At 34.0% G+C, this 121,896-nt stretch overlaps 1 protein-coding gene and 1 pseudogene across 3 annotated transcripts; one reads left to right on the top strand and one right to left on the bottom strand.

The window, feature by feature from the left end:
• Nucleotides 1-627: 627 nt before the first annotated feature.
• CCDC68 (coiled-coil domain containing 68) lies at nt 628-75,006 on the bottom strand. 3 transcript variants are annotated; one of them, XM_031945936.1, is made up of 11 exons: nt 74,811-75,006; nt 49,916-50,058; nt 47,664-47,750; nt 44,421-44,564; nt 41,839-41,964; nt 39,706-39,834; nt 24,144-24,226; nt 17,366-17,471; nt 16,045-16,128; nt 6,469-6,545; nt 628-1,071 (listed from the first exon to the last, which is right to left on the bottom strand). In XM_031945936.1, exons 2-11 carry the CDS (start codon nt 50,036-50,038, stop codon nt 1,014-1,016), a joined length of 1,017 nt encoding a protein of 338 aa, XP_031801796.1. In that variant the 5' UTR covers nt 50,039-50,058; nt 74,811-75,006; the 3' UTR covers nt 628-1,013. The 3 variants fall into 3 exon arrangements, with proteins under 3 accessions (XP_031801796.1, XP_023351942.1, XP_003760030.1); XM_023496174.2 differs by having other exon boundaries at nt 74,841-75,006; XM_003759982.4 differs by having other exon boundaries at nt 74,862-75,005.
• Nucleotides 75,007-86,087: 11,081 nt separating this feature from the next.
• On the top strand, nt 86,088-86,718 carry LOC100928259 (annotated as a pseudogene).
• Nucleotides 86,719-121,896: the final 35,178 nt, after the last annotated feature.

Here is a 121,896-nt window from a genome sequence, read left to right as displayed (position 1 = left end):
CACCTTCATTTTACAAATAAAAAAAAAAAAGTACTATTTTGGTGGATCTATTTAAAAACACATAGAAATTATAGCTGGAAGACACTTAATTTCTTTATTTATAGTGTGAAAGTTAGTCTCTGAGGCCTGAATTTAGTTGACCCACTCAAGGTCCAATAGAGTAAGTGAATGAGCTGGGGTCTGAATCCAGATCTTCTGTCTCCTAATTCCCTATCTTATACTATCTCCTTTTATAATGACCTATGCAATTGGGGGGGAGGGGAACATTTCTTATTAGACACATCCTAGTTCTTAAAGATTTCTTTAAAATCTAAGAGTTAAATATATGCTACCACTTTTTTCACTTGATGTCATCTCTAACAAGAACAATTATTTACAAAATGAAGTTAACAATCTTTGACCCCTCAGGCATTCAAGTTGCAATCTTGATTCTAAGTAATGCAGTAGACTATGGTAACACAGAAATTTATTTAGTGGTCCTTTAGTAGCCCCCAGTGCTTTCTGTTCTGAGAATATTCCATTCTCAGGGTGTCATTTCTTGGTGGATTAAAGGCTTCTGGCCAGCCAAATTTCCTTTTACCATTATTGTAAGAGGTCATTTTCCACATCAAATGAAAACAAACTGCAGTAATTTGAAATTATAATATACGAGGTTCTATTTTACATCCAGTACACCAAGTTTGAAAAGAGAATCAAGTGTTTTTCCATGGGGAAGAAGCAAATTTCCCTATTAGTTCAGGATGGTAAAATCCCAGCACTGGGGAAGGAGTGCTGTTCCTCAAATGCATGTCTGACTGCTCCGAGCATTCTCTTCCCACCAAGCAAAGGAAATTTCTTTATAGAAGCTATCCCTGGGTAACCTTTGGAAGATCAGATACAGCAGCAAATTAACATTCTCATTTAGACTATGTTTTTTGAATATATTAAATAGTAAATAGTTCAGAAACAGAGGCCATCATAATAAGGAGTCTTTCAGAGTCTGGAGCTCCCATAATTCAATACATGTTCACAGTTTATTTCCGTAGTCTAATTAGCATCAGATAGGGAGAGGTGTCTTCAGCCATGAATTCACTGTAGAAAAAAAAAAACACATAAGATTAATGAAACCAGTGAGAGGTCCAAGATAAAACTTTTAAGTCGCAATCAGTCGCTACTGATTTTTGTGGCTTATTCTGCCTTCCTCCAGGTTGTTAACTGACCATCTCTGACCAACTCTACTGGACACTCTGGCCCATCCTGTCATTTAATTGTCCAGCTGGCCACCTTTTATTTAAAAAAAAAAAACAAGAGACCATGCTTTGAAACATTAATGCTGTGATTTTTCTCAACCATAATAAAATATTTTTAAAGTTTTAAAACATTAATTAAGACCATTAAACTTATGCTTCATAAAGACCTTAGAGATTACTTAGTCTAATCTTTTATGAGGAAACTGAGACTTGGACTGGGCAAGAGGTAAAATTATAGAATACAGGCACTGATTTCAAGAAAGATCTTGATTCTTGGGGCAACTAATTGGCACAGTGGATAGAGCACTGGCCCTAGTACATGATAAATCGCTTCAACCCTATTACTTCCCCCAAAAAAAGGAGGTTTCTTCAAGCCTCAGCTTCCACCTCAGTAAAATGGGGAAATCGAAGCATTGACCTCAGAGGAGTATTGTGAGGATCAAATGTGATAAATTGTACAATAAATTGCACGTGATAAATTATGTAAAGCAACTCATCAAGCTAATTATTATTATTAAGTGACATGCCCAAAGTTCTGCAACTAGTAAGGAACAGAACTAGGATTTTATTTGATACTCCCTCAAGCATTCTAACACTCAGTCACTCAACTTGCTAACTCCCTATGAGCTACTCCATGCCCCATTTAATCATCCCTCACTCTGTAAACTTCAATGGCTCCCTATGGCTTCTAAGCAGCACCTATAAAATGCTCTGCTTGGCATTTAAAGTCCTTCATAACCCAGTCACTTCCTACCTTTCCATTCTTGTTATACTTTACTCTGCAACAGGTATTCTTCATTCCAGCTCACTGACCTCCTGACTACCTCAGAAACAAGACACTCCAGGTCTCAGTTCCAGGCATTTTCTCTGGCTGTTCCTCATACCTGGTATACTATTTCACCTTAGTTCTGCCTGCTGCTTCAGGTCATCTTTTAATGGAAGCCTTCTCACACTCCTCTTAATTCTAGTGCCTTCCTTCTGCTAATTATTTCCTACATAATCTGGATATAACTTCTTGTGTGTATTTAAAGACATGTTCTGTCCCCCATTAGATTGTAAGCTCTTTGAGGAAAGAAACCATTTTTGCTTCTTTTTGTATCCCCAATACTTGGCACAGGGCCTGGTAAATAGAAAGCCCTTAATAAATATAGACTGATTGATTAATTAATTCAACATTCAGGGCTCTTAACACTATGCTAATAAAAAAAAAAAGACAGGTGTTCCTTGTGTTGTACTTGACCATTTCTGTGTGTGTGTGTGTGTGTTTTTAAATGTTTGTTCATCTTATGATCTGGATGCTTTTGCTTGAAGTACCATGGAAAGAATTATGGATGTGGGATCACAAGACACTGCTTCAAATCCTTTGAGTGTTTCTGCCACTTTATAGCTGTGCAATTTTGGGCAAACTTTTTAAATTTGGGGGGCCTCTTTCCTTATTTGTAAAAAAGAGGGTTTAGAGTGGATGATCTCTTAACTCCAAGTCCATGATCATAGGACATAAGTCATGTTGGTGAATGGCCTCTAATTGTGGGTGGGTCATAATGAAAGATGCAAGAGAAAGAAAAAAGGATTTTTTCCTACTACTTTCAGCCCCAAATGGGAGAAATAAGTTGAATTTTTTCTATGACCCAGTTGTTAAGAGTCCCTGAAAATTAGCACTATATAGCAGGAGGAAGAACACTCGTTTTGAAATCAAAATTCCTGAGTTTGAGTTGTCTGTGGCTTCAGCACTCACTATCTGTATGATGCTATAAGCAATAATAAAAGTTACGTTCCCACAGCAAATGAAAACCAGAAGTCTGGAATCAGAAGTAGTCCAGAGGAGGGAAGCAGGAGAGCTCCCAAAAACAGTTGAAATTAGGTAAAACTGGACAAAACTAGTTAAATAGTTAAAAAAAAAAAAAAAGCTAAAAGTAGGGCAATGGTCATAACTTAGCTAGAGTGCACATGCTTAATTGCTTCATAAATATTAATTCCTCCTTCCTAGGAAGAGCTAAGGTTCATTTTAATGATCATGCAGTGTATGTAGCAGGAGGGGGGAACATATTAAGAGGTGTATGTTGGAGAAGGATCAAGTAAGAATATTAACTTCATCACTCCAGTCACTGGGGAATGGGAGAGAAATTGTGCAACCACGATTAGGGATAAAACATTATTGTCTTGCTCCTAAAATCTGCATAAATTCACTTTGAGTTTTTACACCTACTTCCTATAGAAACATATTAAAAATTTGACTTCTTCACTCATCCTGAGGTTATTTAGTTATTGTGTCCTTATTGGGGGTTCAGAATTTTGTTTTCAATAATGATGAGAACGGTCACTTCTCTTTCTGCAGTTCAGTTGTACCATTTGCCTCATTGTGTCTTTGTGAGAAGGCTTCACAAAATGCTCAAAGCCATACGATCAGACCTATAGCCATTATCCACACTGTGGTGGTCAGGAGTCTACACAGTTTCTGAAACATTCATTTTACCCCATTCCTGGACACTTCAAGTGTAATCTTTTTGCTCATCTTGTCTTTTAGACATAAAAAGACAAATGGCTAAAAGATGATAATTTGTCATTTGTGGCCCCCAAGACTTTATGACCTGGCTAAGAATCTTTTTTCCCCGTTAGTCCCTAATTACATATCATTAGGAGAGAGATGTCCTGCGGTAAACAATTTAAAGTATAAGATGAATCTGTCTGGATTCCCAACCTGACACTAATCACAGTGGGCCTGATTCTTTACTCCAAGCTCTTTGCCCATAGAGATTTGAGAAAAATCAAAATCTGTCCTAAAGGGATTAGCTTGAGAAGCCTAAAAGCTGCTAAAACAGGAAATTTTTTAATTTCATCTTTAATGATATGTGTAATTATGGACTATAGTTTTTTTTTCTTTATGGAAGCAATTCTGTAGAATTATAAATATATTTTGTGGAATTCTCTAGAAATGAAATTGTAGGAAGTATTCTACCATTTACTTATGTTGAAACATACACATCATTGATTTTTCTTTATCATTTTTATCAAAGTATAACTCTGGACATAAGCATTCATTCTTTCTTCATCACAACAATTTTTGTGAGAACTATTATGAGCATAGTACTGTGTCAGGTGTTAGGAAGGATTAAAGGAAGCAGAGGGAAAAAAATAATTCTGCCCTCTGCTACAATTTAGTTTGGCAGTTAAAGCACAGATCACATGAAAAATTAAATAAAAACAAAAGGCAGTTTGTGATTAAATGCTGAGTCCAAGAGGAGTTCAGAGGAAGAAGTGATTGCTATGGGCTAGACTTGAGCAAAGCCTTGAAGAATGAGCGAGCTTAAAATATGCAGAAAGGCTGGAGGGAACAGGAGAAAGCACAAGGGAATATTGTCAACCATGGTGTGGAAGAGAAATGTGTCATATTCTGGAAAAAACAAGAGGCTCAGTCTAGTTAGAAAAGAATTTGTGTATGTTGAGACCAATATGGAGAAAAATTAAAGATAACTCTGGAAAAGTTATGTGGAAGCTGATTATGGATAGCCTTGAATGTCAAGTCATTAAAATTGGATTTCATTTCCAGTGATGGAGAATCATTATTTCAAACAAAGGAGTAATGTAATGAAGGTGTTACTTTACAAAAATTAATATGTCAACCATTATGTAGGATATGTTTAAATGTTCCTACATTAAAGCAAGTAAAGTATTAGGATCCTTGCACTGATTTAGGAATGAAGTAAGAAAGACTGGGGGAGACCATCATGGATTGTAAAGGAAGGAATGGATTCAAGAAAAATTATGAAACAATAGATAGGAAATAGTGATTAGATAAATACAGGGAAGAAGAAAACCTCAAAAGTAGTAAAATTTTAAACCTGGTTGACTATAAATGATGATACTAGTGAAAGAAAAAGGGCAATAGGAAAGCAGAGACATGGTGGCAGAATAGCACATCTGTAAGCACACATTTTTCAAGGGTATGCATCTTTTAAGGGAAATATTCCACTTTTGTTCATTTTTTTAAAAAAAGACATTTACAAAAAGCTTATCGAGCATTTACTGGAAAGTTTTGGCAGGCCAAATTTAAATAACATTTTTGAGTAGGTTCTAAGCAAGTAAGTATAATTGAGTTTAGCTAAATTTGAGAATGACGACAAATGTAAATGATTAAAAAATATTTATTCACTACAGCTGTCAAAAGCGGAGCTAGGAATTCTCTGATCACAGCTGGTAAAAGTCAATCAAAGTGTCAATATGCATCATGCTATTAACTTGATAGGCTCCTTACCAAAAAAAACAAAACAAAACAACAAATGTTGGTCCATTTTGCTACATTTCTGTTCATAAATATACAATCTATTTTTGCTTGCTTCTTTCTATAATACTAAAGTAGAAATAAACTTATGATTCATTTTACACATCAATATTCCATGATTTTATCACTGTAGGTAAAAGAGGAAGAGAAGAAGGGAGGGGAATAGATTTTTGTATAGTATTTACTATGTGTGAGGCACATTCTAAGCACTTTTTACAAATATTAACTCATTGGAGATACTATATCAGTAAAGTTTAGAAACCTTTTTATGCCATAAATCTTTGAAAATGGCTTTTAAAAATTCCAGTCCTGTGTGATATGACAAATCCAATGAGAAGCCCCTCTGAATTAAGCTAACTAATAGTAGGCAGTTCTTTATTTCCTTCATACTTAGAATGGGAACAGAGACTGGGGGATTTGGGTTTTCATTGGTATTGACATGTCCTGGTGAGGAACTTTTCTACAAGACATGTCAATGATTTTCCTAAAGCTTAGAGTGTTAGAGAATGGAGCTTGGAGTCTTTTTGATGTCCTGGAACAGTTCTGCCAGTCTGGTGAAGCCTATGGAACTCTGCTCAGAATAATATTTTTAAATGTATGAAATAAAATACATAGTATTAAAAAGAAATCCCTTACCTTGAAATACTTGTCAAAAATAAACAAGAAAAATTTGTTTTTAAAAGTTTGTGGATCCCAAGTTAAGAACTCCTAGAGCAAGGAGAAAAGCTGAATGATTTGGGTTAAGACTAAACTCAGTTCTCCTGGGCTCCAAGACTTCTTCTCCAATCAATATATCATGCTGTATTTAGTTCATACTTAAGTTATTTCAAAAAAAGATTTAATATTATCTATGTCCTTTCAAAAGAAATAGTAATAATTTCTCATTTCTAAAGTCATATACATAATTTTATTTCACATGAGACATGTGGTGGGGGACAAGGGGAGGGGGAAATATCTTACCTTGTGGAGACTCCTTTAGATACTTTGATCCTGGAATTGTCTGACCAAAATTCAATCTTGCTCTTTAGGTCTTTATTCTAAAATTGAAAAGAAAATTCCATCAGCATTGTATAGAAACCCTGATATAAAATAATACTTTGTGTGTATATATATATATATATATATATATATATATATATATATACACACAAAGTATTATTTTATATCTATATAAAGAGAGAGAGAGAGAGTGCCTATACCTCTTATTAGAAGTTCGTCAGCTGAACCTTTCATTAATTCTTCAGGTCACTGAACACAGTACATTAATGACACAGTGTTTTCAATGATATTTTGAAAAAAATGATAAGCACTGGGAAAATACCTAATCCAATGTAGGTTTAAGCAATATTTTGATTCAGGGTCTGAAATTCGATTGTTGAAAATAATCAATCTTAAGGAATATCTTTGCTTAAAGAATCCCAGAGAATTAACTAAAAATTAATTCTTTGATTTACCTTTTCTCCACAATATAATGATCTTAGAGAATTCCAAAGGACTCATGATGAAAAAATGCTATCTACCTCCAGAGAAAGAACTGATTGGAGTGTGAATGCAGATCAAAGCATCCTTTTTTTACTTTGCTTTTCTTGGGGAGTTTTTTTGTATGTGTTTTCTTTCACAACTTGACTTATAATATAGAAATATATTTTTCATGACTGCACTTGTATAACATACATCAAATTGCTATCTGAGGCAGAAAGGGAGAAAATTTAAAATTCAAAAAATTTTAAAAAGTGAATATTTAAGAAAATTTGCATATAGTTGGAAAAAATAATACATTTGGAAACATCCCCTCCCCAAAAGAAATATTTTTCATACAGAGTTTGAAGGCTTTTTATTAATGGCATCCCAGGTATTAAAATGTCTCTTTTCTACTTTCTTTGCTCCATATGTCCAAGAATTTGTTCCATGCTAGTTCATATGTAGTAGAGCCTCAGTCTCCTCATTTAGGATGAAAACTGAGTAAGAATGCCTGTGGATGATGTGACATATAATGCAATGATTACTCTAGTTGTCTTTAGTGGAAAGAAATCTTACTTCTGTTGCTTATGATATATGGAACTAGTGTAAGTCATTTAAACTTATTTGTCAAAGTCCTCTTACCTATAAAAGCAAGTGGACCAGATATTCTCTGAGCTCCTTTACAGCTCTAATACAATGATCCTTTGGACAATCAATAAGTACTAGTTGGCTGACCTTGTTTCTTTTCTAAATGTCAAACTTACACATCTCATAGACCCTTGGGTGTAATTTGTACTTTCAAGTATTTTTATTTTCACTTCTTGATGAAAATAGATCTGAAAAGAATGGAATTCTAAGTTGGAACTTGTATGGAGTATGAAAGCATTTTAGACTTGAAATGACCATTGATATTATTTGGTTCACAGGAGTGAAACAAGGTTGCCCACTATCACCATTACTATTTAATATTGTATCAGAAATGCTAGCTTTGGCAATAAGAGCTGAGAAAGATATTAAAGGAATAAGAATAGGCAATGAGGAAACTAAATTATCACTCTTTGCTGATGATATGATGGTATACTTAGAGAACCCCAGAGATTCTACTAAAAAGTTATTAGAAATAATCCACAACTTTAGCAAAGTTGCTGGTTATAAAATAAACCCACATAAGTCATCAGCATTCTTATATATCACTAACAAAATCCAACAGTCAGAGTTACAAAGAGAAATTCCATTTAAAGTAACTACTGATAGTATAAAATATTTAGGAATCTATCTGCCAAGGGAAAATCAGAAACTTTATGAGCAAAACTACAAAACACTTTCCACACAAATTAAGTCTGATCTAACCAACTGGAAAAATATTAAATGCTCTTGGATTGGGCAAGCAAATATAATAAAGATGACAATACTACCTAAACTAATCTATTTATTTAGTGCTATACCAATCAGACTTCCCAAAAACTATTTTGATGACCTAGAAAAAATAACAACAAAGTTCATATGGAAAAACAAAGATCAAGAATTTCAAGGGAATTAATGGAAAAAAAATCAAATGAAGGTGGCCTAGCTGTACCAGATCTAAAAATTATATTATAAGGCAGCGGTTACTAAAACCATCTGGTATTGGCTAAGAAATAGACTAGTTGATCAATGGAATAGGTTAGGTTCAAAGGACAAAACAGCCAATAACTTTAATTATCTAGTGTTTGACAAACCCAAAGACCCCAATTTTGGGGATAAGAATGCATTATTTGACAAAAATTGCTGGGAAAATTGGAAATTAATATGGCAGAAACTAGGCATTGACTCACACTTAACACCGTACACCAAGATAAGGTCAAAATGGGTTCATGATCTAGGCATAAAGAATGAGATCATAAATAAATTGGAAGAGCATAGGATAGTTTACCTCTCAGACATGTGGAAGAGGAAGGAAGACCAAAGAAAAACTAGAGATCACTATTGACTACAAAATAGAAAATTTTGATTATATCAAATTGTAAAGTTTTTGTACAAACAAAACTAATGCAGGCAAGATTAGAAGGGAAACAATAAACTGGGAAAACATTTTTACAGTCAAAGATTCTGATAAAGGACTCATTTCCAAAATATATAGAGAATTGACTCTAATTTATATGAAATCAAGCCATTCTGCAATTGATAAATGGTCAAAAAATATGAACAGACAATTTTCAGATGATGAAATTAAAACTATTACTACTCATATGAGTGTTCCAAATCACTATTGATCAGAGAAATGCAAATTAAGACAACTCTGAGATACCACTACACACCTGTCAGATTGGCCAGAATGACAAGGAAAGATAATGTGGAATGTTGGAGGGGATGTGGGAAAACAGGGACACTGATACATTGTTAGTGGAATTGTGAACACATCCAGCCATTCTGGAGAGCAATTTGGAACTATGCCCAAAAAGTTATCAAACTGTGCATACCCTTTGAACCAGCAGTGTTTCTAATGGGCTTATACCCTAAAGAGATACTAAAAAAGGGAAAGGGACCTGTATGTGCCAAAATGTTTGTGGCAGCCCTGTTTGTAGTGGCTAGAAATTGGAAAATGAATGGATGTCCATCAATTGGAGAATGGTTGAGTAAATTGTGGTATATAAATGTTATGGAATATTATTGTTCTGTAAGAAATGACCAGCAGGACGAATACAGAGAGGATTGGCAAGACTTACATAAACTGATGCTGAGCGAAATGAGCAGAACCAGGAGATAATTATATACCTCAACAACGATACTGTATGAGGATGTATTCTGATGAAGTGGATTTCTTCAACAAAGAGAAGATCGAACTTAGTTTTAATTGATCAGGGATGGACAGAAGCAGCTACACCCAAAGAAAGAACACTAGGAAATGAATGTAAACTGCTTGCATTTTTGTTCTTCTTCCCGGGTTATTTATACCTTCTAAATCCAATTCTCCCTGAGCAATAAGAGAACTGTTGGGTTCTGCACACATATATTGTATCCCAGATCTACTGTAACCTATTTAACATGTATAGGACTGCTTGCCATGTGGGGGAGAGAGTGGAGGGAGGGAGGGGAAAAATCGGAACAGAAGCGAGTGCAAGGGATAATGTTGTAAAAAAATTACTCTGGCATGGGTTCTGTCAATAAAAAGTTATTTAAAAAAATTTTAAAAAAGATATTATTTGATTCAAACCAACCACTTCATGGATAAAGAAACTGTGGCCAAAAAAGATAAATTAAATCACTCTATCTCAGAAAATAATTAAATGATGAAGAAAACGGGACTGCAAGAGAAAAAAAACAAACAAAAAAAAAATGTGAACCAGGAGAGGAGAAAGAACTAAGTTAGGAGATCAATCAATCATCATTCAATCAGCAAACATGAATGTCCCCATTACATGCATGGCTGTGTAAGCAACATAAAGAGAGGTCTTAATTATATGAGATTTGGCAGCAGAGATTACTATGGCCTCTGTATAAGGATGACACGCAAGTCTGTGAAGTGTTCCAGATTTTTAAAAACTGAATTTTATTAATGTTAGGAGCTGTCACTCAACAAATATTTATTAAGCACTTACTATCCCCATAAGGCACAAAGAAACACAAAAGGAACTCACGCTTAATGGAGAGAAAGGATGGCATGTAAACAACCCTGTATATAAAAATGAAGGAGATGGCAAGTAAACAATTATATACAAATGTAAATGGGAGGAAATTTCAGAGGGAGGGTGCTGACGGCTCACACTTCTACTTGGAGAAATAAGACATATCCTCATGAAAAATTAAAATCAAAATTGAATAATAGCTTTAAAGTTTACAAAGTTTTTATATATACATGTGTATAAATACATATGTACTACACAACCCACCCCCCCTTTTTTTTTTGAGGAAATTGGAGTTGTGGCTTATCCAGAGTCACACAGCTAGAAAATCTGTTCAAGACTAGATTTGGACTCAGGTTTTTCTGATTCTAGGATCCAGTGCTCTATCCATTGCACCCACTAAATTTCATTTGATCCTTAAAACAAGCTAAGAAGTATGTGCTATTATTGTTACCATTTTAAAATGGGGAAATGGGGTTAAGAGATTATATAAATTGCCCAGAATCACACAGCTAATAAATGACTGAGGTTTTTCCTAGCTCCAAGTCCAGAGTCCTAGCCTTTGTACTTGCTAACAATAATTAAATGAAAATAGAGAAAATGTTAACACAAAAGAGCAATAGGGTTAGCTGCCAAATGAGTGAGAAAAGAGGTGGGGAGGAATAGAGAGAGTTTTCATGATTTCAGAGATGAGAGACCAATGGGAAGTTCATGGAAAACCTCACAGAAAGACTTTAAAGGATCATTTATAATTTTGGCTGAACAGAAAGGACAAGTACCAGGGAAGACAATTGAACAAAGATAGAGAGATCTTCCCTCCACATACTGTAGAGTCTAATCACATTACAGGACACCCCCCCCCCATCTCCTATCTCTGCACTCTGCATTGACTGCATCCAAACTGGGGCACTCTCCCTCTTGACCTCCCCTTCTTGGATTCTTTGCTTTCCTCCAAAATTTAGCTCATGCTCTGCCTTCTTTTTGAAACTTTTCCTGAATCCTTTCAGCTGCTAGAGACTCCCTCTCAAAACTAACTTGGATTTATTTTATACATATTCTGTTTATAATACATAAATATACACATGTTCATAAACATATATATGCTATATATACATACAGGTATATATACATTCAGGTGTACATATAGGTGTATTGCAGTGCAATTGTGCATGTATAAAACATATAAGTAAAGATTGTCAAACATGTATGTAAAAGTGTATAATAGATATAACTGTATTATTACATACGTGTGTGTACAAAATGTAGTATGCATGCATGAGTGCATATGCAGATTATACACATGCATGCAAGTACTGCATCTGTGGCCCTCTCTATACATGTGTGTACACACATATGTATGTATTGTGCAGATATACATATACATTGCTACTGTCTTCCAGGTCACCTCTATGAACATTATGTTAGCTCAAGCTCATAATTCGTTGTCAGGGCAGAAAAGTGCTACAGGCATATGGATTGAGTCTATCATTTCATTGGTTTAGGAACTTCTAGGTAAGGAAACTCCCTTTACCAAAGCAGGGTGGACTGTCTGAAACTCAGAGACTTAGAGAGCTACCTCAATCACTAAGTGAGTTACTCAGGGTCACAATCCAGTATATGTCAGAGACCAGACTTGAGCCCAAATTTTCTTGGGTTGAAAATCATTTTTCTATCCATGATGCCATCTCTAAACTAGAGTAATGATCTGAGACAGAACTTGATTAGAAGTGACTAAAATTCACTTCCTGAATTATCACCCCCAGTTCTCCCTATAACTCATCTAAATAGATTTTATGGGGTAGAAAAGCATCTTCTTTGCCAAAATAACAGCCTTTAATTTGCTGTTCTTTAGTCTCCCCATATGCTTTACCATCTCTGTCCATGTGATAATGTTTTCCTTACACAGACTTTTAAGATGTTTCTACTAAATGAGACACTTATATAAGTTCTGCATTAATTGCTTTTTACCAAATAGAGATTTGTCTGAGCCAATGATGAAACACTTGCCAGTCAAGGCTCTGTTTCAGCACTAGTCTTCAGTTACTTTCTTTTCTAAAACATTTTTATATTTGCCCTCATTTCTGAAGCACAGCAACTCACATCATAAAAGGAATGATGGCAGTACAGTTACATAGAATGCTTTGCAAAATGGAAACACGTGAAGAGAGAAGAGAATATTTAAAATATACTTAAAGATGAACAGGTTACCAGTGAGAGATACCTGAACTCATATATTTACCAGAAGCTTCAAATAAAGATGAAAAAAATCTCAAAAATTCTGAGGAAATGAATTAAGATTCTCAACAAGAGGCAAGCCAAAATCTTTTTCTGATGACATTTCAAAGAGATGTTAAAAAACTGAGTGTGCAAGAGGATATATAAGATAAAACTGCATAGTGTTGAATCAGTAAATTTCACTCCGAACATGGAAAAAAAAAATGAAGGCATGATTTATAAGGAAGAGAAAGAGCCTCACAAAATTGAAAGATCTTTTTTCCCAGAATTTTTGAATACTTGGAAGCAGAAATGGAAGAAAAAGGTAATATACAGTAACTGTTATGACCACATTAACAAAACCTAAATGCCATTGGAATCATTCACAGAACAAGAAGGCATTTGCCTGTCTTTATGTGGAGATTTTTTTCTACCCTAAAAATCATTTTAGACAAGAAAAAGGGTGTGCTTTCAATGTGTCTCAAATATTTTTATCTCCACCAGCAGAGTCTCTTCAGCCATGATAACCAATACTTTGGCCCTCTTGAGACCACTGCATTTTTTAGTGTGATTACAAGCTAAAGAGTGGTCCTCAAGTCCCTTTGAAACCTGGCACATCCGTACATTCTGTTCTCACAGTTGCTAAAAACTTCAGTAACTAGACAGAGAAGTCTTATATGTTCTTCTCTGTAATGTTCTCTTTTTCGGTTTTCTTGGGGTCTCTGGAGGCAGCCTTCATTTCAGTTCAGTAATCACCCCAAATCTCCGAATTAAATCCTGGCTGAGGCTTCTAGCTTATATGCTATACACTGAGTATAAACCAATCATTATATCACTAGGAAACCATTATTTGTTGTAGGATTAAATCAATCATACTGAACCATGCTAAATTAGATAACCATCGTCTCCTCAATTCCACTTAGTATCTTGTTTCAAGTTCTGGCCCATAATACTCCTCCACTTAACTAGATTGGATAACATGTGATTACAGACTTCTCGATATCAAAACAACAAATCAATAAATGTGGAAGATCTGAATATCCATGCCTTTGTTTTTTATAGTATTCAGAAATGTCCCAGAAAACATACATGTGGAACAAATGGAAGATAGGATACTCTATCTTCTACATTGAGTCAATCTTGCAAGTTAAAGTAAATGAAATATTTCCTTGGGGATGTTTTTTTTAATCTTCAAAAAAACCAGTCCTTTCTATTCACTAATATATTCATTAATTAAATGTATTACTTAATGAATACTTTATTTTAATACAATAGGGGGAAAGTTCCTATATTATTCTGTATGTATGTATGTATATATATATATATATATATACATACATTTGTTTTAAGAAATATATAAATAATCAGTGTATGCATGGCCCCAAATATATCAATTAGTCAGTCAACAATTGTTCAACAAACATTTATTGACAGTGTTAGCTACTGTGCAAATGAAGGAGAAAAGCCCAAAATAACCAAACAAAAATCTGAATGTCAGTTCCTGTCCTCAAGAAGGATACATTTGATTGATTGAGACATGTAAGACATGAGCTACATACAAGAAACATACAGAGTAAATTAATCAGAAGAGAGAAAACAACTGCATCTGGGTAAACTAGTTAAACCCTTCTATAGTAGTTCTTCCAAACCTTTTCATTCCTTCCTTAAACTTCCTATGACTCTTCTTCACCTTACCCTCTTAGCTGAAAAAAAAAATTTCCACTTCTCAAGAGGTTCCTCTTATCCCCTCCTCATCTCACATAGCCCAGATACCTCCCACCATTATCTCCTTCACCTTTCTCACACCATGAGATGGTCCTTCTCTGTACTGTGCAAAATCTTCTACATACACAAATGATCCTGTTCCATCCCATGTTCTCCAGCAGATTGCTCATTCCCACTCTCATTAATCTTCCCTCTCTCCTTTCTACAGCTTCCCTGCTGCTTACAAACACACCTGTTTCTCCCTCATCTTCAAAAATCCCTCATGTGATCCATCCATCCTCATTAGCTATTATCTCGTATCTCTCCTGTATGTGGCTAAACTTGAGAAGGCTATTTACATTAGGTGCCTCTACTTACCTCTCATGCTCTTCTTAATTCTCGATTCCACTGAATCTGCTTCCACTGAAACTGCTCTCTCACCATCACTACCACCCCACCCTCCCCCATTTTTAATCAGTTGCTAAGGCCTGCTAATTTTGCCCTCGTGACATTTCTTGTATAGATCCTTTTCTCTGATAACCAGTGGTATAAGTAGAATCTTGTCACTTCTTGCTGGACTGGTGCAATAGTTTGCCATAAATCTTTTCTAAATCCAATCTATCCTTTACTCAATTGTCAACATAATCTTCTAAAACACAGGTAGGACTAGGTCATCCTACTATTCAATAAACTCTGTTAGCTGCCTATCACCTTAGAATCAAATACAAAACCTATTAGATGAATACAAATCATTACAAAAACTATTATAAGTCATATTAGCTATAAAGGACATATGAAGGGAGACTATCTGCATTCAGAGAAAGAGCAGATAAATAGCAGTATGTATAGAACGTTTATGTATGTATGTATATATACACACACCCATACATATATAAAATATGTACATAAACACATATACATATTTGTGTCTAATGGTAGCCATCTCTAGAGCTACTTATAGAAGAAAAAAAGGAAAATAATTTACATGAAAACTTTATTATATACTTAAAATGAATAGCAAATTTTAAATGAAAGATTTGCAGTTTCATGCACAATCATCTTTTTTTAAATTATACTATGTTATGGAAATGCTTATTTTACCCCATAAATTAAAAATAAAATGAATAAAAATTAAAATAAAAAACCCTACCCTCTCAATGTTTCCAGTTTAATTATATCTTGCCCCTCTCCGTCCCAACATATCTTCAATCTAGTAATAGAGATAAAGGACAATAGTCTGTATACTAAGGAAAGAACACATGCCAGAATGAAACCAAGATGCTGTTTGTGCTCTTAACTGAGTTCTTCAGCCCTTGTTCAATAGTCAGGCGCTATCTCACCTCTGGTTTCTAACAGAATTGCTGTTCGCATAAATGCAAGCCATAAAACATCTCAGGAAGTTTGGGTCAAAGTTACTACAGAAATTAAAAGCATAATTTTCAGGATCTGAAAAATCTTGGCACCAAATAAAAAAGTGTATAATTTCTAATGCAATGAAAAGGCCCACAAATATGCATACACACGTGCCTAAGGGTGGCAAATATTTCCATCTTACCTGAGCTTCAAGGGTGTTCACCTTTTCTTTCAAAGTTTCAATCCTCTTATCTTGTTCTTGTACATCATTTTTTAATCCTTCCATCTAAGAATTAGAAAATACAAATGAGGATTTTTTTTCAAATCTTATCAAATAACAGGGAATATCTATATAACTTAGAGGTCATATGCATTTTACAATTAAATGATTTCTTAAAAGGGATGATCTTAGGGATTAAAAGACATAACAAGTGTTTTATTTCTATATATTATATTTATATCTATATATAAACAGATATATATGTGTGTGTAAATGCATGTCATTCTTAAATTTTATTTTGTTTTTATTTACGAGGATAATAGAAATAGCTTCTAGAAATTTGAACAAAGGCTTGTTTTTTAGAGTTTTGGAATCAGTGAGGTTGACTTCGCACATCATTTTTCAACTAAATTAAGTTCTCTTGAGAAATCATTTGGAATCTTAATGTTTCTCTGCAACTGAAGTTTTTTGTTCAACAAATGAAATTACTAGTAAGATTCTGTAAGACAAATGCTTGGTACACTGTGTCTATTAGGAGCTTCCTGCTCGCTCATAACTTCATGAGAAGGGCATGTTTTTATCTTGTCTGGGTTCAAGACAGTTTGCCCAGAGAAACTGGAATATAGGCTCCTTGAAGGAGCATTTGTTTTTGTAATATTACTGAGTCAATACATGGCACAAAGTAGATCCTTTTTGTTCATTTTGCCCCATCAATTATTTTAGAAATAAGCAAACAGCTTGAACAAACAATTAAGACTGCTCCTCTACTACTTCTCTTTAAGAAATGAATATTAAGGAGTTGTTTGTTTGTTTGTTTTAAATCTAAAGCAGGCTAATCACAATCAATGAACTGATCGGTCTTGAAGAGCTGCATGGGCCACATTCTTGGCCGGATGACTCAGTCCTATTAGCTGGTGCCATTTCTTCTTCTCCTCATGCCAGAATCACCCTGGTAAACGAATTCCTTCTCCTGCACCTACCTTCTAAGTCATCAAAAGCCTCAGAGGAAATGAAAAGCAGACCTTGCTCCAGCTGGGAATCTCGGATGTATGAGACATGCTGAAGAACAGACTTGATTCTTTTTTTAATACCAGCTAAGGGTCTAAAGAACAGTTAAACACTATTTCCAAAATGCTCCACGCTAAACACAAGCAAAAGGTCTAGGTTGCATTTATCAATGCAGGGGAAATGTCAGTGAGGGGAAAACTTTCATTATTTTTATAGCCCAGGCATGCCATTCGTATTTGTACTTCATCTGGTAAACATTCCATCTCCGGGAGAAAGGACACTTGATTAAACTGACCTCCTGGATCACACTGCGTAGGTTTTGATGCTGAGAATGAATCACAAACTGCAAATAGGAAATTTGCCTCTGGAGAGTGGAAATCTCTGTCTGAAGGTCCTTACAACTGGGGAGGAAAGGGGAAAATAAAATGATTTTTGCCAATAGTGACTTTTATAATTTGTTTGTACTGGCTGTTCCTAAATTATTGACATGTTGTCCCCTTGCTAACTGGTTTTCTGCAGGTGCATGATGTCAGGAACTTGCTTCATTTTGAGAAAAGTAGGTGCCTATCTACTAAGGACTGGCTGAACAAACTGTATTGTACTACTATATTCTTGAGATTTGGGGGACAAAAAAGAAGCAAAAAATTATTTCATTGTCCAAGAAGGGGGTTTCAGGTGTAATCCACAATATGGATTAATATTTGCTCTGACAATGTTTACAACCTTAAAGAAGTTCTATGGGAAAGTGAGAAATAAAGGACTAGCTCAGGGTCATACAGTCACTAGGTACCAAAGGAAAGATATGAACTCTGCTCTTCCTGACCTTGCCTCTCATATTGATGTAATGGAATACTATTGTGACACAGAGAAACATGAGATCTGCATGAACTGAGGCAGAATAAAGTAAGCCAAACTAGGAAAATAATATTCATGACTACAGTAATGTAAAGAAAAACACTATAAGGAAGCTTATGGAAATGTAATAAACAAGATTAGCCATGTAGAAGAGATGAGAAAATAGAACTCCTTCCTTTACCTGAATAACATGGAACGAACAGGCCCTCAAAATCATTCCTCATATTACAAAAGAGGAAATTGTGTGACTTGATCAGAAATTAAGTCACTTGATCAAGTGCATAAAAGTGGCAAAGGTTTAAAACCAAAACTCGTTCCATTGCACTATGCTGCTCTTCAGATGGGGGACTGTGAACAAGGAATATTGAGTGTTCTGCTAAAACCAATCACTGTGTCATTTTTATTTGTTACAAGGGACGGTTCATTGGATGGGGAGGGAGGAGGGAGGAATAGAATACCCGAAATAGACTGATGTTTAAAAAAGGCATAAAGAAAACTTTAAAATATTAATAAAGTATAAAATAATTAGAATGGGAAAAATTAGGAAGCTGAATGTTATAAAGAGAAAAAAAGAGAAACAAATGAAATGTAGTTACATTAAAATAGAATAAGCCAGGCTTATTGTGTTTTAATCAATGATCAAATTTTAATCAATGATCAGATAATTTAGTCATATAGAATAATTAAAGTTGTGAAAAAGGTAGAAGAAAGACATGATGATAAATGAGATATTTATAATTAAGTGAATAAAAATTCAGTTTCTACCTCACACCTATCACACACATATACACATCAGTCTGGAAAAGATAACAAAAAAAGGAAATGCCAACTGTTTGGAGAGGCTATGTGAAAACAGACACATTAACATATTATTGGTGAAGCTGTAAAATGATCCAGTCATTCTAGAAAACAATTTGAACCCACCACGAAAAAGTCACTAAACTATGCATACCATTGCAATCTATTGATACCCCTTCTAGGCCTATTCCCTAAAGAAATCAAAGAAAGAGGAAAAGGACTCATTTGTATTAAAAGTAAACTGACAGTAATTCTTTATTATGGTGTTAAAGTTCTGGGAACTTAGGGGTACCCAGCAGTTAAGAAATGGTTGAACAAATATGTATGTAAATGTAATAAAATACATTGTGCTATAAGAAATGATGAAAGGGATGGTTTCAGAGAAAAGTAGATAGACTTGTATGGAGTGATATAGGACAAAGAAAACAGAACTAGATTAATTTATGAAATGAAAGATTATAAAGAAAGAAAATATTGAAAGACTAATTTTTAAAAATCCTGATTAATGCAGTACCCAGCCATGACCAAAGATGAATCATGTTGCTCACTTTCTAACAGAGGCAATAGACTCAAAATGTATGTCCATACATAGATGCATATATTGTTTTGCTTGACTAGGTTAACTATACACATTTGGTTAAAAAAAGATTTTTTGTTTTTTTTATTCCCTCCTCCAAATAGAATGAAGAGATGAGAAAGTAAATTTTTGTACATTAAAATTTATTTATATTATATTTGATTATATACATGTATACATATGCACGAACATATTATTTATTAGAATTTCCACAAATGCGGAAACTTTATCAATATAGGTCGATACCTTCTCAGAAACATGTAGTCTTAAAGACTTACTTTGAATCCTAACAGTTAAGTGAGGTGCCCTGGGGACTTTAATCTAGATCTTGCTGGTTATAAGACCAGTTCTCTAACAACAATACTACACTATCCAGGTTTAGCATCAAGGATACAAAGAAAAAGCAAAAATTATAATTAGTTTACACTCTATTAGAGAAGAAAAATAGGCACATTAATAGGTATTGAAGATAGCAAAGCAAATAAAAGCTGCATGGACAGTGCTGTGACCAATATGACCTGTACATTTTCCAAATGAAAAAAACAAAACAACAGAAATTGTTTATGCACTAGAAGTCTGACTCAAATGCCCTTAAAAACTGCCTCAAGCCACTTCTGGAAGGAATCCAGAACTCTATATATTTATAAAATATAAAAAGTTAATGTTGGCAATAAATAGCCAAAAAAACAATATATGAAATGTTTTCCCTTCTGTCCCACAAAAACAGAGCAAATACTGGAAAACTGGAAGGTGGGGAGTGATTTAGAGAAAAACTACATATAAGAAAATTGCAAGATTCAAATTGCCATCTTTAGTAGGGACTGGAAGTTCTTTGGCAGATTTTACCATAGAAAAATAAAATAGAAGCCTTCCCTCAACTTTTACTAGTTTACTAGTAATTATTGATGAATCACCAACCTTGTCAATTTGTCAGTGATGACAATCATTCATTTATAAAAATTCTACATCATATAATAATTTTAAATTATCGCAAGATAATCATTTGGGGATTTTTAAGTTAGAGAAAGCCCTCTAACTTACTGGGTGAATACCTGGAGGTGACTTTCTGAGAAAATATATATAAAAGTCACATAAATATAAATGATTAAAACTTGCATCTTTTGATGGAACTCTGAAACTGATAATACCACAGATCCATCTGCATAAGTTATATAGGTTATATATAACTATAGGTATGTATAATTTATATATAGGTTATACAGGAAGGAAAATTTTTGCATAATCAAAATAGTAAAAGACCAAAAATAGGAAGGAGAGGGATGTACTAAGATAAAAGAAATGGAAAAATGAAAAGCTACATGAGGTGGGATCCAGTGACCCCCCAAGTTACATGTCACAGATTAATACACAAGGATATACACTATGGGACATATTTTGCTTCCCCCAGTACCTCCTTACATATTTCTCCCCAAACAGGGACCTGACCTTGATTTTAGCAGAAAATTCTTTTCCTGAATCTGCATATATTCTCTAGAGCAACAAACAGATATTTCTGCTGAATTATTGAAAAAACTCTTTACAACTAGCAAAATTTAGTTAGTCAATTTCTCCTGATGCACTAGTTGCTATCTAGCCCTAAAACTGGTCCTAGGATCATAGGATCCTATATTAGAACTGGTGTTTTCTTAAAAGATATTAGAAATATATATAAACATGAAATTAAGAAATGCCACACAGCATCTGACTACATCTACATTTAGAAATGGCAAAATGGGAGGGGGTGGTTCTGGGAAGATAACAGAGTAGGTCAGTAGATTTCAAGCTCTTTAGATTTCCCCCACAAACAGAACAAATTTGTACTTCAGGATGAACATAGACTGGTAAAAAAATCAAGAAGACTTGGAGTAGAATAGGAGTCCTCCTGGTATAACCACAGAAAACCTGAAGAAAGACCCCAGGCCAGAGATTATCCAGTATGAAGTATGAACAACTCCAGGATAGCTCTGCAGAAATGCCAAGTGGGGAGTCCTGGGGCTAGCTGGGTTTGGCTGGAATCTCAGCAGGAGCCACAGAAACTTCTATTTCGTGGACTCCATGGGGAAAAGTTAATGAAGTAGCAGAGACACAGAATCTTAAAGATAAAAATAAATAACTCTGAAAATTAGAATTGAGCAAGGGGAAACCAGAAAAGCTATAAGAGACCAAGAAATAACAAAACAGAATATAAAGAATGAAAAAAAATAGAACAGAATGTGAAATATCTTATAAGAAAAACAACAGATCTGGAAAACAGATCAAGAAGAGAAAATAGAAGAATAATTGGGCTACTTGAAAGCTGTGTCTGAAAAGAGAAATGCAAGAATATTGTCCTGGAGTGATAGAAAATGTAGAAAAAGTAGAAATAGAAAAAAAAATCCACCTATCACTACCTCAAAGAGATCCTCAGTGATCAAAAGAAAGATTGGGGCAGAATTATGGTAAAACTAATAATTATGTTATACAAATGAGGTACAGAGGAAGAACAGACACAGAGGTATTTGAGGTGGGGAGGAAGGCTCATAGGTAACACTACATATATACCATGAAGAGTACCTTTCAAAAATCTATAAAGAAATAAGGAGTGAGGGATGGGTGGAAAGAGAATCAAAGAGTGGGGGAAGAAGACAAGGGAGGGATCCATGGGTTAAGGGAAGCTAAATAAGAGCCAAGGCTTATTAAGGAACAGAATTAAAGCAAAGAGTTAGCAGGGATAGGAAAGATGTGTGTGTATGTATTTATCTATATATGTATATATAAATATAAATAAAGCTTATTTAACTACAGCCTGCTTAGGAGAGGAAAGGGGATGAAAGGGGAAAAAAGAATAAAGTAAAAAAGTGCCCAGCAGAGAACAAAAGAACAACCTACAAGGAAGAAAAGAAAAGATGAATATAATTTCTTCTACTATTACATATCCTTTCTTGAACTGGTAATTTATTGTTATATATTTTGAATCCTCCCTGATGTTCTGCTGGGCACATGACAATGTTCTGATTTGTCTTGTTTTCTTTTTCTGTTGTTCTTTTTTATTCTGTTTTTAATTTTAAAAAAGAAAAAATGAATAAAAAAGGGAAATAATAAAATGTATCTAAGCAATTAGAAAGTTATTTTACCCATATCATTTTGGAGAGCAGTGTTTCCAAATTTATTCATATATGCAGTTTTGAAATACAGTTATGACTATTATTGATACCTGCATTTTGTAGAAATAGCTGAAAACATGAAGCATTTGACCACCATAATGCATCCCATAAAACTTCCTTAAAGCTACTTAAAATTTAGTTTTAACTACTATGAACACTTCCATTGATTTTTAAAAAACCGAACAGTATAAGCTCTGTTCAAAAACTATCAAAATACTGGATCTATTGGTAAAGTTAAATTTAAGCATAATCCACTTCCATCCTAGCTCCAGCAGCCATCACTCAGGGAAGAAGCCTTATGGAGAAAGAAAGTCACCACCACACCAACTGCCACCAATGGGACATCAAGCCAGTCTACCTGAAACATCCAAGTGTCCTCAAAGATAAACAGAAGACAGCATCTTCCATCTGAGTCAAATCACCACAGTCCCTCAGATCCCAGAGGAATCAGCCAGGACCCTAAATCCCTAGAAATAGCAGCATTCTCTTCTATCATTCCCCCCAGGTATAAGTCCTACTTCCAATTAAGGTTTCATGGCTATTATCAAGGAAAACATCCACTGTGGAGAAAGGGGCTTGCCATCTTCACTAAACTCAATTACCAACTGATGTTCATCTTCCACCTACAGAGAATGAAAGCTAAAGAGAACTAAGAATTTTCAGACCACCATTCCTCATTTCAGCCTGGCTCTCAAAATTATTGTCCAGTGGAACAATCCTTCTGGAGATGCAATTTGATGGGTCTTTCTCTGTGGGTGCCGAAGTCTATGTCTTCTTAATTGTCAGCCCTATCGTGCCAAGCACCAAAGTTACTGAAGACCTCCAAAAAAATTCTTACCATGGTCCTTGGTATCACCAATTTTTAATAAAAATGCCATTGAAGGAGATCCTTCTAAATTGTTCTTCCTCTCTAATCTTTGTCATCTCCCTATCTACCAGTTCCTTTCACACTACCTTCAAGCATGTCCAAGTTTCCCTCATCTTAAAAATAATTAGACCCTTCCAGACCATCAAGCATCAGCCTGTTTCCTCTCATTCTTAACCAACTTGAAAAAAAAAGGCTCTCTCAATTCCTACCTCCATTTCCTCTCCTATCTCCTATTCAGTGCTTACAGTATAGTTTCCAACCTCAAAACTCAATAAAACTGTTCTCTCAAAAGAGTGATCTCTTACTGCCAAATTTGCATTTTTTCTTAGTTTCTTTCCTTTAGTATCTGTTTGCTGCATTTGCATTGTTGATGACCCCTCTTTTCCTGAACACTTTTTCTTCTCTCATCTATCAAGCTGGCAGCTTCTTCTCAATCCCTTTTGCTGGCTTATCATCCATATCAATCCCCCAAATGTGGGTGATCCCCAATGCTCTATCCTTAGCCTCTTCTCTCTATACTCTTTCTTGCTGACCTCATTAATTCTCCTAAATTCAATTAGCATCTCTAAGCAGATGAGTCTGGTTTAAATATCCAACTCTAAGTTCTCACCTGATTCTCAAGCCCACATCATCAATTATCTTTTGGATATTTTAAACTTGATGTATCAGAGTCATCTCAAATGAAATATATTCAAAACTTAATTCACTATCATTCACCCCAAACCTTCTGTTCTTCACTAAATGCTCATCCCTTGAAAATAATGCCTTATGCACATTTACCATGGAATATGATAGTTTTAAGCAAGTAATTTAAGAGAATTGATTTGCAAACCTCTTAGCATTTTTAGAGTTCACTCTGAGCTGCTCCAACTTGATTTGCAAAGATGCTTTTCTTTCTAGCAGTAATTTCTTTTCCTAAGGAAAGAAGAAGATGCATTTTGAGATATATCTTTTCATTGCTTACAAATTGAACTTCTCGTTTATGTCAACAATGACAGTAATAAAGATATATAGCTCTTGAAAATTACATCATGATAAGGATACTTATCACAGAAATTGGCAGGATAATAAATGGAAAACAGAACAGATTTGTCTATAATGATTTTTTTTTCATCATCAGTGACAGTGGAACCATCCCTTTTGGACTCTGCCCCCTTAGTCTTTGATGTGTTGCTGTAAGAGGAAGTTAAAATGGGACATAAGACAACAAAATTAAGAACAGCAGTCAGACCAAACCAGGAAATCCATGTTGGAGACAACATAATTTTGAAAACATTAGAAGATTTTACAACATTTCTTAGGGAACAGAAGATTCCAAAAGAATGAGGGTGGGCAATACATAGATTATGTTCAAAGGCTAACCAAGGAAACATTGTAAGTATTAAACTATTTGTCTACTTTTAAAAATCTTTATAAAATCTTTACAAGAACGATTTATACATACTGAGGGGTATCCTTTGTGAAAATATGATAAAGGAAAAGATAGGCTTCTAAGTGATTTTCCACATCTGGCCACAGTTTTATAGCCATATAACTAACTAAAACATTTAGATTATATGAGATCCTTCTACTTTAATATTTATTTATTTATTGTAAAAAAAGGATTCAATTTGGTAGAAGAAAACAAGGCCTTAAAAGCTTCTCTGTAAAAAAAGGAATCTAATTCATGCATTAAGATCTGTCTCACACACACACATATACAAATGTATGGAGAAGGAAAAGAGCTAGAATATGAAGAGAAATAACAAAGAACAAAAAAAAAGGGTGAACAGATACTTCTAGACCTTAAGATATATTATAAAGCATTAAATATAAAAAAAAGCATTTGGGATAGTGGATAAAAATAGAAAAGTAGATGAATGAAAACTGACAAGAATCAGAAATGTCTGAACCTAGGATTTTATAAAACTAAAAATATAATTTCCTAATCTCATAAAAATTGCTAGAAAAATTGAAATACAGTCTGTCAGGCTGGAACATAATCTGTCAGAAATTAGGCTTACACTAACAACTTAAATCATACTCTACAATAAATTCAAAATCGCTATCTAAATATTAAAGATCTCAGTATAAAAAAAAGCAAGGTCAATGATATACCTTTCACAGCCATTCATTCAGGATGAATTCATAACCAAAGAAGAGAGACAATTATAGAATATAAAATACTCACAAAATGAAAAGCTTTTACACAAATAAAATTAACACAGTTAGGACAAAGTATCTAAGGAAGCGGTCAACTGAAGAAAAGCCTTTATATCACATAACTCTGATAAAGATTCCTATTGAAGATAGATAGATAGGAAGGTAGATAGACGGATAAACACATATATAACCAATAGAAAATACATAATGGAAATATATATAATGTATATATACACATACACATCTATATATAATGGAAAGCCATTCTTCAATAGAAAATCATTTGAAAGAAAGTACAAATTAGTAATAGAAGAAATGCCAGTCAAAACAAACTTCAAGTTTCACCTCATTTTCAAATTGGCAAAGATGACAATAGAAAGAAATAGTCAATATTAAAGGATTTGTGGAAAGTCAGGTACATTAAGGAATTCTGGCTGTAAATTGGTTCAATCATTCTGGATTTCAAATATAATCTCCTTAAAGGCAGGCTTTATCCTTTTTGCTTGTATTTTTATTCTGAGTGCTTAGCATAGCACCTGACATACAGTAAACATTTAATAAATGCTTGTTGACTAATTGAACACCTGAATGACAGCAGACAGTTTCCTGAAAGATAAAAAAACATTTGAATCTTATGTAGGAGAAAATGTACACAGAATATCAGAAAGAAGAAAAAGTACTATAGCTTACATATTAAGCTGTTACATGATCTAAACAAACCAAATTACAGCCTTTTGTGAAAAACAAAAAGAAAAAGAAAAAACTCAACAGACCAAAAACCCAATACATCCTTGTTAAGTTTTGATGGTAATATTTGTTACTGAATATCAGGTTACAGAATCACTTCATCTTGGTGTCTGGTGAAAAGTAAATGTAGACAAAATAAAACACAGGGAGGTAATAGCATTGGTACAAGCAGAACCATGGGTAGCACAAGAAGAAAAGTAGTTTTTTAACTCACAGTGATCTAAGTGGTATCTTTTTGGGGACAAATGGTAAGATAAGGTGTTTAAAATGAATTTGTTATATAGTTTTTTCATCCTGGGCAGTTTGCTAAGTGTGAGGTGAAACTTTATTAATGATTTAGAACATTCTCTTATATAATTTTTAATAATTTGCAATTATTCTTTTGAGATCTGTCTATTCATAACCTTTGGTCATTTATCTACTAGGGAATGCCAATTAGATATCTAGCTAGCTAGCTAAAATCTACATGTGTGCACACAAATATATATAATTACATGACTGGCCTGTATATTCACATATAACCTATAATCTTCGTTTATGAACATTGAGCTGGGCCCAGAATTGCCCAAGAAGAAGAAAGTAGAGCTAGATTATATCTGGGAAGCTGTATAGTGCTTTTAATGATCCCAAGCTGTTCCTTAACCTCAAAACCAATCTTTTAAAACACTAATGTTCTCCCAATGTAGCCATATGGAACTTTTCCAAGTTTCTTTATAGTGCTAGACCTACCACTGTCTATATAAAATATTCTCATCAAGCATTATAGATTGAGAGCTTGAAGGGACTTCAGAGGCTAATAAACACACATAAACATGCACACAGACAGAGACAGAAAAAGCAGTCGAATGGAACAGAGAGCTGATCTGAAGGTCAAAAAAACCTGTGTTCAAATCTTGCCTCTTACATATCCTGACTATATAGACTCTGGATATACAACTCTCAGTGTTGTAAGCAACTCCCTAAGATGAAGAAGGTGCTCACCAGCATAAGTAGAGAGCAAGGTTCCTCAGGAAGAAGTTTTCTGAGCTAACAGAATCATAGAACTAATCCCAATCAAATGTATGTGTCTATGAACATGACCAAGTATCTAAAATACCTGTAATCCACAATTTTCATTCAAAAATATTTACAATTTGCCTGGAAAATTCAATACTGTATTTAAAGCATAATGGAAATAGATGTGTATACTTATGTGTATATGTACTCACACATATATTTAGTGTAATTGTGCATACATGTATGTATATATCAGATATATGATCATATTACATATACTAACACAGCATATACAATGTACACATAAAATAGCATATTATTTATATATACATTATTATATATTAATATATTATATATAAACATGCAATAGTGTGTATATATAATAATGTATGGATTTTAATATGTGCATGTCTAATATTTACATAATCTATATCTAATAAGGTCCTGAGATCAATTAGAAAGAATATTCATGCTAAAAAAAAGTTAATTTCTATCATGTATGTATATATAGTGTATAAAACATTGTGTACACATGCATGTATATGTATGCAAACATGTATATATTATTTATATTATACTATATGCATATTGTGGGTTAATATATACTATGTAATAGTATACTATACGATATAGTAATATGCATACATAATATATGACATATATATTGTGTGCATATATATTCCAGGTGTATATACTATATGTGCTAAATAATATACATATATAATATATATATACCACATACATATGTATGAGTTTTGTTTAGTTATTCAGTAATGTCTGATTCTTCATGTATTCATTTGGGGTTTTCTTGGTAGAAATACTAGAGTGGTTTGCCATTTCTTTCTCCAGTTCATTTTACAAATGAGGAAACTGAGACAAAAAGAGTTAAGTGAATTGCCCTGGGTCACACAGTTAGTATTTGAAGCTGGATTTGAACTCAGAAAGATGAGTTCATGACTCCAGGCCCGATGCTCCATCTACTGTGGCCTTAACTAATCATATATTCATATATGTGTTTATATGTATTATGTAATTTACAGATATACATTCACACTAAAATTTAAACCATATATAAATTTGATAAGTTGTTTAAATTATAACTATATATATTTAAATTACATATAGTATGTATGTATGTGTACACACATATTTTAATGTTATGGAAATTAATTTTTCTTTGGACATAAATTCTTCCCAATTAACTTCAGCATCCTACCAGGCCAGCTTTCAGTTACTAAGAACCTCTTCACCAAAATAAGAATTCCAAGGTCTAGCAGTGATCTTGACTATTCTTGGATTTGCCTCATTTTTTAATGTAAATAGCAAGCCCCATAATATAGTGTATTCTCCAATAAGTTCTCTCTTTTTTTTACACAAAGCTCCTCTTGAAAATCAAAGGTAACCCACAGCACCACCCTGTGGGCAGGCTAAGATAAGGGAGATTTCAGCTATTTTCCTAGTGGAACTAGGAAATCTCTTACCTTTATCTTCATCCACATTCTGTCTCTCCTCTAATATTTCTTAGGCATCAAAGAGATTGTAAAACAGCATAGGAAACAAAGAAGGGGTCTTGGGATCAGGAGCCTCTGACATTTGCTAGTCAACCTCTCAGTGCCCCAAGAAAATATGGTGCATCTCCTCTACTCAGGGCTGATAGAGCCACATTGATTAGTGATAAGGAAATGATTCTGGAGAGATGGGCTGAACACCTTCATAATGTTCTCAACAGATGATCATAACTCAGTGCTGAAGCTCTGATGTATATATTGTATATATGTATACTATATGCATGTTATGGGTTAATGTATTGACTATATACTATAGTGACATACAGTAATATATTATATAGTTATTACATAACTATATATAGTTAATTTACACTATATTGATATATAGTAATATATTCAACCTCAGGTTGAAATCAACCCCTTTCTAGACAAATTTCCAAGTAAAGAAGAGATTTTTGAATGCCATTAAGCAAAACACCTGGTGCTGATTCTATTCTATTTGAGATTTATAATGTAGGGGTTTTATTGTTCATACAAAAGGTAATTGAAATTTTCCAGGTTAAATGGCAAGAGAAAGTTATTTTTCAGATGTTCAAAAATGCCTCCACTGTCCATCTCTATAAATTAAAGGAAAAAGACTGTCATGTGACAATCACGGTGGAGGAGTCTCAGTTATTGCTGGCAAAATTCTTGCCAGATTCCTTCTTAATGGTCTGATCCTTCACCTGGAAGATGATCATCTACTTGAGAATCAATGTGGTTTCAGAATTGGCCAAGGAGTGGTCAATATGGTTTTTGCTGCCCAACAATTCCATAAGAAATTCCAGGAGTGGAACAGGTCTGTATACAATGCTTGTTGATCTGATCAAAATCTTTGATACTGTAGTCATGTTGGTTTATGGAAAATTATATTAAAATTTGGTTGCTCCAAGAAGTTCATCAGTGTTATACAACAATTTCATACTGGCATGCATGCCTAGGTTCTGGATAACAGATGATGTTCTTGTACTTTTCCAGGCACAAATGGAGTAACACAAAGCTATGTGCTTGCTCCATTGCTTTTTATCATGAAGTTTCCAGTTATGTTACAACATAACTGGAAACTTCATGATAAAAAGCCTTCAATGAAGATGAATATGGCATCAAGTTCAACTACCACACTGATGATAAATTCTTCAACTTGCAAAAGCTACAAGCTAAGACTAAAGTGGAGGGAGTGCTAGAGTGTGATTTTTGTTGCAGATGATTGTGCACTCAATGCACCCTCTGAAGCTAAGATGCAATAAAATATGGATTAATTCTCTGCTGCTTGTGCTAATTTTGGCCTAACAATACCAATGAAACATATGCCAGTCAGCACACACCATCCACACACAGAACTATTCATTACAGCAAATGGAGAAGTTTTGAATATTATGAATAAGTTCACTTACCTTTGGCATCCTTTCTAGGGATATACATATTGATAATGAGATTGATGCACATACTGCCAGAGGTAGCTCAGAGTTTGGGAGGCTCCAAAGGAAAGTGTGGAGAGAAGAGGTATTAGACTGACTACAAAATGAAAGTCTACAGAGCCATTGTGCTGACCTCATTGTTGTATGCCTGTGAAATCCAGACATATACTACCACCATGCCAGGAAATTGAATTTCTTCCATTTAAATTGTCTTAGGAAGATTCTAAAAATCACCTGGCAGAATAAAATACCAGACATTGAGGTTCTTTCTTGAGCTAGACAGTCAAATTACTGTGGAACTGCACAGTTCCAGTGGGTTGGCCACATTATTTGCATGCAAAATGTAACTTGCCTAAAAGGCTATTTTACAAAGAACTCACACAAGGAAAACACTCACAACATTGTCAGAAAAAGTCACTTTCAAGTTCTCTCTTAACTTAAGAATTGATTGCGTGACATGGGAGATACTGACATAGGACCACTCAGCATAAGGTGCCCTCATCAGAGAAGGTGCTATGCAAATGAGCAAAGCAGAATTGAAGTAGTTCAAAAGAAATACATCAAAAGTTGCACAAATTTAGAGAATTCACCTAAATATTCACAGGGATTATTTGTGTCTAACCTGTTGGGTGAACATCTGATCAGTCACAGTCAGACACAATGTAACTCGACTCTAATATCATGATGTCATTTGGGTCCTCTTCAAGAAGGAAGGACAACATCCAACCAAGCAACCACAATCCCCAGGAAATTCTCTAAGACAAAGATAATGTGTTGCCTTACATATACTTTCTGCCTATATTCTTCTGGAGCTCCCTACACTGAAGAAATCCTAACTCCAGTCCAAAAAAGGTAAAATGGAGTTGCCCATATAATTTAATTATTAAAATGGTAAAAAATAGAATCTTTTCATTATTTTTGATAAAGTCTTTTACACTCTATCAGAAAAGCACAGCAGAAAGTCAGGAGACCAGGGCTTTAGTTACCCAGTGACTTGGAAAAAATCATTTCTGCAACTTTGAGAAAAAGAATTTCTCTTCTCTGTACCCCAATTTCCTCATCTTTAAAATGAGGATGAGTTCTAGGCTTCTTTCTGGCTCTAAAATGTAAAAAAAGCCAAATATGTCAGCTTATCTATAGCTGACACCAGAAAACTAATGATAAAACATTAGAGAAATGCACTAATTGCAAAAAGAACATATGCCCATATTAAATCTCCTTTCTGGACTTTTTGCTTGCTTATCACTGTATTAGCAGAATTTATTCTCACTGCATTGTTGATTAAAGTAGGACAGATGGTGATGCTTTTAAGTAATATGTTCATTACCAAACGTCATACTACTAATGGCTATTTACCATAGCAGAAATTTATTCAAATAAATAGAAAATGAATCATCCTCCAGGGGGAGCCTATCCCCCAGCTATAGTATTGTGAAAAAGTAGTTTGTGCCTAGTGTGACTGGGCTCTGGGATTTCTACTCACCCAGACCCTAAAGCATATGGAGCTTCTTCTACCAGTCAGAGTATTCAATGAAAAATAAAACAGACACAGAATTTTAGATCTAGAAAATTAGGCCTGTGAAGCAAAAGCTCTGATAAGTCTCTTCAACATGGAAGGTTTCAAATATGGCCACAATGATGAATTGAATAGGTTGCTGTTCACGAATAGCTTTGCTAAATTCTATAAATCTATCACTCAGAAGGCTTTTTTATATGGATCATAGATCTAGAACTAGATGGGCTTCAGAGACCTCCAGTTAATCCCCTCACTTTCTAGATCAGGAAATAGGCTCAAGGAAGTCAGGGTCACATAAGTAATAACTGTCATAAGTAGGATCTGAACCAAGGTCCTCTTTCTCACAGTTGTAGAATAATGAATTCTTTGATCACAGCAACTTTCAAAGAACATCTATCAAGTTGGAAAGAGGCTCCGATCTCCCTCAAAATCGGGAGTACTCAACACAGATACCATTAAAGTTACTTGAAGAATCATTTCTAAATTTGCTAAAAGGCACATGAATAAAATATATATGATATATAGCATTATATACAATGTAATATGGAATAACAAGACACACAATAATTTAATATACAATGTACTTTACACAGATAGCATGTATTATATATAATAAAAGGACAATACATATCAAAAAATTTTACAGCAAATTTTTCTGATAAAAGTCTCATTTCTCAAATATGGAAGGAACTAAGTCAAATTTATAAAAAATAAGGGCCAGTCCCCAAAATATAAATGGTCAAAAATATGAACAGGCAGCTTTCAGAAAAAGAAATCAAAGCTTTCTACAGTTATATAAAAATACTTTAAGTCACTATTGGTTAGAGAAAGATAAATTAAAACAACTTTCCAGTACTACCTCAAACCCATCAGAAATGACAAATGCTTTAGGGGATGAGGGAAAATAAGTACTTTAATTAACTGCTGGCAAAGTAGTGAACTGGTTTAACCATTCTGAAGAGCAATTTGAAACTATGCCCAAAGGGTTATCAAACTGTGCATACTCCTTTGATCCAGTAATACCTTTACTAGCTCTGTATTCCAAAGAGATAAAAGAAAAAGACTTGCATGTACAAAAATATTTAAAGTAGCTCTTTTCTGTGGTGCAAAGAACTGGAAATTGAGAAAATGTCCATCAACTGGGGAATGGCTAAAAAAGTTCTGGTATATGATTATGAAGTACTATTGTGCTCTAAGAAATGACAAAAGGGATAGTTTCAAAAAAATGCATATCAAGATCTCTATGAACTGGTGTAGCTGAAATTAAAAGAAATTGGAGATCATTATACATAGTAACAGCAATGATGATCCACTGTGAAAGACATCTACTCTGATGATACAGTGGTTCAAGACCATTCCAATAGACTCATGATGAAAAACAAATTCTATCTATCTCTAGAGAAAGAACTACCCCGAATACAAATTGAATTACAATTTTCTCACTTTCTTTTCTTTTTTTCCCAGTATGGCTAATATGAAGATGAATTTTGTATGAGATATATTGTTTATTTTTACAATAAGTGAGGGAGGGATGGAAAGGAGGGAGAGAATCTAATTCAAAATTTAAAAAAGAAAACAATGCTAAAAATAATTTAAAAAATAAAACTACTTGAAGTAATGAGGACTCCAAGTGAGAAAAGTTTCTGGGTTATTTTTTAGGTGGAAATTAGTTAATTAAATCCTTCTATTAGTCAGTTCTAATCCCACACCAAAAAATGTCTTACATAAATTAATGCAAAACATTCTCCATACCATGTTAGTTTGAAGCTGGATTCAGCTAGATGTCTTGGAATAGAGTGCTGAACTTGAAATCAAGATGACATAAGTCCAAACCTGATTTTAGCACTTGCCAGCTGTGTGACTCTGAGTAAGTTATTTAAACCTCTATCTGACCCGGTTTCATCATCTGTAAAATGGGGATAATGAAAGCATCTATCTCCCAGAGCCGTTATAAGGACCAAGTGAAGCATTCTACAAACCTTAAGGTAAATATAAACCTAATTTAATAATAACAACTAAATACTTAATATGTAGCTAATTTAAATATTCATTCTAGTTATTACTATTTTCATATAATGTCAAGATTAAATATTTTAATATACAAATTGTTAAGCTAAATACTATAGTTGCCAACAAAGACAGAAAATACAAATAATGCATAATTATTATTGGTAAAGAAAGCTAGGAACTGAATAGGATAAACCTACTTGAAACCCCATAATTTCAGAGTTACATAGCAAGAACATAACTCTGGCTCATCTCAGAATATAGAGATGGCTGAAGATATTATTATTGTTGGGATCTGATGCAATCAGCACATCATCAATATAAAACAGGACTTCAGCATTTATAAAACCTATTTCTTTAATATGGTTCCAATATTAAATCTCATAGACAGCAAAGTGGCACAATGAATTGAGAGCCAGGTTTGGAGTCAAAAAAACTCATCTTCCTGAGTTCTAATCTGGCCACAGACACTTAATAAATGTGTAACTCTGGGCAAGTTTTGAATACCTAACCCTATTTGTATAAGTTTCCTCACCCATAAAATGAGCTGGAGAAGGAAATGGCAAACTAATCCACTATCTTTTCCAAGAAAACCTAAATGGAGTCATCAAGAATCACACAAGAAATAATTGAAAATACTCAATCTCTGATGACAGTGACAAACAACTTTAGTGATCATACTATCACCCAATTTGTTATTTGATATGACTTTTATGAACAGAATAATTGAATGGAGTTATTCCTAATATTTTATCTTACAAGGAATAACATATGATTTTGATGTATGGATGGAAAAAACCTTGTCATTAAAGTGTCTAAAGTGTTATTTTTGCTCATCTGAATCAAATGTTTCTTATAATCAACATAGTTTCTTTGCATAGCGGGTTCTATTTTCTACATCTTTCAGTGAATTATTATACAGAGATAACAAAGAAGTTGAAATTATTAAAATTAAATGATGTTTCAGTGGAGTTTAATAGGAAAAAATGAACCAAAGTAAGTTCTCTCAAATAAATCCTACAAACATCAAGAAAGATATCACCAGGTCAAATACAAGGCCAAGTTGTGCTTTTATTCTTAGCTACCTCGTATAGACTCATTTTCTACAATGCAAAATTTGCTTCACATATAAATACCGCTTTGTTCAAGAATCAATTCTAAAATGTTCATAAGAACTCTTCAATGTTCTCAGCATCTCCTCTGCAAAAACAAGACAACAGCATCTCACTTAAGAAATGAATGTGTCCCTAAAAATCTGTATTAGTCAAGCATGTGTAAATCTCAAAGGAAAGATTTAATAAGCAAGCTCACTATTCAAAATAATTCTCCAATAAAGCTTTTGTAAAGCAAAGAATTTTTTTTAGTAATATCAATAGTTTTCCCCCAGATTATCTGTTGTAGATCTTTAGATTTCCATCATAACATCATTGTGGCCTTAGTCAAAAGTTGTCTTCTAATAATATTCCTCTTCTTAAGACTTTCTTTTCTTTGTTTTTCTAATAATAAAAATAAATTTATACTTACTCATAATCTCTCATTCCCATTGTGACCAATTAAAATCTGAAGCCATTAACAATAACAACAACAAAAAAAAACCATTGGTCTAATTGTTATCAAGTCATGACTCCATTTAGGGTTTATTTAGAAAAGATAATAGAAAAGTTTTCCATTTCCTTTTCCAGCTCATTTTACAGATAAAGAAACTGAGGCAAATAGAGTTAAGTGACTTCCCCAGGAAAGTCACTAGTAAGTGTTTGAGGTCAGATTTAAATTTAGGGAAAGCCGTCTTCCTGACTCCACGCCCACACTTTATTCACTGTACCACCTTGCTATTTCTAGGTGAGAACCATGTTGAAGTCCACCAAGCAGTGACAATAGAAAATTCCAAAGATGAATAGTATACATAAAAACAGGAGGGAAGGCTAGAGTTCAGATGGTTCTTTTTGTTACTGTGTTAATGTCTCCATTTTCTGAACTCTACCCTTGAGTCTATCAACCAGATTAGGAAAGTTGTATTTAAACATCCCCTGTAGAAGTCTTGCTTACCCAACTTAATTGTGAATTTACTATGCATAGAGAGTATGCTTCCTTCATCTTGGGATCCCCCTCAGCACCTAGCATTGTGCTGGGTATAAGCCCCAACACTAAATAAATACTTAGTGATGGATATATTTTGATCAAAGAGAAACACAAGATCTGTTAGCTCCTATGTTAGGAAGGCATATCATATTTTTGAGATGATGATGATGATGAGGTGGAGGAGGAGGAGGAAGATTAGGATTTGCAAAGCACTTTACAAAAACAGTCTCATATTATTGTCACAACAACCTTGAGAGATGATTAACCCTCTTTTATACATGAGGAAAATTAGGCAGATAGAAATAAAGTGACTTGCCCAGGATCATATATCTGGGACTTGTCTAAGGATAGATAAGAATTCAGTTCTTCCTGATTTCAGTTCTACTATTTCACCTACTTGCTTTGATCAAGATAGGGAATAAAGAGGGGCAACTAGATGGCACAGTGGATAGAGCACTAGCCCTGAAGTCAAGAGGACCTAAGTTCAAAGTTAACCTCAGACACTTAACCCTTCCTAGCTGTATGACCCTGGACAAGTCACTTAACCCCAATTGCCTCAGGAAAAAAAAATAAGGCATAAAGAGGGTTAATTTTTTTTTTTTTTTTTTTTTTTTGGTATACTGGAGTGTTTTGAGTCTTTGGAAATTTTCTTCCATTGATGCTAATTAGCAAGGTGATAATGGGGATAAGGGTAAGTAGGTGGTACAATGTATAGAGCTCTGGGTCTACAGTCAAGAAGACATCTTCCTGAGGTCAAATCTAGCCTGAGACACTTAGTAGCTGTGTGATTCTGGGAAGTCACTTAACCCTGTTTACTTCAGTTTCCTCATCTGCAAAATGAGCTGGAAAAGGAAATGACAAACTACTTCAATATCTCTCCCAAGAAAATCCCAAATAGGGTCACAAAGACTTGGACATGCCTGAAAATGACCAAACAACAATAACAATGGGGCTAAACTTAAAGTTTTGATTCTCTTAATTAATTTGATGTTTCTCTAGACACATGTCTCAATTCACCCAACAATCTTACAAATCAATGGTCTTGGACCAATGGGAGGGTAGGCAACAATACATATTCATCACAACCGCTGAAACTATGCAAGCCCTGTTGACATTGGTGATATCAGTACCATTTAACTACTGACATTGAACATAGAGTTTTTATGAGTACAATTTCTCATTCTGTTACAGAATGTACTTGAAAAAGAGAAAACACAAGACATAAGGAACAGAGAGATAGATAAAAATTACATATCACGGTTAAGAAAATCAACCTATATTTTTAAGGATAAAAATGTTTGAGTCTTTATTAACCATTTAATTTGAGGACAGGATAGCCAATTGAAAGCAGAAAAGATAAATGTTAGAAAAGAAGGGCTGAAGAAACCCTGAGCTCTCCCTATTCAGCCTGCAATGGATTCTCTGGACCCTGGACTTTTAAAGCAACTTTCTGAATGCCCCAAAGAGAACAGAATGATGCTAAAAAGGAAACAGAAAAGCAAGGCAGCTTTTAAAATAAGACACTGATTTATTATATATATTTTTTTGAAAAACAAGTTATAAATTATAGAGACTCAGGATTTCACACAGTCCTCTTCCTTTGGATAGAAAAAGTTATCTTTGGCAGGAAGTAATATTAAATCGGAATTTTAAAAATTAAATGAATATCACAAATCACTAATAAAAAGGAAAATGCAATCAAAACAATTATTACAAAAACACATCCTGTAAATTGACTGTTTCCATCTTTTGTCATCTCTGCCAAAGTGGAAAAGTTATGAAAAGTTTAGAAACAGTATTGCATTGTTGGTGGAACTGTAAATTTCTACAACCATTCTGTAAAGCTATTTGGAATTATACAAATACAGTGACTAAGGTAATTATACCCTTTGACCCAGAGATTCCCTACTAATCATACAAAGGAAGGAAGGAAGGAAGGAAGGAAAGAAGGAAGGAAGGAAGGAAGGAAGGAAGGAAGGAAGGAAGGAAGGAAGGAAGGAAGGAAGGAACTACTAAATATTGGAAGGACTGTGGAAAATAGGCATATTAATATTTCATTCATAGAACTATAATCTGTTAAAAGCCATTCCAAATATTGACTTCAAACTATGACCCCAAAGTTACTTAACTGAGCATACACCCTTTGTCCCAATAATATTACTTCAAAGATTATATCTCAAGGAAATCAAAGAAAGAGTTAAAAAAAAAAGCCACATGTGAGAAAATATGAAATTCAGGAAATAACAATCAACTGTGAAATGAGTGAACTAATTATGGCACTATTTACCAAAAAAAAAAAAAAAATGCTAAAAGGGATGGTCTGAGAGAAACCTTAAAAGATTTAAATGAATTGATGCAGAATGAAGTGAGCAGAACCAGAAGGTGCAATAATAACATTATGAAGCCAAACAGCTCTGATGGACTTTAAGAACTCTGATGTTTAATGTCTAATCATGATTCAAGAGGACTGATGATGAAGCATGCAACTCAAGAGTAATGTTCTAAAGATGCAGAATGAGAATGTGGGAATCTGTGTTGTTTGTTTTTCATATTTGTAGAAATCTCTTGCTTTTCTTTTTTCCAATGGAGTTGAGAAAGTGAATACTTCTTACTTGAAAAAAAAATTTTTTTAGTTAAAGAACAAGCTTATCTCTAAAAGTCTTCTTTTGGAGAATATGTGTGTGTGTTTGTGTGTGTGTGTGTGTGTGTGTGTGTGTATAATATATATCTATATGTATTTAATACATATATCTATATATTATATATAGATATAAGAAGATACTTTATACCCACAACCAGCTCCTTTAAAGGAGTGGCAATCCATGGTCAGCCAAGAAATATTCATTAAATCTATATATGTCAGAAATTATTCTAAGTGCTAGCGATGCAAAAAAAGACAAAAAAAACAAGAGGTCAAAATGCAATGGGAAAATACAATATGCAAATAAGTTAGGTACAAAGTAATACTGGAAATAATCAAGAGATGAAAAGTACTAGAATATATAATGTTGATTTGTTTTGCTGATTTTTATTTATTCTTTTCATTAAAACCTCTTAGCTACAAGGGATAACTCTCAGAGTTGGAGATATAAGGAAATGTAAGTGATTTTAAAATAAAATATAATAATTTTTTCAAAATCAAGATATACACAATAGAGTCATGGTTTCACAGGTATTCCTCTTTTTCTGTCCAACTCAAAGAATTGCTCACAGTATATTTAGTTTACGAATTAAACTAATTTGACTCCTTATTTTCCTTTTCTTCTTTTTTGAAAATTTTTTTTATTTTTACATCACATAAGTTACCATCTCACTCTCCTATAAAAAGGAAGAAAAAAGAAAAAAAATCTCAGTAAAACTAACCAAAATAACAACAAAAATTTGTACAATAGCCACTGTCCCTGATGTCTGCAAAGAAGAATGGGAAGAGAAAGTAACTCTGGTATCTCAAAGGTTCTGTTTTTGAAATCATGATTCCCTAACCATAAACAAGGAGACTATAATACATAAACTTAGATCTTTTTTTTCTTCTATGTTTTTATAATTTCTGTGTACATAAATGTGAGTTTCTATTTTTAAAAATACTGCTTTGGACAATTTATTAGCTATTAACAATCATCTGATCTATACCTTGCTATTAGACTCAGATGACCCAGGAGCAGAAAGTGAGGCAGGTGACCTTGCACAGTCCTCCCTCACTTCAATCTAACTCACTTGCATGTCCCATCATCACCTCCCTGATATCATGGTCCTCTTTGAAAACAAAGGACAAACAACAACAATACATAAGGAGTTCTTTTCCCTATGATTCCTACAGCTGAAATTAATCTAACCAAATAAAAGTTATGAATTACTTCTTAATTATTTCAGTGTTCTGCTGAAGGTTTTGTTTAACTAACAATTGAGTTCACCTCAATCAGCTTCAAGCCTTGATGAACTTACCTCTTCCATTCTCTGTACAAGGTTTTCCAGCTCTGTGATGTGGCTATGCTTTCCTTCTAGTCTTTTTGTTACTTGCTTCAAACTTTGTACATGTTGTTTAAATTTCTTTTCTTTTTCAAGGTTGTTCACCTGTGGTTGGAAAACATCGTTGTAAGAGTATTCATTTCTGTACACAAACTATCAGATTTATTCATGCAATGTTTCAGCTAAATAAAAGAGAAGAATGGGATTGCAAAAACATGTAACAGTTTTCAAAATCAATGTTTCCTTTGACATTATTGAGAAATACAGTTTCTTTCAAGAATGGATAAAAGAGAGGACTGTATTCTGGGAAGATGATGGGGTAGGTCAAAAAAACTTTCAGCTCTTCAAATTTCCTCCACAAACAACAACAACAAAAACATAATATCATTTCAGAGCAGCAGAAATAAACAAAGGTAAAGTAATTGTCCTCCTAAGACAATTTGAGAAGACTCCAGGAAAGACCCAAACTTCAGTGGGGGAGATTTGGTTTGAATATAGTATAAGAAAGTCCAGGCTGACTTTGCAGAACCAACAAACAAGCCTTGGGGGCAGCTAGATTGAAAGCAGCCTCAATTTTAGGAATTTTCATCTCACAGACAGTGTTAGGGTCTGAAGGCTGAGCAGGAAAAGAATGAAGTATTTTCCACTGTTGTGGGATGTCAAACACATCTATGCTGACCAGATGGATCTTGATTCATGGCTGTGGGGAGGAGCTGACTCATACCTGGTGAATAAAGTAGCAAGGGGAAGGGACCTTGTTTAGCTATGGGCACTTGAAGGAGAACAAAGTCCCTAGTTTCAATTTCAGGAAAGAGAAAAAATAATTGTGAGACAATGTGGTTGGTGGTCCTATCTGTAACTTAGGTATAGAGAGGAGAGCCCAAAGTTGGGCTCCAAGACAGACCTCAGAAAACAGTACTAGGAAAGATCTTGGGGCATCATTCCCCTGCCTCAGGACTGCAACTTGATTACAATAATAGCTATTAATAAATAAATATTTTTAATGAGTAAGCAAAAGAGAAAAAAGCCAATCATAAATAGATGCTATGGGGATAGAGAAAATCTGGGTTCATCTTTGAATGAAGATAATGGAACTAAAAAAGCCACTTCTTTTTCCGTGAGAAACATTAAATGGTCCCCTACACAAAAAGAGTTCTTGGAAGAACTTAAAAATGATTTAAAAAATCAAATGGAAATATTTGCTTTATTCCATAAATATGTTTTAATGTAAAAAATAAAGGAAAAATAAATATCAAAAATAAGAAAATATTTTTAAAAGAATGATGGAGCTATAAGAGACCTTGGAGATCATGCCGGCCAAGTTATTAAATTTATAGATGAGGTAACCAAGATGGAATGATTTCCTTAAATCACTAGTTTATTAGAAAACTGAGATTAGCACCTAGGACTTCTAACTTTTAACTTTACTATACCATACCTATCCAGAAATAACTCCTCCACTCTCCTGTAATTTTACCTGAAATTTCTAGCTTTACTTTTATTTACCAATGTCCTTGCTTTCATCGGCTAATCCTTTTTCTAAGGCACCTGGTTAAGTGCCTGTTGTTAGATATCATGTTCTTAGAAGGCACAGTACAGGCACCCAATGAAGCATGACAATATCAGGAAATTGGACAAAGAGATACTTAATGCAAAATTTGCTGGTTTGATAATTGTATCCAAGTCATCTCTGATCATACTATTGCAAAAGTATCATATCATAGATCTAAAGTTGGAAGAGATCCCAAGGGACCAGAGGTTATCTGGTTCCATCCCCTAAGAATCACAGGCAGAATTTGAACCTTCTGACTTCACAGCCAGGGCCCTTTCCTCAGTACCACACTGCCTGTGGGCTCTGTAGTAGCTTAGGAGAGTGCATAGACCACAGGCTTATTTGGGCAGATGGCTAAGAATACAGATAGCAATATGCACACACAAATGTCCATTCTGCTGAAGACCTTCCTCACTCCCAGTCTTCCATAGGTTGCTTCTTCAGTTACTTAAAATTGGTAACTTTGGTCATTAACTTTTACACTCAATTTTCTAAGGAAGAAATTGGATTGGATGGATTAAGAAAACTGGCTTTTGATTAGAGAAAAGATTTTATACCTGTAGTAACTTTTTATCATCTTCATGCTTTTTTCTAAGTTCTTCAGACTGTTTCTGATAGCTCTCAAATAATTTCTGGGCAACATTTCTCAATGTTGCAGCGCCTGCTTCTCTTGAGGCTTCCAACTTGAAAGGAAAAAAAATTACCGTATGATATTTATATTTGTAAAGTATTGAACTAGAAACATTTGGGAGGCAACTTAAATGAAGAGGCAGCAGCCATGATATTTGGAATGTAAAAGAAAATCAAGAGAAATAAACATAGCACATACTGAAAAAAAAAACTAATTTCAAATGATTAACTTCTTACTTAATAAAACCAATAATGCAGCCAGACTGTTATTAGGCATAGGATAAACATAAAACTTCTAATACTTTTGTTTACAAAATAATTCCCCTTAAAGGAGGTCAGAGCACTCTATAAGTATACATGCTTTACATACATTTCCTAACCAAAATCCACATGGTCTTACCTCATCATTTTATGTCCAAAGGGGTAGATGGTCTTTATGTAGCAAATATTTGAGGCAATGAACCAAAATTTCAATAAATTTAGCAATCTGTCACTATGACTGTCACAAGCAGACCTCCAACACTGCTTACTACTTCGTACCACTAAAATCTTCTTACCAAAAAGCCTTCCTTCTACCAAAATCTCATATACCCATAGTTATGACAAGTGTAGGGAACATAATGAAAGAGATACAAGATAATGACCCTGTATAAGATTCAACTGATTAAATCATGGTCACAAGTTCAAAGAAGAGATTGGCCAGCTAACTGCTTTTCAAAGTCAGACTATATTCCTAACCTCCATTTTGCAAGGCAGTTAGAAAGCAAAAGAACATGGATTATGATGAAAATAATAGCTAATAGTGCTTGCTATATATATCAGACACTGTGCTAATGAAGCACTTTACAATTATTACCTAACTTTACCTATACAACAACCCAGGGAGATCAGTGCCATTATTATCTTCATTTTACTAATGAGGAAACTGAGGCAAATAAAACTTTTTTGTGATCCTTTCCCAGAATCATAAAGTTTTGAAATCATCAATCATGAATCTAATTACTTAAAAGAAGAGGAAACTTAAATCTATATTGGGTCAGCATAATCACAAACAGCATGTTACTTTAAATCAATTCAGAGTGTGCTCACAGGACAATAGATTTAGAGATGGAAGGGAACGGAAAGGTCATCTAACTCTATTTGTTTATCTTATTAGGGGACAAAAATAAGGCCCAGAGTGACTAAGTAATTTGCCCAAGTCATACAAGCCGTATCAGAAGGAGAATTTGAACCCAGTTCTTCTGACTGCAAAGCCAGTGATTTTTTTCAACTGTCCAAATGGGATGGGTACTTGGCGAATTGTACTTGGGATTTATACTCTGGGGCCCTCTGGGAATGAATGAAACCCCACCCTGAATTTGCAATGTTATCCATTTTCCTCTGTGGACCTGGTAACAATGCCAAAGATAAAAACAAAGTAAATACACCTAAACATAAGCAGAACAACTTTTATTTTTCTCTTGAACATTCACTCAATGGGACCTTGATCTTCCTAAATTCCCAGCTTATGACTGATGTGCCTGGAGCACACTCAAAATCTTAATGGTTCACACATTTCTTTGTGATTTCTATGTCTCTATGTAATAAAGGCAGACAGAGGGGTGGAAGGAGTCTCCCACCACTATATACATGCATATATATACACACACACACATATATGTTCCAAAATCCTATCCAAACTGACCATGGGAGAAAATGTGGAGGTCATTTAATATCAATACCTCAAGTAAGGAGGAAGAATAAAGATTTAGCCCAAGATATTCAACTAATTTTTTCTCAATAGTATTTTATTTTTTCAAATATATATATAGTTTTTAGCATTCATTTCTGTAAGATTTTGTGTTTCAAATTTTTTCTCCCTCCCCTACCTTTTCTCCTCTCCAAGATAACAAACAAAATGATATAGATTAAACATATTTCCATATTTATCATTTTGTGCAAGAAAAATAAAGCCAAAGGGAAAAAAATCACAAGAAAAAAAAGCAAACAAATAAAACAAAACAACAAAAAAGTTGAAAGCATGATGCTTCAATCCATATTCAGTCTCTACAGTTCTCTCTCTAGATGTGGAGGTAATTTACTATTGCAAATTTATTGGAATTTTCCTAGATATTCGCCAAATCACTGAGAACAGCTAAATCTATCATAGTACTCAACTAATTTTGGAACTAATTTTGGTGGAAAAATATACCTCATGATAAACCAAGGCTGCATTCGCCTGCCTAATATAAGACCTAGAGAGGATGATATGCCAATGAGAAAACCAAAGACATTTTGCATGTGATAAAAAATACAGGCAAGTCAGAAATGTGACTGAACTAAAATGCAGGCTAGTGACTGATTAGAAATTCTATGATGTTCTCTGGGTAATATTTGCTGCAGAATTGGAAAAAAAAGCATAATTAATGTACTTGACCCATCTGTATTTTTCAGAAGTACATTTTCAAAAATACTGAAGCAACACTTCTGGGAATTTAAACATTTTACTGACTTAACATAACCACCACACCTTGATTTTCAGTACTTCATTTTCTTTGTTCATTTCTAGGAGCTGTAGGTCTTTGCATTTCATTTTCTCCATAATCAGATCAAAACTGGGGCAAGAGGTATCCACCTGGGAAACAGGTCCATCCTCAGCATTGTGACTGTAGAGCTGGAATGAAGAAATACAAAAGATATTGATCTTATTTTTGTTTAAATTCAAAACCATTGAAAACATGAGCCATTCAACTGAGTTTCACAAAAGAAAAACATGATCTATCAGAACATATAAAATAGAACTTCGGATTCACAAATAAGGCTAAATCCAGTATGTAGGCACAGCAAGTTCTATATCATGTTTCTCATAACTGGATTTTCTATAGGCTTAGAAAAGACCTGAAAAAGGAAAATGATGAAGTTCTGTTCTAGAATTTCTGATAACATGATGTTAATAAACATAAAAATAAAGTCTCTACTGCATTGGGCATCAAGTCATTAAAGTATTTAATTATTAATGATTCATCTTTATTTAACCATGACTGTTGAATTTGTTGATTTTAGTTGACCTACATGATTTCATTGGTGTAGGGTATACTGGGTGAGTAATCCTACCTTTCAATGACTGTTTTAAGTTTTAAAGTTCCAAAGAATTGTCCTGGAGGATTCAGAGGTTCAGTGTGGGTCATAGATGGAATCTGAATCCAAGTCTTCTTGACTATGTGGCTGGCTCTCTACCCATGATAATAGACTACCTCATAAGTCATGTAGCAGGGTATATTTGCTTATATATACTTTGAATCAGCTTCTTCAATAAAGAAAAAGATATATTTCTAGAATTTATCACTTGAACTGTTGTCCTTTTAAAATTTGTGACCTGGTGATATCTCATTCCTGATGACTTGTTAAGGCCAAAAATATCACATCTCCAATAGAACTAAAAAAGATAGTTATGCTTTGTATCCTGCATGCCAGTCATCCTATTGGTTTCTTAATTCAACAACTTTATAGACTTAACAACATCTGTACAGAATTCTTACAAATAATAGAAGGTATGTATGTCTAAAGATAAAAACAAGGAAAATCTGATTTAGCTTCATTCTTAGATTTAAGGATCCGGGGAAGAAACTGTTATTAAAATAAATAAGAATAGTATACATGTTATTTTAATTCAGTTCATACTCCATTACCTGAATACCTGCATAATGCAGGTTTATTTAGAGACCAAATTCCTCCTTACTTGGAAAGTTCTCTCATTAATTAGCTGGGCTCAGCAAAGTCAAAAGTGTAGTCACATCTGTTAAGTGATATAGTCCCTCTAGTTCTGCCACAGATACTTTAAAAAAGAAATTCTGTCTTTTATTTCTTTATATCCCCCTTTCCAACTTTCCCACAATGCCTGTCTGCACAGAAAAAGTACTCGATAAATTTTGCAAGAAAAGACATTTTCATGCTTATCAGTATGGAAACCTTAGAAATGGCAGCAAAAAGGTCAGAACTCAATGGAATATTTAAGATAAAAGATCCAGAAGAGATAAAAGAAAATACTTTAAAACTGATTAAATTAATTTAAGGCACTGATAAAGGTTAAATTATTTACTTATGATATATGAAAATATTATTACTAAATGTATTTTGAAAGAAAGGTGGCTGAGTTCTATATGATGGCAGGATTCTAAAAAACAAAATTGGGAAGGAAAAAGTAAAAAGGAGCGATTATTGCATAAAAACTATGTGTGAAGAACAAAACAGAAGAAACAAGTGGGGATGGAGGGCCACTGGAACTTTACTCTTCTCTGGACTGAAAAGGAAACAAAAATGTATATCTGAAGAAGTTTAAATATCTTTTGAACTTCAAGAGAGATGAAAAATGGGGGATAGAATGGGAGAGAGAATTTTTGAAGGAATATATGGAATAATAATAGGAAAAGGAAGAAAATAAAGGTGGGATTTTATAGAAATTAGAAAAATAAGGAATAAGAACATAAGGAGAAACAAAAAAGTAACAGGAGTAGAGTAAAAAGAGAGGCTGAGAAAGAAAATAGTGAGTAAAAATAAGATGTCGGGAAATTAACAAATAATAATTAGAATGTCATTCCTCGGTTGATAAATGGTCAAAGAATATAAACAGGCAGCTTTCCAATGAAGAAATCAAAACAATTTATAATAATATAAAAATTCACTAACATTATTGATTATAGAAATGCAGATTTAAAACAACCTTCAAATATCATTTTACACCTACCATACTGACTAAATGTCTGAAGAGGAAAGTGACAAATATTGGAAAGGATATAGGAAAATTGGGACATTAATTAAATGTTGGTGGAATTTCAAAATGATTCAACGATTTTGTAAAGCAATCTGGAATTAACCCCAATTACCTATACCCTGCAATACCACTACTTGGTCTATATTCAAAGAAGATTAGAGAAAAAGCAAAAGAACTCATATATTCTAAAATGTTTATACCAGTTCTTTCTGTGATGGCAAAGAATTGGAAATTGTAGGGATGTCCAACAACTGGTGAATGGCTAAACACGTTGTAGTATATGATTATGATGGAATATTACTGTGCTATAAGAAATGATGAGATAAGTGATTTTAGAAAAGCGTGAAAAGATTTGCATGAAATAATGAAGACAAAATGAGCAGAACTAAGAGAACATTATGTATAGTAACATCAATATTGTTTTAAAATATGACTGTGAGAATGAGTTATTTTGTCTACTGTAAATACCAAAATTAACTATACAGAATATATGAAGAAAGATTCCTTTTGCATCCAAAGAAAGAACTGACAAATAGAAGTATATATAGAATAATTTTACATATTATATATACCTATCTGTATCTAATGGTACCTATCTCTAGGATGGGCGGGGGAGGAAAGAAAAATTTACATGATAATTTTATTGTATATTTTAAAGTAATAGCAAATTGCACATAGTAAATTTGCAATATCAGGTATAATCATCTTTTTAAATGTACAATGTTATAGAAATTTTTATTTTATTCCATAAATTCAAAATATTTTTGAAAAGAAAAAAAAGAAAAGGTAGAAATAATAAATTATGGAAAACTTGAAAAAAAAAATCTCCTTCACCCTGAGAATATTCCCTATCCTAAACACACAGGGTCTCCTTTTGGACTCCCCCTCTAAGAATTGGTTTCTCGTTAGCTAAGGAAATCACAAAATAAAATCATGGTGACTTTAGCAATTTCATATTTTTCTGAATACAGAAATGTATGAGGAAACTTATTAAGCCAATACCTTTCCATCTAGTTTGTGATTTGTGTTCTTATAACCTCCTTCATCCTTAAATATCTGATATCGGATTTTCTCTAGTGTGGTTCGAATCTGCAGAAAGAAAAAAAGAAATGATTTTGTTGTTCAAGTAGGTTTTTAGTAGTCTCTTTCTCTAACCAGATTTAGCACTAAAAACTATATTAAAAGATCATCTATCCAATGGTCTTCAAATTTTTTGATCTTAGGATTCTTTTACACTCAAAAATTATTGAGGAATATTTATCTGTATTTATCATCTTAAAAACAAAAATTCATAAATTTAAAATTTTATTTATTTAAAATAACAATGATAAATTCATTACACATTAATACAGCATTTTATTTTTTTAAAGTTGCATTATCCAAAACAAAAAAAAAAATAAATGAGAATAGTGTTACTATTTTAAATATTTTTGGCTTAATAGATTATAATTGAATTTTCATATATGCTTTTGCTTTCAATCTGCTGCAATGTTTTGGCTGAAGTACATGAAGAAAATTTGGTCTCATGCAAAAGAGAAGTTAGAAAAGGAAGAAGTATTTTCATAGGCAAATATTTTAGTATAATTATAAAAATAGTTTTAACCTGGAGATGCTTTGAAAGGGTTTTAGGGATTCCAGGTGTCTCTGACCCATACTTTGAGAACTACTGATCTAATCTGATCCTCTCATTTTTATAGATGGAAAAACTAAGGGGTTAAGAGAGTTTCCTAAAGCTCTCAAAGGTAATGAAGTAACACAGTGAGGACCCAAACCCAGGTTTTCTGACTTCAAATTCCCTACTCTTTCCATTACATTACATGACTTCTCTTTTGTGTTGTAAGGGAAAATGAGGTAATATTTATAAAAAGTGCTTAACTCAGTGTTTGGCACATAGTATGAAATGTTATATAAATGCTTATTTCTTTTCTTCTTCATTCTTATGCTCATAAATCAAGGTATACAATACAATCATGGCAACAAGAAATATGCAGTGATATTTAAAATTATTAAGTCCTATATAACTGTCTTTTTGCAACTCTAGATATTTATCAGTAATCTAAGCAAAAAAAAAAACCAAAATTCTTCATTTAAGTTAAATCAGATTAAAAAACTATTATAAAGATGTTATTAAGGGAGAATTCTATAGAATAACACATCAGAGAGATTGATTCCTTTAAGAGAGAAGGCAAATTTGTTGCTGATCCAAACAATTTGAAATAAACTTAAAGTGATGAATTCTGTCAGAATGTACTATTCTGATATTATATATTATTCAATTTCAAGCAAATCACAAACTAATTAATGCCTCAATTTCCCCATTTGTATTCTAAAGATAGTCAATCCTATGCAACAGTTTGTAATTATTTTTAAAGCATCATAAAGAAGACTTCCTCTTTTAATCAATCACTCAGCCAACAAACATTTGTTGAATACTTACTAAGAACCATAGAGAATATAAAAGTAGTATAAAACAAAATCCCTATCCAGCGTCCAAAATCTAGTTGAGAGAATGAGATTAAATAATGGGATAATTTGTCATTAATGTTTAGTCATTTTCCAGTCATTTTTCATGCTTGACCTCTTGTGATCCTATTTGGAATTTTCTTGTCAAAGATATTAGAGTCCTTTGCCATTTCCTTCTTCAGCTTATTTCACAGATGAGGAAATTGAAGCAAACAAGATTAAGTGATTTGCCTAGGGTTACAAAATTAATACTTTCTGAGAGCAGATTAAACTCAGAAAGATGAGTCTTTTTGATTCCAGACCTGGTATTCTAACCACTATGCTACCTTGCTGACAAATTTTACACTCTTACACTATATGTTGAATGATGAGAATCTCCACACTGTGAGTATGTATGACAGCATTCCTTTCTTTCTACAGAAATCATATAATACCAGAGAATTGAAAAATGAGAATATCTTGAAGGACCAAATGCTCCTTTATCAATTGATGCAGTATATCTGTATAAACTAGAGATCATAGAATGAAATTTTATTTCAAAATAAAAGTATATCTACTTGCAATTATTTATATTTAAAGTATATTTTTCACAGAGAAGAGAAATTATAATGAATTATATTAAAATTTTTAAAAATTATTTACAAATAATAAAAATATGTTAATTGATATGCCCGTTTTTTCTTATTATAGAAATAATGTGATTGTGAGAAAACAAATACTATTACATTTGGTGTTATGATAGGGAAGCTACAATAGTATCTAAGAATAAACATTTCACAAAAGGTGAATACCTTTTTCACATATTCCGTTTCCTCAATAATGTGGGCAGATGTCGAATCATATAATGCTAGATTGTCTTCCTCTGCCTGTGTCTCCTCCTGGAGTACATCCTTGGTCATTGTCAGGGTTGTCATTTTGTACCAGTGTTATTACTCTATATTTAGAGAAAATAAAATTGGTTTAGATAAAAAGGATTTCTTTCTTTGCATATAAAATATGCATCCAAATACAGCATAAAAATCTGGAAATCACTTGTGTTTATGCATGTCTAAAAATCTAGAAAACATTTCTCCAAAGTAATCCTTATTTAAAATTCAGTAATTTAAGAATATTAGAGAAGAAAAAAAATATAAACCTAACCTTTCTATTTAGTATGTGATTACTAAAAACCAAAAGAATAGGAAGTGAAATGTAGAAATGAACCATTAATGAACAGTTCAATTCAAATAAACAATGAACAAAGAAAATGCTCATATTTACTAGTCTGAAATTAAAAATAGATAGCCCTGGACATAGTCAAAGACCTGATTTTTTTTTTAATTTAGGAAGCCACCATTTTATTATAAATATCCTACATATTAAGGCATGCCTTCTCTTTGTTCTTGAGTATTCTAATGATACTATATGAGCATCTGCTTTTAGCAAAAGGAGAGCAGAAAAGAGAGGTCCAGTATCTTTCTGTGGAATATATTTTAGGCCAGAAAGAACTTCAAAATTTTAGAAATTCACAGTTAGTCAATAAGTCAGTCAACAAATACCTATTAAGGACTTATTATATGCCATGCCCTACATTAAATTCTAAAAATACAAAGAAGGAAAATAACATAGTCCTGACCTCATGGAGCAAATATTCTAAAGATAAAAACAATGCCCAAGTAATTATGCAAATTTATGTAAATAGAAGATAAGTTGATGGAAGAAGGCAAAAAAACAGTATAGTAATCAATGTCTCAGAACTATATGCTTATTCTGGAGAAGTCAAGGGATAAGAAAATGGAGGAAAGTTCTACCAACCAATCTATTTTTAATTTTATATTGACAGTTTCTCCACTTTTGCCTTTATTTCACTTCATCTTTGCTCTTTCTTTTCCCTTTTTCAGTATTTTATATTATAAATCTGTAGTTCTTAATACTTAGCTGTAAGATACTGTGTAAATTGGCAAAGATAAAAGATGCTATTTCTTTATAATTCAAAATTATTTTTCAGAATATGGTCATATATTCAAAAAAAATCCAAGACTGGAAATTTTGGGAATCATATAAATGCATTATATCACAAAGTCAAAATGCAAAATCCTTACTATTTAAAGTCTTTTGTCCATAAGTCAGAAACAGCAAAGAATTTCTCTCCTACTTAGATCATCAAAGAAGATAAACATCTTAAAGATAGGAGATAACTTCATTTGGTACCCAATTCCAACATCTCCTACCCAAGATCATCAAATGAAATAATTTGTTTGAAGATCTACAGACAGTTATAAAAGAATAACCATCACTACTGTTTTTGGCCTAGGCTATTTGCCGGTATCCATTGCTCCTTTAAAAAAAACACACACAAACAAAAATGAGGGACACATCTGCCAGTAGATACTAAAGAACTGTCATGTGGCATGATTACTCTTTGGGAAAATACAGTTTGGGTTTTCATTTCAGCCTGAAATCACCCACCTAAGTGTTCCATCTAAGTTAGCAGTAGCAGCACTTTACTACAAGTAAGAAAGTAGTTGTATTTTCTTAAATTAGTTAGGAATAGCAGAGTTGCCGTCTTGTCTACAAATGATTTCTCATTATTAGGGGCATTTGACTTCTGCTGTGGAATATTCAAAACAGTTTTAAGAACAAATTAGCTTAAAAAAGGAAATCTATAAAGAAAGAAAATCTCCAAATCCATGATAACATGGATGGTGACATTCATCTTTTACTGTCAAACTTATTCACAGAGCACCAACTCTTTTTAATTTTTGCAACAAAGAGAAAGAAGAGAAAGTCCTGATTTGTAGGCATACTTGCCACTCATTCCCAACCAAGTATCAGGGAGAGTATTCCAAAAGAAACATTCCTTTTTAGACCCCATTAAAACACATTTTCCTTAAAATTGACATTCTCAGGAAAAATCCAAGACATGTGGTCATCATAACCTAAGACCTTCATAACTGAGGAAGGATACGCCATACAAGATACACATACAATGCTATTTTAGAGTCTTAGATTTGGAAAGTGCTACAGAAATTAAAGATAAGCCCATTGCCATCTGATCTAACTAAATGATGATCCCTAAAAGAACAGAGCCTCTGATGAGAGCCAGCCTAGCAGAGTCGAGCCAGTGGTAAGTTTTGAATCAGAAATATATAGGTGAAACTCCTGCCTCAGATGATATTCCAGCTGTGTAACCATGACAAGTCATTTAGCTTGTCTGTGCCTCAGATTCTGCATCTGTAAAATGAGGATTCCCACAATTCTTAAGTTCATTGTGTTTCATATAGTTGTAAAAATTTCTAGCTATAGCATTAAGAAAAGAGAAATAAATTAAGATATAAAGATAATTGAATAGGAGATTAACTTTCCATTCACTGATATAATTGTTTTCTTTAAAAAAATCCTAGAGAATTAACAAAAATACAAACTGAAACAAATAATAGTTTAAGCAAAGTTGAAGATACAAAATTAATACACAAAAGTTAATAGCATTTCCACTTAATTATCTAATAAGAACAAAATCCAATAAAAATAGCAATATTAAAAAGGCAAATTTCATTCAAAATAACTACAAAATGCATAAAATATTTGGGAATCAATCAACTTAAGTACACAAAATACTTGTCTAAATTATATTATACAATGTTCTTTAAAGAACAATCTAAATAGCTGGAGAAATATTCAGTGCTCATAGTTGACCCATGAAAGTATAATAAAAAGGATATTACTCAAGTTGACTTACAGTTTTAATGCTATGCCAAACTAAATATCAAAGGGAAACTTTTATGTTTGGATTCAATAAAATAACAACAAATTTCATTTGGAGAAACAAATGATCTAGAAAATCAAGGGAAATCATGAAAAAGTTAGAAGGGAAGGGTTATAGCATTTCCAGATTTTAAACTGTCATAAAACAGCAGTCATCAAAACTATTTGGCATTGGTGAAAAAATAGAAAAAGATCAGTGGGACAGGTAGCTACACAGAGTCATAAATCAAAAACCCAATGTTTGATTATTGGAAAACACAAATTACTTTGGAAAGCATTCCCTATTAAATAAAACTAGGAAGAAAAATACAAAGCAGCCTGAAAGAAATTAAGGTCAGAGCAACATTTAACACCATATTCCACAACAAAGTTGAAATGGATATGTGTCCTTAATATTAAAGCTCATATAATCAAAAACTTGAAAGAGGAACAGTCTCTCTTTTGCAGCTACAGATAAAAGATGTTTTCTTAATTAAACAAAGCATAGAGGCAATCACAGAAAATTAATTTAATTAGTGGCATGAAACTGAAGAGCTTCATCACAAATAAAATTAAGGCATCTAGGATAAGATGGGAAGTGGTCAAATGAGAAACATTTCTTTGGATCAAAAGTCTCTAATTAAAGGTTTTATATCAAATAAATATAGAAAACTAAAAAATATGCACATATATGTGTGTACATGTAATATATAACTATATATGTATACTAAAGATAAAAAGTCATTCCCAATAGATAGCTGATCAAATGATATCAATAAAGAATTTTTAAAATAATTGGTACTAAAAAACATGAAAGAATGCTCCAAATTATTAACAATATAAATCAAAATCAAAATCTGAAATTTCTGGGAGCAAAGTTAAAATTTATAAATAAAACAAAAGATAAGAATAGCCAATTGTGAAAAGTAGACATATTAGTGAATTATTAGTAGATTTGTGAATCAGTGCAACCATTTTGAAATGGAATAAATTTACTAAAATGCCCATATCTTTTGATCCAGACATCCCACTAATAGTTTTTATTCCAAGGAGATCATTGATAAGAATAATCTTAAAAAACAACAACAAAAGAGTTCTCATATACAGCAAAACACCAAAAATATTTATAGCCCATGAATTAGCAATTAGCTAAACAAGTACATCAATGAAAAATAATATTACTGTGTTGTTAAAAAAAAAAAGGACAAAAATAATGAAATAAGAGAATCATGGAAAGATTTATAATATCTGATACAGAATGAAGTAAACAAAGTCAGAAAAACAAAATGCATAATGCTGATAACACAATATAAATGAAAAAAAAATCACAAAACAATCAAAAGTCAATGTTCCAAAATTTAAAAGAACAAGCATGATCCTAAAGAAAAGAAGACATCCTTTACCCTACTCTTTATATAGTTGGGAGGTTCATAGTTGTGTAACATACCATATATGCTAATTTTTATTTTATGTATTATTTTTCCTTATTTTTCCTTTTCTACTTCTTTAAAACATAATAATTTTTAATATAGAGAAAATGACTCTCTGTGAGGTGGAAGGACTAAGATTATTGGGAGAAATTCTAGAGATGTAAGAAACAAAATATATAAAAATAAATAAAATTTGATACTAAAAATAAATTACAGATAATTTAATAAAATTTGAGTATACCTGAAAAGTAACAGTGCAATTAACATAAATACAAGTGTTTAAATAGACGATTACATATTTAAGTAGACTTTTTATATTACCTTATATTGTAAAATTCTATTCACTGTGGGATTCTGGTGAAGTTTTCTTATGTAAATTTATCAATCTTAGCTAATAAAATGGTTGATTAATTTACCACTCTCAATATGTAAACGGTTTTCCACAAAGAATTTTCCACAAAGAAATAATTGTGGCCCAAGAGTCATAATCTAATTTTAGTTATATAATATGTTAAAGGATAGATTCAAACTATCTTTATCTCCAGTTTTCTGATGGTTTCAACATAAAATAAAAACTTACTATTTTAATTAATTGAGGCTCTTGGAGTCAAAGGCCAAACTTAGAAATCTTTTTGTCATGATCTATGGGAAAGAAATTCCTTTCTGCCCCAAGTACACTGGGGGATGGAGGGGTAGGGATGAGGTGAGGGAATGGGTTGTGATGTGTCTTAAGAAATGAATTTTATCTATGGCCTGTTTTTGTCACACAATAGGAGAGGGTAAAGAATGAATCAGCCTTAGAAATTAAAGGTCAATAATAAACAAGAAACCACTAAGGAATTTTTTAAACATTTTAAATATTTTAATTGATATACTGTTTTTCCATTGTCTCTCTCATTCATAACAGACCTTATAACAAAAGAGTCAGAATAAGAATGAACAAGTTCAGAAAAGCTAATACATTAAAAATATTTGACATTATCTGAAGTTTTCTATGCCCATAATTCTCCTCTTCCTCCCACTTCTTCGAAGAAGTACTTTTAATTTCACAGTATGAAATTTTCATTGTTTGGTGGTGGCTATTTTTTCCATCTAGTCTACTATAGCTATTAGTCACTGTATATATTATACATATATTCGTGTAAATGAACTTATTTTTGGCAGCCAAAATATGTCACTCTGGATGATAAAAATGCATAAGGAGGGCTTTCCCCTTCACAACAGAAATGGTCAGTTATATCTTTCTAAACACATCTGTCCTCACCCTTGGGGTTTGGCTTTGGACAAAATCTTCCCTTTGGCCACTTGTCCATCCTTTCTGTGTATAGTAAAAAAAAAAAAAAAAAAAAAAAAAAAAAAAAAAAAAAGCCCCAATTCAGTTAAAACTCTGCCTTTTGGATAGTTTACACATGTGTAAATTAGAAACTTATAATAATATTCTAACTAATAACATAACATAATATGTTCTAGTTAATGGTAACAATAATACTATTACATATTCCACTGGAAAGAGAGGTAGATTTGGCTTGGCACAAAACTACACTCCCCATCTAAGCAAAGTGGTTACCACTAGAAGGAAATTTGCTATTTGTTGCTGCTCAGATTCCTCCCTTGAAGAAAGATACAATTTCAATGTAACGGGCTCACCCCACTTTTAACCTTGAAATATTCTGCATTTTCCCAGGCTTAAAAAAAAAAGTCTTTAGTAAAAAGGTCCTAGGTGAGGGTTTAAGTCACATCATCTGCCAGTAAAAGAATCTGAATCTATCTAAATTTCTCACTATATTCTTTTTAACATTGGCCTCCTTGGAGTTTATGCCTAGCAGTTGAAACTCTGGGTCCAAGGGTATTTATTTATTCTTTTTGTTCTCATAATTCTAAATTGTCTTTCAAAATGGGTAGAGTTATTGACAATTTCATCCAGTGTACTAGTATGCCTTTATTTCTGAAATTTTTTCTAACACTCTATATTTCTACTTGGGTTATTATTTTTTAATTTCCTTTCTTACTAATACAAATTTGACAAATATCAATAAGAATGACTATTTCCTTACACAAAAAAGTAGAGAAAAAGAGAATGTACACGACAGTGATTCTCTATTATGTAGATAACTTTTCCAAAAAAAGTAAATTATACATTTCACAATATTTTCAACATTGCCCTTCATCCCTGTCTCCCCTGAATTCTTTTGTTTAACTGTCTCATTGATGCTCCTTTCATTCTTTTCTTTTTCTTTTTGATATCACTACTCCCCAACAAATCCCTTTCATAGCTTTCTCCTTCTGCATGCCCTGCCTCCCACAAATAAATGTTTTCCTTAGCGACAAATTACTATATTAAAAGCAACAGATCCAGACATTAGACATGTCTGAAGACATGGGTCTCATCCTATCTCTGTAGTCCATCATCTGATTTTTCTCTCAGAGGTGAAAATTACTGTTTATAAGCCATTTTCCTGGAGTTGTTTAATTTACTAATTATTTGATCTACTAATCCTAATTCTTCAGTCATCTATGGCTCTTTTCTTATTCCATGCTGTAGTCATTTATAAGTGGTTCTGCTCACTTCACTATCAGTTCAAGTGAATTCTCCCATACACATTCCTTTTGGCATTTTGTATGCTGAAACTATACTTATTATTCCATTGCCATCTATACTATAATTTGTTCAACCATTAACCAATTCATGAGTATCCCTCTGTCTTCCCAATCTTTGCTATAACAAAACACAATGCTCTATTTTTTTTTCTTCCCTCTTTCTTTGACCTCTTTAGGGATATATTCCTATAGTAGTTGTATCCCTGGCTCAAAGGATATATACAGTTTAGTGACTTTTGAGGTACAATTCCACATTACTTTCCAGAATAACCAATTCACAACTTCAACAACAGTATACTGGTGTGTATAACTGGTACACTATTGACAATAAAAGTATATACATTATAAATAATAATACTTAACATTTACTTTCTGAAACATGCACATGTACCATTTCATTTGACTCTCATACTAAGCCTGGGAAATAGGTACTATTACTATCCCCATTTAATAGATGAAGAATCTAAGACTGAAAGTGGTTATGTAATTTCTCAAGGGTCCATAACTCAGAAGTTTCTGCAAGATTTGAACCCAGATTTTCCTGACTCGAGCCCAACACTCTTAACCATCTACCCTAACCATTACTCCACCTAAATTTTCCTTGTTTTAAAAGAATTTTTTTTCTGACTAAAATCATGCAGTAAATAAAACACCTAGGTAGCCAGATATGTAAAAAGGATATTAATTGGCATAATTCAATTTAGCAAAGAAACCTATCTAGTTTTAGGAATTACATGCAAACAAGAGCTTGCTTCCTTGCACTTTTCATTTATATTAGTTTAGAAGAAATCAGGAAATCTCATTAATAAGACAAACAGGGAACCACATAGATTTTTAGTTCTTTCTTTTTTAGGCTTCAAGAAGGAAAGGGAATTGCTTCCTTTACAATGCTGATCAAAAGAAATTAGCACTCATTAACCTAAAATAAAAATCCCACCATGAAAGAGAGAACACATAAGCCTGCTCAGCTTTTCAGTTGAGAGTAAGAGTTTCCATTTGTTCCTGCTTGCATTGTGCTCATTTCAATAAGTCCTGGTACACTACAGAATCTCCTGGATGAGAAATATACATGCATACACAGAGTATTATTTTTGAATATTAAGAATCAGGAGAAAGCAGGTACTTAATTTAACAGATACTACTAAGTTTTCACTGAGAATTATCTCACATTCCAAAATGAAAGAAGCCTCTCTTAAGAGATTGTTTAAGGGAGAAGAAAGGACTACTGATAATCACATCTTTAACTGATTATCCAAAAAGAAAAGAGGAAGACTACAGTCAGCCATCCTTCAAAGTGATTACCTTAAACAACTAAAAGTTAAATGTTAATATTAAAAAGAAAAAAGTCACAACAAATATTTTTAATTTGCTGTTTTTAAAAAGGATAATCACAAAACAGAATGAAAGAATGAAAAAAAAAAACAGAAAAAAAACATCTTAAAAGAAAAACAACAGATCTAGAGAACAGATCAAGAAGAGAAAACATAAGAATAATTGGACCTAAAAGATGTGACCAAAAAAAGAACCTTGACACAATAATGCAAGAAACAATCCAAGAAAATTGCCGAGTGATAGAACATTTTGAAAAAATGTTATCTACTTCCAGGGAGAGAGCTGATAAACTTTGTGTAAAGATTGAAGCATACTTTTCTTAGCTTCCTTATTTTTCTTTTTTTGTATGAATTTTCTCTTGAAACAACTAATATGGAAATGTTTTATGTGTTTTATATCTATAATGAATATCAGTACTTGTCTTCTTGAGGGATGGGGAAGGCAGGAGAAAGAAAACAAATTTGAAACTCATTTTTTTTAATTAACACTGAAAATTTTTTTCATATAATTGGGAAATAGTTAATGAAATAAATAAAAAATATGTTAGAAAAAAAGTGATTTGTCACTTCTAGCACAAAACAAGACAAGTAAAAAACTGTATCCAGGCTCATATCTGTCTTCTAGACAAGGGGGTGCTGTGTTCTTACTTTCTTTCCTCTAGTTTAAATATAATCAAATCAGATCCTTTCTGGCAAGTACCCTTTATACCTTACTTCTCACCTGATATTAAGAGTAGGATATAAAAATCATACCACTAACATACCAATTCTAAGGCCAATTTAATGATTAATATGGATGCTGTCCCTTTAAATATATATATATATATATATATATATATCAGTTTTATATTTAGGGGGTCCCACATGTGCAAAAATGTTTGTAGTGGTTCTTTTTGTGGTGGCAAAGAATTGGAAAATAAGTAGAGGGCCATCAATTGGGCAATGGCTAATGAGTTATGGTACATGGAAGTAATGGAATATTATTGTTCTATAAAAATGATAAGCTGATTTTAGAAAAGAAAGATTTACACAAACTGAGGCTGAATGAAACAAGCAGAACCAGGAATACATTGTATACAGCAACAGCAAGATTATGTGATAATCGGCTATGAAACATTTGGTTCTTCTTAGAGGTTCAGTGATCCAATGTAATGGCAATAAACTTTGGATACAAAACGCCATATGCAACCAGAGAGAGAACTATGCAAAATGAATGTAAATCAACACACAATATGTTCACTTTTTAAAACTTTTTCTTCTGTTTTTATTTCTCTCATGGTTTTTCTCTTTTGTTCTGATTTTTCTCTTTCAACATGATTCATAAAGAAATGTGTATTTTAAAAATTAATTTACATGTATAACCACAAAAATAAAACAATTATAAAAAACAAAATAAAAAATAAAATAAATTTAAGGGGTCCTACTAGTAATGAAAGAACTTCCCTTCAATCTAGTACTGCAGGAGGCGTTGCTTTTTTACAAGATCTACCATTTTGGTCAGATCAAATGACCTATCCCCAATTAGCTAAAAGGTAAAGAGTTTTCTATTTTTAGATGAATTGTTCACTTGTCTGTTGACCTAAGAAGCAAACTGACTGATTTTGTAGAAAAGGTAAATGCCAGGGGCAACTAGGTGGTATACTGGATAGAGCACATGGAGGACCTGAATTCAAATGTGGCTTCAGATACTCAATACTTATTAGCCCTATGATCTTGGGCAAGTCTCAATTATATTGTCTCAAAAAGAAAAAGAAAGAGAAAGAAAGTGGAAAAGCTCATGACTGTTAAAGATCAAATTACTATCTAAATTATATTTACCAATTAAGATCTTTATATCACAATACTCTTCAGAGCAGCTAAGTAGTAGAATAAATAGGACTGCTACAGGTTTAGTCAGGAAGTCTTGAGTTCAGATTCTGCTATCTCTTTGACCAGGTAGAAGTCCTTTAATCTTGCCTTGACCTCAGTTTCCCTACCTACAAAATGAAGGAGTTGGAGTTCACGGCCTTTAAAATCCTTTTTAGCCCTAAATCTATGATCCTACATATCTAGAGAATAATTTACTCTCTACATCATCAGAGTACATATACTTTAAAAAAAAAAAAAAAGGAAATGTATCATCAGTTTAATTCACTAACTAAATTTGGCTGCATATTTCATTTTCGTGCTATGGTACAAAAACAGTCTAAATTACTTCATCTATAACAATTTTCATTTGGTTTTGGCGAGACCAGTGATTTCATTATTATAGGGAACTTCCAGTGAACTGCAGATTAGTACTTGCTCAAAAAATTAAAATTGAGGAAACTGAGATAACCAGTAATCATGACTTGCCCGGATTTACCCAGCCAGTATCTAGTAGAAGCAGGATTGAATTCAAGCCTTCCTGACATTGAAATGCCATGATACCAATTCACCTAGAATAATAAATATTTTCAACTTTATCCAGCTATGGAAATACAATGTGGCATGAGCAGCAGCAACATACAATCAAATGAGGCTATAATGTGTCCCAAAGTTACTTTATGTTTGCAAAGTAAATTCCCCTTCCTCCAAAGTAACATTACAGGCAGGGTCAAGGAAGTGACTATCTTGTATTTAACACCTCAATCCACCCTTCTGTCCCTCCCCCATCAGCACATACACATTACTAATCTAGAAATGAAGCAGGGGATTTCCAAGTCAGGGTTGGCTGGATTCCTCTCAACTGACAAGCAGATAATCTGTGATCACTGTCCCTTCTGGTCTGCATCTTACATGTGAAGAATGATTGCCTAAAGCAATCTAATTTAACTTAAATTAACCCTGACTTTTCTAACATACTCCTGAAATGCAAATCTCATTATTATGAATGTGCTATATGTCCCATTTTGGGGATTATTTCATATATTTTTGATATTTCTAACTATTGTGTTGAATTTGTTGAGCTTGATTAGAAGATAATAGAAGATATCAAGTCCTTTATTTGAAGACAGAGGATTTGATATCCCTCAAACAAGTTCAGTAGAAATGCAGGTTTGCCAAGGTACAAAATAGGACAGGGCACAGTAAAGTACGTGAGGGTATCAGATGCCACAAGGCATACCCTTGATGGCACATATGCTCTGGGTCATTGCAAACAATAAAATCCTGCTATTAAAATACTCACATAAAAGCATAGGACATATTCTCTTTTTTTTTTTCTTTTTTTTTTAATAGCCTTTTATTTACAGGTTATATGTATGAGTAACTTCATAGCATTGCCAATTGCCAAACCTCTTGTTCCAATTTTTCCCCTCCTTCCTCCACCCCCTCCCCCAGATGGCAGGATGACCAATAGATGCATATTCTCATTTAAATTTGCATATGGCACAAAACTATATGGAATAGAAAACATACCAGACAGGAGAGTAAGAATAAAAAAGGATCTTGAAAGGCTAGAGTCTTGGATTGAATCTAAGTGTGTGATAGGGATAAAATGCAGTCTTACACTTTTGAATAAAAAAAAATCAATTTTGCAAGTAAAAAATGGGTGAGACATGATCATACAGAAATTGTTTTGAAAAAGGTCTGAGGGTTTGAGTAGACTTCAAGTACAGCATTAGTGAGCAATGTGATATGGCAGATAAAAAAGCTAATTTGATATTGGGTTTCATTCTGTGATTATATAAATGCCCTTCTACACAATATGACTTTTAGCAAATAGTTCTTAATATTACTAATATTAATATATAAGCATATGTAATGTATAATAGTAAGAATAATATCAAAAATAATTAATATAGGAAATGGTTGCTTTCTTTTGGAATGCTAATATGGAAATGTTTTGTATGGCTTTACATATATAAGCAATTACATTTCTTACCTTCTCAATGGTGGGGGAGGGGTAGGAAGGAAAGATAATTCAGAAGTCAAATTTTTTTTTTTAAATCAACATCAAAATATTTTTTTAAATGATAGTAAGAGGGACAGCTACCTGGAGCAGGGGATAGAACACCAGTCCTGAAGTCAGGAGGACCTGAGTTCAAATTTGGCCTCAGACACTTAATACTTCTAGCTGTGTAACCCTGGGCAAGTCACTTAACCCCAATTGCTTCAGCATTAAAAAAAAATGATAATAAGAGCTAATATTGATATAGCACTTAGAAAAGGACTTCACAAATATCTCATTAGATTTTCACAACAGTACTGGAGAGTGGATACTATTATCATTCTTATTTTACAGGTGAGGAAATTGAGGCTGAGAGAGGGGAAGTGACTTGTCAAGATCACATAGCTAGGAAGTGTCTGAAGCAGCATTTGAAAACAATCTTTCTGATTTCAGACTCAGTGCTCAAGCTACTGTATCAATTAGTAGTCTTCTAATTCTTTATTTTTTAGAACTATTACTGACCTTGGAAACTCCTCCATAGGACAAAATAAGGAAATATATGTGATTAAATGTTAAAGCATAGGAACTAACACAAGAAACTGATAAAGTTTCTTCAAACTATTATGAAAACCATTCTGCTAAATATAAAGTTCCCACCTGCTCCCCCAGCTGTATATGTATAGCACAATGGTGACATCCAGTGTCAGCTGGATTAATCTCAGGTGAGTTGACAAAGTTTAACTGAAGGACATGTATGAAGTATTTATGATCTTATTTTTTCCTCTTTAAACAATTACAAATTGTGGTTTTATTTTTGAATCAAAACTGTAATTTCATTGGCTGAGGAAACTCTCTCTGAGACAAGTCTTATTATTCATTTGGAGTATCACTTACTTTGAAGCTTCTGACATTCAGGTGTCCTAGAGCACCGAGAGATTCAGTGATTAATCCAGTGTGAATGCAGCCTGTATGAGTCAGAGACAAGTCTTGGACTTGGACCTTCCTAACTCAGTGCCCACAATGCCTACTGCCACATTATCAATTTGTTTCATTTGTTTCTGTTGTTGTCATTGAACTTTAAGTACAAACTGAAAATTATTCTAACAGGCTGAAGGGTTAAAATAACTGTATAAAAATGTTCTATGCATTAAAATACGATTTAAAAGTTTATACACATATCCAGAGAAAAATGAAACAATTTTAATTAAAAAAATGTTTTATGAATAAAAACTTTACTAACTTAGCTTTATTCTGTTGTATAGCATCATGATTCAGTGTGACCTAAAATATAATGGTGAACTTTTAAAGATCAAAAAGGGCCACAACTGACAACACACAGAAATAGAATATGTAAAAATGGGGGTGAGGAATGGTGCAAACAGCAGGAGTCATCTTACTCCCCATTTGCTTTAACTGCTCCTGGCCATGAAGGAACTTTGACAATAAATTCTAAATAATCTGAGCCCAAAACATTTTGTTTAGAGGGCAGAGCTGTCAACACCAGTAACCTAGAAGCTGAGTTCTCAAATTTAAACTTTAGAGAACCTGAATCAAGGTTCTGCCCTGTCAATGTATGGCACTGGTTTAGTTCACTAACTAAATAGGAATGGGTTCATTGGGAAATAGGCTGGATTTGGGGTTAGAGGCACTGGACTTGCATACTAATTCCATCTTCCTCCTAAACACACACACACACACACACACACACACACACACACACACACAGAAGCAGTTTCTTCACAATTATATATTATTATTGTTCTATTAGAAATGATCAGCAAGAGGATGGAGGGTGGGAGGGAAAAATCGGAACAGAAGTGAGTGCAAGGGATAATAAAGTAAAAAAAAAATTACCCTGGCATGGGTTCTGTCAATAAAAAGTTATTATAATAATAAAAAAAAAAAAAAAGAAATGATCAGGATGATTTCAGTAAGGCCTAGAGAGATTTTCATGAAGTGAGGCTAAGTGAAGTGAGTAGAGCCAAGAGAACATTGTACGCAACAACAAGATTATATGATGATCAATTCTGATGGATATGGTTCTTTCCAAAAGCGAGGTGATTCGGGCCAATTCCAATAGACTTGTGATGGAGAGAGCCATCTGCACCCCAAGAGAGGACTGTCGGGACTGAATGTGATCACCACACAGTAGTTTCACTCTTGTCATTGTTTGCTGGCATTTTTTTTTCTCTTTTTTCCTTTTTGATCTGATTTTTCTTGTTCAGCATAATTGTGGAAATATATAGAGAAGAATTATACATATATAAACACACTCACATGAAAGAGAGATTGTCGTTAAAGAGAGAGATAAGGAATTTAAATTCATTTCATCCACTACCTTTTATACATATCTGACTGAATGACCCATTGATATCTCAAACTCAATGAGTCCAAACAGAATACCTCATGTTTCCCTCTAAAAACTTCCCCTTCTTTCAAACTTCCCTGTTTTGGAGGGCACCATCATCCTTCTAGTCAATCATCCCACAAACACAAAATCACCTTCAATCTCCCTCATTCTACATAGCCTGTATATGGCCAAACTTCTTTACAACATCTGTCATTATATATTCTCTTTTCTCATATCATACAACCACAATCCTAGTTCAAGTCCCCATCAACTTTATCAACTTTAGTGAAAACTACACTTAGTTCTTCTTCCATTTCAAGTGTCTCCCTCACCTCCCTACACATCCATTACTCAATTTCCATGCATGGAGGAGGCTGCTTTTTGACCCCCCAGTTTTTTCAATTCATTCCACTCTCAGAATGTCTTCATCTTCTAACCCTTTATATAACACCTTGTTTTCTCCAAGGGCAGCTAGATAGTATACCAAATAGAGTATGTATCATGGAGTCAGAAGCATTTGAGTTCAAATCCAGGCTCAGACAATTGACATTTACTAGCTGTGTGATCATGGGCAAGTCACTTAACCCCATTTTGCCTCAGTTTCCTCATCTGTAAAATGAGCTGGAGAAGGAAATGACAAACCACTCCAATATCTACCAAGAAAACCTAAATTTGGGTCATAGAAAATTAGACACTACTGAAAAATGATTGAACAACAAAAGCCTAATTAAGACAAATAAGCAGTCATACATAGTAGAAGGAATTTCACCACAGAAATTTTCTAATGAACCCTGAATTAGCTAGAAAATTAACTTCCTTATTCTGAAAACATTTCAGTTACCCAAAGAATACTGTACTTTCCCCCAGAGATTTATGTAGAAGAAATCATTTTTACAATATAACATATTACACAAGAAGCCATAAAATATAAAAGATGGGATTTAATGAAAAGTTTAGATAACCTATCTGGGTTCAAGTTCTGGTTCTTGCAAAACAGGCTGGGTAAGAGGCTTAATCTTTTATATGCTAGGCCACTCTCTGAAACTAGCAATTAGAGAGTAGTTTCATTAAAACCTGCATTTTATTTTAGGATATATTCTGCCTTCTGGCCTGCCTCATAGATGCAAAAAATCCCAAAATATGAAATAACAATAGCTAACATTTTTATACTTCTTTAATGTTTGCAAAGCATTTAATGAATAATTCGTTTGATCTTCACATGTCAAAGCTGAGACAGGTTTAAGTTAATTGCCAGGAGTCATATATGTACATCCTGTTTGTGAATTTGAACTCAGGACTTCCTAACTCCAAGTATAGTACTCTTTCCATTCCTTTTTAATTAGGCTCAACAATTTTTCCTTTAGAGTGCCTACTTATATGTTAAAAAAATTCTTTTTGAAGGTCCCTTGAGTTATTCAACATTGATCAACATGTATTATTGATATTATGTGGAGAGCCCTGTATTAGGGAAGCTAAAATAATAATACATGGGCATTAACTCTTCTTGTACCAAGTTATTTTCTTCAAAGTTTAATACTTTTAAAAATATTATTATTAAAGCCTTTTATTTTCAAAACATACTCATAAAAAACATTTTCAACATTCACCCTTGCAAAACCTTGTGTTCCAAATTTTTCCCTCCCCCCTTTCCCTGGAATGCAAGTAACACATATATTAACCTTTTTGATACACATTTCTTTTTGAATCTTATTGGGAGAGAAAAAAAAAAAAAAAGGAGTGAACATATATGTTGATTTACATCCAATGTCCACAGTTCTCTTTCTGGATATATGAACCCAAACACAAATCCCTGTATCATCTCCTCTGCCTCTATAGCCCAGGAAAGAGAAATCTCTAATTAGTCTCATTTAGACTTTTGTCTTGGGTCCATTTTATCCTTCCCCCTCTCCCCCGGATGCTGGTTTAGCTTTTGTCACCAAAGTAAGAGTTAAAATGGATTTGAAAAACCAGTGAGGTCTCAGTTTTAAATTCTTAAAACTCACACAAATAGCCTTCCTTGGAACTGCAGTGATGAGTCTAGATGATTAAGCTTGGTTGAGGAAGTTTCCCTCCAGCAATGAAATCACAGGTTTGGGCCTAAAACAAAACAAACCAAAAAACCCTACCGCTTATATATGAGTTATCATTATTGTTATTACTTTAGCCTCTCTAATACCGGGCTCTTCACAGACTATCTATAATACATGTTGATCAATGTTAAATAACTCAAGGGACATTCAGAAAGAATTTTTTTTTTTTTTTTTAACATATAAGTAGGCACTCTAAAGGAAAAAAATGTTGAGCCTAATTAAAAAGGAATAGCCTGAGGAAGCATTGAGGGCTTCCAGTGATAAGATAAAAGCAGTGGCTAAACTCCAGTTCAAACAAATAGAGCCTGTAATATACTCTGGAATGGAGGATGGAAGCTAACTTCAATAATGCTGTCTCAAAGCTATTAAGGAGGAGTCTTTCCGTTTCAACTAGTAGGGCATTTTTAATTATAAAGAATAAAACATTGGTAACTATACCAGAGACCAGATGTTCTATTTACCGTTTTTTAATTATTAGTTTCTTTAGTCAGTATTTTTGTTTTGTGTAGGGTTTTTGTTCGGTTTTTGTTTTTTGAGTAGTAAATGGTTAATAGCACTGTACATGAAATAGGAAAGGGAACTTAATAAAAACATGGCAAAATGCCTCAAAGTCTGACCAAGATAAATATAAAACAGTAGTAGAATATGTGCCATACTCAGAGAAGACCTAGGCACCAGTTCCAGATTTCCAAGTAATTAAAAGCTCTCTGAGGCTCAGTTTTCTTATCTGTAAAATGGGGCAGTTGTACTTACATGATGACTAAGGTCTCTTCTAGTAATAATAATAATAATAACAATAATAATAATAATAGGTAATACAAATAAAAGGTTTGTTATGTACAGGCATTTTGTTAAGTACTTTACAGTTATTATCTTATTTGATCCACGGAGGTAAGTGCTATTATTTTCCCCATCTCATAGCTGAGGAAAAACTGAGGCATCATTTAGCTGCCCAGTTTATATTTAGACCACACAAAGAAGGAACTATAAGAAATATAAAGAGCTTACTCCAGGCTCATGACATAAGAAGACAAGCTCCTTTCTTTTCTAAGTGGACATCATATAAGTGGGTAAAGATGTCGAGCACAAAGTCACATGAGATCACCAACAATCCCAGGTGTGTGGAAACAAGATTAAAATATATTTGGCATATATTTAACAAAATAAACTAAAACTAAAATATGTTACATTTTAAATATAACATCTAAAAACTAATTCAACACATTTTCATCAAGGCTTAGTGGACCTCACTTCTATTTGAATTTGACACCACTTGCAAAAACCACATATTGACATTGTTTATGTTCTATTGAATTTTTTATTTCTTTTGTAAAATATTTCCTGATTACATTTTAATCTAGTTCCCCCACAGCATTCACGTTTGATAACTATGCCCTAGACTAAACAATACTACTGAAGGAATTATAGTGATTCTATAGCATTTTATAATTGATGCTATTTACAATTAATTAATTTTGTTCTGTAATTGTCTAAGTCATGACTCTTTGTCTCTGAACTTAGTTTAGAAATTCAGCTGGCCAGTAAAGAGTTAAACTTAGAAATTCAGTTCTACTAGTAATCACTGCTCTGTTCTTGCCTCAAGGAAACCTGTTATCCTTGAGGGATGCAGATAAATACCAGGGAATCTGGTCCACTATCTTTAACCTTGCAGGTGGACTCAAACAATTAACATTTCTTAAGTCAAAGGAGTTCACTTCCTCCTCAGAATTGGTTTAAAAAAAACTTAACTTCAGCTACTGAAAACTTTTATGGCATGTAGTTGCTATCTTTGAAGACCTACAACTTGATCTGGTACATTTCCATGTCCTTTCCTGTTCTTATTCACTTAAGGAGAGTCTTATATCTCCCTAACAAACTCTTCTAGGTATCAGAGCGTCTGCTAACTCAGGTCTACTAACAAGGCCTGCACAATATTCATGAGTCCTGTAAAATAATTAACATTGCTTAATGGTCAGAAAAGGGTGGTCAGCAGCCTCACCTACAGATACAAGCCCATTTTCTTTAAAAATACTAATTATTGGTTAAGATGACAGGAAAAGATAATAATGAATGTTGGAGGGAACACCGATACATTGTTGGTGAAGCTGTGAACTCCAACAATTCTGAAGAGCAATTTGGAACTATACCCAAAGGGCTATCAAGCTGTGCATACCCTTTGATTCAGCAGTGTCTATATTGGGGCTTTATCACAAAGAGATTTTAAAGGAAGGAAAGGGACCCACATATGCAAAAGTGTTTATAATAGTCCTTTTTGTAGCGATAAGGAACTGGAAACTGAGTGGATGCCCATCAGCTGGAGAATGGCTGAATAAGTTATGGTATGTGAATGTTATGGAATATTATTGTTCTATAGAAACGATGAGCAGGATGATTTCAGAAAGGCCTGGGATGACTTACATGAATTGATGCTAAGTGAAATGTGCAGAAACAGGAGATCATTATACATAGCAACAATAAGACTATCCGATGATCAATTCCGATGCACGTGGCCCTCTTCAACACTGAGATGATTCAGGCTAGTCCCAATGGCCTTGTGATGGAGAGAGTCATCTGCACTCAGAGAGAAGATTGTGGGAACTGAGTGTGGATCACAACATAACATTCTCACTCTTTTTGTTGTTTGTTTGCTTGGGGTTTTTTTCCTCTCATTTTACTGCTAGCCCAACTGATAAAGTGATCGTGCTCAGATCATTTTCTAAAGTAATACTGCTATAAATTTGAATTCCACAGATACATAGAAATACACAAAATGGAAATCAGACTAGATACTCAATCAGAATGAACAGGGAGCTGACACTAGGCCTACCCACAGTGAGACTCCATGGCCATACAGACTTTCTTCCAAGAAACTAGATTCAGTGTGTGTCCAACCAGCTTTCCTTCATCATCTCTTTCATTCTGCCTAGCTCCCCACTTTCATGGCCTAATTAAAGCGTAAAGCCCCCAACGAGTTGGACTCAGCCTAACATCCTTAATGGGTTATGGGTGGGGCAGCAAGGACAAGATACAAGACCAGCATATATCTTATTTAACAAACAAGAACGAGTCCTCATCCTGTTAAGAGAAGAGGTTAACATGGCTAAGGAACTCTCCCAACAAGTTACTGAGACAGAAGGAGGAATTGTCCAACACCTCCTGGGCATAGCCTCTATAATAAACCAATTCCTCCAGCATAAAAGGTTAATAGCTAGTCAAAAAACATGATTTGCAGGTGAAGGAAATAGGATAATGAGAAAGTCAGCTCAGAGGTAGCATTACCGAAAAAGGATCCTGCTAACTGCACAAAAGATGAACCCACAAAGATGATCAAGGGCTCTGTTATATCCTTAGACATGATCATTTCATCCACTTATCCATTCACCAGCCATCTGTTAAACACCAGCTCTCTGCAGAGATCTATGCTATACAGTTCGAGAGATACAAAGATAGACCCTGACATATGATTTCAATGATACTGAGAACTCCCTAAAGAGGAAATTCTTTCCATTGATGCTCATCAGCACCTTCTGTACAGTCAAGGAGGGCTGCCTAGGGCAGGGGTCAGTGGTGGACTAAGAAAGTTGTTTTATTGTACTTGAAAATGAAAAAAAAATAATTCTTAGCTTTCCAAGAGCAGATCCTGAGGCCATAGTTTGCTGACCCCTGGATTGAGGGGTGGTGACTTGTAATGATCACAAAGCCAGTATATGTCAGAGGCAAAAATGATAACAATAATATTAGCTAATATTTATAAAGCATATATTATGTGACAAGTACTATGTTAAGTGCTTCACAGTTATCATCTCTTGATTCAAGTTCAGGGGACCCTTTAATATTTCTTAACAATACTCTATAACAATCTTGGAAGATTTTGGTAGATGAAGAAACTGGGGAAAACAGAGGTTAAGGGACTTTCTTGATCACATAGACAATTATGACTCAGGCCTGGCACTCCATCCACTGTATCATCTAGCTTCTCAGGCTGTCCTCTCTATACACTATATTATGGACATTCGTGTATATATTATACACATGTGCATATATATGTTTATATATATACCTATATGTATTGTGCATGTATATATAATCCAGAGCACCTAGGTCATACAGCAGATGGCATGGCAGGCTTGGAGTCAAAAAGATTCACCCTCCTGAATTCAAATCTGGCCTCAAACACTTACTAGTCGTATGACCCTGGGCAAGTCATTAACTCCATAAAAGCTCAGTTTCCTCATCTGTAAAATGAGCACAAGCAGAAAATGGTAAACTACCCTAGTATCTCTGCCAAGAAAATTCCAGACAGAAGAAAATGAACAATAACAATATATCCCTATATATGTGTGACAGAATAATGTGATAGTAAATGGCATGCCAAGTTATTTAAACGACATAAAATTGCTTTGCAAATAGAAAATACTATATAAACGCTAGTTAGTATTGCTATGCCAAGCTGCTAGGGGAAATAAAGATAACTAAAACACTATTTTTCCTTTATATAGTTTATTATCTAATAAATAATTTGGTAAAAAGTGGAAATACTATGATATTCAAGTTATAGTGTATATATTTTTTACAATACCCTACTTACCAAGTATATGTGATAAAATCTACAATTTTTCTCCTTCCTTCTTGAGAACATCCATAATATTTTTTTAAACATCCATAGTAGTATCTTAAGATACTAACATGCTGAAATTAAATTACTAAATAAGAAATAAGACAAAAAAGCAAATTTTCCTTTGCCAATAGGCAAATTTCAGAATCTGGTCTATTCCCAAATAATAAATAGTCTATACATCAAAGCAGTCTGTTCCTAATACCAATTAGAGGTCTTTACTTAGCTCTTGCCAATCTCCCAAAGTTCTTTATCATCTAACTTCACTCCATTTCCAAACTAGTTCTCCACTATTTTGCTCACATATGTTTTTTTTTTCAGTCATGCTGGTCTTTACAATGCTACCAATATGCCATGTACTGTCTTCCCTGATTGGAAAGCCTCTCTTTTCTATTAATGCAGTTTCTAGTTATCTACTAGGCTTCAAGGCCAGTTATCAAAAGATATAAACACACACACACACACACACACACATAAATATCACATACATGCATAATTACCCTTTTCCTCAAAAAGCTTAAAATACACTTCAATAAACAAAACATAAACACTGCCAAATAATATTAGATTCTTCAATATATAGTGGTATATAAATGCCAGCTGATTTTCTTCATCTGTAAAATGGTGATATTACCTCCAGTACCTCCCTCAAAACAGACAGATCAGATGAGATTTGTATAAGGCATTTAAAAACTTTAAAGTGAAATGTAAATATCAGTTATTACAACTAGTGACTAAGCCCAACTAAGATTACTTCTATAGACACTAGTTACTTCCAATTTATAAGTCCTTTGGTGAATGAATCTTTTTTTCAGACAAAAGAATTTTTTATCATCCTAAGTATCACTCATACAGTCAAAATTGTTTTCATAAGCATTTTAATTTTATAGGCCCTAAGTATAGTGACTGGCTCTGGTGATAATATGGCTGAGTAAGGGCTCTCCTATGCATAGCTCAATTCCCAGAATACTACTGTCATCAATACCCTACATACTCTGGAGCACACCCCTCTCGCATAATTGGCCAGCCCCTAGAGTATCGCCTTTTCAAACAAAGAAACCTCCCAGAAACCACCTCAGTCATACAGAAGAAGGATTATATTTGTTCTTTTCAGATCCCACGGGACAAAAGTAGGAACAAGGGATAGACTTTGCAGACAGATTTGGGCTCCAGGGAAGAAAAGGTGTACTAACAATCAGTTACCTTACAAGTGGATTGAGCTGTAAAAGGAAATGGTGAATTCCTCTTCAGTGGAAATTCTCATATAGAAGTTAGTTGCAGAGAAGATTCCTATTTAGATTAAATGCTCTTCTATATGTGAAATTCTACGTTTCTATTATGGCTTTTTAGAAAAGTCTAATTTAAGGAAAATAATGATGCTACAGTGAAAAATAACGTTAAAAATAAAACAGAATAAATGGCCACATTGGCTAAAACTTAAAACTTCTGATTAGTCCACCGCTATTCATGCTGTAAACCATCTCATTAATTGGGCAACTCAATTCCCTCAGATAAAAAATGAAGGGGCTGGATTCAGTCAAGAGTTTTTAAATTAAATTTCCCAGATTGATTTCAGGGAATCCATGAACCTGAATGGGAAAAATGATTTCATCTTTATTTCAATATAATTAGTTTTGTTTATAATTTTAGTATTTTACCCTGTGGATTTAAAATCATTATTCTGAGCAAAGGCCAATAGGCTTCATAAGACTGCCAGAGGGGTCTGTGACACATAAAAAAGAATTCCAAACATTCCTTGATTCCCAAAAGAAAATGCTGAGTGTCAATAGTTGTCAATCCGCTAGGCAAATCACTTAACCTCTCTGGGCTTCAGTGTCCATACCTGTAAAATGAGTATTTGGTTTGGACCTTAGAAATCTCTAAGATCCCTTTCAAATATAACATTCATATTATGATTCATAATAATAAAACCTAAGTTGTTTCTGCATTTTAAAAAGAGATTTTTTTTTACATTTGATCAAGGAACTACTGATGCCTAAATGTTAAAAGTTTTATATTTTTTAATCCCCACCCATCCACTCCCAAAACCTAGAAATAGAATGCCATTAATTTATTTTTTTAATTCTTTCCTTGATAGGTGTAGCTTTACAGGAGGGAAAACTTCCTATTTCTGTTTGTTCCTAAGGGTAGTAGCTTTAGGAGGTATAAAAGCAAAATCTGCTCTCAAATCTTGTAGAGAAAAAAAAAAGCAGCCAAATAGTGTGACAGCACCACCAATTGTGTCTGCCAATGTCAAGAAACCTGAGACATCAGAAGAGCTCATATTTCTGGAAACTGTGACTTATGCAAAGGTGAATTTTTAATAATGTTGGAAGAAAACAAGAGATCACTCTTGTCCCCTTCCCTTCTATTGCTAATGAAGAATGATTTTCTTTTCTATTTTGTCACTCTTTATGTAACTTAGATTTAAATCATAAGGAATTGAAAGCACTTCAAACCACAAAAGAAGCATTTTTCTTACACTAACTGAATTTTGTAAAAATCCCTACCGCTTGATGGCCTATTATGTTGAAGTTGATGCTGGCTTGTGCCTTCTTGCCTACTGATTTTTTTTTTTTTTCCAAAGGGGATAGATGATGCAAAATTAATTTCAGCATCGTAGCTAAATCACTCTCCACTGGCCTGTTGTGCTTCTCCTATTCCAAGAAAAATGATCCCTCTTTGCAAATCACCTTATGATACTTCTACTAAGGCAGAAAAGACAGTATTAAATGACAAAACAAATGACCAGTTATCTTCTTTTACCTCTCTCTGAAGGCTGGGGAGTCAATAAAAAACAGAACTATTCATTCACTTATCTTTTTAAAAACACTCAGAGCCCTCAAATGGCTAACCAGCACCCTAATTCCCTATCACAAAGCCATGGTCAAGAGGGGGTGGATGGCAAATAGGGGCTTTTTTCCCTCCACCTCTGCGGTCATATTGGTTAGACTTTGAAGACAGACAAACTTAGGCTCCAGGTAAGAAAAGGCTTACTAAGAGTCACTAACTACACCACAATGGATTGAGCTATGAAAGGAGATGGTGACTTCCTCTTCGGTGGAAATTTTCAAGTATAAATTGGCTGTCAGGAATTCTGCAGAGAAAAACTCTACTTGCATGAAAGCTTCTCCCATATGCGAAATCCCACGTTTCTACTAGGGAAAGTTATATAGAAACTTCTAATTGATAGAAACTAATGATAAGCACACAACATGAGCATACTCTCAGAATGGATTAGAGATATATCGACACATTACAAAGATAATAAAACATCCCTGGGACCAAGTCACACAGACACTATCAAACAACAAGATGGGAAAAGTCAGCCTCTCCCAACCAAGAGCAAGAAAGTTCTTAAGATCACAGATCCGAGGTGAAAGGAACCTGACAAATCCATCGCCGCCACCCCCTACTCGTTTTACAGATAAGCAAAGAAAGCATCTTGTGCAAGGTCACACGGGTAAGGAGCAGCAAGGATGGGATTCGAACTCCCGTTTGGGGAATGCTGAAAGGGCTCTTCCTTCTGTTCTTAGAGCCCTACGAGAAAGCGAGTTTTAGGAGAGGGAAGAAATTGACCCCAGCCCCCCGGACGCAGCACAGAGAAGAGGCTCCACCAAAGCCCGGGGTGGGAGCGTGAGAGGAGTGAGGGAAGACGGAAGGGAAAACTGTACGGAGGGAATGCCCGGCCCCAAGCACCTGATGGGACCCAGAAACATGCAGCCTCACCCTCCCTCTTGGCAGAGCTACCTCCGACTCCCAGTAGCTGAGGATGAGAATGGCCCGGTTGGGGGGGTCCGAGCAAGTACACTCTGATGTCTTCCTCCAGCTCCGGCCCTACCCAGGAGCTTTCCAGTCTCAGCTGCCCAGGGGAGGGGTTTCCCGCCGGGCGCCGCTGGGCTCATGCTCCGCCCTAGAGGGGGTGCGGCTGGGGATAAAGTCCGGAGTCCGCCCAGGCGTGAGCTCCTTGGTGGGCGTCCCCTGGAACCTGTCTGGACTCCCTAGTATTTCCTCTAGTCCCGGAGACTTTATGTATTCTGGTCTCACCCACCATTTCATCTTAACTTCAAACTCAGACCATCCCATACTTAACTCCTGACATTTAAGATATCTATCACCTTCTCACCATCTTTTAAGAAGAAAAATACACATCCAAACCCAAGGAAATTTATGTGCTTAATTCAAATTTTCCCCACCCTTACCTCATTAATAAATAAAACTTTAGTTTAACCTACTGTAAACTATTCACAACCCCTCTTATATTATGTTACATTCAAAAAATATTAGTCTACCGAATTATTCGCACTTAGAGCAGTTTTATTGCACCCCAAGTGGGGCTTTTCTATTCTGGTCTTAGAATCACAGAATTTTGAGTGCAGGAAGAGGCTGGAACAGTTTATGGGAGCTAGGAATCTAAACCCTTCTATTTTTCTTTCTTTCTTTCTTTCTTTCTTTTCTTTTCTTTTCTTTTTTTCAGAGAAAGGAACTTGCCCATTTCAAGGTCAGGCAAGCTTAGAGGTACAGCCAAAATGATCTTTTGATTAACATTTGTAAAAGGTATTTGTCAATGCCATTAGATGAAAATAAATGTTCGAGGAACAATAACATGAATGAAAGTTGACTTAAAAAAAATTAAGGTAGTTATGTATTCCTCTGTAATAAAGCAGTCATAATTATTATCAAATAGTTATGTTGGTTATAGAAACATAAATCATGTTCTTCAGCAAGCATATGTTATTGCAAAGGAACGGGACATGGCAGATCTTTTATCCTTCTAACTTATTTGTTCAGATTTGTACTCTTTTTTTTCCTTAAAGAAAAATGTTTTATAAACTTAAATTTCCTTTTTTTCTATGCTTTGATCTAGTTTTTGATCTTAGCTTTTAGGGACAATCCTGCTCCTTCCTGTCTTAGACTATAGTGTGTGGGAGGAAAATCACTAGTATGACAGGGAAACACAGAAGATAGGACACAGCCATGGAGAATTCCTAAGTTTCTGAGGACGTCATTAAATAGTAGACTTTGGCCTGAGCTCATTTTTTTTCTCTAAAGAGCATAACTTTCTTTGTGTGTTCTGCCAGGCACAAAGTAGATGAAATAGAAAATATTGCAGTGCCTAAATTTATGTTATTGCTAATTCTTTAACTATAGTTCAATAGCTAACATTTAAATAAATGGGGAAGAAGGCATCTTAAAGAAGACTAATCAGAATAATGAAAGCCTTAATTACAAATTTCTTTTAAAAATTATTTTTAACATGAAATAAAACAAACATTTTCATAATATAGCATAATAAAAAGATGATTACACATGAAACTGCAACCTATTGTATACAGCTTGTTATTTCTTTTAAGTATATAATACAGATAACATTTTAAAGTACATTTTTTATTTGTTTTACTATTAGGTAGATATGGCAAGGGTGACTACTCCCAACAAACTGTTTTCAAAAAAAGGTCCAGCTTCAGATTCCTCCCAGCTGTATGATGCCTATTTTCCATGATTTCTGGAGATGGGACTAACTTCCAGTTCTTCCTCCTAATATTGTATTTTAAATGTCCAGAAAATGCAAAATATGTTATCATGAATTGAATTACTTTTTATCAAAATGGGATTGAAGAACACGTTCCTAGATGGAAATGTATTCCATTTATTTCCTGGCCCATGAATGCCCTATCTAATTGCAGTGGATAAAGCAATGATCCTAGAGTCAGGAGAAAGTGTTCAAATGAGACCTCAGAGACCTAATGTATATTAACTGTGTAACCTAGGCAAGTCACTTAACCTCAATTGCCTCTCAAAAACAAAAAAGAATCAAAGGCAGTGACCATTTTTAAGATATATTAGGACTAAATTGAAAGGATTGTTTTGTATAAACAGATCAAGTAGAATGATTTCTGAAGACCTTGTCCCCTGTAAAATTCTAGAATACTCTTGGAGTCTGGAAATATCCTTGGGGGGAAAACATTAATATGGAGTCCTGATGTGGCCCTTGGTAAATACATTACATATGTGTCATTTTGATCCTCTTCAAGAACAAAGAACAATAGCCAACCAACACATGTGTAATTTTAGTATTTTTTCTTTGATGCTCTGGGAATGGGAATGGAGAATACCCATTAATATCTATTGATATGGTTGAAAATGCAATTAAATAAAACAGTATCATCAAAATACTATTTATATCCTACTGGAAAAAAATTATGTATGGGGTACTTAAAGAACTTAGTAAATATTGGAAATCTGTGAAGTGATAGGAACAGAGGGCAGCTGAAGTGAGTTGCCATCAATCAATAAGCATTTATTTAGCACTCATTTTGTGTCTAACTCTATGCTAGAAATGGTAAAAAAAAAAAAAAAAAAAAAATTTCGAACTGAGGAAATGCTCTTAAGGATTTATATTCTAGCCTAGAACTTGTACAGAAAAAAAAATAAAGACACCAACATGAGGTGGTCCCATCCCAGGCACAAACTTGCCCAGGAATGCTAGCCCAGAAGGAGAAAAGGATACCTTCACCACTCCAAAAGAGTGATCCATGGCCAACAGGAAGAAGAGGCATAAAGAGGTGGAGATTATTATTTTGATATATCTATAATTTTGGTTCAACTACCACTTAAATGAGTCCTCTAAAGCAAGAAGTAGTCTGAGAATGACTGTGCATCCTTTGAATTAGGATGGGATAATAGTAAAGTAGTAAGTCAACACATTGATATTTAAGCATACAGTGGTTTAATTGTTGTTTAAGGAGAAAGAAAAACAGGTACTATTACTGGTGGATTCAAAAATAATCATGAGCCTATTGCCTTTGAACAGAATTGATTTTATCTTCAGAAAAAAAGAAATTATATCCAAATAATCTTTTATCACTCAAACTGCTATGTAGGCAACCTTATGTAGATTGTGTACTAATCAGATAGGAAAGTGGATGTAGGTAGGAACTACTATGAAATGTCTGTCTCACCTCACAGGAATATTGGTATCTGTGGCAGAGAAGGGACAAATCTTGTCTAAGGTGCTTTTAACTCAAAAATGTTCTGTCAAAGTCCCCAATTACAAGCTAAAGCATTTTACCTGAAATTTGCTAAGTAGCCCAGAATAAAAGCACAATTCTCCACATCAATATAATTTAAAATTATTCCACACGCATTAAATTCCATCAAGAAATGCCAACCCCTTTCTGACCATGTATACATCTGGACACTAATATGCTTAGCAGTTTTAGAATTCTAGTCTTATTTTTGTTGTTCACTCATTCTCTCATTTCAGATTGTGACCCCATTTGGCATTTTCTTGGTGAAAATACTAGAGTAGTTTGCCATTTCATTCTTCTATTCAGTTTTATTGATGAGGAAACCGAGGCAAACAAGGTTAAATGAATTCTGAACATCACAAAGCTATTAAGTGTCTGAGACCATATTTAAACTTGCAAAAACATGTCTTCTTTTTTTATTATTTTTTTTATTTAATAGCCTTTTATTTACAGATTATATGCATGGGTAACTTTACAGCATTAACAATTGCCAAACCTCTTGTTCCAATTTTTCACCTTTTACACCCCCCCCCCAGATGGCAGGATAACCAGTAGATGTTAAATATATTAAAATATAAATTAGATATACAATAAGTATACATGACCAAAACGTTATTTTGCTGTACAAAAAGAATCAGACTCTGATATATTGTACAATTAGCTTGTGAAGGAAATCAAAAATTCAGGTGGGCATAAATATAGGGATTGGGAATTCAATGTAATGGTTTTTAGTCATCTCCCCAGAGTTCTTTCTCTGGGCGTAGCTGGTTCAGTTCATTACTGCTCCATTGGAAATGATTTGGTTGATCTCTTTGCTGAGGATGGCCAGGTCCATCAGAACTGGTCATCATATAATATTGTTGTTGAAGTATATAATGATCTCCTGGTCCTGCTCATTTCACTCAGCATCAGTTCGTGTAAGTCTCTCCAGGCCTTTCTGAAATCATCCTGTTGGTCATTTCTTACAGAACAATAATATTCCATAATATTCATATACCACAATTTATTCAGCCATTCTCCAACTGATGGACATCCATTCAGTTTCCAGTTTCTAGCCACTACAAAAAGGGCTGCCACAAACATTCGTGCACATACAGGTCCCTTTCCCTTTTTTATGATCTCTTTGGGATATAAGCCCAGTAGTAACACTGCTGGATCAAAGGGTATGCACAGTTTGATAACTTTTTGAGCATAGTTCCAAACTACTCTCCAGAATGGTTGGATTTGAAAAACATGTCTTCTTGACTCCAGGAAGGACAATCTATCCATTGAGATTGCTTTTATATTTAGGAATGCCATTAATAATTGTTTAAAATAGAAATTATTGTTATGCATCCTGATCTATCAATTTTCTTTGGCCCTGAGCTATGAGGTTTATACACTCATTGGATCAGGGACTCACAGGTTTATAGTTCATACATGAGAAAGGCTTGATTTGGAATTCAACAAGCTAGAACTGAAGGTTAGCTCTGCCATCCTTGTCCCAGTGACCCTGAACACTTCTCTGTAGTGAATGTAACATGAGAAGGGTTGAATCAGCTGAACCCATCGAGCTCTAAATCTAAAGGTCCTAATAATTCTTTTAATCAGGTTGCCAAGTAGTTCCTCATTAACGAAATGTTCCCCTATATTTCCCAATAAAAGATTTTTCAGAAGAAAAATGATTCTTGGCTAATTTTTTCTTCTTCCTTTAGAATTATATCATTACATTTACTAGTCAGCTGTGTAACACTAAGCAAATCACTTAACCTGTTTACCTCTGTTTCCTCAACTGTAAAATGGGAAAATAATAATGCCTATTTTCCATAATGATTATGAGGTTCAAATGAAAGAATATTTGTAAAACCCTTAGCACAGTGCCTAACACATAGGCATTTAATAAATACTATCTTCCCTTCTCTTAAAAAAAAAATGTCATTAGAAATTTTTAAAGCCTTGTTAGATCTCTATTTTCTTTATATTTTAAAAGTATTAATGAATGATAACTATAATTGCTAAATGTAAATGCCTTACATTTGTATAGCACCTTTTAGTTTCTAGAGTGCTTTCACATCCATTATCAGACCTTCAAACTGCTTTATAAAGCTGGTAGTGTAAATATTAACCTTCCTGTTTTAGAAACTAGATTCCGAGGATCCAGAACTGAAAGGGATTTTAGGAACCATCCAGTGCAACCTTCCTTACATTATAGATGAGGAAACGTTAACTTAGAGAGGTTATGTGACTTACAGCCACAAAGGTTGTAAGTTATAGAGCTAAGATTTAAATCCAGGCCAGTGAGGTCCAAACCCCCCACTCTCTGTACTCAGCTAGTCTTGTCAAGAATATAAATGATTTGCCCAAGGTTGATTATACAGCTAAGTAAATAGTAGAGCCAGGTATGGAATCCAGATCAGATAACATACAAAAAGACCTTTGTAAAATCCAATGTTCTATTCAAATATAAGTTGTTATTGTTATTTTTGCCTTCAGCACTTTGTTCAGCAAGTACATGGTGGGAAACAATTGATGCATACAGAAAAACTTGGCAAAAGTAATGCTGCAATGCATAGTATGTTTTGATTTTGAAGCTCAAACTTAGCTAGAATCAAGTTAGCATATCAGAACAAATTTAGGAACCTATTTTCTCTCTTTTGAGTTCTTTCCCTGAGCCTCAGTTTCCTCAACTGTAAATTAGAGCATTCGACCATGACCTCTGAAGTTCCTTTCAGCTTTAGATATTTGACCCTTAGCCCTCTAGGGTTATTTGGAAGCTGTTAGATAGTACAGAGTCTAGAATCAGAAAGACGGGTGTTCAAATGTGATCTCAGACAGCCACTAGCTGTGTGACCCTGGACAAGTCATTCAATCCTCCTTGAATAAAACGAGAAGAAAATGGCAAATCACTCCAATATCTTTTCCAAGAAAATACCATTGACAGATGGTCCACAGGATCACACATGAGTTAAGGGCAAAACATTTAGAAAATCTTGGGGTGGTTCACTTATAAAGAATTTGAAATGCAGACTAAGAAATAAGATTAAGACCTTACTCTCATCTGAATTGATCAAAAAAGGTAAGAACCCATACATTCACATAATTTGGTACAGAAATACATTTCACTCAATAGGGAAATAAAAGGAAAAAGTGAGAAGTGAGAATGGGAAGGCACTTGGAGGTATGAATCAGCTCTAAGCAAAACAAACTCTAAATGTATACAATATTTATAGTTCTTTTTGAGGCAGCAAAGAAATGGAAATTAATAGATTTCTATTATAATCTATTATAAATTATATATAATATATATAATCTATTACCCGTAGATTTGGGAATGATTGAACCAATTATGATATATAAATGTGATGGAATACTACTGTGCTGTAAGAAATAACAAAGGGGAGGGCTTCAGAGAAACATGAGAAGACTTGTATGCACTAATACATAGTAAAATAAACAATAACAGTACAACAATATTTATATAAAAACAACAATATGATAAAGATGAAAATTTTTGAAATGTTCTCTGATCAGTGTAATGACCAAGCACAATTCCAAAAGGTCTAATGATAAATGATGCTATCTTCCTCAGATAGAGAAGTATAGGACTTAAGAGCACAGAAGGAGAATTTTGTTTTGTTTGGTTTGGTTTTGGACATGGTCCATGCATGATCATAGTCAATGTAGAAATTTATTTGGTTTATAATATGGATTTAACTTTTCCTTCATTCTCAATATGGGGAGGAGGTAGTGTGGTTGGAGTGGGAGAATAAGGAGGGAGATTTTTACTGATTTAAAAAAAATAAAATGTAATTTTAAAAAGAACAACAGCATTAGCTGTTCATCAGTATATCATTTACAAAACATTCATGCACAGTGTTTGCAAATGTGGGTGTACATAAATCTGTATGAAAATGTGACTCATTTTCTAGGGTACTTTTCAATATACAATAGAAAATAGAAACTATGACATAACACAGTAATTGTTTACAGCAGCAATTGGTATCTTTACAAAGCTCAATAGTCTTTTCATAATTTAGAAAGTAGGTGGCTATTTTGTTTAGTATTAGTACAAGTCATTTTTACACATTAAAAATTATGAGTTGTTTTAGGTATTGCTGTGGCCAAAGAATCCATCACCTAATGATCATGAGCATGGATACCCCTATATTGTAATGTCAAGGAACATTACTAAGTGATCCAAGTATGGATAATTAATGGGAAAATTCTTTATAAGACCATTTTAAGAAGATGTGCATGCACTGGGATCTGTATCAAAGGAGAACTTTGGTTCTAGATGAAAACTGACATAATGACTGTTTTGAGTCTTAATTACATTATTCTGCCAGTTACTTAACGCCGTACACCAAGATAAGGTCAAAATGGGTTCATGACCTAGGCATAAAGAATGAAATCATTAATAAATTAGAGGAACATAGGATAGTTTACCTCTCAGACCTGTGGAAGGGGAAGGTCTTTATAACCAAAGCAGAACTAGAGATCATTACTGATCACTAAATAGAAAATTTTGATTATACCAAACTGAAAAGTTTTTGTACAAACAAAACTAATGCAGACAAGATTAGAAGGGAAGCAATAAACTGGGAAAATATTTTTACAGTCAAAGGTTCTGATAAAGGCCTCATTTCCAAAATATATAGAGAATTAACTCTAATTTATAAAAAATCAAGCCATTCTCCAATTGAAAAATGGTCAAAGGATATGAACAGACAATTCTCAGATGAAGAAATTGAAACTATTTCTAGTCATATGAAAAGATGCTCCAAGTCATTATTAATCAGAGAAATGCAAATTAAGACAACTCTAAGATACCACTACACACCTGTCAGATTGGCTAAGATGACAGGAAAAAATAATGATGATTGTTGGAGGGGATGTGGGAAAACTGGGACATTGATGCATTGTTGGTGGAGTTGTGAACGAATCCAACCATTTTGGAGAGTAGTTTGGAACTATGCTCAAAAAGTTATCAAACTGTGCATACCCTTTGATCCAGCAGTGTTACTACTGGGCTTATATCCCAAAGAGATTATAAAGAAGGGAAAGGGACCTGTATGTGCACGAATGTTTGTGGCAGCCCTTTTTGTAGTGGCTAGAAACTGGAAACTGAATGGATGTCCATCAGTTGGAGAATGGCTGAATAAATTGTGGTATATGAAAATTATGGAATATTACTGTTCTGTAAGAAATGACCAACAGGATGATTTCAGAAAGGCCTGGAGAGACTTACACGAACTGATGCTGAGTGAAATGAGCAGGACCAGGAGATCATTATATACTTCAACAACAATATTATATGATGACCAGTTCTGATGGATCAGGCCATCCTTAGCAACAAGATCAACCAAATCATTTCTATTGGAGCAGTAATGAACTGAACTAGCTATACCCAGAAAAAGAACTCTGGGAGATGACTAAAAACCATTACATTGAATTCCCAATCCCTATATTTATGCACACCTGCATTTTTGATTTCCTTCACAAGCTAATTGTACAATATTTCAGAGTCTGATTCTTTTTGTACAGCAAAATAACGTTTTGGTCATGTATACTTATTGTGTATCTAATTTATATTTTAATATATTTAACATCTACTGGTCATCCTGCCATTTAGGGGAGGGGGTGGGGGGGTAAGAGGTGAAAAATTGGACCAAGAGGTTTGGCAATTGTTAATGCTGTAAAGTTACCCATGTATATATCCTGTAAATAAAAGGCTATTAAAAAAAAAAAAAAAAAACATTATTCTGCCAGTTCTTTGGATACCCCTTTCCAAAAAAGATTATGGATATTGGAGGCTAACTCATTCTATAGAATTTATTATTTTTATATTACATATACATTATATGTTTTATATTTATAAATATCTCTTATATAATATTTTATAATTATATATTTAATATTATAATAATAATTTATGGATCATTATTTTTAGAGGCTAATTTATTCTATAGATCATTATATTTCAAAAAAAATTATATTATTATATGAGGCAGGATAGGTTTGAAATAGAGAACTCACCTTAATCAGTCAGGGAAATCTGGATTCATCTTACTTTCACTATTTCACCAGGCCAGATAGAAATGCCAGAGAAATATGAGGAAAGAGTACTTTTCTTCTTCCCCCTTCCCCAAACAAAAGATCAATTAAAGATACTTGTTGGACTAATGTCTAGATTAGAACTGGGCAATAAAAGCAGCACAAACTTGTCAAAATAATGTGACCTCAGTATCAGGACCTCAGCAGAAGGCTGTCACAAGTGGAGCTGAAAGAAACCTAAAGATAAAGAAAGAACCTAAGATTATTTTCTTACCCCTCCATTTTGTAGATGAAAAAACTGAGGTCCAGTCAATAGTATTCAGCACAGCTTAGATTCAAACCCAGAGTTAGTGACTCAGAACTCTTTCTAGTACAGCTCAGAATATTTACTTATTTAAAATCTGTGTTTTTTTAAAACAAGAATAGCACTAGGATAGAGCAAATTAAATTTACTTTAAGATGGATAAACATTGACTGCTCATCTCCACCTACTGGTTTCCTTGGCTTCCTTTAAGTCTCAGCTAAAAGTCCATCTTTACAGAAAGCCTTCCCCAACCCTTCTGAATTATAGTGCCTTTACTCTATTAACTATTCCCTATTTATCCTGTCTGTAGCTAGTTTGTACTTATCTGTTTGCTTACTTTTCCCCTCTCCCATTAGATTGTAAGCTCCTTGAGGGCAGGAACTGTCTTTTGTCTTTTTTTTTTTTTTTTTTTTTTTTTTTTTTTTTTTTTTTTTTTTTTTTTTTTTTTTTTTGTATCCTTAGCACAGTGCTTGGCATATAGTAGGCACTTAATAAATTTTTATTGAATGAATTTCTATATCCTTGAAATGTTTCAACAGTATGTAGTTGCATATAGCCAGGAGAGAGTTCCTAGCAATGAACAGGAGCAGGGGGCCCCCACCTGGGAAATGGGAATGTGTTAATTTTCAAAAAAGAGAAAATTATGGAGTCTGTAGGCTGATGTTCTTTATGTGGATCTCTGCCAAAATTCTAGGTGCTGTATTTGTGATCACAATGAACAGGGAGAAATAAATTTTAGGCTTCTGTTTCACATCCCTGGGATGTGGGGGCAGAGAGAGTATTCCAATTATAGGGAACAATAGGAACAAGGAGAGGTAAAGGTGAATGAACCAGTTTATTTACAACATTGAGTACATAAAAAGGAAACATATGAGATACAGCTAGTAAAGTAAGTTGGAGCCAAATCATTTTAGGAGTGTGGGAGCATGGTATGAAAAATTCTAGTCGACATAGTACCTACCATACCAATTCTAGTGTCAGTGATGATTGTAATGAAGAAGCAAGGACAGAGCTTCTCTCTCTCTCTCTCTTTCTCTCTCTCTCTCTCTCTCTCTCTCTCTTTCTCTCTCTCTCTCTCTTTCTCTCTCTCTCTCTCTTTCTCTCTCTCTCATTTTCTCTATGTTTGTCTCTTGTATATCTCTGTCTGTCTCTCCATTCACTTGAGTAGATCTGTGAAAACCCTATGAGACATTCAATATAAAGAGCTATAGTGGATGGGACAATGAGTACTCTTCCCCAAGATGTGTTGTTATACCCAGATCATACATGCTCTTAGGGATAGCTCTGATCCTCAATATCTTGAGCAATTTAAACCATTCTTAATACTGAGTCTTAATCACTCAACTTTCATGAGATATCAATGAGCTGAATATCCAGAACAAGCATCCTCCTTAGGACCAATTATAGTAGCTCCCCAAAATCATCTCATCTCAAGAAGTCAGTTATGGGCTCTCTTGAGAACTCTCCTTTTTTCTAAGTCAGTGCTCAGTGAATCAGTGACACACTTAGGTCCAGTGCCAAGATCATGAAGCACAATGACAAGAAGGTAAACATTTATGGCTTTTAACAACCACAGTCAAGAAAGTCTTGCTATTCCTTCACAAGGTCATGGTTAAAGAAGTCCTTTCTGGGATATTTCGTAGACTCTTGAATTTGAGAATGAATGTTGCTTTAAAATCTCATTTAAGAGAGTTTAATATCACAGCACATCAGAAAATTCATAGCAGAAAAACTGTCATTATCTTTGGTCCCATCTAAACCTTTTTTATAAATTAAAATCTTTTTATAAGATCCAAGTATAACTAGTATGTGAATTGCAGGAAAAAATTCAGTGTCAAGTATGTGGTTTTCATTGTTCAAAGAAGAAATCTTTCTAAGCTAACAAGAAAAATCTATAAAAAGAGCTAAGAAAAAGGGTCCCATGAGCCAAACTCTGACCACTGTGCATGATGCAATCCTTGAATACTTGGTCTTCCCAAATGAAATGGTTGGCAAGATGTTTCATGATACTAGATAGCAGCAGACTTATAAAGATCCACTTGAATAAAAGACCAGAGAACAATAAGAAACACAATATAGAGACATTTCCTGACATTTATAAGTTAAAAGAGATATTAAATTTAAATTCCCAGAGTTCCAAATATATTTATTTGGAATGATTAAAATCCATTATTCATTTTTAAAAGGAGCTATTAATGTACATGTCCAAACTTTTCATAGAGCCCTTGTATCTACTTAATCAATTCATGAAAATGTGACGATCACTTTATGGGAATAATTATTTATGGAAATAAAATCAATCTTCTTTTTTCAAACATGGAGTCCTAAAAACTGGTGACTTTTAACTTTTAACCTCATCAAGTGAACCCTCTGGAGTAAATAAAAACCTTATGTTGCTAAAATCTTTCATCCTTCTCTCACTTTCTCCTGATGTGTAACTCCCCATTATCATCTCACATCTACTGCCTTATCTGTAGATCCAAAACTCCCAAAACAGCCCATACCTACAACATACTCTCCCTTTATAATCAATTGCCTTTCTTTTCATTTTGTTGTGCTCAAAAAACAAGTCAGTGCCCAACCACTATTCTATGCTGTTTACATTCCCAATCCTGCCCCTATCATAATCATTTACTTAATTTTCTAAAAATAAATTTTTGCTGCTATTTTTTATTTTATTTTTTATTTATTTACATTTTATTTTTGACTGTCAAAACATATTAAATGCCAACTATGTGCTGGCACTATGCTAAGTATTGGATTTGCAAAAGGCATTTGAATTTCCCACTATGTTCTGCAGTGCCCTCGCCATCTCCTTCCAGAAGGACATCCTTAATGATGAATAAAAAAGAGAATGAAGAGTTAAGCAAGACTAATTAATATATTTATGAATAATTTATTTTCTATTTTTATTTTCTTCAAAATAGTACAGGTATGGAAGAAATCGTCCCAGCCCATCCTACCCTCCCAATTGTTTCTTTTCCTTCCAACATTACAGTGTCCCAAGTCTCCCATATTGTCTTCTTTGATATTTTCAAGCATGGTGTTCTTTGCTAAGGGATCACCTCTCTGTCATCAGCTCCATACTTCCTTATTTCAATAAATGGTATTCTAATCACTCACACAGACTCTAAATTTCTGAGTCATCTTTTACTTCACCCTGCATACAATCCCCAAGCTTGTATCCATCCTTTATTTTCTATTCTCAGAGTTACCTATTATTTCATGCCCTTCCAATATAAAGGCTCTCTTAATTGGTCTTCCTGTCTCTTGTCTTTATCCCTTTTGTTCCATAATGCACAGCTGTAATATTTATGCCTCCTTGTAGAATCAGACCCATCTCAGCACTCCTATATACAGGAACTTCCAGTAGCTTCCTATCATCTACCAGATAAATAACAACTTATCTCTCTTTCATTACCCTCTTCACCTGGGTTCAATCCATTTTTCTAACACTATCTTTTTATGGATAAGTAGCATAGGAAGATGTATAAAGAGTGGCATTTTGAGTCAGGAAATCCTTGGTTTAACCCTTGGTCATACAGTGTATGATCATGAACAAGTGTACCAGGTACCTCCCAAATATTATACATCATAGATAAATGTCTATATGTCCTCTAGTTGATAAAATTATAAGCCTGAAGAAACAGCAACAACAAAACAAACAAAATTTCATAAGCCACCCCAAGGTCCTGGCAATAAATGGAGTTAGCTTTCCAAGGAATAATCTAGCTAAATATGGGGAAGCTTATTGTGATGTTTCCTTATAATTTGTTTTCAGTCATGCCAGACTCTTTGTGACCCCACTTGAGGTTCTTGGCAAAAATATTGAATAGTTTGCCATTTCCTTCTCCATCTCATTTTACAGGTGAAAGATTAAGGCAAAGGGGGTTAAGTGACTTACTCAGGATGACACAGATAATAAGTGTCTGAGGCTAGAATTGAATTCTGGACTCTGACTCTAGGCCCATAGCTTTATCTGATGCAACATTCAGCAGCCCAAGAAATGTACTGTTGGGCCAATATTTAGGAAGCTTCTCTTTACTTTTAGCTTCTTATTTCACTTGAAATTCTCAGCTGAGTTTATTCTCTATGAAGAAAAGTAGGTTCCATCATCTTTTTTTTTTTCTTAGCTGAATGTACAGAAGCTTAGTCTTCAATTTTTAAGTCTTCTACATAGTCAAACAGGCTAGGGAAAACCCCTCAGCTACTTTTCTTTCACCTTAAGATCCTGTACCTTCTTTAACCCTTGACTGTAGTAGACCATTTCTCTTCACAAAAAGTATCTTTGCCCCCAAAGGCAAGCTCTTTTGGAACTTAGATGAACTAGCTAGTAATTGTTAAGCAGTACGCCTACATTTCATCTGTATTTAACTTCTCCCTCTTGTTCACTATAGGTAGGGTTTCGGTCAGTCCATCCATCCTTCAATCAATAAATATTTATCAAGTGCTTGCTATGTTCCAGTAACTGTGCTCAACCTTGGGGTTACAAAAAGAGGAAATAGTCCTTGCCTTCAAGTTGCTTACATTCTAATGGGGGAGACAATAAGCAAGCAAATATGTACAAAGCAAGAAATACACAAATTAAATAGGAAATCAGTAACGGGGAAAGACACCAGAATTGAGAGGTTAGAAAAGGTTCCCCTTAAATGATGAGACTTCAAAGGCTACTAAAAGGAAGCCAGGGAAGTCATTAGGCAAAACTAAGGAGGAAAAGTATTCCAGGCATGGAAAAACTTTCAGAGAAAATGCCTGGAGCTTAGATAGGATATTTTGTCCCAGGAACAACCAGAAGAATGTGCAGAAGGCCTCAGTCCCAAGCCTCTTTCTGACTTTTTCTTAGAAGCTCATTTTAAATCCTACTTATTAAGTTCCTTCTGACCCTGCAGTTCAATGATTTTGTGTTACTTAAACCATTTTAGGAGAGTTTTGACAAAGCAATCCCATGGTTATATAAGTATTAGGCACTTAGCTTTCCTCTGAGCCCTGAATTACTTTGGTTTTTCTTGTGAATGAAAGTGAAGGAATCTATCTTCTAGGGGAGACAGCACTAGAGAGGTTCCCTACCCCAATCTTGGAGTGGTATTGTTCTGGCAATCTGTCAATGATTGTAAAAGACTTCTGACATATGAATATAATAATATTTCTTCCCTTAGATTTTAGAGAAGATATACTAGTGATCCTGAGGCCCTCTGACCTTAAAATCCTATTGTTCTAACCATCTGTCTGTCAATAATTCTAAAGTCTTCTGGCTTTAAGATAGTCCTAGATCTTCTGGTCAGTAATTCCTGAGACCATTTCTTAATTCTACCTCTTAATTCTACCTATGGCCTTATACCTAGGCCATAAAATTAGCATAACAATATCATGAACAACTTGGTAAAGGGATCTCCTTTCTCCAAGTTCCTTGCTAAATTCTCTTGGAATTTAGATTGCTTCAACTGGCATTACAATTACAATAAACTTTGCTCCTTGACTTGGATATGGTTCAAACCTGCAAATTCTTTTGAAATACTCTTCCCACCTCAACAAAAGGGTGAGGAAAGGGCCAGAAATGAAACCTCCCAAGCAGAATTATGTCAAGGTATCCCCTTCTACCTTAATCCTTTGTCCCATATGTCTGTCTCTGCTTTGTCTATTTGTTCATCAACAAAGCTTCAGGTTTTGATATGACTTTCATTCATAATGAATTGGATAGTACCTCATGATAACTAAAGAAATTAAATAGGATAAATTGGTAAAAGCAAGGTATTTTTGATAAGTTCAGACAAATTATGTTGTTTCTAAATATGAAAAAAGATTGCATCTTTTTAGGAAAAGAGATTCACCTCCTCCTTGCATGAGATTTTATGTTCACTAGCAAATAAATGGTTACTTTTCTATACTTGATTTATAAATTCCATATCATCCTGTAGAGGTCTGAAGCTCTGAAAAGGTATGCTTGAATCAGACAACAGAACACTTAAAGCTAACTACCTATTCAATGGTTCTCCTAAATATATACATATTTAGATGAGATGGTGATATGATAGCTCTCCTCACCATTGGTGCTTGCTGATAGTTTTGGTAGTGAGATAATCGTAGGCAGGATTGGAGGGCTGGGGGAGAAAGTCAGAGTCACTTGACTGTAGGACAAGGAGGAGAGAGGCTGGAGACTCCAGAATCCAGGATCCATCTTTGGCAAGCCACTTGGCAGCTTGCCTGCCTCCTTCATTTCTCCCCTTAAAGATCAAGAACTTTGATTAATCCTGATTCTGACTGATCCTGAGGCCCTCCAGGGAGCTAATCCTGACATTACATCATCCTATAAAATACCTCAATGCAATAATATGTCAAAGCATTTCTGTGCTGAAATTTTCAAGAAGTAGAGCTCTAACATCCACAACCAGCCTTAACTCCCTAGGTCCCAAATCGTCCATAGACAGTTCTCTCTCAAACCCACTGGCTCGAGGCTGCATAATTGAGCTGATCCTTTGTCCTTGCCTTTATTTTTCTGGATCACAATATTCCTCTGTGTAATATATACCCCAAACTTGCCACTCAGTCTTTCTGCAGATTTTCTGAGGCAGTCCATGCCCTTTTGGGACAATTAAAATCATGAGAAAGAACTTTTGTTTTGTTTTATTTTTTATTTTTTGAAGCATCAAGTCTAAATCTGTTACTCTGCAATTTCTACCTATTGCTTCTACCTCTGCTCTTTCAACAGAGGAGAATGAATCTAGTGCCTCTTCCAGTGGAGAGGCCTTCTATTACTTGAAGGAAATGATTATTACAACATAGATTTAATGTTCCACAGAGAAGACAGTGGGGACTGAGTGTGGATCCCAACATAAAATTTTCATTTTGTTGTTGTTGTTTGTTTCCTTTTTATTTTCTTTCTCATTTTTTTTCCTTTTTTAATTTGATTTTTCTTGTGCAATATGATAATTTTGGAAATATGTATAGAAGAATTGAATGTTTAATGAACATTAGATTACTTGCCATCTAAGGGAAGGGATGGAGGGAAGGGAGGAAGAAAGACATTTGGAACACAAAGTTTTACAAGGATGAATGTTGAAAACTATCTATTCATATATTTTGAAAATAAAAAGCTTTAAAAAAAGATTTGATGAGGAGAGCCCTGAAACTCTCTCTCATTCTCTCAGACTTTTCAAACTCCCTCAGAGAAGCTCTCCCCTGAGAGACCCACCCCAGGGAATCAAGATAAAGTGCTGTTATCTGGGTGCACTAGTTGAGTCTATTGAGTTGGAGATTAGTCCAGGGACACTCATTGAATTCCAAGATTCTCTATTCTGATTCCAGCTGAAACTGCTCCCAGCCTCCACCAAGAGCAGCCCATAAAACAAACTTCCTTCTGCTTAATCCCTTGCAGAGGTCCAAAAGCAGGAATCATGCCTAGGAACCTCTCTCTTCCCTTGGCATAGTTGCGATTCTCTGCCTGCTGAAAAGACATTCTCCTTTCGGCGTTACTCCCTCTTTACCTCTCTCACCTATTTCCCTAACGAGACTTTATTCACCTCTCTGTCAGGATTTCTCTGCTATAAATTTTCTCTGCTAGAGGATTTCTCTGCTAGATCTGTCGGGACCTCGCCACTAAGGAAGTTAGCCTGCAAAAGCTAACCTCTCAGTTCTAATAATAAACTTCTTTTGCCAGTCTAACTTTTTGGGTTCATAAATTCATTTACAAAGAACCTGCGCCGACCAGAAGGGGATTCCCACAACTCCTTGCCCTGTGCCGAACCTCATCATTTGGTTCCCTGACTGGGAATCAAGGGGAGCCAAACCTCATCAGATTTACTGCTAAAAGTAACCTATGAGACCAACTTTTTTTTTTTTTTAATTTCTGATGTCTTTTGTTTTGCTCATCATTACTTCCTACCTCACTCATCCCATCTCCAGAATGAAACTTTTCTTATGACAAGGATAAAACTAAAGCAAAAGCAGACAATACATGAATTGTATCTGATAATATGTATCATATCATTCCCTAGTATTCCATTTCTCTGTCATAAAGGAATGACTATGTTTTATGAAGACAGCCATCTTGGGGGAGGGGAAAAAGAAAAAAAGTTACATTATAACTTTTTTATATATTTAAAGGGAAAAGCAAGTTATACATTAACAGATTTGCAATTTCAAATGCGTAACTTTTTTTCTATTTTATTTTATTATAGAAATGTTTGTTTTGTTTCTTAAGTTCAAAATAAATGAATAAATCAAATTAGTCCTATTTTACAAATGAGAATTCTGAGATTTTAGAGATTAAGTGACTTGCCCAAAGTTACATATCTAAGCAAGTATCTGAGGTGGGACTAAAACAGGCCTTTCAGAATTCAAGTCCAGCCTTCTATCCAGTAGAACAGATGGAATTTACTAGAAACTTTTAAAAAGTGAACTAAATATGTGAGTGAGACTACAATTCAGGTAAAATTGTGAGCTGGAGCTCCTTAGTATTTAAATATTGATCTTCATTGCAAAGAAATACAGTTCCTTGCCTTGGAAAACTAATTGAGGCTCTGTGCTAATTAATCACTACGCCTCCATAATGAGAGGCTGCCAATCACTCTGTCAGAATGTTTACAGCTGAAATGCTGTCTTAAAAGGTCTATTCATTTAGCTAATGATCTAAGTTAAATTTAACCTGCGTCTCAAGAGCTCGAACATAATTCAGAGAACAGGAGAGCTGCTATCTTGTTCATAGAATTTCTTCTTTATGGTTACTAATCATTGATTCTTTTGTTACCTCCCAGCCTACCCAATTCCCATATCTACCTTCCTCTCACATAGAGCCAAAGCTAAACTGAAGCTTCCCAGAACACTTAAGCAAAATTAACATAAATTTCAACACCAACTTCTGTGCATTTTTCGTTTCTTGTCCCACATGACCCAGCTTTGTAAATAAAACCTTTCCTTTGGGGGAAAAACAAGCTTTTGTAGCAATTTATCTAAATTCTTGAGTCCCTTTGCAATTAAAAAAAAATCACTATTTAAAGCAAATTAAATGAGAAAGCAATTGTTATGCATTAGACACAGACCTGCAATTAAGATCTAATTTTTAAAAAATTATTCTATCCTTCTTGTATAGAAACATCAAACATTTTTATAATGTTTTTTAAAAACATTTTTTTTTAAAAGAGACTTCTGCTCAGTTTTCCTTCGTTATGTAAACAGAATTTAATTCCCTTAATTGCTAAAAGTGAGAATTTTGGGGATTCCATAAAGAAATATAGAACAATACTAGAATTTTCATCTGTGAAATGTCAAAAACTCTATTGGACACATACTTCAAAGAGGCTTGACTAGGGATGGAGGAAGATGTCTGTTACATTGAGATCTTGATTACATTAAACTGTATAATAGAAAACCAATCCAAAACAAAGCATTTAATAAATTAATAAATTAATCAACAAACATTTATTATGTATCAGGTACAGTGCTAAGAATTATGGTACAAAAACAAAGAACAAAATAATCTCTAGCTCCATGAGATATTTTAATTATTTTTAAAAATTCAGCAAAAAATTTTAAATGCCTAATATATATAAGTCATTGTGCTGAGTACTAAAGATGATGCAAAGATTAAGGGAGGTGATAATAATAGTGGTGGTGCATGCAATAGAAACACTACAAAAATAAACACAATGCCAAACAGAATGTTAAAGTACACCAGACCACACAGAGTATATTTGAAGTTTAACTGACTTTTGAGAACCATTTGTTAAGTTTCAAAATTATACCTCAGAAATCAGCAAGTCTCTACAAATTGGCGCTTGATTTATTGTTTTATTGGTTGTCTATACTTACTAAAGTGAAAGAGAATTGTTAATAATAGAGATTAAATTGAAAATTGTGTTTCATTTTGGAAAGTCAATTTTTAAACCTGTACCAGCATCCCACTGCATGAGAGGCATGCTAATGAACTATTGGTGGAGGTGTGAAGTAGTTTGACTATTATGTAAAACATTCTATAGTCATACAAATTTTCTAACCTGTATATATCCTTTGTCTGAGCAACAGCACTACTAAGCATCTATCTTGATGTGATCGAAGTCAAAGAAAAAGGTTCTGCTTCTACAAAAATATTTGCAGCAATATTTTTTGTTATAAAACTGGAAGATAAAAAGGCACCTTTCAACTGAGAAATGACTGAATGAATCATGAATATTTAAGATGAATATAATGACTGTTATTGTGCTATAAGGACAGTTAGGTGGCACAGTGGATAGATCATCAAGACTAGAGTTAGGGAAGCCCAAGTTCAAATCCAGGCTCAGATATTTACTAGCTATGTGATTCTGGGAAGGTCACTTCACTCTGTTTGCCTCAGCCTCTATAAAATGAGCTAGAGGTCATGAAGAATTGAATATAATTGAAATGACTCAACAATTCTGCCATTAAAAATAACAATTGTGAAGAATGCAGAGAAACTTGGCAAGGTATATTAACTGATGTAAAACAAAGTGAGTAGAACCAGGAGAACATTTGACACAATGACTGCAATGTGGTAAAAGAAAACATTGAAAGACTTCAAAACTGATCTGTGCAGTGATCATTCATGACTTCTGAGAATTCATGACAAAGAATATCTCCCTTCTCTTTGCAGAAAGTAGTGGACTACATTTGTGGAATAAGAAACATATGCGTTTAAGCATGGCCAGTATGAATAGTTTTACTTGACCCTAAAGGAAGATTCTACTTGGGTTCCAGGGTGGTGAGTTTTGGAAAATGATAGTGATATAAAAAAGAAAAGAAAGAGTAGTAAATGAAGCTGGTTGGAGTCCCTTTAAGAAACTATTTCCTATTGATCTATGATTCCTTTCAGATTCCCAGCCCCTCCTGGCTGAGGCATATCTCCCCAGACAAGTTGTCTTCCCAGGATGCCAGAGCCTTTGATTCAATTACAAATCCTAGTCAAAAAGCATCCTTTTGAATTCCAATAGGACATCTGGCTTGTCCCAGTCTCCATTCTGACTTGCTTGGGCCGCCCAGTCCCCACTGGTTCTGATCTGCTCGGGCTTCTCAACCCCCACCAAGAGACCCAATATAATAAACTTCCATCAATTAAAGTCTTGGCAGATGGACCTCAGTAGCTCACTCAGCTGCCAGGACTTTCTGTCCATTGAGAACTGCATTCTCAGTGCAAAACTCTATTTTCCATAGATCTGCCACTATAGAAGTTAGTCTCTGGGTAAACTGATTTCTAACAATAAACTTGCATTTTGCAACTAATATTTGGGGAGTGAATTCTTTTACTCCTAAAACCTGCGGCCGATTTAAAGGGGATTCTTAATAACTATCTTATAGCCACTAACCTCTAGACCACCAGGAATGTAAACCACTCAAATAGCATCATATTGACCAATTAAAATAAGTGAAAAAAAAATATTATAGGTACAAAGTAAGGAGTGATGTTCAACTTTCCTTGGGTTAAATTGAAAAGCCTGACCTTTGACCCCAGTTTATTCTTTCTAAGAATTATATCTTCCTAGTTCCTTTGCCTAAGAACTATAAAATACAGGAATTTGCCACAAGATGAAAGATAGTACCTCTAAAATTAGTCTGTCACTGCATGTGGATAAGTAAGAGAGGTGAAAAATTAACACAAATAATAGGTACATATTTTCTGTATGTCACCATCAAATGATAGAAACTGGTTTGACTGATATGGTTTCAGCCCCCATTATGCCAATGATAATAAATCCAGATGCTAGGTATTAACTCTTTTAAAATTCTTGCTGGAGTAGTATTGTTAAGGTTAACTTTCTTATGTCCATATTTCTGATTTCTACTTTCTTGTTCCTTTTTCTTCTCACCTCATTTGGTAATTTAGAAAAGACACCTACTTTACTGGTCCTATAAATAACAGGGCAATCTTCCACTGATATCATACTGGCTTTTTGTCTCAAATGATATAAAATATTAAGATTATGTGTCTCTGGATTGTTCCTGGACGAAGGATATCGATCCTGTTCTTTCTCCTGCAGCTGATTGTAGGCATGTAGCCTGCACACAGTGGCTATCCCTGCTAACTACTGCTCTCCTCCTCTTGTGAGTAGGAACAAAGTTTATGTGGGAAGATAATTTTCATCTGTATTCTTTTGTTGGTCAGTGCCTGGAACATAAAAGACAAGAAGTTATGAATGTAAGACAAAGAGTTGGTATTATGAGAGATAGCAATTTAAAGGCAGGATTATTTCATTCCTATGTATCTTTAGTGCCTAGAACAACATCTTAGCTGTAGTAGACAATGAATAAATAGTGTTGAAGTTAAAGGCTGTAACAGCTATAACAGAGAACTCTTATACTTGGACGAATACCTCAAACCACCTCCTGGAGTAGGTGGCACAAAAGGTACCTTTATTTGGAGTATGGGACTGACACCTCTCACCTCCATCCTTAGAGAGAAATCTCAGAAAACTTTTAAGGTTATTTATTCCTAACCCCCAAAGTATCAAACAATTTGATAACTTCATTTTTAAACTAATTATAATTGATAATTAGATGTCAAGGAAAATTGTTTTCTCACATTTGATATCCAAGGGGTTGGTTACCAAGGTTGCAGGGAAGGATTTGGTAACCCACACAGTAACTCATAGGTGGTTTGGAGAAGACTAAAGGATGGTTTGATAATGGTCCCTGCCCCTTAAAATATCATGTGACAACTGGAGAGAGATGCAGCAGCATCTAGTCCGAATTCTAGAAAGGCTAATTCATTGCTTACTGAAATGAAGGCTGAGCTGAAATGGAGTCAACCCCTTTTGACATTTAAATCTCAGACTCATGGGAAGGAATTACCTTAATGGCCCAATTGCTTTATTTTTACAAGAGGAAGAAACAGAAACCCAGAGTTAGTGTCAAACCTGGGGATTAGAACCCAACTCTTCCAACTCCCAGTTGATCATCTTTTTGGTCCAAGACTAGGTCTTTGTTTTTACGTGCACCTCTCCCCCCATGCTTCTAAGGAACCTAGGGCACACTGTCACCTGCACAGCCCCTGCCTGCCCCAGCAGGACTTGCCTTCACATATTTCTTTAGAAGATAGCAATCCTTGAGAAATTTTGGGAGTTCTGTCTTGTTCTGGCTATTAATTTTTAATTTAATTTAATATTAATTTAATTACTAATTAATTTAATTTAATTAATGATTCACTAATTCTCTACCTCCACTCCTCGTAACTTCTCAAGTTCCCAACTCTCCTCACTAAAGCTCCTGATTTAGTAAGATAGTACACTATTCCATATTTCAAGTCCTTAATCTTGAACAAATGTCTTACCAATTATCTATTGATTTGATTTTATATAAGCTTAACAAAAACATGCAACTGTTTGGAAGTTAAAATTTTACAAAAATGAATGTTGAAAACTATCTTTTTATATGTAACTGGGGGAAAATACTATTAAGTGCAAAAAGAAGATAGATCATTAGTAACTTTGAAGAGAAAAGTTTTGGTTGAATGATGACATTGGAAGACAAACTACAAAAAATTAGAGAGAGAAAAAAGAAAGTAAAGGCTTCTGTTATAGAGAGATGTCTCAATGAGTTTAGCCAAAAAAATTCAAGAGAGATGTAGTACAATAGCTAGCATGGATATCAAGTGAGGGCTTTTTGAGGATGGAGGATTTATGGTTGTAGGCAGCACAGAAGCATCTAGTAGATAGGGAGTTATTGAAAATTTGTGAAAGAGTAGGGATGATAGAGAAGCATTCTGCTGGAGAAAAATGTATGGAATGGGATCACCTGTGCATGAAGAAAGGTTTTCTTTGTGAAAGAGAAGGGTTACCTTGTCATGTAAGACAGAACTGAAGGAAGAAATAGTAGCAAAAGGTATATGAGTGATGTGAGGTAAGGAGCAAGGAAGAAGAGGGGATGTTCAGCAAATGGCCTAATTTTTTTTTCTAGAGAAATATGAGGCTAGCCTCTCTGCAAAAAGAGTTGGAGAGGAGGAAATATGAGAGGTATGAAAAGGAACAAAGCAATTAGGAAAAGCCTCTGTTGGGAATAAGGAAATCAATTGGAAAAGTATAAAAGGATTGATTACCTTACTGCAGTAAAGATCTAGTTTGAAGGACATAAAAAATATTATGAGTTATTATGAGTTAATATTATAAGTTATTATGAGAAAGACCTAGTCTTGGACTAAAAAGATGATCAACTGGGAGTTGGAAGAGCTGGGTTCTAATCCCCAGGTTTGACACTAACTCTGGGTTTCTGTTTCTTCCTCTTGTAAATATCAGCTTTATTCAGCTGAAGAAATGGAGTAAAAATAATAGTTCTCATAATAATTAAAGCAAAGAAGTAATAACATTATAGATACTAATATATCAAAACAACTACATAATGAAATGTATCATATTAAACATACAAATCCAGATCACATTTTCCCACTAATGGTGAATAGTGGTCATACAATTATAGGAACCTGGTAAAGAAGTACATGAGGGAAGAATATTCATGTCTTGAGAGTAATTCACAATCTTGGTTGTAGATTTTAATGTTGTTGGTTTATTTAGGAATTTCTAAAGTGTTTCTTTTCTCACTGCTTGACCATTGATATTTTTACTTTTCAACTGGGTGAATCATCTAAAACACATCCTTTACAAGATCTTTCAATTAATCATCACTCTTTTGGAAAAGCATTTAGAAAGTAGTACCTCTTAATATAAATAACATTTTCTTTAAACTAAAGTTTTTCACAACTCATAAATCTATTTTTGCCGATACAAAATAGTCCAGTCAAGTGTTCCCTCACCTGAATACTGTTATATCCAATGAAAACAGATCTTGTGTGTTAAATGAATGAATAAAAAGTAAAAGAATTTGCATCCATTGATGCCAATTATGGGGTGTTGTTGTTCAGTTGTTTCAGTCATGTTCAATTCCCTGTGACCCCATTTTGAGTGTTTTTTTTTCTTGGTGAAGACAGTGAAATGGTTTACCATTGCCCCTTTCCAGTTCATTGTACATATTAAGAAACTGAGGCAAACATGGTCTTACCCAGAGTCACACAGCTAGAAAGTATCTGAGGCCAGATTTCAACTCAGGAAGATGAGTTTTCCTGACTCAGAGAAGACCCTCTCTCCATTGTGACACCTAACTGACCCCATCATGGAGAACAAAATACAAAATAAAGCACTTAGATCAATGATTTAGAAGGAATTCTAGAGATGAGCAGCTGCCTCTTCATTTTATAGATAGGGAAACAGATCCAGGAAGGTTAAATGACTATTCTCAGGTTGCAATAAGTAATACCTGAGAATGCCAACAGTTGAAAGCAGGACCTTTGACTCCAAATCCAGTATCTTATCCCCTATCCCAAACAGCCCCCTGATAGATTTTATAATCTATTATCATACAATATTCAGATTTGTAATGTTTCTAGATTTGCACTTAGATCACCAAAAAAGGTCTTTCAGAGATTCATTAACTTGTTCATAGTCACATAACTTGGATTTAAGTTGGGATTTAAACCTAAACCTATTGACTCTAAGTCTAAGACTTGTTCTATACTATCTACCCATATTAGCTCTTAAGAGATTTGTTCTGGTTAAAGAAACCAGATTTTTTTTTTTCATAATCAAAATTCAAATCCATTTGAAATAACTCAATTATTTTTAGTCTCTATGTAATTGAAAAACAAATTGAAAATTGAATGCTGATGAGCTAGAAAATGTTTTGTCCCTATGATATCTTCTCATTTTTAAATTTTCCCCTTATTTGTCTATTTCTTAAAAATGGAACACATGAAGCTATGACAAATTATATTAAGTATTTTTTTGCATGATCTTAATAGGGTGGAGGAAGATATCAAGTGAAAAAGTAAATTTATTAAAGAAACTATTTGTCAAAGGATATGACCAGACAATTCTCAGACGAAGAAATTGAAACCATTTCTAGCCATATGAAAAGATGCTCCAAGTCATTATTAATCAGAGAAATGCAAATTAAGACAACTCTGGGATACCACTACACACCTGTCAGATTGGCTAGAATGACAGGGAGAGATAATACAGAATGTTGGAGGGGATGTGGGAAAACAGGGACACTAATACATTATTGGTAGAATTGTGAATACATCCAGCTATTCTGTAGAGTTATTTTCCACAAGTCTCTCCACCTCAAAAAAATTGCAGAAGAAATGATACAATAATATGAAATAGTTGTGGCAAAAATATGAAGATGTAGAATTTGTCTTCAGTCTCCCACTATCTCCCCTCTTTCTAATACTTCATCTCCCTTGTAGTACCACTTTCCTTTCTTTCTCAGGGACCCAGAGATTTCATGTTTTTCTATTTTGAGACTTTTTAGAACAGAGGATCTAAAAAGAATTCATTAATAACTGTTACAACTTCATGTCCTAATTTTATTATGTTCAATGTGCTGCTAGAAGGATATCTACATTTTACTATACCATATTAATACCAAGGAGCTGCTAGGTAGATAGAGTTCAGGCCTGGAGTAAGGAAGATTCCTTTTCTAGAGTTCAAATTTAACACAGACATTTACTAGCTGTGTGACCCCAGGCAAGCCATTTAATCCTATTTGCCTCAGTTTCTTCATCTGTAAAATGAGCTAGATAAAAAATGTCAAACTACCCCAGTACCTTTGCCAAGGAAACCCCAAATAGAGTCACAAAGAGTTAGACTGAGAATGACTCAATAACAAAAATAAATTAAGACCAATAAATACATTTTTAATAATAGAATTTTAGGTATCTTCAACAAGCTGATCTGAGAAACACGTTTTTGAGCTTGGGACCTTGCCAATATCTTTCAATATAAAACACAAGATATTAAATGTGGATATCATTCTAATACTATGACTAAGTACTTCTTATTTAAAACTGTTCAATGACCTATGAGTGAAGATCTAGGATATGAAAAATATCAATAAAATAAAAAATTTCACTGCCTTATTTTGAAAATGTTGATTTTACCATTACTTCTTTTCTCTACTCCCATAATGAATAAAACCAAACAAATTCACATTGTTTCTGAAAACTGGTACTCACTCAAAATCATAGGGATTCTATTCTACTTCATGTAATTTCAATTAGTATTGGAGTAATTAATGAGTACACACTTAGAAAAAACAGTCACGAGATACATAAATGCTTGGGGATAAATCACAACTTTGGATTATAGGTCTTGATTTTCTTGGTATCTCCATAAATTAAGTAACCTGAGTTATCTGTTGAGTAAAACTGATGTTCCACCAATTTCTTCAAGCCTTATCAACTTTCCTGCTACGTCCTTTCAGCAAAGGAGTTCATCTCATGCGTGCTGTCTCTTTTTTAAATAACTTTTTTTTTATTTTTCAAAATACCTGCAAAAATAGTTTTCAACATTCACCATCGCAAAACTTTGCATCCATATTTTTCTCCCGCCCTCTCCCCCTCCCCTTTTCACTAGACAGCAAGGAATCCATCATAAGTTAAATATGTACAATTCTTTTAAACATAATTCCACAATTTATCATGCTTGTGCTGTCTCTATAGATTATATGGGTGCTTCTCTTCACTGAAACTATACCTAATAACAAATGAGGCAAAGTACATTTTCCCGTTAGTTTTTCAAATAATGAGATTCTGTTTCAACTAAATAGCTCTCTGAAAAATTTTAAGAAGGCTATTAAAGAAAAATTAATTATCTTCCATTTATTATCCTCAAATCAAATAGGAAATAAATCGTGATATAAGCAAAAGCCTGAGATGCTTCTTCTTTATAAGGCTGAAGATTACTTTAGAGAATAATAAAGACAAATCTATCAAGATTGTGCTTTGTCCAATCACCTTTCAGCATCTACAGCCATCTTCCAATAACAAGCAGCGACAGAACGAAGTAGGTTAATCAGCTCAGCTCACTCAGCACAAACATGATTGTGCTTATCTTATGCTTTCTTTTGCCAATTTATACCAATCTTCACCAATTTCTCTCTTCAGATAATTATAACTTTCCCCACCTTTTTACATGTTTTTTACATGTTATTCATCTCTAAATCACCCCATCAGGTATATTCTTCCCTCACAGTCCCCCTGAAATTATTTGATTACTAGTTTATCTGCATAATCCTTCAAAAGTTCGAAAACAAGCTTATGCAAATGAACTAGTCAAGCACAATGCACAGCAGCTATCTTTATTCACTTATATCACTGCTCTGTCCTCATCAGGTCCTCTCAGTATATTTATTCAAAGGGCAGTTTTCTTTCCCAATTTCCCAAGTGTCTTTTGTCACATAGGAGACCCTTTTTTGGTCCTCTTTCAGAGGGTATGCAGAAGAGGTTCCCTCTCTTGTTGGACAGAAGTAGAGGGGTAACAATTTGTTTTGGACATGTTGAACTTGAGAAGTCATTGGTATATCCAATTTGAAATACCCAATAAGCAGTTGTGAAGAGAGCCAGGAGAAACTCAAAAACCCAGAAAGAAAAGTTCAATTATCTTAAAATTTTCTTTTAAATATAGTTATTTTGAGTTATTTTGCATTTGGAAAAAGCTCTGTTATTACTTGTGTCTTCTTTATTTCATGTACAATGAGCTTTTCTGCTTGTGTGTGTCTCAATTAATATGTTTGATTATATTCAAATGTAAAATTAAATGAGGAAAGGAAACTTTTCTTCCCCCTGGAAATTCAAGTGCCTGGTATAGTGCCAAAAATATAATTTTTTATTGCTGTTATTCAGTTATCTCAATCACCTCTGACTCTTTTTGACCCCATTTGGGGTTTCCTTGGCAAAGTTACAAAAGTGGTTTGCTATTTCCTTCTTCAGCTCATTCTACTGATGAGGAAACTGAGGCAAACTGGATTAAGTGACTTGCCCAGAGTCACACAGCTAGTATATGTATCTAAGGCTGCATTTGAACTCATTTTTCTGACTCCATGATCAGTGCTTTATCCACTACCCTACAACTTTTTACAAAGCAAATAAATAATCTTCAACAGAAATTTTGAATAGAGCTGTAAATTGAGAGCATTCCCCCCTGTAGAACCACTGGGTAATGTTGGACTTGGACTGAGGAAGACTAAGATTCAGGTTCTTCCTCTGATTTTTTCAGTTTGTGTGATCATTAGCAAGTCATTTAATTTCTCTGAGTCTGTTTTTTTTTTTCTGGAAAGTAAGAAAAATAATAGCAATAACATCTATGATACTTGTCTCACAGGACTGTTGCCAGTTCTCAAATGTGATAAAAAGTTTTTTGTAAATTTTATAAATTTGTAATTTTGTAAATTTATACAAATAGGATCTGTCATGAAGAGATGTAGCTTGATTGATTATGAGACTATAAAGGCTAAACATAATGATTAAAAAATATTAAAGGCTCACCAAATTGCATCCAGCCTATTTTAAACATTTTTCTCACTTAAAATTTTATTTTTTTAATGTATTTAATTCAAGTGTTCTCAAAAACCAAGGAATCAAAAGCTTTCCCACTTACTTTGATATCAGAATGGTTGAAATTTGATTTAATACAATGCCTATGAATTCAGAGAGTAATGCCTTGTAATTGTAAATATGACAGTATGTTGCCACCCAGTGGACATTTTGTAAAATTCTCATCTCTAGTATTTGGTGCTTTCATAAAACCTTACATCTATAAAAACTTCAAGCATAAAGTTTAAAAAGTCGTTGTTTTAGTGCTGATAGGAATTTTAGAGGCCATTTATTTCAATTCCTTCATTTTCCTAATAAGGAACTGAATCATAGGCAGGTAAAGACACTTGTTTAAGGACACATAGATTTGAAACCCATGGTCAAATTCCAGCTTGGATGTCCTTTATACCATATCACTTTCCTAACTTCTTGTCCCACAATCTTGTTTTTACTCAATAGGTAATTGAGGTTCTAAGTAGCTAAGTTCTTTCAAAACAAAAATTCAATGTTCTTGGATAATCAAAGATTTATCATATTCTATTGCAAATAGAAAATCCATTTTGTCTTCTGAATCTTGTTCCTAAGGTCTAATTTTACAATTGAAACCAGAGTTTTCACTGCCATTAACATCAAAGCCTCCAAGAAAAAAATTATAAATCTCAATAATATTTATAATATATTCTAATTCTTATATTATTCTAATGTTCAAGAGCTCATGTTATTTCTAAATTTTTAAAAGAAATGGTGAGGTAAATCAATTGTTTTGAACTTTTCCACTCAATAAAACCAGTGTTCTCTAAATGCATACCTTTCTGTAATTTAAGAAAATCCAACATTTGAAAAATCAATATTTATTTAACAAATTAAGCAATTATTGTTCATATCCATTCATTCAACAAATATTTATTAAGTGCTTGCTGTGTACAAAGTACTCTACTTGTTAATATTAAGATACAAAGTTTAGATGTACAAGGACCTCATGGAACTTATAGTCTGGTAGAGGAACATGTCGCATATACAAAGTGTAAACATGAATGTGACCTTTTAATTAAAATAAAAATTAAAAAAAATTCAATTAAAATCATTCTAATCTAAACAGATAATAATACATACCTAATTAGAGAATATAGATTTACAATGAAGATCAATACATGTGACTGTTGAGGGAGTCCTGATTGGCAGAAGGAGGAGATTTTCATTATTAGAGTGGAGACTTTGAAGTGATGAATAGGTGTTTAGTAGTAACAGGAAATCATGACTAGTTTTAGAAGAGGAACCATATGACCATGATTTGGCTTAGGTTACAATGGCTAAAAAACATGCAGTGATATGCTGGTTCATTTTTAACAAATAACTCTCCAAAATAAAATAAAATCACTCGTGACACACTTTTAAATTTAATCTGTATTGTTAATATTTTCTCTATCACTTTCTTAAATCTAAACAATCAATAATTCAATCCCTTATTCATTTCCAAGATGAAAATTTTTAAATTAACTGGCAAAGAACTGGATTCAATATATCTCTTGTAGAGTGGTTTAATCAGCATTCAATGAAGTCTATCCCACAACCAGATAAATACACATTGCTCCCACTCTTCAAAATTATCAGTATTAATAATCATTCCTTAAGGGTTAAATCATGCTGCCTTGGAAGGATTACAGATTAGTAAACTATTACATTAACAAAGATTAGTTTGTCTAATTAATCCCTCACTACTTATTATTAGTAGCAGAAAATCTTATCCCTGAAGGAATAGGACATAGATTTTAAGAGGGAGAACCTGGATTAGTAACATGGGATCCTCTCCACTTCAAAAAAGAAGTTAGTGAAAAAGGAGGAGAGACTCAAAGTTCTCCTTTAAAATCTTGCCTAAAGTTGACTCTGGCTATGACAATTGAGGATGATAATTTTTAATTCTGTATACAAGTCAAGTTGGAGCAAGGCAAGACTACAGAGAGCTCCATTAGCAGGAATGCTGTAATGATCCAGGCATGAAGTAGTTAAAATTAGGACCACTGATAGAGCTGTGGGAACACTAAGCAAGGGGATGGAGGAGGAATATGTGTGTTTCAGGGGGAAATCTGAGAATTATCAAAGAAGTAAAGTTGGCAGAACTTGGTGATGGACAGCACTAAATAGAGCAAGAAGAGGAAGGAATGAAAGGTATTTTCAAGATTGAGTATAAAACCACACTCAAGGTATTTCTGTCATCCTACTTTGATGAATACTTACCATTTGTGAAGGGCAAAGAAGTACTTTGGGAGATTTAGGGGTATGGCTTGGTAATTACAACCATAATTTAGAATTTAGAAATATCCATACAACTCCATCTTTCCTTAGGCATAGTTCTTTTGCAACTGTTATAGAAATGTTTATATTAATGTAATGAAGATAGGATTGAAAAAGCAAACTGAATCCAAGAGAAATAATTACCATAATCCATTTTTTACCCTTAAGGCTTCTTCTGATTAAATTTTAAATTAAAAAAGGAGATATTTTTCTAGATACCATAGAACTTGGCTGGAATTTAGAAACTAAGCTTTAGTATCATTTAAGAATATAAATAATGTCACATGTGTACTCAACTTGGGTATATCAATCACTCTACATATTAACATTTCTCGAAAAAGAATTATACAACTTTGAAAAATAATAATTTACATTTATATAGTTTTACAATTTGCCAAGTACTTTCATTCCAGCAATGTGACTACTTACTTTTAATGACCATTAAATGGGCGTTGTAAGAACATCATATATCATATACAACTTGGTGACTCTAAAGAATGGTGTACTGGATTTCATTATGGGGGTGGGAGAGTGGACCTATCTCAAGGCGGGTTAGGTTTTCTTTTAGTTTCTATCTATAATTCAAAATAAAATTCCAAAGAAATAACTAAAACGAAGCTTAAGTATGGCTTATGTCTAGGGTTTCCCCATACATGAATTACAGGGTCCCCTCAAGCAAAGCTACTCAATTACAATTTGGTTATTAGATGTGGAATAACCTATTCTTTATATTACCCCAGAAAACATAATGACACAAAGAGCTCCTAGGCTTACACAAATAAATAGAGAAAAAATAAAACATTCATAGAGAACATTATACTAATTAGATTACCTTTTATGGTTAAAAAATGAAAGACTTTATAATGAACAAAATAGTCTTCATTCACCTTAGACTTTCACCATTTTGAGAAACACAATAGTATCAAAGAAGGTTTGAAAGGTCCAAATCTTCTGAACCTTAATGGTAGTCCTCTAGCTTCTGGTTTGTCCCAATATCCAGGATGTTCTCTCCCCCTCTGACAACTCTTCATGAAGGAAATCTTTCTCTAAGAGGGTAATACATTTGAATTGATGTAATCATAAGAGTGAAAATGCCAGTTCTTAAGATATAGTCTTTGAATTGTATTCAAGAGAAGTAAGTAAAAAGCTAGAAGACAACCAGGAACTCCATTGTCTGACTTACCTGGTCATGTATGTTTATCATGACAATGTACCTCTACTAAAAGTTGTCATTTTTTTTCCTGGTAGGGTTTGAGAAAAGAGGGAAATCCCCCTCTCTCTCCCCTTGATAAACTCCAGACTAGATTCTAAGGTTAAAGGGCCCAAAGGATGGGGGGGGGGTCCAATTCACAACTTACTCTTACTACAAAAAGAGTGATTCTTCCAATAAGAATCTATCTTCCAGTAACTCACCAGAGACCAATCAAAAAAGTCATCTGTTTCTATTTGGCTTGAGGTTCTGACTCCATTGGACATATTCCCTATAAACAAAGGTCTTAAAAGTCTTAAAATCTCATCAAACTGATTAGATGGGATTCAGTCATAACACACTCTTTGTTTCCTTGGGACTCACAATAATTGGTTTTGTTTTAGACTTATGAAAGACAAGCCATGATCAACCAAAAAATAGTGTCTTCCTTAAGTATGTATCAGTCTAAATCCTTGCCTTTTGATGCAACTAAATTAGTAGATCAAGGGATGCTAGAAATACACTCTTCCTGGCTTTCAATAAATCTTTTTTTTTATTTTCAGTTACAAATTTTCTCCCTCTTTCTACCTCTAGAAGGAAAGAAATATGACATATATGAATTGTGTAAAACATTTGATTTCAACAAATCTTTTGACAGGCTCTCTCTCCATATTCTTATGGATAAGATAGAGAAACAAGGCCTGGTAATGACAGCTGCTAGATTAAGAACTGATTGGATGTCCAGGCCCATGGATCAAGGTGATGTAGAGGGAGGCCTGTAGTGAAGAGCACAAGTTTCTGTTAATATTTTTATCATGCATATATACTGTGCTTACTAAATCTGCATATAGTGTAAATTTGGGTGAAAGAACCAACATATTTAGCAACAGTGAAAATATAAAAAGATTTTGACAAGGGCAGCTAAATGTCCTAGTAATTGGAAGGCCCGGTCTGAATTCAAGAAAACCTGAGTTTAAATCAGACCTTACACCCTTAATAGTTGTGCAACCCTGGATATACATTTAACCTATTTGCCGCAGTTTCCTTATCTAAAAAAATGGGGATAATAAGAACACCTTCTCTCAGTATCAAATGATATATTTGTCAAATATAAAGTAGAGTTCCTGGCACATAGTATATGCTGTGGTTGTTATTATTATCATTGTTATTAAGTTAGAACAAGATCTTTATCCAATGAGATAAATAAAATCTGGCACTTGAGTTAAAAAAAAATCATCCATTTGAGTTATGGCTTGACAAGTGATTCATGTGAGAAAAATCTGAGGATTTTAATGGATTATAAGGTCAATGTGAGTTAACAGTGTAACACAGCAGCCAAAAAATGTTAATGAAATCTTAGGTTCTATTAAGAGATATTGATTATATCCAGAATAAGAATTCTGCTGATCCAGAATGATGCTTACTGTACTTTGTACCAAGCCAAAACATATTGCTTTTAGTGTTCAATTTGGAGTATTTTTCAGAGCAAAGTCATTGACAAATTAGAGTGTGTCAGAGAAGAATAATTAGATAGTGGCTTGGGAGGCATATCAGATGAGTATTGGCATAAAAGAATAGGAGTTGCCTTGTAAACTTATTTTTATAGGTCTATAAGATACCACTACTCATAATTGTGTACTATCTTCCTCCCATAACATATTTAGAAATATTTTTTATAATTTTTATTGATGTCTTTTTTATTTTTATACCACATAAATCTTCCAACTTAAGCAAGTTCAAGCAACATAGTGACTATATTTGACAACATTTAAAAGCTATACTTCCTTCCTGGTCTACAAAGAAGCAAATATATTACATCATCTTTTCCTAAACGTAAGTTTAGTCATTAACATTAATCAGAATCTAGCTTCCTTTTAATGTTATTTTTACCTTCATTATTTCAGTCATTGTATCATGGTTCTTCTGGTCCTGCTTTATTTACTTCACATTGGTTCATATTATTCTTGCCATGTTTCTCTGAATTTCTCATATTCATCATTTTTACACAGCATTAGTATTGCATTATACCAATATACCATAATTAGTCATTTTAAAAATGAGGGTTCACTTTGTTTACAGTTTTTCTTCCATAAAAGTGCTATTATAAATATTTTGGTACATGTTGGCTAGTTATTATAAACAGAGCCTTTCCATCTTTAGCCTTCTAGAGTAATTGATCAGTAGGGCCAAAGTGTATGAACAGTTAGTGACTTTTCTCATATAATTCCCAATTGTTTTATAGAACAGATGGGCCAATTTACAACTCTACCAATATTGCATTAATTGCCCATCCTTCAACTGCCCCTCCAACACTGACTATGATATTATCTTTGCCCACATAATATTTTACAAATGAGTTTACATGTGAAAATGATGTTGCCCTTGGCTACCACATCTTTCTGCATGGCCAGGAGATCAAGTGTTTGTTAGCTAATGTGGTTTCTAGGATCTTTTGATCTCCTAAATGTGACAATTTATGTGAATTAAGCTTCCTTAACAAATGATGATACTGTATTGATGTCTGTCTTTTATATTTTCAATTTTTTTGGCAACAATATCTTGTTTGAATAGGCAAGATCAGAGTTCATTCATTCATACATCCAACTCTTGAAAAAAATTTGTTTTCAAAATAAAATTTGTTGATACCATTTGTCTATGCCATAGCAACTTCCTGTCATCTCCAGCATGAAACTACCTTTTCACTGGAATTAAACAAGAAAAATATCTGATGTGGAAAGATTATCTGATGGCCTACGTAATATTTTATCCTATTTGTTACTCACCTTTCTGTCAGAAGGGAGGAGTTATGTTTCATTGGCTTTACTCCACTATCATCACCAGTTTTTCCATTTTTCAAAATTCAATTTTCTTATGATTTTTTCATTTACATTTCTGCAGTTATCTTTGTGGTATCACAAGGAGTGCTGCTCTAAAAGATTTTGGTATATTGGATCTTTATCCACTGGTGGTGCGGTGAATAGAATGCTTGTCCTAGAGTCAGGATCCAAATTAAAATTGAGCCTCAGACACTTAGTAGCTGGGTGATCCTGGGCAAGCTATTTAACCTCTAGTTGCCTTAGTTTCCTCAGTTGTAAAATGAGGTATAGCACTAAATTCAAGGTTGAGATGAGATAATATATGTAAAATTTTTAATACGATGCCCAGCACATTTTATTTGAAGGGGCATATCAAATTCTTTATAGAATACCCTGTGTACCGTACCTTTTTATCCTCCATGACAGATAAGCTGCAGGTGTTTAATAAATGCTTATTTCTTTCCATCCTTTTAAATTGTTTGTAGTCAAAAGTGTCTGTTTTATTTTTTACAATCTCTTATGTCTTTTGTTCTGGTAAGAATTTTTGTTGTTGCTGCTCTTGTTCAATCATTTGAGTCATGTCCAACTCTGTGACCCCATTTGGGATTTTCTTGGCAAGGATACTGGAATTGTTTGCCATTTCCTTTCCCAGCTCATTTTCTAGATGAAGAAACTGAGGCAAATATGGTTAAGTGGATTGACCAGGGTCACAAGTAGTAGTAAATGTCTGAGACCAGATTTGAACCCAGGAAGATGTACCCAGCACTCTATCCACTGTACCACCCACCTATCCTAGTCATAATTGCAAATGCTACTTTAAAAATTATTTTTATGATATGACATTTTATTCCAATCACATATTGATTTTGAACTTTTGCGGCAAATGGCATATAATTCTGGTATTATAATTCCACCAAAATTCTTCTGATTTTCCTGATAGTTCCCATTCACAAGTGGTCCTATTCAAAAGTTTAGTAAATAGTTATTTTAAGTTTTGAAGTAGATTTTTTTTTATTATTGTTTCAGTTTTTTTGCATTTTGCAGAAATGCTACTGATTTTTTTCAGGTTTGTATCCTCATATAAAAATTTTTTTCTAATTTCTATTCTTCTTCTAGTTTGAGCCATCCATGATGTGTGATACAATAATAAGAACACTGACTGTGGAATCAGAGGATTCGGGTTCAGATCTTGATTTTGAAGCTTATTACCTATGTTACTTTGTACAAATTATTTATTTAAACTCCTTACACCTTAGTTTTCTCATTTGTAAAATGAAAGGTTGAAGAAGAGGATCCCTGAGTGTGATTTTGACCTTTGTTCTAATAAATTGATGACTGAATAAAGATAGCTGATTCAATAACAAGACTTTTTCTGTTTAAAAAAATATAAGCCATTTTCTTTGTTATTATTGTTGTTGTGGTTGATATAATTGATATTCACCATGCCATGTATCTCCTGACTGTCTTCATGATTTCATTTCTACACATGTATGTTGGAGGTTCTATAAATTCTACATTTCTTTAAATTTGTCTGTTTCTTAGTCCCAAACTATATTTTCCACTATTTTTCATCAGCTTTTCTCATTCTTTTCTTTGAATTGAAATCACCATATAGTAAAGTGTTTATTGATTTTATTTGAAGGGGCATTTCAAATTGCTTATGGAATCTCCTCTGTACCTTTTTATCCGCAGTGACAGATGTTGGCAGATAAGCTGTAATTACCTACATGGTAATCTTTTTTATAAGCACATTTCATGAGACTATTCTATGAGATGATCAAGTATTCCATGAAGTTATAGTTCCTGTTCACCTTGTGTGGAGGGAAGAAACCAAAACCAAAACAAAACAGATCCTTTATTTGTGCCTCTCAAGTAGATTTATGAAAAGTTGACTGACAATTTTCTTCAGTCTTCTGGTTTCCTTTGTTGGGATAATTTAACTAGTTCTTCTAAGAACTATACCATAGTTCTACTGACTAGGGGAGCCCCAAAATTCTCCCTCTCTCAGATTTTGGGGGGAAAGCTTGGGAAACTCCCTCAGAGAAGCTCTCCCCTGAGAGACCCGCCCCAGGGAATCAAGATAAAGTGATTTCATTCTCTTATCTGGGTGGGACTAGTTAAATCCAGAACCACTTCTACTTAACCAAGCTGGAGATGAGATTTCTATCCAACTCTATTGAGTTAGAGCTAGTCCAGGGACACTTATTCAATTCCAAGATTCTCTATTTTAATTCCAACTAAAATTGCTCCCAGCCCCCACCAAGAGTTACCCATAAAACAAGCTTCCGAAGTCAGCTCAATTCCTTGCAGAGGGCCAAAAGCAGGAATCAGGCCAAGGACCCTCTCTCTCTCTCTCAACTTGGCGTAGCTGTGACCCTCTGCCAGCTGAAAAGATATTTTCTTTTTAGCATAATTTCCTCTTTATCTCTCTCACCTATTTCCCTAACAGGACCTTATTTACTTCTCTGTTGGGATTTCTCTGCTAGAGGATTTCTCTGCTAGACCTTTACTTCTCTGGCAAGACCCTGCCACTTCGAAGTCAATGTTTCTAGCAAAGGCTAACTTCCCAATGCCAAGTGCCAATAAACTTCTTTTGCCAGCCTAACTTTTTGGGTTCATAAATTCATTTATGAAAGATCTGCGCTGACCAGAAGGGGGTTCTTACAACTCCTTGCTCTGTGTTGAACCTCATCATTTTTGGTTCCCTGATCAGGAATTAAGAGGAGCCAAACCTCATCACTATTATAAATATAGTACAAAAAGTATAAAGTATATAAGTATATAAAGTATAAAGTACATAAAGTAAATAAAGTATAGTATATTATAAAACTATATATTACTATAACTATATAAGTAGGATCATATAGGTATTATTATTATCACAATTTTACAGTTGAAGAAACTGAGGTAAACAGAACTCAACAACAGTGAAGATGATATCTAGAGATGGTCTAAAAACCTAGTAATCCCTTTTTCCCTATGCTGCCTTTCAATCCATTGTTTTTGCAGAAGTAGAAAAGAGTCAAGACCATTTTGAATTTTTCTTTATTTTGTGGATTATCACAGTCATTTCATCCAGTGGTCAGGTGATTGATCAAGTGGATCTGTTTGTACAGCTCATTCCATGGAAAGCAGATACATTCTAACATAGAGACACTGCTAGAGAGAGACATGATGACCCTAATAGCACAATGGGTGGGCAAGTGACATGGGAAGTCTTGTTTTGCCCCACTGGGTACCAATCCAAGGGAAAGAAAGTTATGTTCCTGAATGCTGGCAATGAAAAAAAAATCCCAAGCACTCTATGCTATTTAAAACTCTGAAAATTAGAAATTTGTGGAGGCTTATATATACACCAGGCTTAGTAAATATTTGTTAGGTTGCAAGAATATTTATTTTTCTTTTGTGTTTATATGCTTAATTGTATCAAACAACAGAATGCTACAGGGCTTTTTAAAGAGATTTGTGGCCATTCAAAGATCTTGACAAGGAAAAGACAAATAGAACTTCAATAAGTGGAAAAGGCATTGTGACCACATTAAAAATTTAAAAAATTGCAAGAACAAAGACATGGATGTCAGATCACCTGCATTCTTCATGAAGAAAAACAAATAGACAACATTAACTAAAATGTGGGTTACAAATAAGGGAATAGTGGTATTTAAGACTGTTAAAGTGCTTATAATCTGTACTATATAATTTAGAAATAATGATGTCCTTTCATGAAATATATGTGGTTTTGCCATGAACTGAAAAAGCAAAGCCAATAGTTAGCATATGTGCATCATTGGGATCTTCATAATGTTAAGAGAAAGCAAGGAAAGTTGTTTGCACATTGAGTGGATTTCTTGTGCTATACTTTTGGGATAACATAGAGAAGAATTAAACAGAATGGGCAGATATTGATGAGTTGAAATTTTCATTTTTGGAGGCAATTCCCCATTTGGAGTGGTGTATATTTGAGTATAATGGATATCTAACTTTTGTACCCATTTCAAATCAAGAGGAAAGAGCCTTAATAGTCAGATACTTCCTTGGGGATATGGAACAGTTCCTTATTTTAAATGAGTGAATAGAAGCAGTGTCTTCTTTCATGCTGTAATAAAAAGTATTTTTGCAGTATTCAGAGTGTATTCTCTTGCCCAAGACCATCTTCAGGCCTAATGCACAGAAATGGTTTACCCTAAATAAACACTATAGCTTAAAGAAACAAATATTTACTTAGGGCACCAATAATTAGACTTTCCTGACCTTGTTATCCAGAAAAACACAGGCTTCCTGATACTTGGTGAAAAAGTTTCCTAGAATCCTAAGGTATTCAGAACTCCCTATTTCACAAAAGTCATGTTATACATAGAAAGGTTAAATTGCTATGAATGCTATCCTTCTTGTGCACTAGGGTTCAGACAGCCTTTTGTGGGTAGATCTAAGAATTTCACTAGCAATTATAAAGTTTATTTAGGAAAAAAGTATTCCAAATTAGAAGCCTCTAACAAAAATGAATCATTTTTTAGAACAATTAGTAGGCAACCATTTTCTTTTTCATAATATGAGACAATGTTTCTTATGATTACCCTGTTGAGATATTAAACTAAGTGGGCATCAAAAAAACAAACATTTTGCTTTAGCTCAGAAGTATCAAAAATGCAGAAAAATGTAAAACTGTAGTTTAGGGGAAAAAAAAAACATCTCAAATCACAACTGAACTTTAAGTTGAAACTGATTCAGGAAACACCATTCCAAAGGTAATTGTCCAAGAGAATGTTTTCTTACACAGGAAATTAGAGACAAGGAAAACATTATTAAAAATAAAAATTTGCAGATTTGAGTCTCTGCCAGAATATGAAGTAGCTCTAATATTCCCTTATGGACTAAAAGTTAAATTGAGATTTAGAGAGATATAGAATTTGATCCATATTACAAGTTAGAAAGGCCTTAAGGAAGTAGTAAAAAGGCAAAAAGGAATTAAGGATGTCATTAAAAAATAAAAAGCAAGTAAAGAAATCATATCCATTGCCTTCTACCCAATTATCCTAGTGTTGAAAAAGATAAAAATACTTTTTTTTAATATTCTTTAAGAAAAACTATATAAACACAGTTAACCTGTACCTATGATGATGTCTATGATAACATACTCATTTTCTCTTGAGTATTGAGATAGCTTTCAGATTTATCTGTGCAGTCGCAATCTCTCTCCACCACAAATTTCACATTTCCAGCTATTAATTACATATCTAGAACTGAAATTCTTATAGACATCTTCAATATGTTCAAAACAAATTGATTCTCTTTCTCCAAAAACTCTCTCTACTGAGTCACTCAAGTGTGTACACTACATAGAAACAAGGTCTGGTAATTTCTTTTGACTCAATCAAAGATATTTCATGGGGGGAGGAGACTGGTAGGAGACAGGAAGTCTGTTCAGATTGGTTGAGGTACTTGGTTATATAGGAGTTATATAAAACAATCAGAAGGAACCACTTAGGAAAGAGAGGAAGAAAGTTTCTTGGCCAAAGGAAGATCTTGGGAGAATTTTTTTTTTTGAGGGGAAGGTGTAGTTTGCAACTTCCCATCCACATCTTAGCAAACTCCCTGGAATATAAGATCTACATGGGAAGCGAAGTACAAGTAGAAAAGACAGCTTCTAGACTCTACGAGGACATTTGGAGGAACAAAAGTTCAAGAATCTCAAGGAAAATAATGAAAAACAAAAAGAATTCCTAGGATCTAATAGAATCAGATTTTAAACTATATTACAAGCTATAATCATAAAACTGATACTACAAAATAGGAAGTTACTCAGTAGAATCATGATGTATAATATACAGGAACATATGAACCTGGTAGCATGGTGTTTGATAAATCCAGCAACCTCAATTACTGGAGGAAAATTCACTATTTGACAAAAACAGCTAGGAAAACTAGAATACAGTCCAGCAGAAATTAGGTATGGTTCAGTCACTCATACCAAATGCCAAGATAAGCTCCAAGAAGAAAAAGAAAAGGAGAAGGAGGAGGAAGAAGAGGTTCAATAGGAATAGAAGGGGAAGGAAGAAGAAGAGGAAAAGGAGGAGAACAAGAACAAAAACAACAAGAACAAGAAAAGAAAAAGAAGGAGGAGAAGGAGGAGAGGGAGAAGGAGAAGGAGAAAAAGGAGGAGAAGAAAAAGAAGAAGAAGGAAGAAGAGAAGGAGAATTGATAGAAAAGAGGATGAAGATGAGAAGTTTGTTGATATATCTTTTTGTAAACACACAAGAGAGGACAAAAGGAAGTCTTTATCTTCTCTAATAAATATAGAAAATATCCTATAGAAAATAACCCTAAATTTCCCTGTTAGCCCTGCCTGTTCTGTTCTAAGGCTTCTAAGAACTTTATCACTGCCTGCAACTTCCTTCATCCTTTCCTAACCTATCTGCTAAATTGTTTCAGTTATGACCAGTTTCTACCAGCAAGATGTTGATTCAGTCTCCCTCAACAACACCCAATGTAAAAAGATTTGGGGGCTGAAATTCTAAAATTTCCACCTCACTTCTACGTACCTCTTCTTTTTCCCTTCATTCCTTTCTCTTTTTTTCCTGCTTGCTTCCTTAGTTTTGTATCTGCTTTCTATAAAATAATTTAGGAAATTTGGAACATAAGGTAATGGTAATCATAGTTGCTTATATTGCAAAGTTAAGAGAATTCATTCTTCTATCTTTTTTTCTGGTCCCTCTTCATTTTGGATGCACAGGGTTCTCTTGAAATATATCATTTTGTGGGGGATAATTTTCAAAAATTAAAGAATCATATGAAGAGATGCTTTAAATTATCTTTGGTTGGTTGTTTTTCCTAAACTGGAGCAAGACAAAATGAGTGAATTTCATAAATGCCTTCTCAAGAAACAGTGTAACTGATAGAAAGAGGACTAAGCTTAAACTAGTAGTCAAGAGGCTTGTTGTAATGTTAATTCTGTGATTAATTTTGTGACATAGGACAAGTCTCTTAATCTATTTATTCCTCTATTTCCTTTCCTGTAAAATGAGGTGGATGAGAAGATCTCCAAGGATTCCTTAAAAATACTACAATTCTAATTGAAAGCAAGGTTAGTACTGTGCCATTCTGGGTCCAAATGTATAACAGCTGAGTTAATTGCCAATTATAAATAACATTTATAAATATATTTGGGGGTGAGGAATTAATTCATATTCCAATCTTATTGTTTCAGCTGAGTCATAAGCCATAAGAGAATGATTTTTAAATTATGTGCTTAAACTATTTTCATTATGTGGATGCTGCATCTATACACAAAAGTCAGTTTGGGATGAAAGAAATTTGAATCCAAACAAGTTATTTTTTACAGAATTCAAACCAGTTCTCAAATCAATTGATAGGTTGTAGGTCATCCAGAGGAAACTGATCAAAATAGTGAGAAGACTTAAAACCATATTGTAAAAGGATCAGTTGAAGAAACTGGAGTTGTCTAGTTTAAAGAAAAGACTTATAATATCATGACTATCTTCAAGTATTTAAAGGGCTGTCATGTAGAAAAGGAATTAAAATGGCTCTGTGCAATGCCAGAAGATAGTGTACTAAAATCAATGGGTGGAAATTGTGGAAAAAACAGATTTCTGTTCAGCAGGATAAACAAAAAGTCCAAGGTTTGAATTCTAAGGACCAGACCACATACTTTTCAATGTTGTTATGCAAAAATTACTCCTACAAATCTTGAAAGTATTATATAAATTTGAATTAAATCTTTATATTCCATAATATCTCATAAAATAAGAGTCAACTGTATTTATACAACAGAGGAAAGTAGGAGTTTGTGTTAAAAGTTGTTTGGCTATGTGGACAGCCAAACTGGATTAATATAGGTGTCAAATGAAAATGGTCAGCAAATTATTGAGATTAAGGATTATTATTGATCAAATAAACTGAAAATTGAACAGTTAGCATACTTTCAGTATAATAATCTTCAACAAACACTTTACTGCTTGCTAAATATCCCCTTCATATAGGCATAGAAAAAAGGTCCTCCCTTGCCTAAATCCTTGTATTGTGGTTCTTCCCATACTGAGAGGTGCTAATGGGATGAACAACTAACTTCCCAGCTAATGTCCACAGGAAAGATAATTTTTGCTTAAAGAATCAAGTTTCTATTTGGAAGCCCATTAAATAAATTCTTAGAAAATGTGTCTAAAAACATTATTTTTACTCAGCACCAACCCTCTAAATTGTACAATTTCCTCACTGATGTTGCTCCATGGTTCTATCATCATTACAATTCACTTGGGAGAAAGATTTGGGAACAGTGCATTGAAGCTCTGCTCTGTTACACATATGGTTGGATACATCAAAAGCAGTGAGGGATGCAAAGTTGAAATTAACTCTGCATAGATGCTAGTGTCATTTCTATTGGACTCAGAAGTCTCACTATTTGGGGGGGTGGAGAACCCTAAAACTGTTCAGAATATTTTGGGGGCATTTCTGCTTAAGAGAAAGATGATAATAAGACTAAAAATTCTTCTCTTTCCCCTCTTAGATGTCCTTTTCAGATATTCATCTGACATGTCAAGAAAAAAAATGAAACTATTCCCCTCCCCACTCCAAATGACTGGAAAGGCAATTTTTACCTAAATTTTAGTAAATATGAGAATTACCAAAATAACAATATTTTATTGACCTAGAAATCCAATACAAAAAGCAGCAATAAGAGGATGGGATACTACTTGGTAGAAATATCTTGGCTAAAAGAACATTTGAATTTACCACAGAAATAAATGAATATAATTATTTATTTTGCTATTAAATATTTTTGTTTCTCCTCTTCCTCCTCTTCCTCTTTCTCTTCCTCTTACTTCTCCTCTTTCTCCTTCTTCTCCTCTTCCTCTTCCCTCTCCTCCTTTTTTGTTTCTCTCCCCCTCTCTCTCCTTCTTTTTTCTCCCTCTCCCTTTTCTTCTCCCTCTTTCTCTCTGTATCACTTTCTCTCTCTCTCTCTCTGTTTCTATCTGTCTCTCTGTCTCGGTCTCCCTGTCTCTGTTTCTCCATCTCTCTTTCTCTCTCTGTCTCTCCCTCTGTCTCTCTCTCCTTCTCTGGCTCTGGCTCTGGTTCTCTCTGGCTCTTTTTCTGTTTCTCCTTCCCTCCTCTTGTCTCTCTCTCTCTCTGTCTCTGTTTGTCTCTGTCTCTCCTTCCCCCTCCTCACTTTTTATTGCTTAAATCAAGCAAGAACAGTTGTTTAAATATATGAAACCAAGATGTTTATCTTTTGAGGTGACACACTTAGCATTTTGTAAGTTTATTTTATTATCTTGATTTCAACTGAAAAATTAAGTATCTGTAAATTGCTCTATAATGATCATTAAAATGAGGTAAATTTTTTTTTTTAATTTTATAACTCAAATCAAGGTACTGACTAAAATCTATTTGACTAAATAATGAAAGTTTTGGAACTGTATCTTTAGCATCTAGATTAAGAAATACACTTTGAAAAACACATTTTTGGGGGACATATAAACTAAAATGTACATTTTAAGCAGCTGTAAGTACTATAAGCATTAAACTGTGCTTGTGTCTACAAGCAATTTGTATTTTTACATTTGCATTTTTCTATGGCCTATTGTAAACAAATGCACATTTTATAGAGCGCACACAATTACCTTATTTCCTCTGGTTTAAAATGTCCTTTCTATGAAGAACTCTTTAAAAATGTTAATGTAGTCATTGTATTGATTTTCTCTAGAACACAGAGCAAATCAACTGGAGGTCAGAAATATAAGCAGAGTTGATGGAAGAGCAGCCTCAGTGTCAGGAAGAGGAGATCAAGTCCTATGTCTGACATCATCATCATCATCATCATTATCATCATAATATATGTAATATATAATTTAAATATAGTAATAAATATAAAAATAAATGTACAAATATAAAAATGACATATAATAATCAGTAGATAGCCTAACCTCTCAGTTCCTGAGGCAATTATGAAAATGTTAAAGATGAGTTGCCAATTTGCACAGGTGGAGGGAATTTAAATTGATGAAAGCATGTGAATAGGATTGATTGGATGAAGAATTTGTCAGTATTGAGATTAGGCCTAAGTCACATGATCCCTATACCCAAATTAGGAAAATGAGGTCTTGGGGCTCAGTTTTCAGGAAGTCACATAATCCCTATTCCCAGTCTTGAACTCTGGGTTGCAGGGAGTCAGTGGTCTCTAAAGGTCAGACCCTCAAGCCCACAAGAAGTGATGTGACCCACAGGAAACAGACAACATTGGTCAAGGATGATTACTTCCTTTTATTCTATCCAAAGAAAAGGCTTGGGTCTTTTCCTATTTAACCAGGGGTTCTACTTCTGGCTGTTCAGGTTCAGGAGCATAAGGTGAGAGTTGGGATGGCTCCCAGGTGTGATGGTCCTCTTCCTGCAGGGACTAAATAAGTGCTTTCTCTTTGTACCTGAAGTTGTCTCTGATTAGTTAATTTGGGAAAGGAGGTCTAGCACCCGTCCCACACACATTTGTCTAAACATAAGCAAATACACAAATCTGAATTTTAGTTTATCTTTATAATAGTTTAATTGATCTTGTTTTACAATTAATTATTACTCAGTCAAGTAGGATCATTGAAACATTCCATCCAGTGATCAAGACAACTATTAGAACCAAGTCAGTAGCACCAGTGTTAAAAATAATACTCCTGACACTAAAAATCAGATATCAAAGAAAATTTAGTAAAGAAGAATCTTAAGGGATTGTCTTAACATTTCTGGCCAGAAGCAGGCCCCTCTTGGAGAAGAGGGAGCACTGAGTACAGAAATAGGTGAACCTTTATACTTGTTCATGTGACGCAGCTCCTCTTCTCAGTGAAGGGATTGGTCCGTTTTATCCAGATTACAGTCTTTCTGATATGGCCACCACATGTTTTCCCTTAATATGTCCCAAAAAAGGGGCAGCTAAGTAGCACAGTGGATAGAGAACCAGCCTTGAAGTCAGGAGGATCTGAGTTAAAATCTGATCTCAGACACTTAACACTTCCTAACTTGTGACCCTGGGCAAGTCACTTAACCCCAATTACTTCAGAAAAAAAAAAGTATTAAAATACATCCACTCCATCCTACATCCCATGTTCAAAAATGGGGGAAAATTCCTCCTCTGGGATGTGTTGTTTAATATTCAATTAGCCTATTAAGTAGGCACAGTTGATTTGGTCAAGTCAGATCTTTGATCCCATCTAGTTGGGCTGGATGCGCTATTATCTTAAATTTGTGGTTTTCTCAAAACTACAATTCTTTCTGATTGGCTGAATCTACCTGTGCCTTCCCCCCATTTCTTGTTTGCTCAAGTCTTTTTTGATCACTTAATTGTTCTGTTAATCCTAATCTTCCTTAACCTCTCACATTCTGAAAACCTCTTTGTCAGTGTTAATCCCAATCCCACACAACCTCAAAGCTCAACACTGTGAAAACCCAACTTTTCAACATTTTTCACACCAGCATTCAATTATTACACTACACAGACTTAGATATCATCTTCATGGAAACATGGCAAAAAGTCATTGACCAGAATTTTTTCAAATGTCAGACATACTGTGACCAAGATATATTTATTTAGGAATTATTCTGTACATGGTCTCAAGTTGTTCAAAGAAAGGTGTTGGAGTGAGGATGGGGCGAAACTGCTCTCAAATACTTGAAAATACCTAAACTAAAATGCATTTGTCATTACTAGACCTGAGGGGATCAAAGCAAATTATTAGGCAGTCCCCAGCAGGAAGTCGC

This window comes from Sarcophilus harrisii, chromosome 1 (assembly GCF_902635505.1).
Source record: "Sarcophilus harrisii chromosome 1, mSarHar1.11, whole genome shotgun sequence".
Classification (NCBI taxonomy): domain Eukaryota; kingdom Metazoa; phylum Chordata; class Mammalia; order Dasyuromorphia; family Dasyuridae; genus Sarcophilus; species Sarcophilus harrisii.
Note: the sequence above shows the minus strand (reverse complement) of the source record. Positions and strands in the feature narration are given on the sequence as shown.

What these genes read in the sequence shown, in the direction of transcription:
- CCDC68 (XM_031945936.1), bottom strand. Translation starts at nt 50,038, where the DNA reads ATGACAACCCTGACAATGACCAAGGATGTACTCCAGGAGGAGACACAG. An exon ending in AACTCTAAAAATGCTAAGAG is followed by an intron (nt 17,472 to 24,143) that starts GTTTGCAAATCA and finishes TTTCCTCCCCAG; the next exon opens with TTGTAAGGACCTTCAGACAG. An exon ending in TGAACACCCTTGAAGCTCAG is followed by an intron (nt 6,546 to 16,044) that starts GTAAGATGGAAA and finishes TTTCAATTTTAG; the next exon opens with AATAAAGACCTAAAGAGCAA.